Source organism: Dermochelys coriacea, chromosome 1 (assembly GCF_009764565.3).
Source record: "Dermochelys coriacea isolate rDerCor1 chromosome 1, rDerCor1.pri.v4, whole genome shotgun sequence".
NCBI classification, from domain to species: domain Eukaryota; kingdom Metazoa; phylum Chordata; order Testudines; family Dermochelyidae; genus Dermochelys; species Dermochelys coriacea.
Window position 1 is genome coordinate 54,775,328 of NC_050068.2, and position 138,024 is coordinate 54,913,351.

At 41.4% G+C, this 138,024-nt stretch overlaps 1 protein-coding gene and 1 long non-coding RNA gene across 2 annotated transcripts; one reads left to right on the plus strand and one right to left on the minus strand.

The window, feature by feature from the left end:
- Positions 1-24,004: 24,004 nt before the first annotated feature.
- Positions 24,005-120,023, minus strand: FOXO1 (forkhead box O1). The gene is made up of 3 exons (XM_038399032.2): positions 109,875-120,023; positions 28,360-29,716; positions 24,005-27,927 (listed from the first exon to the last, which is right to left on the minus strand). The coding sequence occupies exons 1-2, from the start codon at positions 110,493-110,495 to the stop codon at positions 28,373-28,375; spliced, it is 1,965 nt and encodes a 654-aa protein (XP_038254960.1). The 5' UTR covers positions 110,496-120,023; the 3' UTR covers positions 24,005-27,927; positions 28,360-28,372.
- On the plus strand, positions 87,093-104,107 carry LOC119854498. Its single transcript, XR_005292502.2, has 3 exons — positions 87,093-87,313; positions 98,247-98,315; positions 103,287-104,107. It is a non-coding gene; the product is annotated as an uncharacterized LOC119854498 (long non-coding RNA).
- Positions 120,024-138,024: the final 18,001 nt, after the last annotated feature.

Consider the following 138,024-nt stretch of genomic DNA (forward strand, 5'->3'; position numbering starts at 1 on the left):
CACTCACTGTCACTATTGTAAATTAGGGAGAACAATCTGATTGTTTCGTCTGGGTTGAAATGCAACAGAGTTGCACCTCAGCATTCTAAAACTAGTCTAAAGACGATTAAAGTTCCATGGCTGACTAAAGATAAATGTAAGTTTAACCTGTCTCCAAAACACTTTAGGAATAGGATACTGAGGCAGTAAGAGTCCCAAGGAATGAAGATGTAGTTTTAAAAGTATGAAAAAGCAGAAGTACCCTAAAGAGATGACATGATTATTTTCAAACTACCACATGAAATACAGATGTGCAATATACCACATAACTCAAAGAACTTGGACCACCATTAGACCATATAAGAGCAGCCGCCAGCCAAGAATCCAATCCACTAACAAGTGGTTGAGCTGCCACATAAAAGCCGCCACAGGGCATAGGACACTGTTACTAAGATAAGTTGCTAGGAACAGAAGACATCTGGCTGCTTTCTGTACCTCCTGGTGACAGAAAATTGTAGCTTGTGATCAGCTGAGCTAAGTCATTACATGATGTTTTCAACCAGTTTTTTCTTTTCTCTGCTCACAGGCATAAGGCAGGCTGAACCCAAAATTCCTGAGTGGCAAACATGCACTACCTTTGTCAATTTAACTTCTGAAAAAAAAATCTCATCAGTTGGCTGATTGGCTCCTTCAGTTCTCCTGTCTGAGAAACGTGTACCAAACAGACCTACTCTCCATTGTCTTCACAGAGTTGAGAGAGAAAACGTTGGCATTTTAAATAAGAGGGCCTTTGTAATAATAATTTGCACATACATTGTGCCTTTCATCCAAAAATCTCAAAGCTCCTTACAAACGTCTAACAAACAAATTAATTAAGCTTCCAAACCCTTCTGTGAAGTAGGTATTATAGCCACAGTCTCTGTAGGAAAACGCCGCGGATTCTTTAAAAACATATTTCTGTTGGAAATGAATTGGCTAGAAACTAAATAAATGCTGAATTTGATACCTTAAAACTGGAGCGTTAATGGATTTAGCAGCTTGAATTTTTCCAACAAATGCAGTATTATAGCTTAAATTCTCCAAGGCTGTAGCTCCCAGACCCAAGATATCAGGCTTAACCTAAGTACAAAGGTCCCCTCAGCATCTGACATACTTCTCACAGGTGCCAAGTTTTATTGCTCTAACCAGCCAGTTCAAATTGAGGACAGTTTAATAAAACAGAGAAAAATATCCCAACAGTGATCTATTCCAAGTATCACGTGTTGCAGGCATGATCACGCCTGACCACAAAACTATGTTTGAGCTGGTCATTAGACGAGAAACTATAACTTGCTGCACCTGGCCCCATACCACTTGACTGTTGTGCTGAAGGCTGGTATTCTCTGAAAATGAGACCTACTTCACAGCAAGCATAGTCAGAGTGACAACACTGTTAGAGGTTCATTAGATATGAGGGGTGTCAAAGGAAATTAAGATGGTCTAAAAAAAAAAATCAAAAACTCACTCTCCCGGAAGCCGAGTTTTTATCCGGAAAAGAGAGAAGTGCCAGAGACTCCAAAAAGTCAAGTAGGGACTCTGTTATTGCTACCGAATTACGTAAGTGTAACGCTGACAGACCTTGCTTGTCGCAGGCGGGACCAAATCTGGGATCTCTGGAGCTAAATGCATGTGCCTCTACTGCATGGCTGTTGGCTGACACTGTAGAGCAGACTCATTAATCTCTCTCTCTGAGTGGTCTCAGTGGCACTAGATAGGACAGAGCACCACACCCAGGAGGTGTGTGGGTTACATAAGCATGATATGAATTTTCTGAGGTGCCAGTTAAATGTGAAAGCTGAAATCTACCAAATAAGATTTGCTAATTGGATAAGCGTTATCGCCAGTATCTGACTGGAATTTCATTAGGAAATCTCTTTGTGTTGAATCCAGGGAGCATTACCTTACTAATTTTGCCACTAGGTTCTTTCCAGGTCCACTTTATCTTGGAGAGTATTTTTCAACTCAGGCCACTTAGTTATTCTTAACCAATCTACAAATGTATTTATTCACCAAGGATCACATAGGTATACAGTTCATACCATATAGTTTATTGATCAAGTGTAGACACACCAAACACTCTAGGCATGTACTGAATACAAAACGCACATGCAGTTTTGTAAGATATTAAATAGATCAGTGTTGGGGCCCAGCAGTTCTACCCAGGAACAATATAAATAACCAAGAACTCTCACTTATAATCATCAGTTCTTTAGTACTTCTAATACAGTTATCACACTTCACATAATTCTCCAAAATTTCTAATGTGCTCTCTCTCTCTTCACCACACACAGATAGGGGTTATATTTGTTCAGATCCATTTTTCAAAATACTTCTCTATGTATCACTGGGTCAAACTGCCAACATAACAATTTCTCCTCATTAATCTAATAGCCAGAACACTGCCCAAATTCTGCTGCATTTTCCAAACATCCGCTTGTTGAAGTCTATGACTAAAGCAATTTTTTTTAAAATCTGCATCTTGTCTTACTGTCATTGGGCATGGATAACAATTGATCACCATCCTCTTTATAACAGCCCTTCCCATGTTTGAAAATTATCAGTTCCTCCTCAGTCTTTTTTCCTCAAAACTAAACATGTCCAGTTGTTTTAACCTTTCCTTATAGGTCAGGTTTTCCTTATATCATTTTTTTTTGCTCTCCTCTGGACTCTTTTCAATTTGTCCATATCCTTAAAAGGAGGCACTCAAAACTGGACACAATATTCCATTTGACACCTCACCAAGGCAGAGTAGAGCTGGACAATTTCCTTCTGTGTCTTGCAGGCGACATTCTTATTAATACAGCCCAAACTCATTGCCCTTTTTTGTAACTGCATCACAGTGTTGACTCAGATTCAATTTGTGGCCCACTATAACCTCCAGATCTTTTTCTGCAGTACTATTGCCTAGCCAGTTATTTCCCATTTTGTATTTGTGCATTTGGTTTTTCTTTCCTATGTGTAGTACTTTGCACTTGTCTTCATTGAATGTCATCTTATTGATTTCAGACCAATTTTCCAATTTATCAAGATCATTTGAATTCTGATCCTGTCCTCCAAATGGCTTGCAACCTCACCCAGCTTGGTGTCATCTGTGAATTTTATAAGCATACTCTCCACTCCACTATCGAAGGCTTTCGTGAAAATATTGAACAGTACTGGACCCAGGACTGACCATTGTGGGATCCCACTACACAAGTCCTCTCCGTTTGACAGTGAAACAGTGCTAACTACTCTTTGAATATGGTTTTACAACCAGTTTTGCACACACCTTCTAGTAATTTCATCTTTACCACATTTCCCTAATTAGCTTATGAGCATATTATATGGGACACTGTTTAAAGACTTACTAAAAATCAAGATATATCATGTCTACTGCTTCCCCCCCCCCTCCAGTAACCCAAAGAGGGAAATTAGGTTGGGTTGGTATGATTTGTTCTTGACAAATCCATGTTGGCTATTCCTTATCATCCTATTATCCTTTAGGTGCTTACAAATTGGTTGTTTAATAATGTGTCCCAGCATCTTTCCAGGAATTGAAGTTAGGTTGACTGGTCTGTTATTATCCAGGTCTTCTTTGTTCTCCCTTTTTAAAGATAAATCCTATATTTCCCCTTCTGCAGTTGTTTGGGTCATAGAATCATAGAATATCAGGGTTGGAAGGGACCCCAGAAGGTCATCTAGTCCAACCCCCTGCTCAAAGCAGGACCAAGTCCCAGTTAAATCATCCCAGCCAGGGCTTTGTCAAGCCTGACCTTAAAAACCTCTAAGGAAGGAGATTCTACCACCTCCCTAGGTAACGCATTCCAGTGTTTCACCACCCTCTTAGTGAAAAAGTTTTTCCTAATATCCAATCTAAACCTCCCCCATTGCAACTTGAGACCATTACTCCTCGTTCTGTCATCTGCTACCATTGAGAACAGTCTAGAGCCATCCTCTTTGAAACCCCCTTTCAGGTAGTTGAAAGCAGCTATCAAATCCCCCCTCATTCTTCTCTTCTACAGACTAAACAATCCCAGCTCCCTCAGCCTCTCCTCATAAGTCATGTGCTCTAGACCCCTAATCATTTTTGTTGCCCTTCGTTGTACTCTTTCCAATTTATCCACATCCTTCCTGTAGTGTGGGGCCCAAAACTGGACACAGTACTCCAGATGAGGCCTCACCAGTGTCGAATAGAGGGGAACGATCACGTCCCTCGATCTGCTCGCTATGCCCCTACTTATACAACCCAAAATGCCATTGGCCTTCTTGGCAACAAGGGCACACTGCTGACTCATATCCAGCTTCTCGTCCACTGTCACCCCTAGGTCCTTTTCCGCAGAACTGCTGCCGAGCCATTCGGTCCCTAGTCTGTAGCGGTGCATTGGATTCTTCCATCCTAAGTGCAGGACCCTGCATTTATCCTTATTGAACCTCATTAGATTTCTTTTGGCCCAATCCTCCAATTTGTCTAGGTCCTTCTGTATCCTATCCCTCCCCTCCAGCGTATCTACCACTCCTCCCAGTTTAGTATCATCCGCAAATTTGCTGAGAGTGCAATCCACACCATCCTCCAGATCATTTATGAAGATATTGAACAAAACGGGCCCCAGGACCGACCCCTGGGGCACTCCACTTGACACCGGCTGCCAACTAGACATGGAGCCATTGATCACTACCCGTTGAGCCCGACAATCTAGCCAGCTTTCTACCCACCTTATAGTGCATTCATCCAGCCCATACTTCCTTAACTTGCTGACAAGAATGCTGTGGGAGACCGTGTCAAAAGCTTTGCTAAAGTCAAGAAACAATACATCCACTGCTTTCCCTTCATCCACAGAACCAGTAATCTCATCATAAAAGGCGATTAGATTAGTCAGGCATGACCTTCCCTTGGTGAATCCATGCTGACTGTTCCCGATCACTTTCCTCTCCTCTAAGTGCTTCAGGATTGATTCTTTGAGGACCTGCTCCATGATTTTTCCAGGGACTGAGGTGAGGCTGACCGGCCTGTAGTTCCCAGGATCCTCCTTCTTCCCTTTTTTAAAGATGGGCACTACATTAGCCTTTTTCCAGTCATCCGGGACTTCCCCCGTTCGCCACGAGTTTTCAAAGATAATGGCCAAGGGCTCTGCAATCACAGCCGCCAATTCCTTCAGCACTCTCGGATGCAATTCGTCCGGCCCCATGGACTTGTGCACGTCCAGCTTTTCTAAATAGTCCCTAACCACCTCTATCTCTACAGAGGGCTGGCCATCTCTTCCCCATTTTGTGTTGCCCAGCACAGCAGTCTGGGAGCTGACCTTGTTAGTGAAAACAGAGGCAAAAAAAGCATTGAGTACATTAGCTTTTTCCACATCCTCTGTCACTAGCTTGCCTCCCTCATTCAGTAAGGGGCCCACACTTTCCTTGGCTTTCTTCTTGTTGCCAACATACCTGAAGAAACCCTTCTTGTTACTCTTGACATCTCTTGCTAGCTGCAGCTCCAGGTGCGATTTGGCCCTCCTGATATCTTTCCTACATGCCCGAGCAATATTTTTATACTCTTCCCTGGTCATATGTCCAACCTTCCACTTCTTGTAAGCTTCTTTTTTATGTTTAAGATCCGCTAGGATTTCACCATTAAGCCAAGCTGGTCGCCTGCCATATTTACTATTCTTTCGACTCATCGGGATGGTTTGTCCCTGTAACCTCAACAGGGATTCCTTGAAATACAGCCAGCTCTCCTGGACTCCCTTCCCTTTCATGTTAGTCCCCCAGGGGATCCTGGCCATCTGTTCCCTGAGGGAGTCAAAGTCTGCTTTCCTGAAGTCCAGGGTCCGTATCCTGCTGCTTACCTTCGCACTTTCTGCGTGAGCTCTCAAAGATAATCGCTAAGGGTTCTAAGATTGCTTCAGCTACTTCTTTGAGTAACCAAGGTGAAATTTGTCAGGCCCTACTGACTTGAATACATCTAACATACGACAATATCCTTTAATCTGTTCTTGCCTGTGTTCCTTCCTCTTTGCTGTTAATACCAATCGTATTAAGCATCCATCCACCGTTAACTTTTTAAGTGAAGACTGAGGTAAAGTAGTAATTAAGCATTTCTGCTTTCTTGGTGTTGTCTATTATTAGCTCTCCTTCCCCCCTAAATAGTGAATTTATACTTTCCTTTGTCTTTCTGTTGCCCTTCATATATTTAGATAAAATATCTGTTGCTTTAATATATTCCTATTCTTATTGCCTTTTATACTCTTGCTAGGTGCAACTAATTTTGTGCCTTCGCCTTTCTGATTTTGTCCTTTCATGCTTGGGTCATTCTTTTGAACTTATCCTTAACAATTTGTCCACATTTCCACTTTTTGTAAGCTTCCTTTTTGATTTGCAGCTCTTTAAAGAGTTCCTCATGCAGCCACATCAAACAGCCAGAAGCAAAAACCTTACTTCATTTCTCATTTTAGCTCAGTTACTGTAGAGATACTGGCATGAATTCTAACCTGAGCATTAATTAAGCATTTTAACACATGATATATAAACCTTGATCCTAAAGCCATGCTTCTGAGAACCTCAAACACTATTCCTACAGAAATTAGGTTTCTCTTAAGGAAGCTGGCTGCCATTTCACTAGTTTTAACACATAAAAAGGAACCAATCTCCCATTGGTTCAAACAGCACTAACGCCACCAACCACCCTCAGGGAAGATGACCACTGTTTCACTAAGGGCTAGATTCACAAAGAGAACTTAGGTGTTTCAACACCAAATGCCTGGATGCCCTGCCACGCAGTGGAATTCACAGTCCTAAGTTAGGCATCCTGGCTTCCCATGCATTGGATGGGGAGAATTATGCACCTGAGGGTATGTCTACACTATGAAATTAGGTCTAATTTATAGAAGTCGGTTTTGTAGAAAGCGTTTTTATACAGTCGAGTGTGTGTGTCCCCATACAAATGCTCTAAGTGCATGTAGTCAGTGGAGTGTGTCCACAGTACTGAGGCAACCGTCGACTTCCGAAGCTTTGCACTGTGGGTGGCTATCCCACAGTTCCCGCAGTCTCCACCGCCCCTTTGAATACTGGGTAGAAATCCCAGTGCCTGATGGGGCTAAAACATTGTCGGGGGGGTTCTGGGTACATATCATCAGGCCCCCGTTCCCTCCCTCCCTCCATAAAAGCAAAGGCAGACAATCGTTTTGTGCCTTTTTTCGTGAGTTACCTGTGCAGACGCCATACCACGGCAGCATGGAGCCCACTCAGCTAAACATCACCGTATGTCTCCTGGGTGCTGGCAGACATGGTACTGCATTACTATACAGCAGCAGTTTATTGCCTTTTGGCAGCAGACAGTGCAGTATGACTGGTAGCCATCGTCTATATAGTCCTGAGTGCTCTTTTAACCAGGCACCTGGGCAAACATGGGAGTGACTCAGCCAGGTCATTTCCCTTGTTTCATCTCCTGGCGATTGAGTCCTACCGGCAGTGCACTGTCTTTTAATCTGCAGCCAGCAGAAGATGATGGCCAGCAGTCATACTGCACCGTCTTCTGCCGAGCAACCAGAAGGTGACGATGGCTAGCGGTTGTACTGCACAGTCTGCTGCCAGCAAGATGTATAAAGATAGATGAAGTGGCTCAAAACAAGAAATAGACCAGATTTGTTTTGTATTCATATTCTCCTCCTTCCCTCCCTCTGTGAAATCAACGGCCTGCTAAACCCAGTTCCGAGTTCTGTCCTTGAGGTTTTGAGTTCTATCCTTGAGGCGGCCATTCAGTTTCTCGCAAAGCCACCCCCTTTGTTGATTTTAATTCCCTGTAAGCCAACCCTGTAAGCCATGTCGTCAGTCGCCCCTTCCTCCGTCAGGGCAACAGCAGACAATCATTCCGCGCCTTTTTTCTGTGCAGATGCCATACCACGGCAAGCATGGAGCCCGCTCAGATCACTTTGGCAATTAGGAGCACATTAAACACCACACGCATTATCCAGCTGTATATGCGGCACTAGAAGCTGGCAACGCAAAACCGGGCGAGTAGGCGACATCAGCACGGTTATGAGAGTGATGAGGACATGGACACAGACTTCTCTCAAAGCACGGGCCCTGGCGATGTGGGGCATCATGGTGCTAATGGGGTAGGCTCATGCGGTGGAACGCCAATTCTGGGCCCGGGAAACAAGCACAGACTGGTGGGACCGCATAATGTTGCAGGTCTGGGACGATTCCCAGTGGCTGCAAAACTTTCGCATGCGTAAGGGCACTTTCATGGAACTTTGTGACTTGCTTTTCCCTGCCCTGAGGTGCAAGAATACCAAGATGAGAGCAGCCCTCAACAGTTGAGAAGCGAGTGGCAATAGCCCTGTGGAAGCTTGCAATGCCAGACAGCTACCGGTCAGTCGGGAATCAATTTGGAGTGGGCAAATCTACTGTGGGGGCTGCTGTGATGCAAGTAGCCAATGTAATCAAAGATCTGCTGATATCAAGGGTAGTGACACTGGGAAAGGTGCAGGTCATAGTGGATGGCTTTGCCGCAATGGGATTCCTTAACTGTGGTGGGGCCATAGATGGAACCCATATCCCTATCTTGGCACCAGAGCACCAAACCGACGAGTTTGGTGAATTCATCATGAATTCATCACACATAAACTGCAAGGGGTACTTTTCAATAGTGTTGCAAGCACTGGTGGATCACAAGGGACATTTCACCAACATCAACGTGGGATGGCCGGGAAAGGTACATGACGCTCTCATCTTCAGGAATTCTGGTCTGTTTCAAAAGCTGCAGGAAGGGACTTTCTTCCCAGACCAGAAAATAACCATTGGGGATGTTGAAATGCCTACAGTTATCCTTGGGGACCCAGTCAACCTCTTAATGCCATGGCTCCTGAAGCCATACATAGGCAGCCTGGAGAATAGTCAGGAGCTGTTCAACTACAGGCTGAGCAAGTGCAGAATGGTGGTAGAATGTGCATTTGGACATTTAAAAGCGCACTGGCGCAGTTTACTGATTTGGTTAGACCTCAGCGAAACCAATATTCCCACTGTTATTACTGCTTGCTGTGCACTCCACAATATCTGTGAGAGTAAGGGGGAGATGTTTATGGAGGGGTGAGAGGCTGAGGCAAATTGCCTGGCTGCTGGTTATGCACAGCCAGACACCAGGGCAGTTAGAAGAGCACAGGAGGGTGCGGTGCGCATCAGAGAAGCTTTGAAAACCAGTTTCATGACTGGCCAGGCTACGATGTGAAAGTTCTGTTTGTTTCTCCTTGATGAAACCCCCTGCCCCTTGGTTCACTCTACTTCCCTGTAAGCTAACCACCCTCCCCACCTCCCTTTGATCACCGCTTGCAGAGGCAATAAAGTCATTGTTGCTTCACATTCATGCATTCTTTATGAATTCATCACACAAATAGGGGGATAATTACTAGGGTAGCCCAGGAGGGGTGTTGGAGGAGGGAAGGACAAGGCCACACAGCACTTTAAAAGTTTAAAACTTTAAAACTTATTGAATGCCAGCCTTCTGTTACTTGGCCAATCCTCTGGGGTGGAGTGGCTGGCTGGCTGGAGGCTCCCGCACCGCATTCTTGGGCATCTGGGTGAGAAGACTATAGAACTTGGGGAGGAGGGCGGTTGGTTACACAGGGGCTGTAGCAGTGGTCTGTGCTCCTGCTGCCTTTCCTGCAGCTCAACCATACGCTGGAGCATATTAGTTTGATCCTCCAGCAGCCTCAGCATTTAATCCTGCCTCCTCTCATCACGCTGCTGCCACCTTTCAGCTTCAGCCCTCTCTTCAGCCCGCCACTTACTCTCTTCAGCCTACCACCTCTCCTCCCGGTCATATTGTGCTTTCCTGCACTCTGACATTGTCTGCCTCCATGCGTTCATCTGTGCTCTGTCAGTGTGGGAGGACAGCATGAGCTCAGAGAACATTTCATCGCAAGTGCGTTTTTTTCACCTTCTAATCTTCGCTAGCCTCTGGGAAGGAGAAGATCCGGTGATTCTTGAAACACATGCAGCCAGTGGAGAAAAAAAAAGGGACAGTGGTATTTAAAAAGACACTTTTTATAGAACAATGGGTACACTCTTTCACGGTAAACCTTGCTGTTAACATTACATACATAGCACATGTGCTTTCGTTACAAAGTCGCATTTTACCTCCCTCACCACGTGGTTAACAGCGGGGAACATTTCTGTTCAGCCATAGGCAAACAGCCCAGCAGGAACGGGCACCTCTGAATGTCCCCTTAAGAAAAGCACCCTATTTCAACCAAGTGACCACGAATGATATCACTCTCCTGAGGATAACACAGAGAGATAAAGAACGGATGTTGTTTGAACGCCAGCAAACATACACTGCAATGCTTTGTTCTACAGTGATTCCCGAGTATGTGCTACTGGCCTGAAGTGGTAAAGTGTCCTACCATGGTGGACGGAATAAGGCTGCCCTCCCCAGAAACCTTTTGCAAAGGCTTTGGGAGTATATCCAGGAGAGCCACGAATGCCAGGGCAAATTAATCATTAAACATGCTGGCTTTTAAACCTTGTATAGTATTTTAAAAGGTGCACTCATCAGGGGTCCCTTCTCTGCCTGGCGGGTCTGGGAGGCAGCCTTGGGTGGGTTCGGGGGGTACTAGCTCCAGGTCCAGGGTGAGAAACAGTTCCTGACTTGTCGGGAAAACCAGTTTCTCCGCTTGTTTGCTGTGAACTATCTACAACCTCATCATCCTCGTCCCCAAAACCTGCTTCCATGTTGCCTCCATCTCCATTGAAGGAGTCAAACAACAAGGCTGGGGTAGTGGTGGCTGAACCCCCTAAAATAGCATGCAGCTCATCATAGAAGCGGCATGTTTGGAGCTCTGACACAGAGCGGCCGTTCACCTCTCTGGTTTTCTGATAGGCTTGCCTCAGCTCCTTAGGTTTCATGCGGCACTGCTTCGGGTCCCTGTTATGGCCTCTGTCCTTCATGCCCTGGGAGATTTTCACAAATATTTTGGCATTTCAAAAACTGGAACGTAGTTCTGATAGCATGGATTCCTCTCCCCATACAGCGATCAGATCCCGTACCTCCCGTTCGGTCCATGCTGGAGCTCTTTTGCGATTCTGGGACTCCATCATGGTCACCTCTGCTGATGAGCTCTGCATGGTAACCTGCAGCTTGCCACACTGGCCAAACAGGAAATTGAAATTCAAAAGTTCGCGGGCCTTTTTCTGTCTACCTGGTCAGTGCATCTGAGTTGAGAGTGCTGTCCAGAGCGGTCACAATGGAGCACTCCGGGATAGCTCCTGGAGGCCAATACCGTCTAATTGCATCCAAAGTACCCCAAATTCGACCCAGCAAAACCGATTTCAGCGCTAATCCCCTGGTTGGGGGTGGAGTAAGGAAATCGATTTTAAGAGCCCTTGAAGTCGAAAAAAAGGGCTTCATCTTGTGAACAGGTGCAGGGTTACGTCGATTTAATGCTGCTAAATTCGACCTCAATGCCTAGTGTAGACCAGGGCTAAGAAAAGGATTCTTAGAAGTGAGCATGCTGAATGTGGAGCCACTTAAGTGAATGCCAAGATAGAAATGCAGAGGAAAGAGGTGAGGGCCCAGATCCACAAAGGTAGTTAGTAGGGCTATTGATTAATTGCAGTTAACTCAAAAAAATTAATCACGATTAATCGCAGTTTTAATTGCACTGTTAAATAATAGAATACCAATTGAAATTTATTAAATATTTTGGATGTTTTTCTACATTTTCATATATATTGTATTCTGGGTTGTAATTGATATCAAGGTGTATATTTTTTATATTTGCACTGTAAAAATGATAAACAAAAAAAATAGTATTTTTCTATTAACCTCATACAAGTATTGTAGTGCAATCTTCGTCGTCAAAGTGCAACTTACAAATGTAGATTTTTTTTGTTACATGACTGCACTCAAAAACAAACCAATGTAAAATTTGAGAGCCTACAAGTCCACTCAGTCCTACTTCTCGTTCAGCCAATTGCGAAGACAAACAAGTTTGTTTACATTTAAGGGATATAATGCTGCCCTCTTCTTATTCACAGCGTCACCAGAATGTAAGAACAGGCATTTGCATGGCACTTTAGTAGCCGGCATTGCAAAGTATTTAGTGCCAGATATGCTAAACATTCATATACCCCTTCATGCTTCAGCCACTCACTCCAGAGGACATGCTTCGATGCTGATGATACTCATTAAAAAAATAAGCGTGGATTAAATTTCTGACTGAACTTCCTGAGGCAGAATTGTATGTCCCTTGGTCTGTTTTACCTGCTCATTCTGCCATATATTTCCTGTTGTAGCAGTCTCAGATGATGACATGTTGTTCATTTTAAGAATACTTTCACTGCAGATTTGACAAAATGCAAAGACAGTACCAATGTGAGATTTCTAAAGATAGCTACAGCATTCAACCCAAGGTTTAAGAACCTGAAATGCCTTCCAAAATCTGAGAGGGACAAGGTGTAGAGCTTGCTTTCCGAAGTCTTAAAAGAGCAACACTCTGATGGATAAACTACAGAACCCGAACCACCAAAAAAGAAAATCAACCTTCTGCTGGTGGCATCTGACTCAGATAATGAAAATGAACATGCATCGGTCTGCACTGCTTTGGATTGTTATCATAGAATCATAGACTTTAAGGTCAGAAGGGACCATTATGATCATCTAGTCTGACCTCCTACACAATGCAGGCCATAGAATCTCACCCACCCACTTCTGTAACAAACCTCAGAACGATGTCTGAGCTCTTGAAGTCCTCAAATCATGGTTTAAAGACTTCAAGGTGCAGAGAATCCTCCAGCAAGTGACCTGTGCCCCACGCTGTAGAGGAAGGCAAAAAAACCCCAGGGCCTCTGCCAATCTGCCCTGGAGGAAAATTCCTTCCTGACCCCAGATATGGTGATCAGCTGAACTCTGAGCACATGGGCCAGAGCAGAACCTGTCATCAGCATGGACGCATGTCTTCTGGAATGGTGGTTGAAGCATGAAGGGACATGTGAATCTTTAGTGCATCTGGCACATAAATATCTTGTGATGCTGGCTACAACAGTGCCACAAGAACACCTGTTCTCACTTTCAGGTGACAAACAAGAAGCGGGCAGATTTATCTCCTGGAAATGTAAACAAACTTGTTTGTCTGAGTGATCGGCTGAAGTAGTAGGACTGAGTGGACTTTCAGGCTCTAAAATTTTACATTGTTTTATTTTTGAATGCAGGCATAATTCTGCATTTGTAAGTTCTATTTTCATGATAAAGAGATTGCATTACAGTACTTGTATTAGGTGAATTTAAAAATACTATTTATTTTATTTTTTTTTACAGTGCAAATACCTGTAATCAAAACATAAACAAAGTGAGCACTGTGCACTCTGCATTCTGTGTTGTAATTGAAAGCAATATATTTGAAAAATGTAGAAAACATCCAAAAATATTTAAATACATGGTATTTTATTATTGTTTAACAGTGAGATTAATTGTGATTAATTTTTTAAATCATTTGACAGCCCTAGTAGTTAGGTGTCTAATTCCCATTGATCTCCACTCATGATTCTCAGCCATGAACCTTCTCCTAGAGTTAGGCATCTAAGCCAGGTTGTCCCTCTCTCGTCAAAAACCACAGAAAGAGAGATGCTGCCTTATTATACCCAAAAGCCAAGTGGGTAAAGCAATCACCTGGGATGTGGAAAACCTGTTTTTATATATTATATATATCCTTAGACCAAAGAAAGAGAGTGATGCTATAGCCCATTGGCTAGGATACTCCCCAGGGATATGGGAGAGCGTAGTTCAAATCCCTGTTCCAAATCAGGAAAACGAGGATTTGAACCCGAGTCTTCTACCTCTTGGGTGAGCAGCCTAACCACTAGACTGTGACTCATACATTCCCAATCTGGATCTACTCACCCCAGTCACTTATTGACCATACCTATGGGAGCAGGTACCACAGGTGAGATGGGGGGGGGGGGGGAATGGGAAGACACAGAGTTTGAGAATCCCGCTGGGGCTTAAGTATGAAGGAGGGCTCAGAGCAGTGAGGGTGAGGTAGCATCAAGATTTGATCAGTTTTGCCCATATCTTCCAGCAGAAATGTAGGCACCTAGGGGGATTTAGGAGCCTACAGGGTTAGGCAGCAGCTGAACAGTGGTTTTCAGAATGTCAGTGGCATCTAAATGTTGGACTTAGGCACCTAAGAGGCAGTTAGATGTCTAAATCCTTTTGTGAATCTAGACATTCCCAACATACTTCTCAACCTTCAAGCCTGCTTATGAGTAACAACCAGTCACAATGTGTGATGTGACTGAAATGTAAACCGTCTATTTTGTTGTGGGTCACTCATAACTGACTGATTATAATGTTTTAAAATGGTAACACTTTTGTTTTAAAGGGTATTTTCCCTCTGGGAAAGTCAAATAAATAATTATTTCATAAAGAAAACTGGACAAAATCAGAAATTCCATCACATGTAACCACACACATGCAACATCAGGAGGTCTGACCACAGACTGCTACCAATTGAACAGAAGGAGTAACTATTAGCCTCTTTTTTGTGCAGCCTTTAGAGGTCGATGAGGCACACACTTTGCTAGTGGGTTATATCATTATTTGTTAGACCGGAGTAACTGTTGCCCCTTACTGTGGGTGGGAGTTATGTTCTTGTGGTTACAGTTAGCAGTGCCACGCCTGTCAATATGGTACATTCATTCTGAAAGGCCATGTGATGGGCCATGAGATCCAGTGGTTCTATTCCCATTTCTGCCAGCGATGACTTTGTACAGCCTCTCAGTTAACTTACCTGTAAAAGGTCGAAGAGGGTTGATACTCAACTGCTGCTAAAGTGAGTGTATAGGAGGTTTTGCTCAACAAGAACTAGGAAACACACAGAAATAGAAATAGCAGCAAATGAAAGATGGTGCATATCCGCTCCTGGTTTCCAGCTCAATATTTGCCTAGACTAAAAGTATATTCAGATGCCTGATGTATCTGAAAGGTAGTACACATGCAAGCTCTGTAAAACCGGGAGGAAACAGATATACCATACCCCCCAAACATCAAAAGCGATACACAAACATTGTAGACTGTAAACCCTTTTAGGAAAATATTTTCTATTATGTTTGGAAGTGCCTAGCACAATGAAGACACTCTTACAAACTAATAATAATAAATAAAATATTTGAGGTTCTAAAACTTACGCACCATGTTTCCAGCTGCCAAGACTCTAACTTTCCACCTACAGTAGTAAAGAAAGATAGATCTAAGGAAAGTACCTTTCACAAGCATATTGCTGTCAGCGTTATAGAGCATGGACTGATGAAATTTAAAAATATATGAAAATCCTTTCTGCATTTTTTAAGCAAGAACCAGCATTGATCAGATATCACATCTCAGAGCAGTAGAAATGCCTCACAGAGGAAGCAGCACTGGACAGAGCTCTGAGCAAAGAAAGCCAAGTTTGTAATATATGGGGGAGCTCATTAGCACTGTATTTTCACCCCTTTAGTGAGGTTTTGTGGTTTCCTGTGCACAGGCCTGGTGAGCAACCATGCAGGTTTAGCCCCAGCAGCACCGATAACCATTAAGAGTCCAAGAGTCAGGTCTGATCTTTCTTCAGTAGTTCCTCACACTTTAAATTTCATGACAGGCTAAGGACTGGATAGTGCTATGGGAGCTGCCACCACAGACATACAATTAACTCCAGAACTTCTCTCACCAGCTAACTGTTCAGTAGCTTGGATCACATTCTCTCAAAGGCCCCAATATGTCTGAGACAGTGACTTTAACATCCTGCAAGGTGTCAGAGCCATATGCTCTTCACCAGGTTTTTCGATATGTAAAATGTGGAACTCCATCTCCTCACTATACCCATTGTATCCTTGGGTACAGCTAGTTGGAAAAACAAATACTTCCTTTCTCCTACCCTGTGTCTTGGCTGTTTAGATGTAAGGTTTTGGGGGGCAGGAACTGGCTTTTACTAGGTGTTTTTTCAAAGTGCCTTCTACCACAATGGGATTCTGATATCAAGTGGTACCTCTAGCAGCAAATGAAATACAAAAAGAAAGGAGTTCATCACCACAGCCTGTAAACTGGAGAGAAGACTTGAGGCTCTATCATCTTGTCTCAAATGATTTGTGGCAAACAGCTCTGGCTATACCCATTCCCCACCCTATAACAAATGAACTAAAGTAGTGCTGCCAATTTGACTGGCTGTATCCACACTAGAATCACTAAAAGAAAGACAGGCAGATATGTGAGGATTCTAAAGATTATAGAGCTGTAGCTCTTACTGTGTCCACCCTGGAAACAATTAATCCACATTGGATGCATTTTTACCATCACTGAATAATGGAGGGAGGAGGCTGCATTAAACAAACACCTTCTTAATACATTAGTGTGGAAGTTCCTTCAATGCAAGACTGCAAGATTAATAGGGGTGATTTTTTTTGAGAGAGAAGGATAGGGAAAGGAGTATTTGAGAGAGGTCTAATGCCTTCAGTTACTAAACCAGCTGTCTGACTGTGTAACCCTGGGTGGGGTGTTCTGTCCCCTCTAGTGGTACAGAGACTGCTTAGCGATCAATGAGTCTGCTACAGCTTAGCTAAGAGGCATGTGGCATTTAGCTCATGCAGTAGAAACTCATGCATTTAGCTCCAGATGTTCCCAGGTTTAATCCCGCATGCCGATGACCAGGATCTGTCAGCGTTACACCTGGCTTTAGCATGAGTTGTTGGGTTGTAAGCATGTTTTTGCATAGGTTCTCGAATGAGGACTACTTGATAGCAACCCATATGGAAAGGATCACAGATCAATAGCCCTTCCCACCTCAAAGAGATTCACTTGGAATCCGCATTGGAACGGAATGACTGAGGGATTTCAGGCTTACACCTCTAATGAACTAGAAGCTCATTCAACAGGGAAAATAACCTTTAATTTTGACAGTCCCAAAAGAACCTGGCATGCTTTCAACCAACTGCTGTTGCAGCTCTGTCTAGATTCTTCTTTTCCCAGATCGGACTTTCATTATTAGGAAGCAGAATCCTGTGTGTAAATGTAATTAAGGAGGCATGTAGCTGCTCCGAATATTTATCTTTTGTCCAAAGCCCCTCACATGCGTCACCTTGCTCTACAAAAATGGCAATTTTCCTGCCATCTTATCTGCTCAGCATCTGGGCTTCCTTCTTCATGTCTGTTTTCCCGTGTTCCACAAGAAGTTAGGTGGGTTATCAGTTCCTACCCTTAAAAGGGCACAGAAGGCAACCTGACAGGCCATTTTGTGATTCAACTTACCAAGTACAGTAACTTCTCCAACCAGGCCAACTCTGAAAAGACATCTTAAGCACTCTGTCTTGAACAGGGCAGCAGGAGGTGGTAACTTATTTAGGCTCTTAAGCTGAGAATTCAACTCCTGCAGGGTCTAGTAGCTCCTCCTGATAACCATCTTCTGCTGGCAGGTCACCGAAACAACAAACAGCCCCTGCACAGCTTAGGACATTATGCCATAGCAGAAGGCAACTGCCACATGCAACTTTAAAATCTAACAGAAGGGAAGTTCTGCTCCAGCTTAGTTCCGTCTCCCCCAAAAGAGCTAAAGCCCTTTTTGACCCTCAAGCTGTTGCTTGCCTTGATTTCCCAGCCAGCCACAGACCTCCCACAGCATGTTTAGTCCTAAAATGGTGATAACCTTGTTACTGTGCAAAGACATCCAGTTTTGTAATATATTTTCATTTTACTATACCCTCCTAAGCTTTCAATACAACTGAAGCTTGTGGAATGATTTCATAAGCAATGTATACATTGCCATGAAACGCCTTAGTGGCATCAGAGTTCAGTGAAACTCATCCAGATGCTTTGGGAAGAGTGCACGCCCTGTCACATAACTTGTTTACTCTTCAGCACAATAGACATGACTGTTTGGAGGGGACACCTTGTTCTCGGGCTCAAGAGGGTATTATAGATCAGTGTTTGTCAACCTTTTTGATGTCAGAGACAGGCTTGCTGCTTTCCTAAACTGTGTCCGGGAGATCTCAGGGATCGGTACCAGTCCACAGACCGGTTGTTGAGAAACACTGCGTAGATGACCATAGAGAAAGGAACTTCAAAAGTTCACAGCCAATTTATGAATGAGCTCTTTGTAAGAACTGAGGTCAGGAGTTGGGGCTGGAACCACACTAGATATTTCTTCACAAAGGAAGGAAAACTAATTTCTTCCTCACGCAGATGGAATTCCTCAGGCAGAGAGAGGTTGGAGAGTGTCCAGGCCACTCCGGAAACAGAGCTAGAATCTCCTTGACCACTCAGTAGGAAAAGACACAGCAATAAGCCTAAAAGGGAGGTGAGGTATGATCGAAGAGACAGAGAGATACTGAACCCCCCACTTAGGGAAATAAAGACCCACAGAGAGAGACAGAGTGAGTGAGTGAGCGAGTGAGCGAGCGAGCGTGTGTGTAAAAGACCCAGAGAAGCCATCAAAGCCAACTGGCAGAGGGCACACCATCTCATAATTCCCATCAGCCCTGACACATTCACAGCCCCAACTCACTGTTGTCATCATCTGTACCTAAAAGATGTCCTGTCAGGTGTCATATGCAAATTGGTAACACACTAGTCATTAACATTATTGTGTGGTGTACATATGGGAGGTGTACAAAGAATTATCGATGTGTGCCTAAGCCCAGTCTGTCCTACACAAAGCAACACTGGTTTGCAGGCTTGACCGTTTCCAGTGTAAATTAGACAAAGTGAGACCAAAGCCAAGCAAAAGCACATTTACATGGAAGGTAAACAAAGCCAGCAGGCAAGCGAGTGGGGGATGGCAGCGAGTTAACAATTTTGACCAGTGCTGGAGACTGCACCCCCCAGGAAGCCTTTCTGCCTCTTCAAAGAGAGTCAGTGAACTTTAGGAAGATACAAGCAGAAGCAAAAAGCCATTTTATTATCCGTCCCTCAGGGGACAATAGGGCATAGCACCCTTCAAGCCCTATGAAAGTTGGGTCCCCAGGTCTGGAGGATTAAGGATGCTGATAACTTGGTGTCAGTAAGGAAACTGCTTCGGCCAAGATTGTAACTTGCTAGAATTAAGTTTGAGGCACTAGAAAATGTGTTTTGTTCATAACCATTCTTGTCTCTAACTCACTGCAAATCACTTACACCTATGTTCTTTATTAGCAAATTTATTCTTGCTTTATTACAAACGGCTGTGTCACTCTGGGGCTTCAGCAAAACAAAGAGGCTGGTGTGCGTTTGGCTCTTTGGAGGCAGTGAACATGACAACTGCTGTGAGGGTGCAGTGAGAGGGACTGGATGCTGTAGGGGAGGTGGTTTGGCAGAGACTTGGGTTGGGAAGGGCTGTACTGCCACCTTGCAAGAAGTAACTAGGGCTCCAAGCCAAAGCTGCACAGCAAGACATATCCAGGCTTTGGGGGCAGGTGGTGGCACAACCCCTTACTGGTCTGGGTGAACCCCCAAAGCATCACAATGTGTCAAGGCCAACTGTGGTAGATTGCATCAGAGGAAGATGATTAACTCAATAGACGTACATATGAAGTGCAAGAAGTTTAACATCATTAGTAATTGTCAGCAGCTATCAGAGGTGGCCATAGCATATCCTTTCCTAGGCAGTGAATTCTTGTTTCTCTGGGGGACGCTCCACCGATACTGAGACACAATGAGGAAGCTGACTCCTTGTGGAAAGAGTAGCCCTGGTCAGTAACACTGATCAGAGGCGGCAGTGTGGTTCAGTAGCATTAAGGACTTTATATCAGCAACAATAACCCCAAAAATATTTATTGATTGGGCTTCATAGTAACCCCAAAACACTGGTACCTTCAGTCAAGGAGCAGCTCAGAGCATCTGCTGTATCATAGATCTCAGGATTTCTTTTTAACCCTTTGCATCACCAAGACAGGGAAACTCACTACCAATAAAGTGTTTCTTTTGGTACAGGCAAACCGAGCCTTGCTCCACCCCAACCACAGACAGTACAAGTACACACACTACAGTGAGGGCAACATTCTTTCAGTGCATTTCCCACACAACCAAGAGAGGATTGCGTCACCTCAGGTGCTAACATCCTAAAGAAACTTCCAAAGCCCCAGAAAAACTATAGAAAGTCTTCCATCCCTCTCCCCACGCCAAAGTCACTGACAAGCACTCAAACCAAAAACTAGTAACAAGAAATTTAACTTTAAAACATCAAAGGACCCCAGGGTCCAAAATAGGTGAAACACCTGTAATGAAGGGGGAAGGAGGTTCCTCTGGGCCTACTTTTTTTAGGTGTCACTTTGGCACATGGTTCTGAGAGCATGACCCCCAGATAAGGTAACACTGTTTTTAATGCTCAGGGTGTGACACATGACTCGAAAAGGAGGAATACATAAAGGCAATTTTCACTGCAAATTAATTTTCCTTCAGGAGTTATTTCAAAATTATTTGATGTGGATTATTTCACCCCCAGCTGTAAATGAATTTGCCATTATTTGTACTTGCAATTAGAATATTTTAATCTAAGGATCTAGCTGGGATTTCTGCAAAATGTAGTGTACTAAAATAAAACTGCCTTAGAGTATGTCTACACTACAAAATTAGGTCAATTTTATAGAAGTCGATTTTTAGAAACCGATTTTATACATTCGATTGCGTATGTCCACACTAAGCGCATTAAGTTGGCAGAGTGCGTGCTCACTACTGTGGCTAGCATCGACTTACGGGGCAGTGCACAGTAGGTAGCTATCCCACAACCTCTGCTGCCCATTGCAATTCTGCGTTAAGGTCTCAATGCCTGATGGGGCAAAAACATTGTCGGGGGTGGTTTTGGGTACATGTTGTCAGGTCCCCCTCCCTCCGTGAAAGCAACAGCAATCGTTTTGTGCCTTTTCTCCTGGGTTACCCGAGCAGCCGCCCTACCACGGCAAGCGTGGAGCCCGCTCAGCTCACCATCACCATTCGCCTCCTGGGTGCTGCTGGCAGTTGCGGTACTACATTACTACACAGCAGCAGCTCCTTGCCTTCGGGGCAGATGGTGCAGTAGGACTGATAGCCATCATACATCTCCTGGGTGCTTCTGGCAGACTTTGGTGAGGTCAATCGGGGTGCCTGGACAGACACGGCTATTCTCCTCTTAGAGCACCGAATGGGAGCCAGAGACTCCAGGTCATTCTCTTCTTTAAGTTTTGTCTCATGGAGATTCAGTCCTGCTTGTAATATCATGCAAGCTGGAGGCTTCTGCCTCAGGCTGCTCTCCCAGCCAGCAGCACCACGTGGTTGCACCTACCCCAGCCTGCCCCTTCCTCCCATGGCTCATGAAGCCTGGACAGTAGTAAGGAGCAGTTCAACTATAGGCTGAGCAAGTGCAGAATGGTGATAGAATGTGCCTTTGGATGTTGACAAGCTCGCTGGTGCTGTTTGCTGACTAGGTCAGACCTCAGCACAACCAACATTCCCATTGCTATTGCTGCTTGCTGTGTGCTCCACAATATCTGTGAGAAAGGGGGAAGACGTTTATGGTGGGGTGGGCGGTTGAGGCAAATCGCCTGGTGTCCGATTTTGAGCAGCCAGACACCAGGGCAATTAGAAGAGCACAGCTAGGCGCGCTGCGCATCAGAGAGGCTTTAAAAACCAATTTCATGACTGGCCAGGCTTCGGTGTGACAGTTGTGTGGGTTTCTCCTTGATGCAAACCTACCCCCTTTGTTGAATTTAATCCCCTGTAAGCCAATGCCCCCCCCAAAATAAAGTAACTATTATTTTGAAACCATGCATTCATTCTTTATTTAAAAAAAAAAAAAGAACGAACAAGGTAGCCCAGGTGGGGTGGGGGAGGAGGGAAGGACAAGGCTACATTGCTTACTGTAGTCATACTAAAAATCAAACTGTTTAAATGACAGCCTTCTGTTGCTTGGGCCATCCTCTGGAGTGGAGTGGCTAGGTGCCCAGAGCCTTCCCCCCCACCTCCGCATTCTTGGATGTCTGGGTGAGGAGGCTATGGAACATGGGGAGGAGGGTAGGCAGTTATACAGTGGATGCAGTGGGGGTCTGTGCTCTTGTTGGCTTTCCTGCAGCTGCAATATACGCTTCATCATGTCTGTTTGTTCCCCCAATAGATGCTTCATGATGTCAGTTTGCTTCCGCATTAGCCTCAGCATTGTGTCCTGCCTCCGCTCTTCACACTCACTTAATTCTTTCCTGGCCTCTACCACTGAACACCTTCATGCATTAAGCTGTGCCCTATCAGTGTGGGAGGACTGCATGAGCTTGGAAAACAGGTCATGGCGAGTGCATTTTTTTTTTTGCCTTCTAATCTGCAATAACCTCAGGGATGGAGATGATATGAGGAGCACTGAAACATTCTACGCTCTATGATTCTGGGGGGGACTGCATCGTCACCTGTGCTGCTGAGTATGCCACGCTGACCAAACAGGAAATGAAATTCAGAAGTTCCTAGGGCTTTTTTCCTGTGTACCTGGCTAGTACATCGGAATTCAAAGTGCTGTCCACAGCAGTTACAATGGAGCACTCGGGGATACCTCCTGGAGGCCAATACCGCCGATTTGTGTCAGCACTACCCCAAATTCAACCCAGAAAGGTCAATTTTAGTTCTACTCTCCTCGTCAGGAGGAGTACAGAAGTTGACTTTAAGAGCCCTTTAGGTCAACGGAATGGGGTTGGTTTTGTGGATGCAGTCATTTTTAAATCGACCTAACGTGGCTAAATTCGACCTAACCCCGTAGTGTAGATTTCACCTTAGACAGTTAGAGTACAGGGATGCTGCACAGCTTCTCACCTATTCAGTAGTTTTTCTTCCCTGGTCAGTCTAGTCCCTGTATTCTGATTGGCCTTGGTGTCAGATCTGCATAAGCACTGTGGAGTTATTTCTCAGTGATATAGTTTGTAACTACCTGTCCTCTGCAACTGGCTGACAGCCATTATTAGTCAAGAATTCGCATAAACTTCACAATTCTTTCCAGCACTATTATGAATATGCAAAATCACTTAACTCATTGGTTACTATAATCCTACTGCTCCAGAACTCAGCATTTCCAAACTGTTAAAATAAGATACTTAAACATCTTTATTATGTAGCTAAAACTGGGCGGGGTCCCCACCATTTACTTGAAAAGTGCAGGAGGGACACAGGGAAGGCCCAGAAATATAGGACTACAAAATGTAGGAAAGCGAAAACTAGTCTCTCTTTCTCTTCTTCAGGTATATAGTCCTGCTCGCTTTAAGGTCAATGGGTATTTTTTCCAGCGACTTGAATGGAAGCTGGATTTAGCCTTCTGTAATCCCTTTCTCTCTACCTCCTTTTGCAGGGCTCTGAGAAACTTGTTACTGGGTTTGTAGGGGGAAAGAGGCAGTTATTAGTTATCTAATAAAATTGGGAGTTAGTTCTGTTTGGAAACATAACCTAAACAAGAAGTAGGGTCAAATCTGACATTCTATTCATGGGAGTTGCCCCCTATTGATTATAACAAGACTATTTGCATAATAAATCAACCAATCTGGCCTATGAATTGCAGCTATTATGGGAGAAAAAGCATTACTGACCTGTGGGGGTGGGAAGGAATGAAAAGATGGAAATGAAGAGGAAGAGGAGGGAGAGAAAAGAGTAGGGAAAAACAGGGTCAATAGATTTTTAAATTCTTCAGCATGGAAATTTGAATAATTAAACATTTAAGCATAGCAGAGACTTGAAGCTGTTTACCTGGAACTATCATGTCCCAGGCTAATAAACTTGAGATCTTTGGCTTCAGAAAATTGCTTCAAACTCCTCCTCTTCGATTTCAGAGTTTATTCAGCCACCTGGGTTAAGCACCCTCAGATTATAATAATGTGCTCCATTTTTTCAAAAAAAGGTTCTGCAGACACCCCACTCACACCCCCTCCAAAACTTGTTCCCCTTCCCATATCTAATGACTTTAGGATCTAAATCTGTTACATGTGCTAATTTAAGAGTAATTCCTTCCTGGGGTTTTATTTAAGTTTTTGTTTCACATTTTCTAAATGTAATATATAAATTTCTAATACATTAATCACCATCTCATGTCATAGCAATTTTATTAAAAGCTTATACTTACAAATATGCATTCTGAAGGGATTTCAGGAATTTTTGCAATTTTCTCTGAACCAGGCTTGTTGAACCAATGGCAACAATGCTTGAGCTGTGTAAAGCGGCTTCCAGCAACAACGTATATCTACACAATATATCTTGTCAACCCAGGCATGGATTCTTCTTGTGTTTAGTCCCAAAGAGTTATAAACAAGTTAGTTTTATCACAATATGTTGTGATAAAATACTTAACACAGCCCTATTAAGTTACTGTACCTGATACTATTCCAATTCCAGAAGAAATTCCAAGAGATAATACACCTTACATGAAGTACTGGAAAAATCTGTTAGCTATTTTGCAGTTAGTGTTTGCTTATTAATATGGTATCATCTTGGTGAAATCCAAGACTTGGTACCATGAGGTATTTTTCCACATAAAATTGCTAATGCCAACAAGATTGTCCAAATGGGATCATCATTATTAAAAATATTAGGCAGTAAGGAATGTAATTACTACAGTGTTTGAATATGATAACTGCTAATCACAAGTAGAATCCTGGTACAAATCTCATTTCCAGTATATAAGAAAGGACACAAAACCTTTTAAACATAATTTATATACATTTATGGCTTTATACAACAGTAAAGGATTGTTCTTGTGTCTGTAGGTACATCAGGCACTTCTCTGAAAATATCCAAATATGAACTTTAATTCTGCGATGTTACTGAATAAGAGCAGTGGAACACAGAAGTGTTGTTACACCACCCATGAGTAAAATTAGCCATATTTACAAGCCATTCTCTGGTGATATTGCTGGTTTGTGGAACAACCCTCAAAAAGGAGGCAAGTTTTAATGCCAAGGTTTTTTGTTTGTTTGCATAAACCGACTGCATTTTTACGTAATGATTACAAAAAACATGACAACATCTTATCGAAAATCAGTTATAAATTAAGAATCCTAGCAATTTCATAATGAAAATATGAACTTCAAATCAGTAAAAAAATAAAAAAAGTACTAACATACATCCAGTGGTTTAACAAGTGCAAATTTTGTACTATTTTATAATTGGTCCAATTTTAAGTTCTCTTCTCTTCTTAGGGATGCTCTGTTGACTTAAGCCAATAATAAGCAGTACAACTTTTTCTTATACATGTAGGCAATTTGTCAGTTTATCAAAGCAGAACTTTCCAATTAATGCATCTATTATCTAAACATACATCATATAGCTATATTATGGAAACAATACATCTTTATATTTAAAATATCTGAACAGCTCTATAATACAATATACTTTTAATAACAGTACAAACCAGAGAAAAGTCAAAACCAAAGCTGCATAGGTAAGATCATCTGCACAATTCACAAAGCAATCATTTACAATAATTGTGACAAACTAATTTACTCCAAAAGTTCGGTACTTTTACTGAAAAGAATTTATTACTAGAGGTCACATAATGTTTGCTTTCATGACAACACACTACCCTTCATTAGATTTCACAGTATCCCACAGTTACAAGCAAAAATATTAAAAACTTTGACACACAAACGAAATAAAAAGAAAATGCAGAACCAAAATTCCCACCATCTATAAGTATCTATTCTGATAATGATCAAATGACTTCCTGCAGCCTATTTTAATTAAGGAACTGTTGCATTCAAGCTCATCATAGCTATAAAAGAAAATATTTGTAAGTTATACAGTAGCAATAAAATTATAAGAGGTAAATTGTTAAATGTAGAATGTTCAGCTCCTGCCCCAGAGGGTCAAGTTTCAAAGTGTCTCTCTTTTGGCACATAAAGGTCAAATAAGTATATGACTCAGTACTTCACTTACTCTAGTCAATTGCCATTGCAGAGCAAAAATTTTGCACATGCACCAAAAAGGAGGCTCTTTGGAAACTGGTCCCAGAGTCTTTTGCTCGTGCCATGGCCAAGAGCTGTGATCATATTTCAGATATTAATTTAATAGGGAAGTTATTAGACAAATGCAGGCTGTTTTAGTGATTTGCCAGCACTGAGCACACACTGTAATTAATATCATGGACTTTTTTATGTTGTGTTTTTTGTTAATCTTCACTCTCCTGGCACATCCCACAAATGATCCGGAGAATGACGATGGAGAAGATGGGAGCTAAATTGGGATTATAATCACTTTCCAGTTATGGATCACTTGAAAATAGTACAGCAGAAAAAATTTCCATCCCTGGGCCTATTGTAAAAATTGCAAATATTGTAAGTGCAGAATAAAAATCCTCAATTTTTTGGTTGATTTTTGTTTTTTTTTAAATAAACAATGTGCAGTAATCAATGGCAGGCAGGGAGGTTTACCTCCCCATTCATCCCTCAAAACACAATTCAACTATGTAAATACGGCAAATATTTACCAAGTAAAGGCCCAATCCTGTAAACCCTTCAATGGGCCCAATCACCTAAAAGTAAAGGTTTGCAGGACCAAAGCCTTAGTAACTAAAGCTATCCCTTCTCCCTAAAACTCGTGTTTATTTCACTAATCTTCCCCACCCCCAGAAATGGAGAACAAATATGTCCTTGCCCTGAAATGGTGTATATAATGGCATATAACTATCCCCCATGTAGTTTTATAGTAGCACTTTCAAGCCCCCTAAAATAGGGTCTGATAATAAAAATGCTGACAGACCCTAAAACTAATGCTAAATACAAATGGAAATTCTGTCATTAACTTTATTAAAATATGAACGTTCTTAAAACAAAGATCCTGCTTTTGAGTCCACAAACATTATGAGACCTCCATGAAATAAATACAACATGAAGCATTGTACAAGCATCTAACAATGAATACTTAACACTTCGTGGTAGTCAAGAGTTAAAACGGTAATAGGAGCTGATGAAGTTTCTAAAAATGCATATATAAAACCGATTAAATATTTCCTAAACATGGAACGGAAAGTGTCTGTCTATACACATCACTCTTCTGCCAAAAAATATGGGACAGAAATGTTTTGTATGCAAGGTACTCATTAAGCTTTTTTTTTCCTTTCTTTAATAGCACTCTAAGGTGCTAAGCAAATATATAAAAATGTTCACTTCATCCAGTTAAAATACTGTATAAATGAGGATTATGAATGCTGCCAGATTTTAGATTCTGTAAATTTTTTAAGTAGGCTATATAACAAAGTAAACTTTAATTATAAGAACAAAATAGCTTTATAACTATTCCAAATATTCTCTCAAGTCCAACAATACCATTCATTAATCTGGAAATCAGACCCACAAATATTTTTGCGTAAATTTACATAATAAAAAGATTGGTAACATACCAATTGGTATATAATCTATTGTTTGTTTTGAACATTGACTATTCAATGAGCTTATCTGGATCTTATTTACCAGGCCTCTGTTTTCTCAGATGAAATGTGTATCAATTTTAACAAATACAAGGCAGTTCATACAGCTGCAAAACAAAGTCCACAGTTATCTCAATTCATCAGTTCAACAGAACACGGGTAACTTCAATAAAAGTTAAACTTATTCAGGGCATGATACCACCACAGTATCACAAGAAGTTTATAGGGTTTTTTTTGGACCAAACAGATATTTTTTTAAAAAATAATTCTCCATCTACAGGTCATACTGTACAAAAACTGAAAGCACAACATGATGCAAAAGTATTTTCTGTGATTATATGGTGTAGTGAATTTGGCACTTCAGAGTAATGAAATTTCCAATGGCACAGTTCTTATCTACAGCAGCACATAACCTGCAAACACTGGGCAAACATCCTGTACAGGAAAAGTCTGTTTGCTGCCAATTTTGACAAAAGGAAAAAATGAGAACAGTTTTATCAAGAAAACTAAAAGAAGGGCGAAGGACATCTTTGGACTACTTTTCTCAGTTCCTGTTGTCAGACAAGTCTGAAGAGCTTTAAACTGTAGCCTAGGGAAAAAAAAAACAGAAAAAACACAATGAAACAAAATACAAAATTAATGTTCACAAAAAAGCAAAAGAGATAGAATATGTACTCCAAATAGCTCTAAGTCAGACAAGAATGAAAACTTCCACTTAAATTTTATTTATATATATAACAATAATTTTAATACTACTGGCTACATGTCCAAAACTACTACTCTACCTGTCCAAATAAATGCTAGAAGTCTGTATAAGGTGTCCTCATTGCATATGCATAAGTGTAATGTAATTTACAATCCATTAAAAAAAGCTAGCAAGTTAGACAACAAAGTGATGCTAGATGCAGACATATGATACAGAAAACTATTAAAGCTTTAAGCAATTCCAAATCTGTTAAAGCCTGTACTTTTCCTTTAAACTCATTTTCAGATTTTTTTTTTAAATAGTATGAGAATTTACCTTGCACTAACTCCTAGCCTGACACCCAGCTATGTGTGGTGGTCTTCACACTGTGTGGAAAACTTTGGTTAGGCAACACACTGTCAAAGTTAAAATCTAATGTTTCTCCATCCATAAGGTCATTACGAATAATTGACTCCATGTCACAGTCCAACCGTTCAATTAACATGTCATCTAAGTCACTGGGAAGCTTCTCCTGATGGAGAGAAACAATTCCCACTCTTCCATAGCCATTGCAACTGTTAACAGCAGCATAAGGGTTCATTGTATTCATATGCATTGGGTGACTCATAGGCACTTGCAATGAAGTTTTCACTGTGGACAAACGATTTAAACCTGAAGTATGTGACATGGCGTTCACTGTGTGTGACAAGGCACGACCATTAACTGCAACTGTTGGCTGATTACGTCCTTGGTGTGGGTGGGCGCTGGGAGTCATCATCTTGTTGTGGGATGGTTGATTACCATATGTTGACATCATTGAATCTGTGACCATCAGCACATTTTGGCCCAATACTCTACCACTAGGTTGAGAAACACCAGTATCTACTGATGCCAAGATATCATTGTGAGGAGGAGAATCAGAAGTTAGTAACTCCTTCAGGAGTCCTGCAGGACAGTTATATTGGCTGATCGTTCCATAGCTTGATTTACTGTCTTGAAGAGTTTGCATAGGCATCTGGGGCAAAGAGTTCATGCCAGCTTGAGCATATGTAAATTTTCGGTAGTCTGGATTTGGTGAACCTATACTTGTGGTTGGTGATGCAAATGAATAACCTGGTGTTTGCTGCATCATTGTCGCTGATGAAGACTGGGTCGATACGGTCAGTGATGTACTAGGTGACAAGAGGTTGAGATTATCCAAAAGATTCTCCATATTTTCAGAATTGCTCATCTCTGAAAGGCTGGGTAGAGTAGAAGCCATTTTGGTTGCTGATGAAGGATATACCATAGAGTGCACATCCCCATCTCCAAGGTCATCTTGTTCTGGTAAGATTGGAGAAAGTCTTCCACTAATTGTACTAGCATTAGAGCTAGTTCTAGGTCTAAAGGTACTCCAGTTATCAAAGTCATCATTACTGTGAGAGTTGGGGCTTGCAGGCCACTTTGAAAACTGTGATCCTGGGCTGTCTCCATTTCCTTCTTGGCCTGACTGAAGGGCTGCCTTTTTCTTGGCAGCTCTTCCTCTGCTTTTCGCAAACTTGCTGTTGTTGTCCATGGATGCTGCTCTTCTCCTAGGTGACTTTCCACTCTTTCCTCCTTCAGGGTTGAGCATCCACCAAGAACTTTTTCCTGTTCCCTCATTCTGCACCCTGATAAACTTGCTGTGCAGTGACAGGTTATGACGAATTGAATTCTGAAAAATAAAATATGGGATAAGAAAAGGGCCAGTTCTCTTTATCTCAACATGTAACATTTAAATAAGCAAGCCGTTCTGATGCTACTTGTGTGAAAGATGCTATAAAAATAACTATGACTGAATTACTGTACAAAACACAAAAAGCTTAACTGCTGTACCCAGTATCTTTTTTTAGAAAAGGAATATTTTGCTTAATACCATTAATGTAACCTATATTTCAAAAAACATTTTGTGCATCAAATCTCCTTATAAACATAACCAGGGGCACTACTAGCAGGTTCTGCTAGAAATCCTTATTTACATGATTTTAACTCCTTCACTGGAGAAAAGAAAAATCTTCATTTTTCATTTAATTTGAAAACTTAAGTGTAACGGTAAAGCTTGGAAGGGTGCTAATTTAGAAAGATATGTATTAGTTCAAAGCTGGCTTAAACAAGTTAGCTATGCTTTGTCATATAATTTATCATATGGTTTAACTGCATTAGACATGATAAAAAGAAGAAATTGGCATGTACCAGAGGCATCAATTTGAAACATGATAAGAGGACACTAAAACCAGAAAAATTCACTGAAGAACTGGTTCTCAACTTGAGTGTACGAGTCCCTGCTAATGTGTAGCCTGCATTTAGGCAATTTTATTAAACAAATTGATTCTTTTAACCCAGTACATGAGCAACAGTTTCATTTCTCTCTCTCTCTCTCTCTCTCTCTCATCACACATACTACCCTGCAGTAATATCACAGCTCCAGGAGGGTTACTTCTAAACAAAGAAGTTTTGAATAATTATACTTTTGTGACAAAATATTTATTAACACAACAAACAGTTTATTCACTGGTTCAAAAATTTACCCTTTATAAAAACTCCTAAATGCAGGCCTCATACGAGACTGGATTCATTACAATCAAGTTGTAAACTTATTTTTCTGTAATATTGCTTTATTTTAAATAAAACTCAAAAACTATTCTAAAACATGGGATTGCTGTAAGACAGCAACTACAGGGAAATCCAGAGTTTATTAATATCAATGTTGTTGATTGCACTTTAAAGCTAAAGCATGACCCAGCCTCAACACTACAATCATGTAAGCCCCGACCTGCAAACACACACAAGTAGTCCCCGTTGAACTCTCAGAGCCTATTCACATGCATAAGTAATTTCAGGATCAGGTCCCAAGTTAAACAGATAAAAATTGCAATTGCTAAACAATGAGGAAAGGGAAGACAAACAGCAGAGAGGAAACATGACTCATGGAGAGTTAAACTTCATCTTTAAAACCATCTTCTTCTCCTTGAACATTTTAGTATGTGAAATTAACCATTCTAATACCTCAAGGCACAGGAGTTAAAGGATGACTGTACCTCTGCAAAGAGAAGACACTGCTCATATCTTCACCAGAGCCACTGGAGCTTCTAGCCACCTTCTGAGACATGAATGGCTTCAGAAAAGCCACTGACCCCAGGAGATCCACAGCCAGCCAGAGAACACTCTGAAATCTTATGCCATTGATAAGCAATTTTGCATAGCCTAGCCCAAGGCCCCCATTCCTGCTGAAGGCAAGAAAGGGGCAGCGTGTCTGCCTAAATGTTCGTGGTATTATTCCTCAAGTACATGAGCCAAGATCGAAGGGGAACGAACCATCAGGCAGGAACCCAATAACTGAGGATCCCACATGAGGCATAGGGGACAGCATCCCCAAAACACCATCCTCATGCTAAGGCCATTTGGCAGCTGTACACTGATCGATGGAGGACGGACAAGTCTCCAGATGCACTTTCTCCAGTCCTGACCAACCTGGGGAGCTTTTTCCCCCTCCATATGCTGCTGCAGGGCCACAGCCTGTTGTTACAATTGTGGTCTACCCCAGTTGTGAGCTCAATAGTCAGAAACTGGGTGAACGCTCAAAATGTTATACTACCTACAACACTGAGTATTGACAGAAAGGGTATGAAGAGATGCAGAAAGACTGGATTAGTTCAAATTAGAGGGACTATCAGACCCAAGAATTGTCATGACTTTTAAACAGGAGAATGGAACTGGAAAGTGATGGATCAAAATTGGTGTGCTGGAAATTAGGCCTAACTGGTGGGCAAAATAAGATCTGAGAAAATAGCTTATTCTACCCATCACCCCCTTTTGAGGTACTTAAAGAGAGACTTTAGGGATTAAAATGGCAAAATGGACTCCTTGTGGATTCCTCAGGAAAGGCTGGCAGGCCTCTGCTTCACTCCAGAGACTGTGCCCGTCTCTAATGAGCCGCAAGGGTCATTTTGACACTCAGACCTCAGGATACCAACTGGAACACCTGACCACCACTGCTGGACCAGCGAGAACCATGGATTGATATATATAAGATTCTGCTCTGTCCTTCCTTCCCTTGTGTGTTCCTTTCTGTCCTCCTATCTTCTCTCTCCCTCAGCTTTTCAACTGCACCTGCATAATGGAATAAGATGGCCCATCCAGCCCTTCCCAGCCTGAGGAGGACTGGTGAAAGAGGAACCTGACCAGGGCAGCCAGATGTCAACCCACAGCAAGGAAGCAAGCAAGCAAGCCAGCCAGCCAGCCAGTTAGCCAGGGTCTAGAGCAAGAGCAGTCATGAGTGGCCTGACAGCTCAAAACATCTACCTGTGACTGACCGGCCACCTCAAGTCATGAGAACATCAACAAAAAGCCACAGTCCTCCATTATTACTATCTCTTCTTTCCCCCTTGTTTCTGGTTTGCCAAACGCAGGAAAAGAAACCACCAGTCACAGGGTCATCTCAACATTTTACAGCAGAACTAACCCTTTCTTCCCCACAAAGGATTATTTCACAAAATAAGAGACTAACCAATATCTTCTCTCTGAAAAAGGAACTTTTAATCACAAAGAATCACACTGAGTTATGCCAAACAACTTCATTTCCAAAATGCTTTATGTTTCATTTTTGATTCTCTCTCCGTCTCTCTCATGTATTCTAATCAATACAGTTCTAAATCCTGGTGTGACATTTCTAACACGTTTGCCATGGAACTAACCAGCTGAGGTCTATGCACTCAAAACCCTGAGACATTTAAAAGTGCTTAGTATTATACACTGACAGGGCCACGTTAACACCTTCGCCTCTTTGGGCCCACTTGTTCCTCTGAAATTAACACAACCACCCTTTCCTCAAAGCTACCATCACTCAGCTAATGAGTACATCTCACTGCCTGTAGCAACACCCAGATGGAAGAGGTTAGGTTGCTGACTTGGTTGAGACCAGAGAAGGCAACTAGATCATTGTCTTTCAACCATCTGAAGTCTCTCGCTGCTATGGGACCTGTCAGAGGACTCTCTTTGTGAGGAGGGGCTCTGCCACATGTGGAGATGAGCAAATATCGATGTTCCAGCTCTGCGACACCAATCTCTTTTTAGTCCAGCTCCTGGGGCCACAGAAAACAGTTTAAGGAGGGTGGCCTATTCTCTTGTTCTGTTTGAAGGAGAAAGACAGAAGTGAGCAAGAGTAGCAATACCTTCCTGACAATGGCTCTAGCAACTTGGGGCATCTCAAGAGGCACACTGTCCCTCTTTTTCCATGCAATGGGGGCAGAGGCAGATCTATACCCAGGTGGAGGAATAAAATGCTGCCAGCAAGTCAGCAGGCCCCTCTCCCACACTAGCTACTGAGATGCTTTCAGGGTCAGGTACACTGAAGATCTACAAGACTTCAAAACAAAGCTAAGAGTATCTGCCAAAGGCTCTGCTGCAAATGTGAGCTGCCTCACTGCTGCAGGGAATCTAGAAGAATTTTAGAAACAAAAAAAAGTTTAAAATTGTTTTTTTAAAAGGTAAAAAGTAATACAATTAAGAAATACATATCAATATTAATGCCAGAATTTCCACCCTCCATTGTGAAGGGGATGTTTTTGTTTGTTTGAAACAGGCTCTCTAATATGAAATAGTTAGAATGGGGATATGCCCTTCTTTGGCATACTACATCTTTCATCTCTGATTCGAGGATACGTACTCTAGTTAGAACAGTGGGGATCACCATTTTTTATTCTCGTATAAGGGCCTGACCCTGTTACGTGATAATACAGCCTGTCAATACTGTGCACCTCTTAACCATCATCATCTTTGCTGGGAATTTAGGGCTCTCAGTACCTTTCTGGACCCAGATCGAATGCCCTTCTCTTCCCCACACTTGGCATCTTAGCTACTGGCTATTAGCCAATGAGAGTCAAAACACAACTCCTGTGGAGGACCAAATGTCACTCTTTGGTCAACCATAAAGTTCACTGTTGTCCCTTCTACAGGCTGAACTCATTCCATCTGAAGCACTCGAGTGGCAGCAACTCAATGTTAAAAGAAAATTATTCTGCAAGGCTGTTGATTAAAAGCCTCCTGCACTAGTTCATTTTTATTGTATTTTGTAAACATGCTCCACCTTGGCACAGATTTAGTGTTTACTATAAAAAAATGCATCAAACACAAAACATTAGGCAATACAAATGCAGCAACATTTAACTCCTCCTTCCCTTAAAAAAAGTGTTAAATATTTAAGAAATTACTGAAATTCCTTAGTCATCAAAAATGTTATAAACGAGTATTATTGTACTGAGGACATTTGAGGTCACTCTTTGAGTAACAGAGCTGTCTCCTAACTTTGCCAACAATAAAAAAAATTTTCCTAACAGGAAAAAGTTTGCAGCACAGAGCTTGTTACATAAATTCCTGTTTTTCACACAGCCAGCAGGACATTAAAGAAGCTATGATTTACTAACTTGGAAAAAGTGTTGAAGAGGTAAATCTTGTGAAAATATGCACGGCTGTTAAATGATGTTGTGTCTACAGACCTTTGCCAGACACAAACATGACTGATAAAAGTATAGTTTCAGCAATGGAACTTGGCAGCAAGACGAGCAAGTGTGGTTGCAAGATTCAGAGGCATTCGTTTCTGAACCACCAGCCAAGTGCCTATGTATAGCTTTTTTGCTGCGGATCACTTAAAAACTGTTCTTTAAAATTTAATTTGAAGTCAACCCTTTAAACTTGATTTGAAAGACATGAAATACAAATTGTATTTAAACTGATTTTATGTGCGCAAGCCAAGAATGCCAGTTAAATTTCGAAGCATAGGAGCTGGAATTTTATCAAAAACTAATTACGAATATGGTAGGACTGCTGCCACCTGTGGGGTGGTCCTTGGGATTGATTTTATATCTGTGATCCTAAAAGAAAGTTAATGAAGTCTCCAATTCTATTTGACCTTTGGAAAAAAAAAAACTGGCTCTGCTGTATTTCAGTATAGGCTATGGTTTATGACTGCTTGCTATTATTTACTTATCTGAGAGTCAAAATGTACAACTGTAATTAACAAATACAGTACTGACTTTGTAATTAGCAAATAATATATAATCAAATTTAGGAGGACCCATGGAAGCTATTTGTTTCTGTCAATGCACAAATTTTTCAGCTATAAATTTACTTCGACTAGTCATAAAATGAGGTAAAAATCTCTGCCACCCCTTTTCCCTGTGACACAGTGTCTTCAGCTGCTAATATACTGAATTTAAGGCAAGGATATAGATGTATTAAAAAACAAGCAATCCAAAATTAATTGGCAGATACCTGAAAACTATACCTTTCTTCATTTTCCAGACTTCTCTAAAGGGAGAATACCTTTTTTTTGGGGGGGAAGGGGGTAAGATTTCACATTGTTTACAAAGTAAATTGTTCTCCGAAGTCATATTTTTGGTTAACTGTATGGAGCAAGGGACATTTGAGAAAACATCTCCAGTGCAGTATATCCAGATTAATAAATATGGACAAGAGAAATATGTACAATTAGGTTGGTTTTATTTTCTTCATACCGAAAGATGATGCAGACATAGGACTGAAAAGTAGGAAAGATAGGTAACTTACCCTACAATAACTATGGTTCTTCAAGATGTTGTCAATGTGCACCCCACTATAGCCATGCATGCACCTCATGTGCATCAGATTGAAGTGTTTTGAATAGCACTGCCAGTTAGAGCTGTGCATGCACCCTCTGCCTCCTCATGATATCTTACAAGTCCATAACTGGTAGGGCAGAAACCTCACAAATTGTTCCAGGAGATGAAGTTTTTGGTTGCGCTGGAACAATTTTTATAGTGATTGTGCTGAGAGCCATTGAACCAAATTGTAAACCCTGCATATGATGGAAACCACTTCAAGTCAGGGGGTGCTGCCACCATCACCTCAGTTCTCTCAACTGTCAGTGGCCTGGCCTGGCCAGGAATGTCGCTGGGGAGAGTGTTCTCTTCCTGTTCCTAGAGTGTACTGGAGATCGGCTGCTAGAAGAATGTGAAGGGCAAACCCCAATACATCCTGTAGGGCCCCAGCAACATGCCATAAGGATGGGGCAGACTTGTTAGATATTAGCTAGTCAACGCCATTCCTGATGGGGCAGCAGCAGGCCCCTGAGGGAGAGTCCGCTGGACTTTCAGTGGTGTCACTATAGATCTCAGATAAGAGGGTTCTTTGCTCAAAAGGATGCGAGTACATATGCCCTGGTGATGGAGGGAAAGAGTAGATCTCCTCTTGAGGAGGCACTAAGGTGCTCTCAGTACCAGGATCTTCATTGGTACCAGTAAGTGCCTCTGTATCAAAATACAATCCTGGTTCTTGTAGGGGCACATCAAATAGCCGTGGTTCAGGTGCAAGCGTTGATGTTGCATCCTTTGATCACTGTTACTGTGGTTGGTATTGGAGGCATTTTTCCTGTCCTGCAGACCACTATGCATCACCAGCTCTCCATGCCACCTGGGGCTTAGTGGTTCTCTCTCGTGAGGCCTTAAGAAGATTGACCACATGTGAAGGCACTGAGCGACACCTGAACTCTTTGCCTCTGTGTTCACCTCTTGGTGCTGGACTTCAGTAGCGGAGTGGTCAGCATCTGCTTTGGTGCTGGTGTTGTCTTATCTGCTGTTGGATTCTGCTTTGGTGCTGGTATCAGTGCTAATGCTTGTCTTCGGTGTCAGTTTGCCAAGTTGGAAACTGCACAAAGCTGGTTTGTCCAGTATCAGGCCTCTGGTGACTCTCTTCTCCACGTGAAGAAACCTCACAAATTGTTCCAGGAGATGAAGTTTTTGGTAGCGCTGGAACAATTTTTATAGTGATTGTGCTGAGAGCCATTGAACCAAATAGTAAACCCTGCATATGATGGAAACCACTTCAAGTCAGGGGGTGCTGCCACCATCACCCCTAGTTCCAGCAACCTTGTATCAACCTCACATCTTGCGACTTACACGTTCTCACTGTGAACAACAGGCATACTGAGCATCTACTCATTATATGGGACTCTCCTAGACAAAAAAGGCATCTGCTGAGCTCATTTTTCAGTGGGATTAATCTGTCACAGGAAGGCAGGGCTTGGAGCCCACATGCTTACGATTTGCCATGTTGAGGTGTCTTACACAGAAAGTCTTATGGAAGAGTGAGGGAGCCTGACAACCTAATTTTTAGTCCAGACAGATCAAATTCATTCGCAGCAGTTCTTCACAGATGAAATGAAAGAGTTTTGAAGGAGTTTGTGAAGATGTAGTTGAGGCTACAGACTAGCAGGTTGGACACTTGCTGGCCTCTGTGTCGCTGCCATGGTTAGTAAGAAGGAACTGAGGGTCACAGCTGCCCTGCCCGTTAGGCCCTCCCACAGAAGCAAAAGGAGGCAGAGAGCGCATGAACACCCCCAATAGACATTGCTCTTCCAAAGACTGATCTCGCATGCACATACAGCGGGATCCACATCGACATTCTACGAAGAGCTTCAGATTTCTAATTCCACATCTGCCACTAACTCACTGGGGGGCATTAGGCAGGTAACATAGAAACCTCTATCTCCAGTTTTCCAATTTGTAAAACTGGGTCGATAACATCCTATTTGCCTCACAGGGGGTGAGGAAAGGATCAATGCAAACGCTCTAGAACTGTAAAACGTTATATAAGCGTCAAGTATTACACACATGCAAATACAGAGAAAGGAACAGTAATGCACCCATTCCAAACTCATGCTGATATAACCCCCACTATCATGTCACACTTGCGTATTTCTATTTCTAATGGGGACAAAGCCACTCGCGATGTATGTAGATCATCTAAATGAGTGCAAATTAAACCTTTATAACTACTGTTTGTATAAAAACGATTCCCAGCTTCATGCTTGAGTGTAATATGAATATATTGTACACTATGTACATGAATACTTGCTAATATATCGTTTTACTTTTAATGGGAATAAATTTGTGAGGGAGGAAATGTAACATAGGACAATCAGAATTATTTGTGGTGAAAAGCACAGTAATGATCGCCAGAGACATTTGTGAGATATAGAAAGGCGGTCCCTCCACTAAAAAATTCAGCCTACATTAAGATTTAAAATTAAATTTTGTGCACAGCTTTATAACAACTACCATCAATACAACTACATGGGGAAAATACCAACAAATACTACAGTGTGGTGACTGTTGAAGATTCAGTTAAAGGAAATTAATCTTTGATTGGATGCAGTATCTGAACTGGATACTTTATATAAACAATAGACTTTGCTTAGAATTGAGATTCATAAAATACTGAACTAGGATATAAATAAAAACAGACTACAAAAGATTGAGATTTGCAGATTAGCTGTGAAGGATGACATATATTAATAAAGTAGCAGAATAATGATCCAGTGCCAGAATCCCTAGAAATCATTTAAAAATATTATTCCACAACTATAAAGGGTGTGGCTTTTTTGTTTTGTTTTTCCAGACAGCAGGAATGATTACAATCACTCAGACAAAAATGTTAATCACTAATTTCCTGTTTAACAGACAGCCTATTTCACCTTTGCCACACTCTCCAGTTACACCCAAGTCATCACAAATAGAGAGTGTGGCACTGTTTACAGAAAACTTTTTTTTTTTAAGATAGCTTAACTGAAGTGTTTTAGCTCCAATTAATATGCAGAAGTTCTCATGTGAACTAAATATATCAATTCTATTTGACAACAGAGGACTCTTAAAATACTATAAACACCCTCCCACTCAGAAGATGCAAGAGAGTGGGAGTCTAGTCTTAATGTATGCCCATAAAATGAGAAATATATTGACATCTGAAAATAAAATGTAATTATCTTATCTTTATTATGTTAGGCTAAGTTAACACTGGGAGGGCTTTCAGGGAAGGAAAATCATAGGGATTAAAAAATAGGCCATCACATTAGGGCTTTGGGAATAAACTGCTAGAAAAATACAAGTCTTTGTTTGGGCACCCATATTAAATAAATGTGTTAGTCTCTAAGGTGCCACAAGTATTCCTTTTCTTTTTGCAAATACAGGCTAACATGGGCTGCTACTGTGATACCCGGGATAAAGACTGATGTAGTAGCTTGTCATCTCCCTCTCTGTAGAGATAGAGCCTGTCCCCAGTTGGGGAGTCTTCTTTAGGCTACTTTGGTTGGAAGTCAAACATTTTGCTTTTAGGTCAATGAAGACTGACCTGAAAATTCTCCTTTATTGGAGAATCTGGCACTCCTGGGCCTTGTACCATCTGTCTCTGTGGAACTGGTTATCCCTTCTGCTGTACCTTGTGGAGAAAGAACTATGAAAAGACTCTTCGATCTTATAAAGCAGCTGGTGCTCCCTCTTGTGCTGCCTAGAGGGTTGGAGTGTCTTTTTATTCTTGGAGGACTCTGTCATTACCTTGTCCATTGACTCACCAAGCAACTTTGTCAGTGTATCTTCCTGCATGTCATAGTTCCGCTTATGGAGCCATATACACCTACAAGATACCATGTGGTACCCTACCACTCTAGACAAAAAGCAAGGAGTCTCTATGGATGCATCTGATGTACGAGACACCAAATAATTGTCTGAGTGGGTCTCAGTCAGTGGGTCTTAGCTTATAGAAACAATCATCCAGTAGCACCCATCTCTGCCAAGCACGTGGATGCCGATTATGTTCTTGGGGATGCTAATGTGGACTGTTTCCTCTCAGGGATGAGTCCCCCCTATCCTGCCTGTGGAGTCCTTCGGAAGGAAATCTCCTTCATTAGGAATTGCTGTTTCCTTTACTAAGGAAGATAAGGTTCCTTACATAGGGTGACCAAATGTGAATTACATTGGTGAACACTGCAGATCCTTTGTAGCCTGTCTACTGCAGCATTCAGGTTACTGGTTCCCCCTGTGATCAGATAACATCCTCCAGAGCCAAGTGGATAGGACAATAAAAGTCCTAGTCTGATAAAGCATTTCCTCATTTTGTGCCTGCCTTCTCTCCAGAGCCAGGTCTCCAAGTGACCTGGGGTAGAAGAAAACCAGAGGCACAAGAGAAGATGTGCAGGATAAACTGAGTCAGACAATTAGCCCTCTTCCCACACTGTCTTTCAGTTAAGGGGTTTTTTTGGGGGCAGCAGGGGAGTGTTATATGTGAGGACTTCAGTGCTTGGAATGGGTGGAATTTGCACATTAGGAAGATGGATTCATCGGGTTTTTTTTTCTATTTAGCCCAGATTGGGGTGGCCTACAAATCTTCTTTGGAGGCTTATGCATTTTTCCCCATAGAACATAGCACTTTACTTTCATAGAATCTCTGGGCTGGAAGGGACCTCAGAAGGTCATCTAGTCCAACCCGCTGCTCAAAGCAGGATCAATCCCCAATTTTTGCCCCAGATCCCAATATGGCCCCCTCAAGGATTGAGCCCTGGGTTTAGCAGGCCAATGCTCAAACCACTGAGCTATCCCTCCCCCACAACTTTGGGCCCACTGTGGAGCTGTTAAAGAGGAGAAGGGAACAGATCTAAGATGCACCCAATGATCTGTTAGGGGATCCCTCCATGTCTCAGACTTGGCCATTTTTTCCTTTCTGGGGCTTCTTTCATCACAGTCTCTCTGGACAGTACCTGGTCCTGGGAGAGAATGGGCCATCTCCCCTGTGGTCAGCCATATGGAAGGGGCAGTCCCTGAAAGGATTAGACTCCATATTTAGAAAACTGCCTGATTGGTGGGAAAGCTGAAGTCCGAAAGATGAAACGTCCGGGGGGGGGGGGAGGGAGAACACACACGCAGATGGGCCAAACCAGGGTACGCGTGTTGGGTGCCTCCTGGTCTCATACAGCTTTGTTAGGGTGGGACTGATGCTAGGATCTAGCAGACCTGCAGTCTACTGCAGTGGCTGGCTGACCATGCCATCCCTGTTGGCATCACAAGGTCCTTCAATCCTTTGTCCATCTTCAGAGCACTGTTTTCCCTACACCAAGTCAGCCACATTCCGCTGTTGCCTGTGAACTCCCTTGTTGAAAGGGACTATGTTCACTGTGCCTTAGCCAGAATCGCAGAAGCACAAATATCCACTTTATTACTGGCAGAGTGCAAGAAGAGCAGATTTTTTCCCTTGAGGAAGTTAGCTAAGCATACATACAGGTGAGAAGCCAGATTACACTACCAGTATTCTGGGCAACAATCAGGTATGCTGATGCAACTGTAGTTTGGACTGTCAGAGTCGTATACTTGTCTTAAGTGGACATAGAACTGATAGCTATGCATCTTAATATTGCTGCCATCATCTTTGAAACTGCCTTTGAGTTGTGTTTAGTTTGCAGTTCTCCTGAGAAACATTAATATCCGTCACTGCTTGTTTTTATGACATCTATTTGTATAACACCGTGATGCTCTGCAAGGCTTGTGGAAAAAAGTGTTTATATCACTGACTCTAAACAATGTTACTCTAAAGCATGTTTATAAGGGTTCAATGGACCTTATTCACAGGAAGCAGAATATTATTTGTCAAAGCTAACCTTGGGAAGCAAGCAGAGGGCAGAAAAACTAGAAGATAATGTTTCTTCTCCCTATCCCAATTTTGGAGAAGGTGGAATCTCATGACTCCATTAATGTAGGTTATACAGCACACAGTAAACGGGAAACAAATTTACTGGTTTAATTCAAATTCCACATTAACACTGAAGTGCCTCTGCAAGCAGAGATCACTTAACTTTAGTTTTTGCTTTTACTTTCCCACCTTCCCCCACAACCCTTCACAAAAACAAAAACAAACAAACAAAAACAAAAAAAACCCCACCTTTTAGTTTAAAAATTGTTACTGAGAATTTAAACACAAAAAGTCAGGATGCTCAAGGATCTCACAAAGTTAATTAAAATGCAACTTAACTGATAAAAGTATTAATAATTGTAAACGGTACCATAAAATACTATGTACGCTCAAGATGGACAAAGCTAATGTGGCCTGGGTTCCTTTACTTTTGCACTTCTTGAATGTGTGCACACAAGTACAGGAGAACAGTGTACACATGCACATGCCACACACACAGATATCACTTCACCCACCTCTGGAATGAAATGCAACTACAGCTGCTGTTGAACAGCTGATAGCAACACTAGGCCTACCAAAAAAATCTTGACAATGGTGTGCCGTGACCACTGCTTTTCATGCTGACCAGTGTTGTCTCGTTATTTCCTTGTGCTCCCCTTGTCCAGTTATTATATCCATCTATTGTCTTTTATCTTGTACTTAGATTGTCATCTCCTCAGTGCAGGCACTGTGTTTATGTTGCATTTGTACAGTGACTAGCACAGTAGGGCCCTGGTCTAAGACTGGATATCCTAGGCACTGTTGACCACCACCACCACCACCACCTCCTCACTCTAAGTCAGGAAGAAAACACTGCTTTATGCAACTGAATCTGCAAGAGGAAACAGACTGAACAGAAACAGGTATATAACCAGGACACGGGCCAACACCCTATTCTTGCAAAAACCACCACAGCATGTTTAATATCCGGAGGTAGTCAGGATATCAGTCTTCAGCTTCATCTAAAAGAAAGCATCTCCAACACTGCAGAATCCAACACTCAACTGGAGCAGTGATTCAAAGCAAAGACAACCACCTTACTCAAAACACCAACACTGCAACCTGCAGCTTTGTGCATTTCTCCTGAAGGTCTCCCATAAAGTTACTGACAGGGCCCAATCCCAAGGTGCTATGGATACAAACCATGGACATTCTTTAAGCCCAAAGTACCCAGCTGTTAAATCTATGCCTTTTTCTGTTTACTTATTTAAAACTTATACATGACAGTCTAACTTTTAAAACAAATTGTGAACTTTGCTGTAAGATTCATATTCCAACTGCCATGTTTGAGCCTTGAGCAAAATATTCTTCCCCTTACCACGTAAGCCAGCAAATTATACATTTCTGAAACAGTTTCAATGGAAATACTGACAAAACAGTTAAAAGGCATCTTAACAACCCAAAAGATTAGTTGGTTTTGTTGATTTTTAAGTATAAAGGCACACGTATCAAGGCCTTACAACTATTCATCCCCTTCTGGTAGCTATTTCTTTTAAGGATTCCAATTTTGTTTCTCTTTTGTATATTTAAACTAGATATTTAATACAGAGTTTAAAAGATAGCCAAATGGTGACACAAAATCTCTTCAAAGAGACAATTCACACATTGATTTGTTTGGAATGCGATACACTCATTTTTAAAATTTAGAACTTTAGATTATCAGAATGTTGTCTATAAGAACTGCCATTTGCAACAGCTTCCAAGATACTGGAGGATATTTTAAGGCCTAGTTGAATCTCTTAAAAATAAACCTGAAAGAAAAAAAGGAATGCAAGTTTTCTGTAGCTTTTGTTTTTAATATTACTTATACAATCATATCTAAAGGTAAACTGCTGTTTATAGAGTTACTGTAGCAATTTTCCACTATTGTATCATTAGTTTACCCTGTGCACAATGTTTACAAACAAGTTCATAACCAAGCATTCATTGAACAGCTGGAAGGAAAAGGACCATAGATTAAGGTCCATGATTTGCTTATTTTATTATTTTTAATTTAAAAGATTTGGGAAATATTTCCAAATTTGTCTTGCTTTAAAAATAAAATATAAAAAATAAAAAGTTCCCCCCAGGAATGCAGAGTGTTTTCAAACATTTTGTTTGTTGATCATTCATACATTCATAAATTATTTGCAGTATTTGGCAGGCCATACCTCTTCTGTTTTAAAATGTTTATTTTTGTTCCTTTAGGTTATTGTTTAGGCCTGGTCATAACATCTCTCAGGTTGTTTTGAACAGCAAAAAAGGAAATAAGCGGTATCTGAATGTTTTTACAGTGGGATATAACCTAATGGTTAAGCAGCAATATAATGCCTATTCAACAGGAACAGGGGTGAAGATAGTAATATTAACTAGAAAGTGTCAGTTTGTAACACTAAGAAGCAGAGTTCTAAGAAATATTTTAATACATAGTACACACATAGAATATATGTATGCATGCATCTACACGTACTGCACATGTACCTTTAACAATGTTCAAGCTGGTGAAGCCATTGTCTTAATGCAATGCTGCTTTGCAGACATGTCTCCACTGCACTTCCCACTACCTTCTTTTGCAACAACTAAACACAGTTTAAAGCCATTTATTTTTCATTACTTGGCTCCCAAAGATGGTATTATAACAACAGGCACTATTTATTAACACTGGAGAACAAAATTATGTAGTCTAGATCTATTTTTTAGAAAATCGAAGTACAAAAAAGCAACTGGATATAGCTGAGTAAACTGTGCTTTGGTATCACTGGAAATAAATGTCTTCTTATTGGTCACATTGGAATTGATAGGTATGCCTACAGGTATACTATCCCTAAAGTTACGGTGTTCACACCCAGTGCTGCTAAATTCTTGTTCATACTACAGAAAATCTGTAGGTCAGTTTTAGGCAAAAAATATCAATTGCATATGGGTTTCATGTGGATTTGCAGAGTAACGAGCTTTCCCAATTTAGTTACTATTTTCAAGGATAAACACTCAAATCGGGTTGTTTAAAGGAAGGAGACAGAGTTTTCCCAGCTTTTTCTGTAGTTTGATTATGAAACAAGAGGAACATAAAGATTGGCAAATCATCAATAAAGAGAGGGATAGCCTTCCAGTCATCAGAATACAAAATAATGGGGAAGAACCCTCCAACTTCATTAAATGCTTTGCTTTAGTCAGTTTTGGGGGAAGCAAGATTTCTCCAAAACTCTCAGGAATCAGTTCCAAAATAATAATAATAATAAAATACATATCACTTAAGAGACCACACAGCAAGAAGGCAAGACAATAGTTTCATCTAAGGTACACAAACCCGCTTTTGTTGGTTAAGAGAATACAAGGTGAAGATCCCGATTTAAAAACAAAACAAAACACACAAACAAACAAAAAAACCTTATGTTTGGATCATCTCAATTTGAGCCTCAAAAAACACATTAGCTGGGAAGAAGCAGGTTTTTCTGCTATTTCATTTGACAACCATTTGATTCCCCAAATTGAAGGGCTCTATAGACTGCCAAAATGAATTTTTTCTGGAAATCTACTGATTAAATCACAGCAGAGTATGGATATCCAAAAATACCCTTCTTTTGGAACTGGAACACATTCAACTAGCTTGCTCAATTCATCTGCCTAATACTTTTGGCACAGCAGACAGCATAAAAGCTTGTTATAAAACATGCAAGAAGTTAGCTAGATAAAACAATGGAAAACCTTTGTGAGGGAACAAGCCCTTGCATGCAGATTAATTAGAAGATATAATAAATCTTTTCCATCTCTAAATTTTATGATGTTATATAACCTCTAATAACTAGTGCTCAGAGATTTGACTGGGTCAAATTATTAGCAACAGGGGAATAAGTTTTCCTATGGATATTGTCACCTGCATCTATTCATGAGGGTTTTGGGGGCTATATAGGGTAGTTCTAACATCCATCTTTGCCTCTGCTCTGCCCCAATTTTCTAGGCATATTAAACTGGAGAGAGCAACATTAGAAGAATCTTAGGAACATAGCAATTAACACGCCACATCATACCAATGTCCAACTATTTCAAGTATCCTGTGTCTGAAACAGCCAGTACCAGATGCTTTAAAAAGGTACTAAAAACACCATGGTGGATACTCTATGGCGTAATCTTTTGTCCACAGGAGAAGTATTATTCCTAATTCTCATAAGTTAGTGGTTGTCTTATGCTCTGAAGCATGAAACTTTATATCCCGTTTAAAAAAAAAATACTTAAAATCAAGGAAAAACTATGAGAATAACAATCTTGTGAGACGGGTCCTGTAGAAGAGCTATTTTTAAAGATTCAGTCTTTTTCAAAAGGCTGTGGAAAAGCTGATTTAAATGAGAATGACGTGGAATCTGCTAGCCAAAGCCTTAGCCATTCTGTACTACAAGTTACCACAAAAGAAGTCATGCTGCCTTTTAATAGTGTAAAAAATGCCAAATGATAACGTAACCCACACACCTCCTGGGTGTGATGTTCTGTCCCATCTAGTGGCACCGAGACCACATAAAGAGATTAATGAGTTTGCTCTACAGCCTTAGCTATCAGCCAGCTGGCTTTTACCTCATGCGGTAGAGACTCATGCACTAAGCTCCAGAGGTCCCAGGTTCGATCCTGCCCACCAACGACTTGTATCTTTCAGCATTACAACACTTGAGTGTTGTGCCAAAGGATACAGCAGCATTCAAATCTAACTAAGTTTATTGTTGCACTTGGCTTACATTGCTTCTTGTGTTTGGCTTACATTTTTATACAGTAGATTCACTGTGCACAGATACCTTCAGGGTGGGGAAGACTAAATTTACACCTCTGTCTTGCTTTCTTCTTTGCCAGCCTCCCCATCCTCTGCCTCAAATGAGGCATTTAGAATGGAGGAGCTTAGCTCCCCCTCACACTTCTCTCCAATTATTGCTCCTGTACCATCAAATCCAGAATCCCACGTATCCATATTGCCAACCCCAAGCATTCAAAAATCATATTTTAAAAAAAATAATAGAATGGGGGTGTGGGGGGGTACTTGCATTCTGTTTTTTGAGCTTTTATGAATTGTTTACACAAACTTCCCTGCAACCACCAGGTCTAGAAATTTACTTTATTACAAAGAAAGTGAGATTCTCATGTAGTCAAATGATTTCAGGAGCTGGGGCTTTAGGAAAAATACCTAACAAAACATTGTTAGGCTCAAACTAACATCATGGAAGCTGGCAACATTGCTTAGGGCTTCCCAAGGAAGGCAGATGACAGAGAGAGGAGGGCATGAGGGGCCCCTGTATAGCTGGTTTGAGGGAGGGGACAGGCAGCATTAAACTTAATGCCAGTACATCATATAAGGAGGTCTTGAGATATCAGGGTCAAAGTTTCTTAAAAACCTTGTTCCAGAAGGACATCTGAAGAATTTTAGCATCCCTACATTTATTCTGCTGACTAAGACTAGAGAAGGCTGATCTATCAGTAGCAATCCCTCGGGCTTATTTTGAAAAGAGATAAGGTAATATCTTTTATTGGACCAGCTTCCAATGGTGAGCTTCACTCAGGTCTCTTCTTCAGGTCTGTGAAACTCAAAAGCATGTCTCTTTCACTAGGAGCAGCTGGTCCGATAAGATATATTACTTCACCCACCTTGTCTCTCTCATATCCTAGGACACACATGGCTACAGCAATGCTGCAAACAGTGGAAGATGTCTTATTTCAAAAACATATTTTAAACTAAAAGCTAGAAACATCAGCATCTCTCACCCATTTTAGTCATTTTTGCTAACTTCTCTGAATTGGAGAATCCTTCAAGGAGCATTTAAAAGAAAGCACATGATTTAAAAAAAAAAACAAAAAAAAACTTTTAAGGCTACACATTCAGCCTTTGGGAGAGTTTTGGAGAAGCATTTAATCTCAGTTTCAATATTGTTCCAGTTAAATCAAGTTCTATATGGTTTGGCTGACTAACGTGGACAATGCGAAGCCATGTTTAAAGCACATTTAGATTCCTTTCACCTTATAAACAAACTTCTCAGAGACCCAGTTACAATATGCCTGTCTCCTAGCATGATTAAAGGTATAATTCAACCTTGTAATGCAGGTGAGACCTAATTTTTAAATGGCCCCTCAACCTGTGTTACTGCCTAGGTTTATCCAACTTTGAGACAATATGGGGATATCATTAGGTGCTATGAAAAAAGGGTTTTAAACATGCACGTGAACTATCACATTTTAATTAGGCCCCCTGACAATGGTTTTTAAATCAATACAGACATCCCTTTAGCATCCCTCTAGCTTACAGGCTACAGAATGGTTTTAACCATTTGATTTCATCCACATTTTTTCTTCTTTACACTAGAAGCCAGTACAGTAAGAACCACGTTTACACTATGTTTGAACACTGTTCCCAAACTTTGCTAAAGGGTCAGTGTGGGAAAACAAGCTTAAACCAGATTTATTTCAGTGAGCATTGCTGCGTTAAGATGTCAATGTAGTGGTGAGTCGCCTATCAATAGATACTTGAAAATTGTTACGGAGTATGTCAAAAAATAAAGCAAAAAAGTTAAGAGTCTAGCACTACAGAAGGTGCATCAGAAGCGTGCAAATGTGCATTTGAGAACTGTGCCCGTGCTTTTGAGGACATTAAACTTTCAGTAAAAACTGTCTGTCATGAAAAGGAGTACTTGTGGCACCTTAGAGACTAACAAATTTATTAGAGCATAAGCTTTCGTGAGCTACAGCTCACTTCATCGGATGCATTTGGTGGAAAAAACAGAGGAGAGATTTATATACACACACACAGAGAACATGAAACAATGGGTTTATCATACACACTGTAAGGAGAGTGATCACTTAAGATAAGCCATCACCAACAGCAGGGGGGGGAAGGAGGAAAACCTTTCATGGTGACAAGCAGGTAGGCTAATTCCAGCAGTTAACAGGAATATCAGAGGAACAGTGGGGGGTGGGGTGGGAGGGAGAAATACCATGGGGAAATAGTTTTACTTTGTGTAATGACTCATCCATTCCCAGTCTCTATTCAAGCCTAAGTTAATTGTATCCAGTTTGCAAATTAATTCCAATTCAGCAGTCTCTCGTTGGAGTCTGTTTTTGAAGCTTTTTTGTTGAAGTATAGCCACTCTTAGGTCTGTGATCGAGTGACCAGAGAGATTGAAGTGTTCTCCAACTGGTTTTTGAATGTTATAATTCTTGACGTCTGATTTGTGTCCATTCATTCTTTTACGTAGAGACTGTCCAGTTTGGCCAATGCACATGGCAGAGGGGCATTGCTGGCACATGATGGCATATATCACATTGGTAGATGCACAGGTGAACGAGCCTCTGATGGTGTGGCTGATGTGATTAGGCCCTATGATGGTATCCCCTGAATAGATATGTGGACAGAGTTGGCAACGGGCTTTGTTGCAAGGATAGGTTCCTGGGTTAGTGGTTCTGTTGTGTGGTGTGTGGTTGCTGGTGAGTATTTGTTGACAATCTGTTGACAGAGCCAGAAGAGTACCCAGAAGTCACCTACTACAGGACAGGCCCAACAAAGAAAACAACAGAACGCCACTAGCCATCACCTTCAGCCCCCAACTAAAACCCCTCCAACGCATCATCAAGGATCTACAACCTATCCTGAAGGACGAGCCATCGCTCTCTCAGATCTTGGGAGACAGGCCAGTCCTTGCTTACAGACAGCCCCCCAATCTGAAGCAAATACTCACCAGCAACCACACACCACACAACAGAACCACTAACCCAGGAACCTATCCTTGCAACAAAGCCCGTTGCCAACTCTGTCCACATATCTATTCAGGGGATACCATCATAGGGCCTAATCACATCAGCCACACCATCAGAGGCTCGTTCACCTGTGCATCTACCAATGTGATATATGCCATCATGTGCCAGCAATGCCCCTCTGCCATGTACATTGGCCAAACTGGACAGTCTCTACGTAAAAGAATGAATGGACACAAATCAGACGTCAAGAATTATAACATTCAAAAACCAGTTGGAGAACACTTCAATCTCTCTGGTCACTCGATCACAGACCTAAGAGTGGCTATACTTCAACAAAAAAGCTTCAAAAACAGACTCCAACGAGAGACTGCTGAATTGGAATTAATTTGCAAACTGGATACAATTAACTTAGGCTTGAATAGAGACTGGGAATGGATGAGTCATTACACAAAGTAAAACTATTTCCCCATGGTATTTCTCCCTCCCACCCCACCCCCCACTGTTCCTCTGATATTCCTGTTAACTGCTGGAATTAGCCTACCTGCTTGTCACCATGAAAGGTTTTCCTCCTTCCCCCCCCTGCTGTTGGTGATGGCTTATCTTAAGTGATCACTCTCCTTACAGTGTGTATGATAAACCCATTGTTTCATGTTCTCTGTGTGTGTGTATATAAATCTCTCCTCTGTTTTTTCCACCAAATGCATCCGATGAAGTGAGCTGTAGCTCACGAAAGCTTATGCTCTAATAAATTTGTTAGTCTCTAAGGTGCCACAAGTACTCCTTTTCTTTTTGCGAATACAGACTAACACGGCTGCTACTCTGAAACCTGTCTGTCATGAGTTTCACAAAAAAATGTGAAATGGACCATTTGCCATGAAAAACAAAATAGCTTTACTAAAAATTTGAACACAAGCTTTCCAGCTTCTGAATTTTTGTCTGTTTACTGCACATGCCCAGAGGAAAGTGTGGGAGATGCAGTGACTGAGCTTGCTGAGGAATGGACGAGAGTTCTGGAGATAGGTGGGAAATGGAGCACTGGCTGCAACGCGCAGACTTGGCTTAAGAGAAAAGGAACCCAACTCTCCTCAAATAAAAACATGATTTTCCTAGTTCGGAAGAGAGCGAAAACCTGTTCCCTTTCTCCCAAATTCTTGTAGTTTCTTGTTCCTCTCTTCCTAGTGCTGTTCTCTATGATCTAGTCTGCAGGACAGGGTCCTTGTTACAGCTGCCTCAAGAGGATGAAACCATTCAAAAACTGAAAAGTAAACATTTAAATTTAGAAAGGGACAGCTTAGAGAACATAGTAACAACTAGCAAACAATACTGCTTTTGCAGGGTCAAGGCACATAAAGGGCACAGACCCATTCTCCTAAACGCCTCTCCCTCTTCTCACTTCTGATAGGCTTCTTTCCCACTCAGGGCAAGCAAATCTATACAGAAACAGCTCTAGTCAGAGACGCTTGATAGACTTTAAAGTCTGAGATACTGTAAAGCAGTGTTTCAGAGTAGCAGCCATGTTAGTCTGTATTTGCAAAAAGAAAAGGAGTACTTGTGGCACCTTAGAGACTAACAAATTTATTTGAGCATAAGCATTATTATGCTCAAATAAATTTTAGTTAGTCTCTAAGGTGCCACAAGTACTCCTTTTCTTTTTGTAAAGCAGTGGTCACCTCCCAGTTGATTGCAATTTCTGGCGGCGTAGTGTGGCTACCACTAAGAGAGGCTCCCTGCCTGCCCTGGCCCCACGCTGCTCCCAGAAGCAGCCAGCACAGTCCCAGGGTATGGGGGGCAGGCGTCTCCCTCCACACACTGCTCCTACCTGCAAGCACCACCACCGCAGCTCTCATTGGCCGGGAACAGGAAGCTGTGGCCAATGGGAGCTGCGGGGGCGGTGCTTACAGAGAGGGGCAGCACGCAGAGCCACGTGCCACCCGCTCCCCCCCAGGGGCCACAGGAGTGCATTGGCCCCTTCCGGGAGAGGCGTGGAGCCGGGGTAGGCAGGGAGCCTGCCTTAGCAGCAGCCATGCTGCACCACCAATCGTGACCCATCAGAGGTAAGTGCTGCCTCATGGGAGGCCACACCCCAACACCCAGCCCTGAGCCCCCTCCTGGAGCCAGCACCCCAAAGCCCCTCCTACATCACAACCCCCTACCCCAGCCCTGACCCCCTCCTGCACCCCAACACTCTGCCCCAGCCTGTAGCCCCCTTCCTGCAAGCAAACTCCCTCCCAGAGCTTGCACCCCAACCCTCTGCCCCAGGCTCAGCCCAGAGCCCCCTCCCACACTGCAAACCCCTCAGCCCCAGGCCAGAGCCCACACCCCAACCCCCTGCCCCAGCCAGTGAAAGTGAGTGAGGGTCAGGGAGAGCGAGCAATGGAGGGAGGGGGGAATGGAGTGAGTGGAGCGGGACTTTGGGGAAGGGACGGGGTAGATTCTGGGTTGCCTTTAAATTGAAAAAGTGATCTTGGGCAAAGAAAAGGTTGGAGACCGCTGCTGTAAAGTGTCACAGCAGACAAAGGAAGATTCTAAATTAGGAAATATTCCTGACAAATTTTAATGTCTCACACTACCAAACATTCCAATTATTTATAAGGAAAAGATGCATGTGATAGCCATTCCGATGCCTTGCTCCGTCTTAGAGAGGAAAAGCTCATTTCTGCTACAACCTGCTCCATGGAAAAGACAGGCAACTGTGAAGGAGGTGCTTGATATAAAAGCAATGTAACAAAGCAACAACAAGGCGGCCTTTTAATTTGTATTAACATCCGAGAACTTGCCACTCAGTGCTACAGTGTGTATAACTGACCTCAGTATTCCTCCTTTGAAGCAATTTTAAAATTCACTTTTGCTACAGCCGTAGTTTTAAATAATTTTTGACTATTGATATATGTTGAATTTTCGACCATGTATAAGTAGTTATCTTTTGAGTCTAGGAATTTTTCAACATAAAGCCCAGCAACTTAACAAATGTGGGTAAATCTATTTTTCAGCTCCGTATCGAAGTATTTCTAGCATCTTATAAATCACTGTTTGGTTCACATATGCATTAACATTGATATTTATGAAATTTAATGTTGCCCCATTAAATACGTCAATATGCCTTATGAAAAAAAAAAGCACTTTTATCCAAGGGAAAAAAAAGTATAGCTTTAATTACATGTCCAGTTGTCAATACCTTTGACCTTGCTATTGAACAAATACAGGTATTTTCATATACAAGGCCTTCACTGTCAAAGACTACATTGTCCAAAGGTAAATTTGACCTTTTAACATGCTGGCAAACTTAGTGTAAGTAATTGCACCCAGAACAGTCTAAAGATATAAATATTATAGGATTATATACTAACTAAAATTCAAGATGTATTCTAATAGCACTATACACTAAAGAACCTTTCATACGCTAACAGTCTAAAATTATTCAAATAATGCAGGTAGTAATGCAACTAGAGTATGCTACATGATACTCGATACAGTGTTACAGAAGTGATATTATGGCTTCAGTCACACAATGCTTTACTATTTGTTTGTGTTTTTAATAAAAAACAGTATTACCAATAAAATATAAATGTGATAAATTTAAAAAGAAGTAAAAATGAGGAATGGAAAAACATGCTGAACAAATCCTTTCAACCACAGATAGCATTAACTCAAAACTATTCAAAACATACAACAACTTACTGTATACTGTAGTTTGAAAGACGTTATTGAATAAAAGTACTTTCCAACTATTAAAAATGCATCATCACAAGATTTAACTGCACAAAGCAGTGCTTAACAATTTAGGACAGGAAGCGAAGATTAGCATATCCAATTAAATCTACAGAGAGTGTTCCAGGTAGGGTGAATTATAATAACCCACCTTCAAATTTGGCCAAGACCAGAGTTAACACTTCTATTCTTTCAAGTAGTCTCACAGAATTGGAACAGATGTGTTCTAAACCAGTGTTTCTCAACGACCATGGACCGGCGCTGGTCCCTGGTATCAAAAAGGTTGAGAAACACTGTTCTAGACTGTTTTAAATCGTATCAGAAGCACATTGCACACTTATGCCTTACTGTGGCATTAGTTCCACAATGATGGAAGGGAAAGAGTGCTGTCTTCTCAATCAAATACCACTTCCTAGGACACGTAGAGCTTTTCCTTCACTTACCATTCAGTTACTGACCGGGCAATAATGCTGCTTAACTTGTGAGACAGTAAGAAGCCAGACCATTGTTCCTAAAACAAACAAACACACACACACACACACACACACACAAAACTTGTTCTACAAAAGAGCAGTAAACCAGGAATTTACACCCACTTTAGTGATTTGACATTGAAGGGCAATTTCTTCTTGACAAAAGACATTTGGGTTTCTTTCTATTAGGAGCTTCACTGATTTGGAAATTAAGATTGGAATATTTTTATTATGTTTACTGCAGTAGAGTCTAAGGGCCACCAAAGAATTGGGCTAGGCACTGTATGAACACTGAATAGCAGAGAGTCTCTGGCCAGAAGATCTTACAATCTAAACTGAAAAAGACAGCCACGGGGTCAGGGAAGGGATACAACACAAACAGAGTACACAATGTTCTATGATTTTTTTTTCGGAGGGGTGGATTTTGCTAGGAGGGGATAAGTTAAATGGAAAGAAAAGAAGAGAAAGAGGGTGAAGTGACAAGGCAGGGGAGAAGAGGGTAAAGAGAGCAGGTATGGAATTACAGGTGAAAAGACTGAAGGGAGAAAGTTGGAGCAAATAGTCAATCAGTACAGGGCAGAGAAATTCAAGTTTTTGCTCATATCATCTCTCTGTAGGAAAAGATACTTTCCCTACACCTGCAGTTGCAACTAATCAATTAAGTTTTCTAGCTCATTCCCCTTTTATAATGTCCCAAACCAATGTCTGATGAAATGTTATCCCAATTTACATATTTGCCAAGTTTACTTAAATGGTACTGTAATGACTGTCGATTCTACATCAACACTGAAAAGCAAACACTTTCCAGGGTAAGTAGCAGCATAAATGAAAGCTCATACAGACTACTTGGCTAGTGACAGCAGAGGACAAAATTTTTATACAATTTTATACTAGATTCTGGGCAAAATATTGGTCACTTTGAAGTCCATGGGAGTTTTATCATTTACTTATCTACAAGGTCTCAATGCACTTATGAGACAATGGCGTAGGGAGGAGGGATTTAGGTTTATTATGAACTGGGGAACCTTTTGGGAAAGGAGCAGTCAAAGGAAGGATTGCCTCCACCTAAACCAAAACGGAACCAGGTTGCTAGCACGTAAAATTAAAACGTTTGTAAGAGGAGGTTTTTAAACTAGAGGCTGGGGGAAAGCTGACAGGTGCAGAGGAGCACATGGTTCAGACAGACATCTCCTATAGGGGGGATTTATTAAAGGGGTTCCTCTTTCATAGTATATAAAGTAGAAGATAGACAATAAGTACAGGTAGGAACTGAAGAGGCTAACTAAAAATAAGGAGGCTAATTAAATTGAAATTAAAAAACAGTCACAGGAATGAAATACCTGCTGCATGGAAACTTTTAAAGATACCATACTACCACCATTGCTCAAACTATATGTATACCTGAATTAAAAAGGAACAGTCAGAGGACCCTGCAAAAAATGCTACCATATCTAAACAAAGAGTAAAAGAGGTGATTAGACACAAAGACATCCTTTAAAAATTGGAAGTCAAATCTTAATGAGGAAAATTGAAAAGGAGCATAAAGACTCTGGCAAGTCAAGTGCACAAGTATAATTAGGAAGGCCAAAAAAATTTGAAGAGCAACTAGTAAAAGACACAAACTAACAGAAAAAAAGTTAAGTACATCAGAAGCAGGAAGCCCAAACAAACAAACAGTCTGTGGGTCCACTAGACCAGTGGTTCTCAAAACCGGTTCGCTCCTTGTTCAGGGAAAGCCCCTGGCGGGCCGGACCGGTTTGTTTACCTGCTGCGTACGCATGTTCGGCCGATAGCGGCTCCCATTGGCCGCAGTTCGCCGCTCCAGGGCAATGGGGGCTGCGGGAAGCGGCACGGGCCAAGGGACATGCTGGCCACCCTTTCCGCAGCCCCCACTGGGATGGATCACTTGGTAAATGCTCAGTTCTGTTCATCCCATCTGAAGCATTTGGTGCCGGTTACTGTTGGCAGATAGCATATTGAGCTAGATGGACCACTGGTCTGATACAGTATCGCCATTCTTATGTTCTCTATGTTTAGAACATAGGATTAACACTACTAAACATATGAAATGTACATGGTAAGGGCTAAGGCATTGAGTCACTATTTTTCTTTGCCAGTACCTCAATAAAACAAGCTAATAAGCTAGCATCTCTCTTTTAAGAATTCATTTTTATGTTAACTGTACTATGAGCATTCCGGGTGATAGAAAGAGGTACAAAAATATGCTTACGTACACTCAGGTTAGAGAGCAAGAAAATACCTGATGACCATGAAGTCAATTATGATTAAGGCTGCGAGTCTGTCACGGAGGTCACGTATTCTGTGACTTACCACGACCTCCATGACTTCTGCAGCAACTGGTGCAGCTGACCTGGGGGCCGCCAGAGGAGCTTGGGCAGCCCCTGGGCCAGCCACACTGGCTGCTTCAGGGGAAGTCTCGAGCCACTGTTCCCCTCAACCCCCTCAGCAGCAACAGGCATTTGGGTGCATGTGGGAGAGGGGCTTAGGGCTGGAGTGCGGGAGGCGGTGAGGGCTGTGGGCGGTGCTTACCTTGAGAGGCTCCCCGAAAGAGGTGACATGTGCCTCCCTCTCAGCTCCTACCTCCACACCTCACCTCTGCCCACAGGCACCGCCCCCACAACTCCCACTGGATGCAGTTCCCGGCCAATGGGAGCTGTGGAGCCAGCGCTTGGGGTGGGAGCAGTGTACAGAGCTAGGAGCTGAGAGAGTGGGACATGCCGCTGCTTCTGGGGAGCCGAGAGGAGCCAGGTAGGGAGTCTGCCAGCCCCACCCCCACCCCCGAGCACTCACGGGCTGCGCCTTCCAAGATTTAGCCATACAGGTCATGGACAGGTCACAGATCGTGAATTTTTGTTTACTGCCTGTGATCTGTCCATGACTTTTACTAAAAATACCAGTGAATACAACCTAGCCTTAATTATGATGCATCATGCATAGAGGAGAGCGAACACTTAGCTGGCAAGTTTAGCAAATTCTACATAGCAACTAAAGAATCAGAGAAACGGAGTTTGCATCTCACTGCTAGAAGTATCTCTCCCACATCACTGCATTAAGAAATGTTGGAGGGTAGCATGGAGAAGCTTGATCTCATCTACCACTCATTGCTAAGCACAGCTATCTGAACTGTACCTGCTCTGTGACGTAGGGAGAAAGAGGAATAGTCTGGCATCTTTGTCAAACATTAAAAATGCACCTTTTTCAATTATCTTGGGGGGGGGGGGTTGTTTCAGGATTTGCAAGCAACTTCCTCCAGCTTTAAGAAAACAATGAAATGTAGGGAGGGCTGCCCTTATAGAAAATGCACAAAAATAGGCTTATATTAGGAAAGCAGCTGTTTCAAGCTCAGTCACCCTTTCATCAGCAACAGGACTTTAATTAGTACCCATCTGCTTCCTGTTTTAAACTACAAATCTAACTTTCACCTGTTCAGCAAAACATGAACAGCCCCCCCCTACACTTTATAAAAATAAGACTAAATTGATTAATTGTAAGAAATTATGTTCTAGACACTGGACTTCCATGTTCTTAAATATTAAATACTGTACAGTTTTTTAAACTGAAAGGGACAAAACCAAAATTATGGAGCCTGAATTTTTACTAACAGGCATTAATATATGTTTATAGTTATTATACCACATGATTAATAAGTATTAATGAAGCAGCACCTGAGGACCTCAAACGAGGATTAGAGCACTATTTTAGCAGGCACTACACTAAAACAGACCGACCCTGCCCAAGAATGCTCACAATCTAGGCATATAAAGTGTATTTGTTACTAACAGAACCGTATACCAAATGCAAGCAAAGGATATGTGAATAAAACAAAAGTCTAATAGCTAAGGGGATCAAACTCACCCCACTGTTTGAAGAGAAGAAATAACACAAAAATATTAGTTGAGGAGGAAGTAGCTTCATTTTTTAATCTCCTAGCATTTTTCCTCCCCTGCTTTTCCCCTTCAACATGTCAATTTTAAAAAAATAAAGATAGATCAGTGAAAGTTAAGATTAGCAAAACTATGCACTGTAAATCCTTCAGAACTCTCCTGGCATTGGAGTTAAACAGGGCTTGACAATTTGCCAGACATGATATCCAGAGACCAAAACCAAGAGACTGACTGCATCCGATGAAGTGAACTGTAGCTCACGAAAGCTTATGCTCAAATAAATTTGTTAGTCTCCAAGGTGCCACAAGTACTCCTTTTCTTTTTGCGAATACAGACTAACATGGCTGCTACTCTGAAAAGAGACTGACTGGAGAGCACCAGTTAGGACCGGGGCAATACCTGGTGAGAAGCTCAGCTGCCGGAAAAGAGGAGGCGAGGGGGTTCCGATAGAGGTTCTCTCAATGGAACTTACACAAGGGCTCCATATTTCATATTAATTTCTGGATAATAAATGTGAATAGAACATTTGAAGTCCTTGCTGCCACACCTGAACACCCCCGGCTTCTGGAAGGGGCTCTTTATACATCCCTTTGTTCTTAAATGTTGATGATATTTTACTCAGGTTCCATGGTTTTTTCCAGTTCTCTCTTCTCCATTAATAACTTCAGTGGCTTTCTACTGCTGCTGTTCATAGCTTTTTCCAACATGTTAAACCAACCAAAGGCTTCTTAATTTCAAGCTGCTGCTGGAGAAAGCTGTAAGCAGTGACAGATATTGGAGCTCTCTGCAGATTCAGGGAGATGTTACTGCATAAGCTAACAGTTGGAACATTACCTTGCAGGGTTATGAATGTTTCACTTATCTGAAAGCTTAAATTCTGCACATATTGACGGCTTCACCCTCTCTCTGCCCTCTAACTTGGGAGTGGATTTTTCAGACCCTGTCAGTTAAATAGAAGAACCAAAAGAACAGGTAAACTCCTTTACTAACCAAGGAGTTTGTTTATTTTCACCAATAGCAAACAGTTTTCCTGTCATCACTTCTGTTAGAGTGCTATCCTATTTCACGCTGTTCAGTTGGAGATGCACAAAAACTTAGTTTATTTTTATGCTTACACTTTGGATTTTTATATATCTAATAATTGTAAAAACATCTCAAATGATGGAGATGCACTTTCAATCCATCAAAATATGCATAAATATGAATTTCATTTTAAAAGTGAAGTATTTCTACCTTCACCATAAACTAGGGTGGGATGCCTGGGTTATACCAAGAGGCTTTGGCAGAACCAAAAACTTTCAAGAAAGAAATGACTCCTCAAAAAACAGTCCAGTGGAACTTCAGCAGTAACCAATGAACAACATAATACTGGTGGGATTACTACTAGCAAGAACTGCCTACACCATCCACTTCATGAAATGTGACAACCACAGAGTTGCTATCATAAAACTGGAGGTGAATGACAAACTGTATGTAGCAAAGCTTGAGTGTTCACAAGTTTAGATCTCTGATTAGAGCAGTAGTTCTCAAACTTCTGTACTGGTGACCCCTTTCACATAGCAAGCCTCTGAGTGCGACCACCCTTATAAATTAAAAACACTTTTTTATATATTTAACAGCATTATAAATGCTGGATGCAAAGCGGGGTTTGAGGTGGAGGCTGACAGCTCGCGACCCCCCCATGTAATAACCTCATGACCCCGAGGGGTTCCGACCCCCAGTTCGAGAACCCCTGGATTAGAGCAATTCATCCAATGTTCTCAAAGCAATTTACAGTTAAGCTGTACAACCACCAACTGGACATACGTATTGTCTCTATTTTATATAGGGAAACTGACGCAAAGACTTGTTCAATATCACACAAGTCAGTTCCAGAACTAGGTTTACAACCCAGGAGTTAAGACTCAATATGCTTCTTTAAATGCAAAGGTTTATACACAAGGCAACTACATCAAGCTATATATTACAACAACATTGCCTGATAGATGCTAGACTTTTGGCACTTTTGTCCATTCTCTGAGAGGATGAAGGAGAATGAAGTCTGCCGATGGAAAAAGGCTCTCTGATCACAATGCTAACAAGAACAGAAAGCAACAAGAAAGGGTGGAGTAACTGAACACCAAATGTTTGAGTCCTGGATTACTCCCTAGAAAAACAGATAGAACAACCTATATCTAAGTATTCAAATTGGTGCAGCACAGTGGGTACTACAGAAATAAACTGTTTAGATTGTTTACTGAGAAGGTTAAAGACAGAGTATTTAGTTTTTTTACTAGAAATACTACTTACTGATTTTAACTAAAAATATTTCTATGACATCTCAAGCAGCATTTCATAATGCAGTCTCAAGAGCATATGACAAAATATTTGTACCAGAAATTCTGGCAACATATCATACAGATGGATTTCTGAAAAATGAGCATCCAAGAATAACCCACTCTTAGTTCCAAATATAAATATTTAATCCAAACTGCATGTTCATTTAAACTTGGTGCTACAATCTCCCCTCGAATTCCCCCTGCACACACACAGTGCTCTTGCTAACCACAAGCCTCCGAGCTCTTAATTAAAGCTAAATTCAAGAAACACAGGAAAACAATCTAATCCAGCCACCCACCAGAAACAACATCACAAAACAAAAGAACAAAAAGAAAAGTCGACACTAAATATCAGGTAGCTATTTTATCCACATTGTAATCTGTCAGACATCATGAGAGCCCCCCAAACTGGTCATTCCTGATCTTGACATTTCATTCAGTGGGACCAGGGATCACCTTCACTCTGAGAATTTATTTAGTGGCATAGTCCATGTGATTTCACATGCAAACTGAACAAAAGTGACAAAAATTGGCCACGACAGGCACCACACAGGATGTCTCCTGAGCACATGGGTGGACAGGCTGAGCAACAGAAAGTGACAGTTTGTGCTTGTACCCATTGCACCTCTCACTTCAGGATGTCCACGCATGTGGAGTTCTGTGCTAGCACACAACTACTCTGCAGACAAGCAGTCAAAAGGTATGCACGAGCCAAGTCTAAATTTTCATAACCATAAAAAAGTCTTAACTTTCCCAATTTCCTCAATCCTGCATGTTCATACATATAATCTTTAAATTCCATTAATGAACAGTTTTGCATCAACCATGCATTATATGAGCTGAAGCATGAAAACTGTCACAGTTCTAGGGCTGGTCACCAGAGCATGACTGAAGACGACTAAACACAGATGTTTAAGCAAGTTCTTGTATGCCGTTTTTAGGGGACCAAGGCTAGCAGAATTATACAGACAAGCTTTTTAAGTCTTATTTAGAAAATATAGTGGAAAGTCTTTGTATAATTCATCTAGAATTTTGCTACTTGGCTCATAGATTGGATCTGTTTTGTTTTGGTAGTTTGTTTTTTTAAAACGACTAAATTTTACATATGCAATAAGCCAACCATACCTAATCCCAATTTTTGTTTGCAAAGCTACTGAACTGACGGGGATTCCAAGATATACTGAAACAATTAGCAAGAGAGCAGAAGATTGTATTTTAAAACAAAAACATACTAAATACGTGCCAGATACCCAATATATATGAATTCTAACCGTAAATATATCTTATGCCAGTAATAGCTGTGCTTGACAGCAGCCAACTTTCGTATACATTATTATTTGCAAAAAAATAGAAACACAACACTAGAAAATATACTGTAGGAAACAGACATGGATTGATCAAGGAATGGTCTACATAACTTATAGGAGTTTCTCCATTCTAGGATTCTATGAAAAAGACCAAAATTTTCAAGCTTGGCACTTAAACCAAAATTTTCATATTCACGTCTAAATAACTGTCATGTTACATTTTGCATACAGACTTTTTAAAATGAAATATGGATAAGATGGAAGGAGAAGTGAAACTGCAGAATGAGATTTCTTGATAGGAAGAGCATTACAGTCTGAGGCACAGATGTTAATTATGTGCCATTTTTTCCTTGTAGGTTTTGTCTCGATATTGACCTGGTCAAACTTTATTTAGCCTATAAAATGATCACAGGCACTATGCTTTCAGGCTAAAGATTTGGTTGCATTCAACAGAGCCCAAGGGAAAGAAATAACAGGAACAAAAACCAAACCTGTAATACATCTATGGGTGTAACACTTTATATATTTTACCCTTACCTGGAGACTTAAAATTTGTCAAAATTAAGTCTTAGGTTTATATAAAAATTACTGATATCCATTCCTACCACAGATGCAACAGCAGCAGTGTTCAAAAAACAACTAGTAAGTTCATGGAAGATAGAGCCATCAAAGGCTATTAGCCAAGATGGTCAAGGATACAACCCTATGCTTTGAGTGTCCCCAGCCTTTGACTGCCAGAAGCTGGGAGTGGACGAAAGGGGATGGTTCACTTGATTGCCTGTTCAGTTCATTCCCTCTGAAGCACCTGGAATTGGCCACTGTCGGAAGACAAGATAGTGGATTAGATGGGCCATTGGGCTGGCACAGTATGGCCATTCTTATGTTCTAAATTTATGTTGAGAACATATCATATGTTTAGTAGTGCTGTGTTAATCATATGTATGTGATAAGAGCTACGGCATTGAGTCACTATTTTTCTTTGCCAGTACTTCAATAAAACAAAGCTAATAAGCTAGCATTTCTCATTTAAGAACAATTCATTTTTACGTTAACTGTGCCATGAGCATTCTGGGTGGTTGAAAGGAGTACAAAAGCATGCTTACATACACTCAGGTTAGAGAGCAGGAAAATACCTGGTGACCATGAAGTCAATTATGATTAAGGCTGCGAGTTTGTCATGGAGATCACGAAAGTCACTGATTCCATGACTTTCTGGGACCTCCTTGACTTCTGCAGTGATCAGTGCAGCTAGCCCAGGAGCACCGGCTGCTGCTGGGGCAATCTCGGGCCATTCTTAACTGTTTAAACTTTGTTCTGTAAAATAAACAGAGTACGAGGTCATTTCTATTTATTTAATCTCAATTTTGCCCTTGTAAAGTACACTTAGAAAAATATCAACTAAATTTTTCTTTAAAAAGAAAAGGAGTACTTGTGGCACCTTAGAGACTAACAAATTTATTAGAGCATAAGCTTTCGTGAGCTACAGCTCACTTGTAATTCTCAACCTATTAAGAATACTTAAGAACATTAAAAACAGGCATTTCTGAGCCTTCAGTGTTTCAGTAGCCATGATGATGAAAAGTCATTAGTAATCTAGGAGGCCAGTGACACAGTTAAATCAGAACTATACTATAACATAACATGGCAGAAAATGGTTAGTCAGAAATAACTCGCGTTCAAAAGCAATATTTAAAATATTAAAGGAAAACTGTCTATCTGATCACTAAAGTAACATGGAATTTGGGTTATCACTAATAAAAGTCCTACGTGCGGTGATAATGGTGAGTTTTTGCTTTCAAATGCAAAACATGCTTTCAAAAACAAATTATATACATTTGCCAACACCATTAATCTTTTGGACACTTCAATCCTCACAAGAACATTAGGAAATTTGTGCATTTCTGCTTTAAGCTTGTGACAGGAAGCTAACAAGGTGATGGGTGCAGTGTAAGAACATCATCTGTTAGTATTTTCAGTTTGGCTTGTAATTATGTATAGTAATCACTATCATACACACATTTGTAGATACGGAAAGAGTGATGTTGCACATAATGAAATTAATACACAGGAAAAAAAGCTACTATAACCTTTACTACTGCTAGATCTACTATTAGATTGGCAGCAAATAGGAGCTTTGTTTTCATTTTATAAATATAATCAGATTAACAGAAGGACTGAATACACAACAGAATTTTCCAATACATATCACAAATAATCATACTATTTTCTCTCCTGTTGGCCTCAATATTGTTCGATTCCCCCTATTGAATGCTGCACACAATTAATAAAAATAATAATTTAATCAGCCATATTGATATCAGGCCACCCTAGCCACTATTCCCTTCTCAAATCAGACCCCTGTTGTAGCAATTTGCAGGGATTTTGACCACATCCTCTGGGTGAGAAAGATTGCTAAACAGGGTTACTAGACCAAGTTCCTCCAGGCCCCTTAACAGCAGCATTTGCACTCTGAAATTCAGGACCTTCTGCACAAGGGAGCCATTTGCTCAGTCTCCCACTCCCCCAGGTGAGAGGGCTCAAGGATGTACTATTATTATCTGTACTACTCTAGTGCCTACTAGCCCTAGACATAGACCAGAGCCCTAGTACTTAGTGCTGTACAAACACAGAACCAACAGACCATCCTTGCCTCATCCAGAGATCCTCAGACTGCAAACTACGGCAAGAGAGGGATACAAACTGTGACAAGATGGCTGATGTTAGTATGGTGGGTCCTACGCTTTTCTTGGCGGGGGGCTAAGATGCCATCCCTTGCCCCTGTTCTTGGGGCCCCACTAGTGGCCTGGGAAGATGGTAGGGGAGGGGTCTGGGTTTGCTCCTCACTCTGAGCCCCAGCCCCTCTCAACCCCTGCGGGTTCTTACACTCTTACCCCTTGGGTGGGGTACCTTCGGTCCTTAGACGCTGGGGAAGGAAGTCTCCCTCCCCTGCTGGGGCAGGGTCTCCCTGGTTTTTCAAAACACACCTCCAAGCTCCAGTCCTCTCTCCTTCCTCCTCTTTGACTGCCTGAAGCAGAGGGTTTTACTACGTTCCTGACAGGGCTTTAATTGACAACAGGTGCTCCAATTAACCTGTAGCCACCCTCCCTAGTCTACAGAAAACCATGCCTTAATTAACCTAGGACTTATATATTTCCCTTCTACCACTCTCCCATTGCTCCCTGGCCCTCCTGTATCACAAAACAAATGAGGAATACAAGGAAGCCATGAGACAAGACTGGTCAGCATGATAGACAGTGGTCTCAGCACACTAACAGCTTACCTGTTATCCATTTTTTTTGTAGGCATCATGGAAGAGGAGAGTTTTAAGGAAGGTTCTGCAGAAGTTTACGGAGAGCTCCACGCAAGCATGAGGAGCACCATGGGAGAAAGCACAAAAGTGCTTGATTGAAAAATTAGTAAGTGGGTGATGGCGGCTGGCGTCATGGGCTGATCTGAGGTGGGAGTCAGTATCTCAATAGTGAATGAGAGCTGTTAGGTAGAATGGGGGCAGGAATTAAAGGGCTTTGGAAGTGAAGAAAAGTAGCTTATGTTTGAAGTGACAGAGAGCCAGTGGAGAAAGGGTCAAAGCGAAAGGCTAGCGAAATTATTTTGGCAACAACAACATTCTGCATCAATAGGAGAGGGGCAAGGTTGAACTTATCAAGGCTAGAGAGAAGGATGAAAATGCATGGGGGTCTTGTGTCCTCTGATTTTTGCTAATGCAAATTTCAAATGGAAATACCTCTAAGTCTAGTCTCATTTCCTTTTCTCAGAGTGATTTTCATTTCTTAACTGAACTATGGGACATCTAACTTCGTGTCCCCATCCACCTGGGCCACTGGCACTTTCCCTTCTTCCCCTTAGATGATCGGCATTACCAGTTTGTCTTCTCTCCTTCTGTCGTCTGCCCCTTGGTCTCCATGAAGATCCTGATAATTCTGATAGCCAGAGTTCATCAGTAAGGAATACACTTATATCCCTATCTTAAATGACAACCTGATCTGAGCATCCTCTGTACCCCTGCTAGAGTGGTCCTGGGACAGGATACTATAGAAACTGGATTTCCTAATCACTTGGAACAAGGCTTCCAATTACTACAACAGAAATAGGACCAGGCTCCAAGATATGGCCTCTGAACAATTCCTCAAATATTGATTCACGATGGCCTTGTAAGACTCAGGCAAAGTAATTTAGGTTCTTATGTATGCGAGGTCTGAAACTGAGAAAACAACAGATAGTTGTTGCTAGTACTGTTCTAGTACAGTTTCCACTATTTCAACTATTGTGTGGATAAGACTTAAGTTACCTTAGAAGACCCAACAGCTATGAACATGCATCTGAGATCCTCTCTCTCAGTGCCCACAAAAACTTCCACCATCTGAAAGAGTCTTTTGAAAGAGATTAGAGGTATGTTAATAATCAGAACATCTAGTACTTCAGTCTCCAACCTGAAAGGAATGTGCTAAGAAGAGACTGCCTGCTGAGTAATACTATTCCTATTAACCTGTGGCTGCAGGATAACTTTATGGTCCCAGGTTCTTACTCTTTGACAAAAAAAAAAAAAAAAAAAAAAAAAAAAAAAAAACACAACACCACAAACCACCACACACAAGACTGCAACAAAAAAAACATTCATATGACAGAAAAATACTGAAGTAGTAGACAAATCTATTGATTTTTCAGATACGAGAGAAGGTGCTATAAAACTGTACAGGGAAGGATGCAAATACCAACATTGTTCACAAGACAGTTATTCTTGCAAACTAAAAAGCTATATGAAAACTGAAAATATTTCCAAAGTATTCTGCCAGGAAAGTAAAAGCATAAAACAGAAATGACCACCACTGGCTAAAGACAGACATGACAATCTGATGCAAATTCTTAAAATAGCATAATACATTCTAAAGATGTCCCTGCCTAACAAACAGTAATTCAGTATTTGATACTAAAAGGTCATAAAAGAGGTCTATTTTTCTCTCATTTTTTTCCTTGATGTGTTCACATTTATTTGCTGATGCTGCTAGACAGAGGAAGTAGTACTTCCATCCCCTTCTTGAGATCATTAAAAAATAGTTTGGGACAAATTCTACCCTTAGAAAAAAAAATGGAGCAATTCCCACTAGCTAGAATGGGCTTTGAGGACAGAATATAGCCCATAATGAAGAAAAGGCAAGTAGCAATTAGAAAAGCATCTTCCATGAACTCATTTTCTAGCAATGAGACCTTCGAGGAAGAAAATCCATTCAACACTGAAAACAGCAACAATTCTCACTATATTTTCACTTGAGCACACAACAGTCAACTGTGCCACTAAAGTTTAGAAAAAAGTTGTATCATTTTGATTAGTTTCATTCTTCATCTTTGAGGAACGCAAGTGTAGAAACTACTATTCTACATTTGAGAGAGAAAATTGTACCAGTTTTTAGTACTGACACTCTGTAGCCTGTCCCCATACTTACTATGCTTTCACTTCAAATTATTATGTAAAGACACTAGAATACAATCTGTGATTACAAAAAAATAAGAAAATAAATGTATTCAATAGACATTGTAGTTAATTATATGACTTTGATAATATTCCACTCAAACTGTGGATTATTCAAGTGTTATTAGTGGAAATAGATAAGAGCAGCTCTGTATAAACACAAAAGATTCTCTCTCTCTCACCAACAGAAGCTGGTCCAAAAATAAATATTACCTCACCTACCTTGTCTCCGATTTTATTTTATTTTTTTTATATGGAAGAGTGCAAGGAGTTAAGTAGTATCCTTTTGTACACCTCTTGTGTATAACTTTAGAGGTTGCTAGAAACTCAATCCACTGCCTTTCATTACAAGTTTTCATTGCTTGGTAATGGATGGTATTAGTGCTCATATATACCAAGAATTAATATGGAACAAACAAACAAACTGGGCTGGAAAAGGTGGAATAAAGAGTAAAAAAGTTTGACTGGAAGAACACCTGGATTTTCCTAGATATTTACCAAGAGAAGTGGCTAATACTTTTTATTGTTCAGTAATCGAGATTAAAAAAAAAAAAGGTCAAGAAGTATGGTTGAAGGCTTTTCTTCTAATTCCTCTGAAAGAAAATGTGCATTAAACCTCAATTAATTCCTTCACTGCCAAAAGTGGTTTTTAAAATAATGTTTAACAATTGCTTTCCTGTAGACAACACAAATGCATAGATAAGTCTTTGCATAATGACAGGTTTCAGAGTCGCAGCCGTGTTAATCTGTAGTCGCAAAAAGAAAAGGAGTACTTGTGGCACCTTAGAGACTAACAAATTTATTTGAGCATAAGCTTTCGTGAGCGACAGCTCACTTCATCGGATGCATTCAGTGGAAAATACAGTGAGGAGATTCTCTGTGTGTGTGTATACAAATCTCCCCACTGTATTTTCCACTGAATGCATCCGATGAAGTGAGCTGTAGCTCACGAAAGCTTATGCTCAAATAAATTTGTTAGTCTAAGGTGCCACAAGTACTCCTTTTCTTATAGTTAATTCTAAATCTCCTGCAAATCTATGTTTTATATCTTAGATATAAAATAATGAAATTCCTGCTGTCTCAAGCTTATCAAGTCCACAAATTTCCTAATTGCTATTAAATAAAGTCACTTCATGCACATTTTGTTCATAAGAAAAGCCAGGCAGTACTTACGTACTAGTAGATGGTAAACATGACCACCTGGTTCTTTCATAGAAGTCTTCACATTTTGTGTAACAGCCAATTTGAACATTTGTTAATCTAAAATACTTGGCATATGGCTGAACTAACAATTAAACAACGTCCTGATAAGACTGTTGTGATTTTTTTTTACTCTAAAATATTTATATTGCAGTGGCACCCATAGGCACTGATCAAAAGGGGGCCTTGTTGTACCAGGTATTTAAGAAGCCCTGAAGTACACAGGGTCACTGGTGAAAAACAAAAAACAAAAAAAACCCACAACTCTAATGAGACAAGCAATGAATGAAGAATGGGCGGATTCTATGAAATATACAGATTTCATATGTGTATACGTTAACAAATGAAGTTTTCCCCCAACTGCTCCTTAGCCCAGCCATAAACAGAGAGAGATTTCTTGCAAGAGATCACATCAGAAGTGAGTCTTGAGAAAGGATTTACATACCACCTTTCTGTGCTGCCTAAGAGAAGACAATTATGTTTATGGAAAGAGTTCACCAGTTTATCTTCTGTATGTCATAATTTCACGCATAAAGACATGCAGATATAGAAAGTTATACTCTGATGGCAAGAATTTTGCCAGTGGAAATTGGCCTCTTGGGAATAAGCAGCTAAAGGAGATTATTAACTACAGTACCCATATCTGTTCTGTTTCCTGCAAAAATTCTTCAAAAGCACAGCAAGCCATTTTCACATGCATGCCATGCAGCTGAAATATTATGAATGGTAGTTTAAAATTCAGACTGTTTCGCATGGAAGCTTACAGCTGAACATTATTTAGGGTGAAGCACCCAATGAGATTGTTTTTTTGCCTTATACAAACCATTTTGTTCCCAGAATACCCAGGGTACCCTTAAATGCGGAGTGAAAAGTGAATACAAGCACTAGAATTTAATGTAGCAGAAATGGCTATAGGACTGAGCACAAGATTAGGAGTGAAGTGCTCCATGACCTATTTCAACTTTTTTAAACCACATGGGTGCCTATTTTACATCATAGGACCGTTGACAATTAAAGTACAATTAATAAAACAGCAAGCAGCAACCCCACAAATTATAATACAAGAACATAAAACGTACACTGCAGATGATTAGATGAGAATGGGATGATCTTTTTTATCATCCATCAAGCAGTATTTCCCACCCTGAAAACTCTCCTACAATGGCTTGCCTTGACAAGGTTGGCCTACAGAGAGACTGACCTGGGCTATTTCAGACCGGGAACCGGAAACTAGCAGAGAAAACTAATCCAACAGTTTCTAATCATAGAGCATGAAAGACCCTCTGCAGATCTCAGGTGTAGTATTATGGAAAAGGAGGGGTAGTCTCTCAGATAGTGGCCCTCCTGGCTGGGATCTACCTGATTTTACTATCTACTCTAGGGAAAATCAGAGAATCCCTTTGTCTCAGTGTATCCATCTGTAAAAATAAGACTAATTGCTTAGCTACCTCAAAGTGGTGTTTAATTTTAGCAGATGCTGCATCACATCCTTCTTTATTCAGAGCCTTCTATTCCATTCACCTCATCATATGGGATGGGATATATCCTCTTGCTTCACTCTAAATACAGAACAAATATCTATTGAACATTCCCACCTTTTCTGCATCACTATTTGATGTTACCATCTGCATCAAACAATGGATCTCTGCCTGACTTAGGGTTCTTTTTGTTCTTAATATTTTTAAAATGCCTTTTCGTTATCTTTAGCCTTATTTGCTATTGATATTTCATTGATTCCTTTAGCTTCCCCATCACACACTTACAATTTTTAAAAATTGTAACATATTCATTGCCATTAACTTCTTTTTTCCATTCTTTATACAGTGATTTTTTTTTAATGTTTTATTTCTGCTTTCACATCATCTTTTAGCCAGGATGGTTTTTTGACCAGCGTAACTTTCATGTTTGTGGAATCGTGGCTTTTGAAGAATGTCCTTGAACAAGTCCCAGATTTTTTTAATACGTTCCACTTTAAGTTTGTTCCCAGTTAGTTATGCCAAAAATTGGTTTAAGCTTGGGGGAAACTGGTCCTTTTAAAGTTTTAAGTACACGTTACTAGCAGGTGCCATATTCTGTTTGGACAAAGAAAGTGTAACAAGACAAGAACCACAGGTACCTAAGCAACTGCTAATTTTTAGTTCAGTGATTAACTCTTTGTCCGTCAGAATTAGATCCAATATTGAGTTACCCTGTGTTGTCTATAGGACTGTGTGTTAAGAAAAAATCAATTATTTTTAGAAATTCTAAGAAAGTTTTGCTATTGGCCACATGAGATATTCAGCAAGTGTCCCCTAGGTTGAAATTCCCCAGGTCTGAACATTTTCAAATCAACAGGCCCAGATCAATTACACCTAAAAAAAAATCTTAAAGGAAGCAGCTGAGGAGTTCTCTGAACCACTAATGTTAATTTTTACCAAATCTTGGAAATCTGAGGAAACTCTAAAGGATATTATGACTGCCAACCTAATTTCAGTATTTTGAAAGGGGTAAAGGGATGACTCAGAATTATGTACTGGTTAGCCTGATGTCAATCTTGGGCAAAATAAGCCAACAATTAATTTTTTGTTGATAGAGTGAATTAAGACGCTAAAAATATAATTAATACCAATCAGCATGGTTTCATGGAATGTAGGTACTAACAAGCAAACCTGTTATCTTTTTTCAAAAAAGAAGATTATGGCAGTTGATAAAGAACTGTACTGATATGCTAGACTTGGATTTCTCCAAGGTGTTTAATTTAATATCATATGACATCTTGACTAAAAAACTTCCATTATATGGAATTAATTGGGCACATACTAGATGGGTTAAAAACTGCCTCACTGACGTATCTCTAAATGTAGTTAAGCTATCAATGAGTGAAGCTGTTAGAGGAGTCCCTCAGGGATCGATTCTTGGTACAATACTGTTCAATATTTTTTATCAATGATCTAGATGATAAGTTTGCAGATGACAAAGATTGGCGGGGTAGTCAATAATGAGGACTGAGTTACTATTAGAGTGATCTGAATTGTCTGCGTAAATGGTCATAGTCCAACAAAATGCACTTTGATACAGTCAAATGCAAGGTAATACATCTGGAAACAAAGAATGTAGACAATACCAACAAGATGCAAGACTGTCTTGGAAAGCAGTGACTAAGAAAAGGACCTAAAGATCATTGTAGATAATTGCCTCCACATGAATTCTCAATGGAATGCTGGGGCATTAACAGGGCTAATGCTATCCCTGGACATACACAAAAGTAAATAAGTAAACATAAGGAAGGGGCATTGCCTCTGTACACAGCATTGATAAGACTACTAGAATACTGTGTCCAGTTCTGGTCTGCACACTTCAAGGAAGATGGGGGAAGAGAGAGTTCAAAGAGAGAGAGTGTGTTCAAAGTAGGGCCACAAAAATTATCCAGGGCTAGAAAACAAGTCTGATGATGTGAGGCTTAAGGAGTTCAATCTATTCATCTTATCAAAGTGAAGATTGAGATGTGACTCTATCACTGATTGTATAGTTACTTATACATAGAAAAAATATCTGATAGTGGGGAGGGGGGAAGCTTTTCAACCTTGCTGACAAAAGGCATAACAAGATCCAATGGCTGGAAGCTGAAGTTAGATTAATTCAACCTTGAATTCAGTAACCTTACTGCAGTTGCCTAGCGGTAAAGGTAATTAAATATTGAAACAGCTAACCAGGGGAGGTAGTCTTTAAATATGTATTTTTAAGAGAAGAATATTAAATTTTTTTTTAAAAGACATGTTTTAATCCAACTTCTGCACACACAAAAATGGCCTGTGTATACAGGAGGTAAGACAAGATGATCAGAGTGGACCCTTCTGAGCGCCTCTGAATCTTTGAATGAATCTATGAAAAAGGAGTGTTAGTAGGAGTTGCATAACACTGTGAAGATGTTAAATGCCTTAAAAGCACTACACATGGTTAACATTTCTTGCTTTGTAGTAACATCAAGATTATATAGCAAACTAACTTCTCGGCATAATAATGAGTGGCCACTTTTATATTTCTCCAAGGACTTCATTTTAGCATGGTTTCAGATCACACTTTGCAAGGCCTTAAGAAACTCATACAGCAGCTAGTAATCTCTAATTGGGGTTGGGATTTTTGTTTGTTTGTTTTTTAAAGAGGGTAAAGGAGGAGGTGAGGATGGTGAAATCCAGTCATGTGACTTTCACCAATCTAAATTACTCACACTAATTAATTCAAATTAAAACAAAATTAAAAACAGAGTACTTAAATATATGTTTTAAGCTGCTTTTTGCATGTCATGCCTGCCATAACCTAACATGAAGCTTTAAGTATACAGTAATCCTATGCATTTTACAATTTGTACTCAAAAGCCAGTTTGCCAATTACACGTGAACTTTGTCCTGTTGGGGGGGGTTGTGTGTGTGTGTGTTTTATATATTTACACAAGCCAGCCAGTCTTCTTACGCTTTTTTGATTTTAGGATTTGAGATAATGCATTCAAAAAGATCATAGTTACATCATTTTAACTTGCTCAGAAATGCAAGTCATCTAACATGCCACAAAACCTCATCACTAAATGTACCGTGCTTCAGTACACCCTGCAGAATGTGCACAAGAGCATCTCTTATTTCATCATTCTCTAGGGGATATGGGATTTCTCCCTCCCCTTCCACCCATGAAACTCGTGGATTTTTGGCATATCCACTGGAGGGCCAGGGCTGTCTCTCAATACTGCAACTTGTCCCAACATCTATCCCAGTATCTCTATGGCAACAACTCCATAGCCAAGCTGTCACAGGCCTTTTCACTATGACTGATGTCATCAAATCTTCCCTTGAGATCATAGGTGCTGGAATTAGAGGTGCTGGGGATGCTACTGCACCCCCTGGCTTGAAGTGGTTTCCATTATATACAAGGTTTACAGTTTGGTTCAAAAAAGAAAAGGAGTACTTGTGGCACCTTAGAGACTAACAAATTTATTAGAGCATAAGCTTTCGTGAGCTACAGCTCACTGAAATGCATCCGATGAAGTGAGCTGTAGCTCACGAAAGCTTATGCTCTAATAAATTTGTTAGTCTCTAAGGTGCCACAAGTACTCCTTTTCTTTTTGCGAATACAGACTAACACGGCTGCTACTCTGAAACCTGTCAGTTTGGTTCAATGGATCTCAGCACCCCCCTATTATACAAATTGTTCCAGCACCCCTTCTTGAGGTTGTTTTAGAGCACCCGGGTGGTAGTGAGGAAAAGGAGCAAACTAATACTGACCCTAGCACCACAATCTTGTATTTCCTGCCGGTTTATCTGGGAGAGCTTGTATCAGAGTAGCTCTGCCTCGTTAGATTCCTGGGAGGGATTGGCATGTAGAAAGAGAAGGATGATGCAGCAGAGGCTGCACCCCTTCATCAGTGTCACCAAATCTGAAACCTGCTGCTCATGGAGGCAGAAGAAATTTGGTCCATGGGTCTACGAGACACTAGTTATGACTTACAGCTACTCAAAGTTATACAGCTGAAATTGTTCAGTAATGAGTGCAGTAAACACGATCTTTTGAAAAAGGGTTGGTTTAGATGAATCAGACTAGTCAGTGGTATACTTTTAGAAAATCCTGGTTTGGAGTTCTTGCAGACTATACAGAAGCAACTTTTCCTTTCTCTCTCCTCATTTTTTTGGAGGAGTGAAAGGTAACATGGTATAGTACTGGTTGGGTGGGGAAAGGAATGCTGTATATTTGTGAATATCTAGTTCATCTGTCTACTCTGTTTTCTGTGTTTGTAACTTCACATTCTATGTGTATTTATAACTTCTGAATATGCTAATGGAAAAAAAATCAGTAAAAAAACGTCACTAAAACTGATCCCTCTGATGGTAATGGAGTTTAAAATTTGTTTAAGTACCTGCACAAACTAGAATAATCAAATACAAGTTGCACTCTCATAAGTTTCTCTACAGTATTTCAGTCACTGCCCTCTTTCCCCCCCACCTCCTTCTCTGCGTATAATATCATGGTTCTAGATGAGTATGTTCTCATACATTTTGATAGTTACTTTTTGATGTTTTATGGCTGACTCAGTGGGTTACTCCAACCAGTGACAGGGAGGGTGATTTTCAATTCAGCCTAGCAAAACAAATCCCTCTTTCAGAAGCTCTGGTTTGGTACCACCTTCCTGTTGACATATGTGATACAGGCCAAAGTCTCAAAGCCATAAAACCTAGCAAGATCAATTACCTGAAGTAACAGAACCCACATTTCTATACAATTTATGCAGAAGATTGCTCCTTTTTCACATTAGCAGTCTGATATCAACCACTGTTAAACCAATGTTGGCAGGCTGTAGGAATGCTGTAACAGCAGTGCTCTCAACTCACCTAGGTAGGGGTAGAGAAAGGGAAGAAATAAGTTACACTGATTAACAGTGGACTCTATAGCTAATTAAAGAATAGTGTTACACAAGCACACACAAAAAATAAACCTGCTTAGTCCTCTAATGAAGTAGACAGTCGTTGCACAGTGGCCATGAAGAAGGTGGATGGCAAGGAAATAGCTATTATATGCACAGAAAGTTTTACTGAATTTAAATCTAATATTTTAAATCTAATATTTTCCATTTAAGAGCAGAATGACAACTGGCAAGATCACCAAGAGATCTAGTTTATACTATTCAATATTCAGAGAAAGAACTGTATTTGGGTTTTTCCCTTGAACAAATCTCAGAACAAGTTTAATTCTCATGAAAGTGGGAACCTGGCCCTGTGCAATCTTCCTCACACAGACACTCTTGGATCTTGTGAATACAAACTCTATCATGAAATTAAAGTGTCTATAGCAGGGGTGGCCAACGTGTGGCTCTGGAGCCACATGCAGCTCTTCAGAAGTTATATGCGGCTCCTTATATAGGCACCAACTCCGGGGCTAGTGCTAAAGGTGCCAACTTTCCAATGTCCCGGAGGGTGCTGACTGCTCAACCCCTGGCTCTGACACAGGCCCTGCCTCCACTCCATCCCTTCCCGCCCCCTCCCTTGAGCCTGCCATGTCCTAGCTATTCCCCCTCTCCCTCCCAGAGCCTCCTGCATGACACAAAACAGCCGATGGGAAAGGAAGGGGAGGCGCTGATTGGCGGGGCTGCTGGTGGGTGGGAGGCCAGGGGAGCTAATAGGGGGCTGCTGACATATTACTGTGGCTCTTTGGCAATGTACATTGGTAAATTCTGGCTCCTTCTCAGGGTCAGGCTGGCCACCCCGGTCTATAATCTTCAGAAGTGTCAATCAATTCTTCCATCTTCAGTCTGTTTCCTGTAAATAACTTTAATCTTTTGTTTTAAAAGTACACAGCTACATATGAATCAAACTCCATTTGTCATCCATTAACAAAATCACGTAAAGGAAAAAAAAAATCTACTCTACACAATAGCCCTTCAGTTGTGGAGCCTCGGGACAAATTAGATTGGGTGGCAAGTTAAAGGAGATCACCTGGACCAAGCAATTTCTGGACTAGTTAGCCATATCCTCTCAGAAAAATGCGAGAATTGGAATTGCACTGTTGTTGCAGGAAGGAATAAGGAAATACTGGCAGATCTACTCTACCTGCGAAATCTGATATAGTATCTTTATGCACTACATTTGGATGTACTCAGTACTATCACAGCTTTTATTTAATGACATATGAAGGGTCCCCAACAGAGAAAGCAACTACATTTCTTTCTGAGAGTGCCCAGAGCTACACTCAGTTGCCTTGAAGAATCTCTCATGAGGGATACTACCAAGTTCTGTCTAGCTACTTCTCCTGTTCAATGTGTTTGAGTCCATTAGGAGGCATAGACTCAAGTATGCTGGGGGCACTGAGTAATATATCTCCATCTCTACGAGATACCAAAATAGTAGATCAGCAGTGGTGTTTTAGCCAACAGCAACCTGGGAAGAGTGTTCTGTGACATCCTCCAATATGGAACTCAGTCCCTTTCTCACTCCCCACACCGTTTCCAACGGAACCTACATTTGCTGAACCTTGCAGATGGCCTGAAAGTCATCAGTAGCCTCAGATGGTTGTTAAGAAGGTGGAAGAATATATGGAGTAATTAGGTGAGAGATTGCACACTGATGCACCTTTTACATTTACCAGGCCATGGGGGGTAGGGGGAGGAAGTGGTTTGGCCTCTCAAGTACTCATGTTCTAGGCATTTTTATCCTCAGTATGTATATGTTAAACGTACTTGTATAAATACCTAAACCAACAGGACAGACACTTAAATCTGAAGAAATAAATATAGCACCTATTATCCAGAAAGTTCCCAAAGTTCTTTACAGACTATATTTAAAAAGGGATCCAATTACTTGCCCACCACTGAAATGCAGCTCCCTCCAAGATCTAAGGTAGTAGTCATTCTGCACTAATACTACATAACCATTTATAAGAATGGAAATGAAGCTTAATTTCTCCTGTTGAAGCTACAGGGGGAATTCAAGGCAAGAAGAATGTAATTATGTAATTGGAATTAGGCCAGGACACCAGGGTTAATGCTGCTGTTCTTACAAAATGTGCCAAGGGATCTTGCAGTGATTACCGGGTGCCATCTACCGAGTCATCCGTACCTCCTCCTGTAGAATCTGGGTTTTCCTTGGAGATCTCCCATTTACATACTGATCAGGCCCAACCCAGATTAGTTTAAGAACACAGCAAAAGACGATAGAGTTGGAAGTATACCTAGTGCTGTCACTTTCAAGAACAGTAAAATATGTTTGGATTAAAAGGATGAAATCTTTCCATATGATAAAAAAAGAACTGTAATGAAGGCAACTTTCTATCTACAGTAAAACCTGCAAGCAGTAATTGTACAACAAGGTGGTGGTGTTTAGGACATTCTGGCAGAAAATCTAAAGCATCCACGTTGTAAAACGCCATAATAAGTAGGTAATCCTAGCCTGGCGTCCAAGTTGCTGCCCTAACCTGTTCCTTATGATTATGATTTTAAAATGTCTCAGTGTCAGCAGGTTCACTGTGAGTCAGAGCTGAAATAATAACTGGCTTATTTTCCATCCTGATGGAGGAAATACATCACGGCTCATTGTGGCTCACTTACAGAGCCTTTTTTTTGTTTTGTTTTGTTTTTTTTACAGGAAAATGTAAAAATAACTAAGTCATTCTGTCTTACTGCTCTTATTTTTGATTAACAAAGCCCTTACTACAATCAAATTAGAATAGAAAAAGCACATTTTCAATATGGTGCACAAAAACAATACCCAAGAAAAAGTGTAGAAGAGCAAATGGCATAAACAGTCAAGAATATTAAGTCTGTGATAAACACCCTCTTCTGCCAAAATGACTGAACTACTCAACCAATGTAAACAACTGATTACTTCATTTGAAGTGAAAGCATAAGACCTGATCCTGCAACCTCTTACTCCAAGGAGTTGCTCTCTCTTTTTTCTTTCCTAGGCCTTGAGATAAATACAGGCTAAAAAATTACTCAACTAAATGTTTGCAGAATCAGAGCACATTACTGCAAGTTCCTCAGGGCAAGGAATGCCTGTTGCTAGGTGTTCATGCAGTGTACAGCATGAAGTAACCCTACTCCTGACTGGGACCTTTGGGTGCTACCTGCAATGTCAATGTTCAGTAACAACTCCTTGAGCAGGAATTCCCAGAGAAATTTACAGAGAGTTCCTCACATATTGAAGGGAAACTGGACCAGGCACCAAAAGTTGGTCTCCAATTTACTACAGAAGCATATATAGCTAACATATATATTAGCAGTAGTAATACAATTGTACCTATAGATTCCAATTAAAATAGAAAGGATTGTGCAAGAATCTGCATAGAGACCCAAGAGTTTACAGTCTAAATAGACAAGATAGACAAAGGACAGGAGAAAGTAAGCATCATCATTTTACAGGCAAGGGACTAAGGCACAGAGATTAGTTGATTTGCTTAAGGTCACATAGGAAATCAGCGACCGAGCCGTGAGCTGAATTCAGATTTCTGAGGTTCTATCCTATGCTTTAATGACAAAAGCAAGAAGAGGGTTGTTGGTTTTGTTTAGAACAAATTGATAAATTTAACAGTAATAAGTCACCAGGACCAGATGGGATTCACCCCAGAGTTCTGAAGGAACTCAAATATGAAACTGTAGAACTACTTAATTGTATTTAACCTATCACTGCAATAAGCCTCTGTACCAGATGACAGGACTGTAGGTAATGTAATACCAAATTTTAAAAAGGGCTCCAGAGGCAATCCAGGCAATTACAGGCCCGTTTGCCTAACATCAGTACCAGGCAAACTGCTAGAAATTATAGTAAACAACAAAATTATCAGACACATACATAAACATGATTTGTTGGGGAAGAGCCAACATGGCTTTTGCAAAGGGAAGTCATGCCTCACCAATCTATTATAATTATTTGAGGGGGTAAACAAGCCTGTGAACAAAGGGTAATCCAGTTGATACAGTGTACTTCGATTTTCAGAAAGCTTTTGACACCAAAAGGTCTTCAGCAAAGTAAGTAGGCATGGGATAAGATCAGTAATTCATTGATCAATAACTGGTTAAAAGATAGGAAAGTGAAGAGTAAAAGAAATAAATGGCCAGTTTTTACAATGATTGAGAGAGGTAAACAGTTGGTCACCGAAAGATCTGTACGGAGACTTGTGCTGTTCAACATATTTGTCTGGAAAAGGAAGAGAGCAGTGAAGCGGCAAAGTTTGCAGATGACAAAATTATTCAAGATAGTAATGTCCAAAGCTGATCACGAACAGCTACAGGGGGATCTAACAAAACTGGGTGACTGGGAAACAAAATGGCAGACAAAATTCAACTTTGAAAAGTGCAAAGCAATATACATTGGAAAAAATAATCCCAACTACACATATAACGATGGTTCTAAATTAGCTACCACTCAATTAGTTACCATTCAAGATAGATCTTGGAATCACTGTGGATATTTCTCTATAAACTTCAGTTCAACGCATAGCAGCAGTCAAAAAGGCTAACAGAATGTTAGGAGGAAAGGGATAGAAAATAAGATGGAAAATATAATGTCACTATATAACTATTTTGCACCCAAACATTGAATACTGTGTCCAGTGCTGGTCACCCCATCTCAAAAAGAATATAGGGGAACTGGACAAGGTTCAGAGAAGGGCAACAATGATGACCAAGGGTATGGAACACCTTCCCGTATGAGGAGAAACTAAAAAGATTAGAGCTGTTTAGGTTAGAAAAGAGACAACTAAGGGAGGATACGCAGAGATCTATAAAATAATGAATGGTGTGAAAACAGTGAATAGAAGTGTTATTTACCCTTTTGCACAATACAATCACCAGGGGTTACCTGACGAAATTGACAGACAGCATGTTTAATACAAACATGAAGTACTTTTTCACACAACAGAGTTAACTTGTGAAACTCATTGCCATGGGATGTTGTGATGCCCAAAAGCATACCTGAATTCTAAAAATAAATAGATATGTTCATGGAGGACAGGTCCATCAATAGCTATTAGCCAAAGATGGGCAGGGATGCAACCCTATGTTCAGGGCAACCCTAAACCTCTGATTGCCAGAGGCTGGAAGGGGAAGAATGGGGTATATCGTTCCAACTGCCCTGTTTTGTACACTCCCACTGAAGCTCTGGTACAAGTCACTGTGAGAGACAAGATACTGAGCTAAATGGACCATTGGTCTGATCCAGTATGGTTGTTCTTAGGTTCTTAACCACCTTCCCCTCCATATCACGATTTTAAATTTTTTTTAAAATAGACAATCTATACTTTTTCTATGGTACAACTACCTGCAATATAAAACTGTTTTGGTTTTGGTTTTTTTTACCTACAATACACATAAAGTTGCTTTTATTCCATTGTGAAAATATAGCATTCATGTGAAGATACAAATATGTGCTGCTTTATCTCATACTGTATTTAAAAAATTTTTTGGAGAATAATCCATGTGTGGAGCTAAATAAAAAGGATCACAAAATATTTTATTTCAATAGTTAATAGAGTAGACAGTTGCTTTTCCTCAGCTCTCCCAACCCCAATCATTGAACATAAATTGCACATTGCACAAAAAATATTAGCTTTAGAGAAATTAAATTATGATGAGTTTTTAAAATTTAGTAAATGAAGTCTGATGAGGGGATTTTTTTTGAGGAAATACTTTTTTTTTGCTTAAACTGGATTTTATTTTATTTTTTCTCTTTTTAAAAATAAACCTTCTTAAAATGAAATCTGAATTTAATACAAAATATTGTGTGGCCTAAACTATTATAATCTCTTAAAACATTTAAACAAGAAATAATTATGCTGAATCCATGAGCTATCAAAAACCAAGTTAAAGTTTGCTTTTCTGTATAATGAAAGATGTTTTCCCCCAGATACTAACTTTTCAGGTCAAGCTTTATAAATGTGGCACAATAGGTCACATACTGTATTAGGGGTTTGTTTTATTTAATAAACAAAACATGTATATGCTGTTTTGTATGTTTAATTAAATTAAATGCAGCTTGACAAAAATCATGAGCAAAAAATTAAATATATAAGCAATATATCATTCACCATTTTTAATATAGTAAAAATGTACACTTAAGAATCTGAAAATATTAAGCTACATACTTGCTTCAATGAAAGTATATAGTTGTAGTGTACCCTTCTAGCCAGCAAAAAATATACCAAATCTAGTGTAAAGGCTCTATTTAGTTGTAAATCAATGTGTTTTAATGGTTATAACAGTTAATGAAAATGCAGCTTTCTGTAGAAAATTACCAAAGTGTAAATCGAAAAGGTGACTAAATCAATTATTTAAAATTTGAGACTTTCCACTTGATTTAAATCATTATTTAAATTTTTCCACCCTGGAAGATGAATTACAATTCACTAGTATGGAAGGCAGTAGGGGAATCCTAAAAGAGGCTTGTCTCTATTGAGTGGACAGAATTTTGCAAGTTGGTTAGTAAACTGGAAGTTCTCAAAGGAGAGGCAGAGGCATCTAGTAGCGTACAGTAAGTATCTGTTAAATCCGGTTTCCATTAGTGACAGAATAAATAGCCCACTAATGAAACATACAGAGGATGCTTAACTGGGAGGAGTTCTGAGAAAGTCAGATATACCACCACCACGAGAGACAGAGATTAGAAATGTGGGCAGAAAATGAAGAGACATTCATCTTTGGGGAAAAATAAGTGAAAAAAAAAATCTGTTTGAGGTGGGAAAGGTGGAAAGGGAAACAGAGAGCAGCAATGCCAAGTGAGATGTGATAAGCAAATATATCAGTTTACAATAGATGTGGCCCTATAAAAGAAGGGCCAATGGAATTTTAGGCTACATATTTTGGGGTATCACATCCTAGTGGTATTCATCCCACTGCACGCTGCTCTAGTGACACTGCAGCTGGAATACCAAATTTAGTCCTGGACACTTTCTCACCAAGACAAGTTTGAGGAAGTTCAGAGGAAAACAAGCAAGCAAGGGGCTGAAGAGACTGATATGAATAAAGATTAAATAGAGAAAAAGTAAAACAACTCACTGAAGTGACAGCTCAGGGTTGGGGCCAGTGTCTACAAAGAACAGTCCCGCAGGTTATATTAAAGCATCAATATTTTCAACAACCTCATCTTATTTCTACAGCCCTCAATTCCTCTACATGTTTGTCCATACATCACTGATGTACCCTGTCTCAAAATCTGAATTCAAGTTCCTTGCTTGAAGTAGGGACATCTTTTATTTGTCAGACTTAATGCCCTTCTACGGCGCATACCAAAACATTTTAAGTTGAAATGTATATGAAGCATGCATATACCAAGGAGGGAGTGAAAATATTTAGCATAGTGAAAAGAGGTACTGCATAAATACCAGCAATAATATGAAAGGCCAAAGGAAAGTAAACTCCAGGCTGAATGTAAACTCCATAACTCTGCATACTTAAAATACACTGACCTAAACGTAAGTGTACAATAGCCAACAATCCAGCACCGAATTGCCATCTTTAATATCTATGACTGTATAAAACTTCACATCACATGACATTACATTTATAATCCTCACTGAGAAATCGCTTAGGGCTTGTCTACACTACCGAGTCTTTGCTAGTGTAACTATATCAGCAAAGCACCCTACTGGAGATGCAGCAAGTGTAACCTTACAAACTGCTACCATTACAATTTGTTACCAGTAGTAATTACTAACATCTGAAACCTAACATCTAGGTGGTTTTGCTGCTCTGTCATAATTAGCTGCCTCTGCCTTTCCCAATCTCCTCTGGTCCAGGGGTAGCAAATTGTGATTAATAGGGGTATGCCTGTCACGATTTACTAGCTCTCCTTTCCCCACCTCCTGATGCAGGTGGTAAATTCTGGTGGTTGGGGGGGGGGGGTATTCCATCACCATTTACTACCAGAATGTCCTAAACACCACCTATAGTAAAACCTGGTTCACTGTCAAACTGGGAGGGTATTTCTAGTGGGGTCCTGCACAGCTCAGTACTGGGTCCAGTACTAGTCAATATTTTCATTAATGACTTGGATAACAGAGTAGAGTGTGCTTATAAAAATCTGCAGATGACACCAAGCTGGGAGGGATTACAAGCACTTTGGAGGGCAGGACTAGAATTCAAATGACCTTGACAAATTGGAGGATTGGTCTGAATTCAACAAGATGAAATTCAACAGAGACAAGTGCAAAGGATTTCCTTTCCTCTGCATAACTACAAAATGGGAATAACTGTCTAGGCAGTAGTAATTAAGTGGATCTGGGGGTTATAGTTATATTCCACAGCTTGGAATAAGAATTAACAACTTGATCCAACTGTGAAAAAAAGCTAATACCACTCTGGGGTGCATTAACAGGAGTCCAGAGGAGAGCAACAAAAATGATTAACAGTTTAGAAAATCTGACCTATGAGGAAAGATTAAAAAACTGGCTGTTTAGTCTTGAGAAAAGATGGTTAACAGTCTCCCCTGAGCTATCTTCCAACATGTTAAGGGCTGTTATGAAGAGGACAGTGATCAGTTCTCTATTTTCACAGAAGGTAGGACAAGTAATAATGGGCTTAATCTACAGTAAGGAATATTTAGGTTAGAGATTAGGGGGGAAAAAAAACTTAACTATAAGGGTAGTTAGTCTTTGGAATACGCTTCCAACGGAGCTTGTGGAATCCCCATCATTGGAGGTTTTTAAGAACAGGTTAAATAAATACATGTCAGGGATAGTCTAGGGGGTTAGTTGGTCCCGCCTCAGCCCAGGGGACTGGACTTGATGACTTCTCAAAGTGCCTTCCAGCCATACATTGTGCATGTTCTTGTGATGATCAGCCACTGATGTTACAGGGCTGTTTACAGCAGATATATTTATATCATTTCCCCCTCTTGAGCTTTGAATAGGTGAGGAAACAGAGTGACCTGCCAAGTGCTGGCCTACAGTGGAAATATCCTATGCAGCTTCAGAAACAAAGACCGATCATGTCTAGTAATTAACACACCGTATTTATGGATGTTTCTGGGTCAGGTGATGTATCCGAGACAACACCACAATGTTTCAAGTAAATTGAAAATATTTTTTGTTGCAGCCTATCATACTGTGTCATCACACCTTTATGGATATTGCAATAACAGACTCATTAATATTACCCTCATAATGTAAGAAAGGAATAAACACAACAAATTATGTGTTTATAAGTTAAATTTTCCAGAGAACACATACTTAGTACAAGATAAGGTTTACATCAAGTGTGGTTAGCAAACAGGTAGACGCTGTGATCAAAGAGGAATCTTTACAGTTTAAGCATCAAAAACATGGTTCAATTGATTAATTCTAATGGGACAAGAGTGCCATCACTTTATATGCATTAGCCCTGTAAAAACACAAAGGAGACAAGGCACTTTAGCATCTCCAAAAGGCAAACAATGCAAAGGAGTAACAGGATAATTCATCTTTTAAAAAAAATCCTTGATTTTGGTAGTACAGAACAGTAAGCTTGTCAGAATGAAGAACTGTCATAACAAAATACATAGCATATATAAACGGCTATTACATTAAAATATCCAAATAGAAATATAAACAATTATGTATGCAATAACTGAAGCAATAGAAGAATAAACTCTGCACTTCAGTATTTGTAGAATGGAGAATTACTTGTAGAAATAAGGATTGTTAATAAATTTTCAATTACAAAGGTATGGGGAAATAATGTTACTAGAAGTCCAAAATAGTACTTAATGGTACAGGAATGTACAACCATTTCAGGTATATGGATTCTTTGGGAGAGGTAACAAAAAGTATGAAGTTAGTGTGCCCAAAAGACTCAAAAACAAAATGGCAAATTAAAAGAACTGTATTTAATTTATTTATTTAAATTTCGTTACTTTTAGGTTCATAACTCACAATCTTTACCTTTGAGAAAGATTTTATACAAGATACTATAGTACCCTAAAGGCCAGATTTTTAAAGGAATGTAGGTGACTAGTGGGATTTTTTCAAAAGCATCTTGATGCTTTTAACCTTTAAAAATCTGGCCTGTAGTGACTATTTGGGAGCCAAGTTCTACACACAAGTGGTGACGTGAAAAAGGATGAGGGTGCCGGATAGAGAGGCAAAACAACAGTTGACAGAGGCAATCCCCGTTGGTGGATTATAGGAAACTGAGGTATTTTTGTCATCAACCCAGGAAAGTCAGTCAGTCTTGACATCATATCATCCCAAAGAATAAACTTGTGCATTAAAACAAAAATGAAAAAGCAAAAATTTGAAATTAAATACTAATGTCAGTACATTAGAAAGGCTGAAATGTGATTGCTGATGCTACCAACAACCATGAATGTTTTCAGTGATTATTGCTATAAAAAAATATCGATAGCATAATGACATCAACCTCCACGTTGTTAACAAAGATAAATGAAGTGCTAAGAGTATTAAAAATAACATTTTTAAAAGTACATAATTTAAAGGAGTGACACTCCACTTACAGTGGCTTGCAAGAAAAAGGCAGTAACCTTCAGGAAATCAGAACAGCAGATAAGACAAATCTGTGAAGTGCAATGAGGCTTTATACAGACACAAACTAATAATGGTTTGTTGACTTGTCCAGATATTGGAATGAATTGTGCCTTTAAGATCACAGCCCTGGGAAGCGCATGATGAGATGAACCATCCCTCGGGGGAGAGGGGGGGAGTCTCTCTGCCCCCCAACACCCCATTTTTGCAGGCACTAAAGATGGTGCATCCCATCTGGGGTAACCGTTACCCCCTCTGCTCCTCCCATCCCAGGGATTTCCCTTCTGCTGCCATCTGGCAGAGCTTCAACCCCAGCTCCTACCCCACCCATCCCTGATTTGGCCCCTTCCTCCTCTTTCCCGTCTCCACTGTTTGAGCCTCCTGTGCATTCAGTTTGGCCCCTGCAACTCCAGTGAGCAACAGAGAGCGTATTGTTATCCCCAGGAAGAATAGAGTCAGGGCAGCAGCTTCAACAGATGTTACTGAGCATGCTCAGTATCAGCAAAGTGAAAATTCTGACAGTCAGCAGTTTGTTACATTACACAACACCCACCTACATCAGTTAGGGATGTGACTTTTTTCACACCTCTAGCCAACAAAGCTACATCAGCAAAAGTTGGTAGTATAGAACAAGCCTTCCATTCAGACTACGATCAACTTTGCATGCAGGAGAGAGGCACGTACACAATAATCATTAAATAAGGTAAGAACAATGTACAATACTGTATTCAAAATATAGATGCAAGTGTAAGATAAATTCTCCTGCTTTTCTTCTGAAGTTCTGCAGCTCCTCTTGGCAAACAGCAGCTTGTAAACTGACATTCATAAAGCTGCAGAAAGGCATTATTTTCAATTACTTGAATAAAGTTTCTTCAGTTCTTTAAGCATTGTTTAATAAGAGCTCAAATTTATCATGACCGTCGAAACCACAAGATCTTTTGGGTCACAGTGATCAAGACAGAGTGCCACAATTGGTATAGGGCTGCTTCTTTTTCTTCCTCTCTCTCTCTCACAAAACCAATCCACCCACCCACCTACCTGTGCCTCAGCTTGTTGACAAATCACTATGTTTTGGTTTCTATCCCCTGCTGCCTTTTAGCTGGAAAAAAAAAAAGTTAACAGTTCTTGTGTTCTCTATCTATCCCTGTTAAATCATGGCAACTTATTAACTCTAAAGCATCCATTCAGAAGGAAAGATGATCTTGTAGTAAAGACAGGATTTTTTTTTTTTTGAGTTCTAGTCCTGGCTCTACCACAAACTCCTTATCACCTTGGGAGACTTACTTAACCTCTGTGTCTCAGTTTCCCCATCTGTAAAATGGGGATAGGAGTACTTCTAACTCAGGGGGGGTTAAGGATAAACTATTTTTTGTAAAGCACACAGAGGTTGTTTGAGACATCCAAAGTATCACTTATTCATACACTAAGTCACTATTCATATACTACATACAAGCCAAAATAAGTGACAATATTAAAATGACACTGATATAGAAAAACTATCCAAATGCAAAAAATTCTCATTCTGTTGAAACTTATCAATACACAAATTCTGTAGAACATTAGAATGACTATGAAAAAATGGTACCTCACTCAGATCTGTAGCTTTTGTTTATTCTTCATCATAGAAACGTACTGCTCCAACAAAACAAATAAGTTTTCACTACTTCTTACTCCTGTAAGCTACAGCATTACTACATTGCTATGGGAAAGTGAGCTGCATTCACTTCTGGCTTCGGGTTCATGAAGAGATTTTTTTATTTCTAAAATGAGTAAAATTTTATGTGGACGCATTGACTGTAATCAAGGAATTCCAGTGCCACTTCAAAACCACTTGTCACACTAGAACCACACTTTAAAGGAGTCATAAAATCAAAGAATGATCAACAGAAAGTGAAGGAAAAATAGCCAATGTTCATAATGGAGAGAAATTTTGAGTATGAGAATTTGCAAGCCCAGTACAGATACATGCCAATTCATTTTTAGCCAAACATTTAGCATTTTCTGCTCCATCCTTCAAATCTCTCCTACTACACTATATTTCAGAGTCAAGACGTGTATTTATGTTTTAGTCTGTCCCCCATTTTACAGATTTTTAATGCTGGCTGGCACAAACATAAGCAGACATATTGCAACACTACAGATGGCAAGTCTTATTTAACTTTTAAAACAAAAGCTTGCTGCTCTCCAGTTGGTTTTGGAGTTCTAAATCTATTTTTGCCCCAGACCAGAGGTGAAAGTAGGAAAGTGGCTGCCGGTTCACAGCTGACCCATCGATTTAGGGGTGTGCGGGGGGGGGGGGGTGCAAAAGGGGCAGCTGCCCTGGAGCTCAGCGATTTAAAAGGGCCCGGGAGCGGCTGGAGCCTTTGGCCCTTTAAATTGCCACTGGAGCCCCTGGGCTCCTGGCCATTGCTGTTACCCCGGGGCTCCAGCGGGGATTTAAAGGGCCTGGGGCTCCAGCTGCTGCCGTGGTAGCAGCAGGGGTGGCTGGAGCCCCAAGCCCTTTAAATCGCCACCAGAGCCCCTGGCAGGGCAGGCCAGACAGTGCTGAAGGGCTAGCTGGGGAAGTCTGGCCCCAGCCCCACCCCTTCCTCCCAAGGGCCTGCCCCTTCTGAGGGCCCAGAGCCGCCCCCTTCCCTGCACCACACATACACCTTGCCCAGGACCCTGACTCCCCTGCATACCGGTAAGTCTGTTAAGTTACTTTCACCCCTGGCCCAGACGGAACACAAAATGGTAGTATGTATATTTATTTTAAAATAATTAGTACTGGAACACTTACTGCACAGACATGTGCTTAACAAAAATTATGTAAGATCAGATTACTTTTTAATTTGAAAGTTTAATACTCACACTGTTTGACACTTTGTCCTTTCAATCTCAAATGCATTTAAAACATACTATTGAAGCTTTTATGATTGTAGATAAAGGCTGTCTTCTTTAAAAAATAGTGGGAAATCCTATAGGCTGTACTCTAACAGTTTCTTTTCCAAAACTATCTTCCACTATGTAACAAATTAGATGTTTTTAAAATGTTCCTCCTGACATATACTGTTCTTCTTTACAAGAAAATTTTACTGTCTTGCTTACAATGACACAGCGTAGGGTTTTACTTAGCCAAAAGTGACCAAAAAGCCCCCACATCATATACCTTATGTTCTGCTTGTCTATGTATATGCTACAACATGCCAGTCACTGTTTAGCTCAACAGATTTCAAAATTTCTCAGTTCCTCCACTTCATTTGCCAAGAAAAAAAAAAAAACATTTTTGCTTTCATTTTTAAAAGCCACACCTCCAAGTGGGGTGGGGGAGGGATTTTCGCCAGTGAAATATTTTCAGATTACCAGAAGACTACACTCTTAGTTCCTTTGTTCTAATACTTAAAATATTCAGCCTTTTAGGCTTCCTAACTAGCACCAAATAATTTACAATTAAGTATATTCCTCACATCTGTTCTGAGAGCAGGAAAAGTTGCAACTGACAGCTGTCATGACAATCTCTGGATTCAAACAAATGCCTGGCGGTTAATGTCCACACAAAGCATGCACATGTGACTACATAAGCATTTTGCAATTCTGTGACAGAGCATAAATTTTAGAGGTTTGGGTTTTTTTGCTCCCTTAGTCTGGGAATGGAGATACAAAAGTAATCTGAGAATTGTATCAATTTTGAGGTTATGATCATTTTAAAGTATGAATTGCTTAATCTAAAAGCTATCACACAGTCCTCCAGGAGCTGTACAGACATAACTGTTAGTCCTGAAAGCTCTGGACTACAGATCTGAAAGTAGCACTGTTATTTTATACAGAAGTTTGATTGTTCTTCACTCTGTCCAGAATCGCTGCAAGTTTAATTTATAAAACACCCAGAACTTCATGTCTATTTTCATTCCCATTCCCTCTTAACCAAGAGCCTCTCTCACCACAACAAGAGGCATGTTGAACAGGTTGAATGATTTTCAAATACAAAAGTTAGTGAAGTAAAAGAAACTGCTCTGCTAGTTGAACCAGCAGAAGAAAAACACTATAGCAGGTCTTACACATTCTGTGTGGAAGAGGACAGTGGCTCACACACTAGCTCACTGTATAGTGACAAACAAGGCTGCCCGTTTTCTTCCTTTTGTGGCTTTCCAAAGTCAGAAAGAAGGTTTTCAAAATCTAGCTGTACTCATGCACAAATGAATTCCATCAGCTTTATAGTGATGCTCTTTAACTGGGCTAATACTACAAGGGGGAAATCCAAAGTGGCCAAGAAGTTGTCTACTTCCCTTAGCGCTACTATCCTAGTTGAACAACACTAATGCAAACTTTGTACATGTTGGAAAAGGAGTTCCCAATCATTGAACAGTAGGAAAATGTATTCCTGCTTATGTGAAAACTTCCGTTCTTTGAGTAATAAAGTTCCATAATTTGAGTAATAAAGTTCACAATGGGTACTATAGCCTGTTTGCAGGATGAAAGCAGAATCAGATCTGTAAAGCACCAGCAGCAGTGGAATGCCTCACATCCTGAAGTTCCATCCAGCTGAGAACTTCCACAGCCAGGATAACTCAAATCTACTACAAGGGGGAAACTGCAACCTGCCCGCTGAGCCTCCCCACCCCCATCCCAAAAAATGAGTCATGGGGTGGAGAGCAGAATACACAGACCTTCTTTTTGCCTCTGGCCTTTCTCAGCCTAGCTTGCTCACTCCCAGAAGAATGCAAGGGCACCATCCCCTACAAATGCCTCAGAAGGAGAAGTGGAGCTGAGGAGTTGATGTCCCTGGCTGGGAATCAGTCATATTACTGAACGAAACTCAATCTAAAAATATGAAGTGAAGTTTGGAATTTCCCTCAAAACTACTCTGAGCAAGGAGGTCTGGCTAAGTTGCCTACCACTGCGGGGGTAAGGGAAAAAAAAAAATATGGAGGGACCTTCAGCTGGTGGGACAAGACAAGTCTGCTTCTGCCCCCAGCTACAAACCAGCTGAAATACACATTGTAACAGATCTGTGGACACTAATATGAAGAATGCAGTTATCTGTACATAATTCGGGATAAATTTAACATTAATCAAAAAATGCCTAGCCCCACAAAATTTATTTAAATATATTTTTCTAAAATTCCTTATCTCTATTTCAGTTTAGATTACAAATGAAAATTTAAAGGACTTTCACTCTGTCTTTATTTTTAAAAAACATGCATTTCACTGAGAAGGTTTCAAAAAGTCATTCACAGGTTGTTTCACTTACAGATTGTTACACCACCACCACATTACTGCTAAGACCGTGAAATGTTTTTCAGTTTCAAGATTTTATTCATAACAGATTTTGAAAAAAAAAGGAACAGTTTCACAAAATATGCTTAATTTTACTTCTATGATAAATCCACACCTGTATCCCTACAGTCATATTCTTGAAGGAGCACAAATTAATTTTAATCGTCTAACTAAATTTGAGTTGTCTGACTCCTCTGTTAGAAGGGCTGAAACAGAAGAGCTAGTCATTTGCTTCCATTTACCCAAATCCATCATGCAAGGCATTCAAAACTAAAATATCACAAATACAAAACAAAAAATGTAATGTTTTACAGAATATGAAATTAACCTGTGGAACCCAGAGCTGCAGGATAATTTGAGGCAAATTGTTTGTAATTAAAAAGCAATTTGATACTTTTATGAACAGCAGCATCTGCTGTTACACTAGTTAAAATAAAATTACAGGTGTTAATAATCAATTTGCTTCAGGGCATAAATTCATCATGAGCTATGGGAAGTAGCACTTTCCCCATGTGTCAGTTTTATCTGTAGCACAACTTTTACGAATGGACAAATAATCTTAGCTTTTCATTCTTGGTAATTAAAATAGTCCTGTTTGACTGGGAGAAGAAAAAAAAACAGCTGCCAGAGTTTTATAAGCTTTGACAGAATTAATTTTTTGGGTTTTTCCAGCCCAAGTATGCACTCTGTATATGGTGTACACTCCACTAGTATGTGCTGGTGTTTAGAGTGAGGTATTAAACAATAGTTTTTAAATATGGTTTTGAGGTACATCAAACAGTGTGTAGCTAAAATCTCTATTAAAAGTTTAAAATGTCCATAAAACATTAAGTGACCTTTATTAGTATTTTCATATATGTATAAAGAAAGGCATTCAGTTAAGTCTATTTATAAGGAAATTAGAGCTTTGAGAAAATGAAAGTGAAGGGAAAAAGTTTAAAATATTACATAAAAATTCACGTAGCCAGTAATTTTAAGAAGTATTTAAAGGACAGATATTATATGCAGTTTTCTCTGAGAAAACTGCTAGTGTTGTCACAAAGAACAATTACTAGAACATCCAGAGAGAAGGAAAATTCCTTCCGACTCCTCCAGGTTATGAATCCATACTTTCCAAGACATTCAGCAACTTCAACTTGCAATTTCGGTTCCAAAGATTGTATCAAACTTAGCTCTTCCAGCCATGAATAGCATCTGCAGCACTGCTAGACTGGCTGGCTGTTCATTAAAACATTCTGTGTCTGGATGTCTACCTCCTCCAAACAGCATAAAAGGTATGAAGTAACATATCATGATACGATGTGTAGCTGTGAGAAAGAATGAATTGGCAATTAAAATTGAAAAGTCGTAAGTACTTCGCATAAGAGGCATTCTGAAGAAAATGTGCAATTTACTGGCTTTGGGGAAAGGTATGACAGATAAAATGATAATCAATATTTAAATAACTGCATGTATTGTCATATTAGAATAGATATACGGAACTCACTTCAGAGGTGATTTTCCCAAACAGGTTAAAAGAAGTTCTAAGTTAGAACAAAGCTACACAGACTTCTGTTTATCCTTTTAACATACTAAACTGAATGCAACAAGCAAAAGGTTTAAGGAAATTTAAAATCCCAGTTTAGAAGAATCAACACTGAAAAATACTTGTTTTAAAATATAAGCTATGTTTCATTTTAATGTGATAGCAGAAGAGATAATGTAGGCCCAATTACATGTGAATCTCAACTGAACAATCTTAGTCTTAAATTTATCATCAAAAAAGCAATTAACCATTAAAATTACCCCAAGAACTAACATTCTGTTAAAACTCTAAATATAGAATGTTTCTCCAAGACAGAAATATTTAAAATACTGAGGTTTCTTGAAGGGCTTTATTTGATTGATTGAAGTCTTAGCTTTACTTCACATAATTTTCAGTACAGCTCTGGGTATTCGTAGTATCCAGAAGAAAATTAAGCAAAACTTGGGATGGATGCACAACAGTAACTATAGTCAAAAAATGAAATGTGTTAACCAGAATTTTCATAAACTACAATGTATTCATTACTCATTGCCTATGAGAAACACTACCCAGATGGCATTACCTTCTTCTGTAACAGTCACTGATTAATACTCTGTCACCAGGGCTGGCCCCCAGCTAAGTCTCTTCTAAGGAGAACCAGCCAATCCAGATCCACCTGTGCATAGTTAACTGGCTACATGGCTGAGCAGCTGTTAGTTAAGGAACACCCAGAGCCCTAAGGGGTTCTGAGGACTCAGGCAGGACCCCAGAACACAGAGGAAGCTCCCAGGGAGAGAGCTTCTCAGGCAAACTGGGAAGCTACACCCAGAGGCATCTACCTAGAGAGCAGAGGCTTCCAGAGAGAGAAAGCTCAAGAGGAGCCTACACAACTCCCCAGGAAGGGAGGCCTGGGAAACATCACGAGTCAGCATGAGAGAGACAGCAAAGATCCAGGCAGTTGAGAAGCCTAGGGACTTACAGCAGAAGGAGAAGGCTTGTTTACATATGTTTGGCAGTTGATTAAATAAACTAGACCCCATGAACGGGTATTGTTCACTGTATACAAGCCTCACTGAGCTTTCTGAAAGCCAACTAGGGGAAACTGAGGCACAGTGTGTTTCCACACCAGGGGACTCCAGGGTGAATTCTCATCATAACATACCCATATAGCAAAGTGTTTAAAGCAGTGGTCACCAACTGGCAGATCGTGATCGACTGGTTGATCCTAGAGCCTCTGCTATTCGATCGTGATCTCCTGGTTGGTGACCACTGCTTTAAACACTCTGCTATATTGGTATGTTATGATGGGCACTCACCCCTGCACCGCTAAAAGTCTGGCGGCGCAGTAGGGCTAAGGCAGGCCAGCATGCCCAAGGGAGGAGGGGCAGGGGTCTCTGCGCATTGCTCCTGCCTGCAAGCACTGCCCCCGCAGCTCCCACTGGCCAGGAATGGGGAACTGCAGCCAATGGGAACTGTGGGGGCAGTGCCTGCAGATGGGGCAGTGCACAGAGCCACGTGTGTCCATCCCCCCCAGGGGCCATAAGGGTGTGATGGCCGCTTCCGAGAGCGGCGTGGGGACAGAGCAGGCAGAGAACCTGCCTTAGCCCTGCTGCATCACTGACCGGGAGCCACCCAGTGAGAGCCCGCACCCTTCTTGTGCCCCAACCTCCAGCCCCCGGTACTCCCTCCTGCACCTTAAACCCCCTGTCCCAGCCCTGAACCCCCTCCCAGAGCCAGTACTCCAAACCCCCTCCTGCGCCACAACCAACTACCCCAGCCCTGAGCCCCTTCCCAGAGCCAGCACCCCATACCCACTCCTGCATCCCAACACTCTGCCCCAGCGCAGAGCCCCCTCCTGCACCTCAACCCCCTGCCCTAGGCTCAGCCTGGATCCCCCTCCCACACTCCAAACCCCTTGGCCTCAGCCCAGAGCCCGCACCCCCTCCCAAACCCCAACCTAGTGAAAGTGAGTCAGGATGGGGGAGAGTGAACTAAAGAGGGAGTGTGAATGGAGTGAGCAGGGCAGGGCAGATCCTGGGTTACACTTAAATTCAAAAAGTGATCTTGTGTATAAAAAGGTTGAAGACCACTGGTCTACTAGGCTAAATTCTGCACTCAGTTATACTTTTGTAACCCCACTAGTTTTAATGGGATTGGATAAATGTAGCCAAGGACCAGACTAGATCCACAAAAAGTAAGTAAGTTTACTTTTTTAGGCACTTTAATATGAGGGGCCTTGAAGTTGGGAACATACCATTTTGGAGATCCTGTTAAAAAGATGATCACAGTGCAGTCTGCTGGTCACGTTCAGCCATAATGTGGCCAGGAAACAATATTTTGCACCGTAGAAGATGTTTTCATATATGCTGCCTTCTGAAAAGCAGTTCAGTTGTTCTTTTAATCTCAAATACCCAGAAAATATGAAGACACCAGCTTTCATTTACTCCTATTGCCAGGATTAATATGGACAGGAGCAAAGAACGGGGACAACCAAAATAATGCACAGTGTTGCACCAAAAATTAGTAAATACTGCAAGTTAGGCAAAAAGTCAAAGTGCAACACCAACTAAGACCCAGCCATTTTTGGATGGTTACAGCTAAGCCTCAGTTTCTAATGACTGTGGGGTGCATGGGCAAGAATAGCCTTCAGTCTTTTTACAGCCTCAGTTGCTAACTATAAACCTTCAAAAATAAAAACATGAAAAAAAAAGCATTTGAGATACTGTACAGCTACATTATACATGTCATCTCTAAACTGCAAGAGAAGATTAAGAAGTTGCCTTGCCGCTGTTTTACTAAGGGATACAAGAGCCACCCCCCACACCCTTAGCTATTATTCCTATTATATAATTCACCATGAGGCATGAATGGGATGGAGGGTGTGTCCCAGCTCACTATTAGTGGCACTGATGCTAGTATTTACAAGTCAGAAGTCAGTTAGGGATTTTATTCTCTTAAATCCTCAGGATTGACCATTGACCAATTACCCACAGAAAAAGATCTATCTTGAACATCCTTAACAGATTTCTATTCAGATACCCAAGTAGTATTCTCCATTGCTTGACAAAATATCGATATTCTGACAAGATAATAGGGAGATACAATATTTCCAACCAGCAATATCTCCATTGCAGGTGTCAAACATAAAGGGAAGGCTAACCATCTTTAAATCCCTCCTGGCTAGAGGAAAAACCCTTTCACCTGTAAAGGGTTAAGAAGCTAAAGATAACCTCACTGGAACCTGACCAAAATGACTAATGAGGAGACAAGATACTTTCAAAGCGGGGGAAGGGGGCGGGGGGAGCAAAGGGTCTCTCTGTCTGTGTGTTGCTTTTTCCAGGACCAGAGCAGGAATGCAGGTCAGAACTCCTGTAAAAAGTCAGTAAGCAATCTAGTTAGATGTGTGTTAGATTCTGTTTTGTTTAAATGGCTGATAAAATAAGTTGTGCTGAATGGAATGTATATTCCTGTTTGTGTGTCTTTTTGTAACTTAAGGTTTTGCCTAGAGGGATTCTCTATGTTTTGAATCTGATTACCCTGTAAGGTATTTACTATCCTGATTTTACAGAGGTGATTCTTTTACTTTTTCTTCAATTAAAATTCTTCTTTTAAGTACCTGATTGCTTTTTCATTGTTCTTAAGATCCAAGGGTTTGGGTCTGTGTTCACCTATGCAAGCTGGTGAGGATTTTTATCAAGCCTTCCCCAGGAAAGGGGGTGTGGGGGAAGACATTTCCAAGTGGGCTCTTTCCCGGTTATATTTGTTAGATGCTTGGTGGTGGCAGCAATAAAGTCCAGGGACGAAAGGTAAAATAGTTTGTACCTTGGGGAAGTTTTAACCTAAGCTGGTAAAAATAAGCTTAGGGGGGTTTTCATGCAGGTCCCCTCATCTGTACCCTAGAGTTCAGAGTGGGGAAGGAACCTTGACAGCTGGTATGTCAAAGTGAAGTTTCAAAGTTAGAAGAAGTGAAAAAGTTGACTGTCTGCATAATATAACTTTAATCAACACCTTCCCCATCAAACCTACTTACTTGCCCAAATGAAAGAAGCAATAAAGTTGTGTTTTCCTGACCACAAAGGGGAAGATTCAGTGGCTGTGGGATGTCTTCCAGAGAAATACAATACAATGTAGGAAGTTACAAATTAAATGGAATGTTGAACATTCACATACTGATCTAATGGGCTAGCGCACAGTGCATTCAACTGAAACGATATCTATATGCAATATTTTTTCTTTGTTTTATTCTCATAGTAGTAATTGCCACAGCTCAGGACATTTTCTTTAGACAGATGACTAAACTGCCTAGACACTGTGCCTCAGACTAAAAACTCCTCCCAGAGGGCCAGTCCTCATGAACTGATTTCTGCATTTGTTATTGCTCAAGTAAAAATTGTCTTTTCTTGCATTCTTTATCTTTGGAGACTGTCTGATCAATGGCCAAAGCCAGTAATACTGCCATTCCAGTTGTTGTAAAGAATGTGTAAGAGCTCTTTGCTACATATTTCCCCCCCTCACCCCCAAAAATGCTATTTCTATGCATGTGTATACTACTATTATGCAGTCAGGCTAATAGAATACTTACTGTGCAATCACTGGAGGCAATTCACATCTGTTAGAATATGAATAGCCTTAATTTTGGAAGAGAACTATTCAGTTCTTGTAGCACAGATTCCCTGGTGGTAGAAATTTGAGGACAAGTCTATTATAGCGTTAAGTGTGGATATACGTATTCAAGGAAAAAGGAGTGGTGGGGATGAGGCGGGGAGATGGGTGAATGTTTAAGTTTTTAATTTCAAACTAGGGCTGAAAAGCTCTTCATTTTAGCATGCAAGTGATAAAGGAGGAAACGCAGTTTTTGCAGAGCCAGATGTCTATTTGAAATGTAGTAATTTATTATAATGCTGGCTATGGCTACGCTACAACTTAAGTCAACATAAGTTATGTCCTCAGGGGTGTGAATTAGACACCCCCTGAGTGACATAACTTATGCCAACTTAAGTGTTGGTGTGAACAGTGCTATGCTGGTGGGAGAGCTTCTCTCGACAACATAGCTACCGCCGCTTGCAGGGGCTAGAGTATTTAAGCCGAGGGGACAGCTCTCTCCCATCTGTTTAGAGCAGTTACACTAGAAAGCTTACGGCGGTGCAGCCATAGCCATGTCCTCTGTAATAACATTTATACATCTGACACCTCGATTAGGATGGCTTCACAAAGCCATCCTAATGAATGGAAAGAAAGCAAAGTGGTCTCTAATTAGGCATCTAATTACATTTTGGGTCCCCCATCCCCCTTCAGAAAAAGAGGGAGTTTTCCCCCTCCCTGTGAACTCCTAAGATCTAGGTTCAAATCAAGTTTGAATCAAAAGATCAATGTTCAATTTGATTAGGTTAAAACTAATTTGTGCTCTCACCCTAAACTTTCCTGAACTTTGGTCTAGCCCAGAGGTGGGCAAACTACGGCCCACGGGATCATCCGGGGAGGCTGCCCCCCAGCCCGTCCCCTGCCGTCCCTCCTCCCCCGCAGCCTCAGCTCACCGTGCCGCCAGTGCTCTGGGCAGCAGGGCTGCGTGCTCCTGCCAGGCAGTGCGGTGGGGTGGCTGGCTCCAGCCGAGCAGCGTGACTGCCAGTCCTATTGCTCTGAGTGGCATGGTAAGGAGGCGGGGAATAGGGGGGTTGGATAAGGGGCAGGGAGTCCTGGGGGGCAGTCAGGGGACAGGGAGCAGTTGGATGGGGCAAAGGTTCTAGGGGAGTGGTCAACGGGGGGGTTGGATAGGCGTGGGAGTCCCAGGAGGCCTGTCAGAGCGTTGGATGGGGGGTGAAATCCCAGGGGGGCAGTTAGGGGCAGGGGGGTCCCGGGAGGTGGCGGTCAGGGGACAAGGAACAGGGGAGTTCTGAGAGGGGCAGTCAGATGACAGGACACAGGAGGGGGCAGATAGGGGGCGGGGGCCAGGCTGTTTGGGGAGGCACAACCTTCCCTATCTGGCCCACCATACAGTTTCAGAACCCCGATGTGGCCCTCAGGCCAAAAAGTTTGCCCACTCCTGGTCTAGCCAAAGTCTCCATTTTGGCACAAGGCAATCTTGGTTCAAAAGGCCCAGGTCTAGACTAACAGAGATGAGGCAATTTGAAATAGTTGGAAACTGAGCTGTGCAGAGAACCCAGTACCTGCACCATACCTGTCTCTAACAGATTAATCCTTCATGTTCATTACCATAAAATTCATGCATCAACACAAAGCCAGATTTATTTATTTTTAAAAAAGAATTCTGTTATCAGGACTGCCAACCAACTAGAGATTTCACCTTAAGGAACCTAACCAAGACTTCTCTTTCTGAATTGCTTCTTTATCATGACTCTTCCATTTTAGCTCAACTATTTACTTTCCTTGCTGGTTCAATCAGAAAAAGCCAAAATGCTTTACTGGAAGAACAAACAGGGATCAACCAAAAGCACAATATTTTTAAGACTAGCCACCATAAATATTCTACTTTTATTACTCTTAACTGGTGTATATTTATCACTAGATGATTAACATACTCCCTGTAATACATAACAGGAAGTCTTATTCCTTCCTGTTACCTACAGTATATCAGTGCCAGATACAAGAACTGCCAGAGTACGAAAAATTTGCAAGCTAGTCTAAGAACTAAAAGTGAGTATTTAAGACTCCAGCCAGCTTGAAATCCTGACATAGAAGGGCTATTACCTCATAATTCAAACTCTTAACAAAAAGGAATTGGAGAACTGGTTATTTAATTAACTAATATTTTGATGGCCAATCTCAAGTCTCCTTAGAGTGAAAAGATTTAGATTCACCCTGCCACAAGCATCTCCCAACTGTTTTTCCTTCTTCCAAGGTTTGAATTTGACAATGATTCAAGGAGGAATTATTGATGGTTGCTCTGGACTACATTCAACAAATCAGAGTGAGTAATGTTAGACCTGTAGCAGTCAAGCTCTGTTGATACTTCAGAGAAGAAAAAAAAAAAAGTTCCTTCTTTCAGCTATTGATTTTAAAAAAAGAATTAAAAGTTCCTCTTAATGCAAAAATCAGATATCTTCACTGGAAATTAAAAGCACTAATTCCATCAAGACCTAAAACTACAGTAATTCCATAACACAATGATCCTAAAGCAACCCCTCTAAGAGTAGTGAAAATGGGTCCCAAGCACTAGAGAAATTTTAATATACTCATTAATTGAGTTTGCAAAGAACACACTTTGTTTAAGGGGTTGATTTAATCTGGCATATACAAATTGCACCCACTGTAGACAAACTAGGAATCTTCAGCCCTGATTCATTACTGCATTACTCCAGTTTTACTCTGAAGTAGCACCATTCAAATCAATGGAGTAATGCTGATGCAAATCATAGCTGAATCAGGTCCCTTGATGGTACGTTTTCAAATTGTAAGCGTTCTCTTTCTCCCTTCAGCTGTTTAAAATAGGCCAAAATTTGCCTTCTGGACTAGCAGAGAAGTGATGTCTGATTCCAAACATCAGGGCTTTGGAGTGGAGCCTGGAGGTGGAGCAGCGGAGCTGCAGTTTTTTGCCTGGAGCTGGAGCACAACTCCAAAGCCCTGCTAAACATACTCCAGCAACAACACTTTGCCAACTTGCACATGAAATTTGGGGTGGCTTTAGCTCAATCAGCACTTGCAGTTATCTTATTCACTTTATGAGCATAGAAAGACAGCCTTCTATAGCATAGTGGGTAACAAATCCAATACCTTAATCTCATTACTGATAGGTATGCAATTCATAGTAATTAAAGTCACCTAATTTAATCCACTTCCCTTTAAGTAAACCTTAAACAATTCGGCTGATCTTGCAGGATGTAAGCACATTTGCACAATAAATGCAGTCTAACAAGTCGCCACATTTAGAACAAGTTGCTTCAGTCTTATCTAACTGCCTAGTTTAAATGGCGATAGGCAAGTGAAACTCCACCCACGTGATAATTTCTGGAGTCAAACCTGAGAGAATTAAAGAATTTCCTAACTTTTGTTGTAATACAGAATCACAAATTAGCACCATCAGTGGTAAACCCAAAATCTATTGGACCTATGTAGTTCTATTATCTATTTGAAAAGTCGATGTAATCTGTATTTTAACTACTTTTAAATAACCAGTGCTTGCACCTCAGCACTCCTAAGATACTGACAAAACCCAGCATGTACGACCATGGGAAAAGTTACTTTACAGGATGTTAAATAAGGACTGTCACAAGTGGTCTAGCAGTACGGCAGTCTAAATAATAAAACCCTGCTGAATTAACTATAAAGTGAAAAAAGGAAAAAAAAAAAAAAAAAAAGACAAATTTTATGGAGTTCATAAAATCAATATGAATGCAATGTTAAAACGGAGACTAGGCCAGATCCATCATGTCAGTAGAGTACAAGGTGGGAAGGATGAAAAGGTTGCTTAAAGATTATGTCACTCTTCCCTGATCCAGCTGCCGCTCTCTAAAAGAGCCTGTGTGCTGGGTTAGTGCAACATAAGGACTGAAGAATTTGGTAATTAATTGATCTTTAAATATTCAAGGTAAATAGGCCTAATCCCCTGAGATAGGATATTAGATGGGTGGGATCTGAGTTACCCAGGAAAGAATTTTCTGTAGTATCTGGCTGGTGAATCTTGCCCATGTGCTCAGGGTTTAGCCGATCGCCATATTTGGGGTCGGGAAGGAATTTTCCTCCAGAGCAGATTGGAAGAGGCCCTGGAGGTTTTTCGCCTTCCTCTGTAGCATGGGGCACGGGTCACTTGAGGGAGGATTCTCTGCTCCTTGAAGTCTTTAAACCACGATTTGAGGACTTCAATAGCTCAGACATAGGTGAGGTTTTTTGTAGGAGTGGGTGGGTGAGATTCTGTGGCCTGCATTGTGCAGGAGGTCGGACTAGATGATCAGTATGGTCCCTTCCGATCTATGAATCTACCTATAAGAACTGATCAAATTTAGACCAGCTGCATGGGGCAGAAAACACAGCTGGGAAATAACAGGATACAACTGCTTTTCAGGTATACCACCTTCCCCCATGCATGCTTCTGTATTAGAGAAAATGGGGCAACAGGGAGAGGGAGTGCCATCAGAGCCGAACATTGCCTATGTCAGCAGAGGATCAGCTTTACATTGGAGTGATCCTCCCCACACCAGTTACTTTAGGCTATGTGAAGCAAAGTAGCTGCACTGCGCCAGCTGGCCCCCTTAAATAAAAGTTCTAACTTTGTGCAAAGTTATAGTTTCCATGGAGAATAAAACGGCTGCTTACACATATAAATATTTCATTACTGTATATCTGATTTCCCCAATGCTTTCCATGTCCATTATGACAGAGCTCTGGTTGTTGTGGAAACAGCTTTCAATTCCCCCCCACCTTTTTTTTGGTGGGCAATTAAAATCTCAGTTTTTGCACTGCATTAACAGAGGGTTTTTTTTAACCTTTTAATAGCTTTCGAAAGAGAGAAAGAAAAGGGAAGTGACAGTGGAATTTACACAGTCCTTTTACATTTCAGTGCCAGGATTGGGAAGGTCTAATACGGGAGGACTTCTGAATAATATACAGTCTTCATGTATTTCAATATCCAATCACTTAAGCAAATACTTCTATGTATTAAAGTGCACAGATATAATTTAGTTTCAATACTCTTCAGGAAAGGGGCCAACTTTAGCTCGTAAGACAGATTTTGGGGTGCTCAAAATACAAGTCTGGATAACTATCCTTGTAAGGAAAATGTACTGCACATGCACAATATACTATATTCAGTACATGCATGTGAAATTTGGAACTTAAACTGCTTGAATTATGTGAGCACAAGACAGCCACAATAAGCACTGAAAAACATTGGTTTGCAACAGCACAGAGTAAACAGTTGAATGGATTTTCTAGCTTGCCCAAAAATTAATTTCTAGGCCAAGAACAACTATTTCAGAGACGTTTCAGCCCTAAATATGACCAGCCTTGGGATTAGAATAAGGAAACCTTCTCAATAGGAAGCAGCAGCACAGATAGGATACCCCAACCACCACTTAGCTATTCTCTTTGTAAGCTGCAAGTCCAGAACCAACACAAGTTAAGGAGTACTGAAACATAGCCAGGTCTTCTCATTACCTCTGTTGAATCTCATTTTTTCATCCTACATTATACAGCAATAAGCCTTAATTGTTTTCCTCTGCACATCAAAATTCTAGTACTACTCCACTCCACCCAGCAATGCACATAGTTCCAGTAGATTTTCAGCAAACACTTTTCATACTGAGCCTCATCACCTGATGTATCTATAAATGGTAAAGTACCTCAAAATCTTTAGCAACTATTGCAACAGTGTTTCAAATGGAGCAAATAAACCCACCCCTTAAGCATCTCTCCCAATTTAAGCGACTTCATGACATGTAGTTTCGTCAATATTCATATACAGATCTAAGACAGACACCAAGACTAGTGAAATCAAAACCCTGAAGCAGTCTCCAGTGCAATCATAACATTTGATTTCATTCACTGTATCCTCATTTGTGACCTAATTGAAAGCTAGTGTTAGAGCAGTCATGTTACACTGCACCAGAGCTAACATATTATAGTTGCACATTACAAGTCTAAAAAAAGACAGCTACACAGCAACTTTGCTGGATGAAAACACATGAATAAACACGGAAAATATATTCTTTGGAGTAGGTAAAGTGCAGTAAACAATATTTAAATACAGTCCAAACTAGTGAAATTCTATATGCAGAAGCATAAATGCAGTTCTCCAATACATGCATGATTGTTCCCTTGTGCATTTTAGATTTAATAAGTTCGAGCTAGTGTGGTAAAGGGCAGAATTCTTACAATACCACATCAAATTCAACTGCCTTGCATTTTAATTCACAAATAAAAATTCTACACAACTCATCAATACTCTAGTGTAAACTAGCAAATGCTAAGAAAGTCACAGTTAACTGCTGCATGTATAACTTAACCTGAGGTTTCCTCCTGACTTCAAACAGATGCCTATCATCAGCTCAAAGTCTCTATTATATACAATTTCTTTTTAAAAAATGGAAAAGTGTATTTACCAGAAATATTTGGTATGTCTTTGCACGAGTTAGCTGGCAGGGTCAGTACCTGCTATACTCAGAGTTACAAGATCACTTCCATTAGAACTCCCTGTTTTCACATTTTTTCCAAAACAAAAAGGTGGCTTTAGACTGAAGCTCAGCGTGGTCATAACCAGTGTTCTGTGTATTTTGCAATTCCACTGCTATGGAATTTGTCAGCAATTATGCTCTAAAGCATTCATTTTTAAAAGGGTGTCTAGCATTCAGGGTCCGTAAAATAACGAGGCAGTGTCATCTTGAATTTGCAGCAGCCTGAAACAATAGTTCATAGAGGTGTGAACTGCCCAATTTATCTCAATAGTGTTGACTCAAATCTAGAAAACACTGCCAATTATTTTACTGTGGATTATTTTATCAGAAACATCCAAATAGAAGCTTTATCCCACAGTCTCAGATTGCCTCTTACACCATCCCGTGTGCCAAAAGCCACAGCTACCAAAATCTCCAGCTCCACTGACAATTTGTACAACTTCTGGAGCATATAAAAAAAATACATCAGAAAAGGACATAACCAAACTCAATGTACTATAAAAGCAACCACAACAATGGCTAACATACAGATTGCCTAATTTTATTTCACCATGAGAGGGTGACAGAATCCAGGGCTTTTACCACAAAACCTAGGTCCATCTTACAAAAGAGTACTTGGGCTTGGGGATGGGGAGGAGGCAACAAGTGAACTAGAAAATAAATAAAAATGTCAAAGCGCTTTTTTTTTTTAAAAAAAAAAAATCACTTAAGAGCATGCTCAATATGCATCTCTGATTTTTAATAGATTCTAATGAAAGTATGTTCCTCTTTAGGATATGAAATGCATATTCAAACTTCCCAGCCTTAGGAGGGGACTTGCACAGAGACATGGGCTGCTGCTGCATTAACAGTTTTTATAAGGAAGATTATAAGCATTAATGAAACACACACTGGAAAATCCACACCAAAAACCACCTGCTTTATCAAGAAGAGAAATTGTGATCTTACTGTGGAATGCAACAAAATTGCATACAGTGTATTCTGCACATTTTAGGTTATCATTCAAGATTTAATCGGAAACATTAATTCATGCTACCATGGACATAAATACTATGTTCCAATCTTGGTTTGTTTTTTGATTAATCATATACCTTAATATTACATTCATATTTATGGCATAAGGGTATAATTTAAATATATAGGATTTGTAGTATGATCAAATTAACATTACTGTCTGAATTTTTAATTTTCAGATTTCCTGACTTCCTGCTACTTTAATTGTGCAACCTACAGGGGCCCGATAATTTTTTTTTAAATCATATTGAAGTGAGAGTTTTTTAAATCTACTACTGCTACAACAGGTATAACTAAAAAGTGGAAGAGATCTTTTATGTGCAGTTGACAGCATTTTCTGTCCATTAATTTCACTGTTGCCCCAACATAGTCAGTTTTGTGCCTATTTGTGTGGGCTTTTAAAATACTGTTGTCTGAAACAGAATAGGAAAATGAGTTTCTAAAGCCACAGAAGTTGGCAAGGAGACCACAACCTGTAGTCACTTATTTCAGAGTAGCAGCCATGTTAGTCTGTATTCGCAAAAAGAAAAGGAGTACTTGTGGCACCTTAGAGACTAACAAATTTATTAGAGCATAAGCTTTCGTGAGCTACAGCTCACTTCAGTGAGCTGTAGCTCACGAAAGCTTATGCTCTAATAAATTTGTTAGTCTCTAAGGTGCCACAAGTACTCCTTTTCTTTTTGTAGTCACTTAGTTTGGTTTAAAAAAAAAAAAAAAGAATTAACTAGATTTCAAGTTGCCAGAATCATTTTAATATTACTTTAAACTAACCTGTGCATCTGAGATACATACACATCCCTTTAAAACAAGTATCCTATTTGCCACAAGTACTAATTCCCAAAACTGGCTTTATTTTCCTGATCATAGTATCTCAGCACATAAAGAAGAATGCAGGCACTCTTCTATACAGAGCCTCTCACTTGAGTCACTGGTTTGAATCTTGCCTATTAAAGACAGTGACTGAAAGTTACTACTGAGAGCTATTTAGTGGCTTGTATGAAATGGGGTGGCAATGGACAGACATTTACGGCTATCAAAGATTTATTTTGACATCAGACCAAATATGTTTATTTACAATACGTTTTAAGTTGGCAGAGTCCCTCTAACTGAAAGTTAAAGACATATAGCAATGTATGATGTTATCAGTCCATGAATCAGTTAGGAAAGTATCAACTTCTATTGTAAAGGCACAAAGGTAGATGATACAAGAAGTGTAGGTATGACTGATTGAGCATGTAGAAATTCTGCAGAGTAAATTCAGTGTCTATCAACTAGTATCCTATCACCTTCCATATTAAAAAAAACCCTACATGTTCGATAAAACCTATTTTAAATACTTCAGCATGGAATGTATTTTTGTTATTTCAGTTATTCAGATACCAAAGTAAGGTTTTTTCAAATTTTGTAAAGTGCTCTGTACTCTATTTGCAAAAGGCTTCTGAATTATTTAAGATTGTGTTATGTGGCTTTTGAATCAATACCACACCCTAGAATCATCTTTCTACAGACCCTTATTCAATTATGAGTTAGTCATAACTGCTACAACAATTCTTATGGACAAAGACATTCAATTCAGCATATGCTTTGGGTTCACCCTATCAGGCATACTTCCACTCATACTTCTGCAACTTGCTAACATCCAGTCTCATTCCTATAGCCAGGACAACAGGTAAATCTAGGTGATCAAGCATTCACTAAACCAGAAGTCAAGAAGGTGTAAGCAGTGATGCAATCTTAATAATCTCCACAAGACTTAAAGAATATACCCAATTTACAGCAAAAGCCAACAAAAGTTAGTAGTATTTTCTGTTTCAACAGAGCATTCTGTCTAAAGAATTACTCTGAGGATATCAGAATGTTGGTAAGGTCAACTTTTGGCTTTATTCCATTTTCAAAGGCTGAATAAAAGAACTAGAGCAGCAAGTGCTAAAAGAGGGGATGTGATAGATGTTCTTTATAATTAATCTCACAACTTTTCTGAAGTAAAACAAAAGAAAAGAAAAAGTTACCCATAGTTATTTCCCTCAGAGGTAAGTCTACTGCCACCACAACAGACTCCATTTTTTAACCACATTCTATCCTTATCCGCATAACTTGAGTAAGAGATTGTTTTGACTGGAATAGTGAAAAAGCACAAAGATTTATGATACAACACACTCAGTAACTTTCTTGTTATCACTACAACAGATCTTGGTCTTTCTGCAATTCTTTTTAAGCAAATATGGTTATCAACAGTGCTTGTTAGCGTTCAATATTACAAAAGGGTTTGGTAAAGAATGTTTAGGCTCTCCCTTTGTTGCACGATTCATTCAGAAGAGTTGATGAGCATGTGGGCATTGGTTTTTTGAGGGGGTTGGCAGAGTTTACATTTCAGACTAGAAATTCTCAAGAACTCTAGAGCAGACTATGCACATGTATAACGGAGATCAATTTTTTTTACCTACTTTAGTAAACGTTACTTAAGTACGTACTTAAGGACAATTTCTGTGTAATGTAAAATTATATTGTCTTTGGCTTTCACATTCCTTTTATTCACAGTATGGAGATGAACTTTTAACAATCAAGAAATATACCTGATAGATAAAGTTGTCGTAGATAAACTGCATTTTTCACTAAAAGAATTTAACAATTGAGATTATAATTTGGTAGTTATAGAATCACAGACACTTGAAACTCAGGAGACATATTCAGTCACCTAAATAATCAGTTACCAATGCAGAATATCATAACTAAGGTTGAAGGCACTGGAAATTAGATCTTGTTTAAACATTTCATTCTGAATTTCTCCTCAAAACAAGGTGTGTAATTTGACAGCTCATAACATTAGGGTTTATAATTGTAAAAGCACCTAAACTCTAATTAGAGCAATATGGAAAGTTCCCCTCCCCCCCCCCAGACATTTTACCCAAATAAGACATGCAATCCAAGTGAGAAAGAGGCAGCTATACCACTGTGTATTGCAGGCCATAAATAAATTGACCCAAGACCCATTACAAATTCTTTCAGCAAAGTTTACCCTCTCTAATCACCTTCCAAGTAACACTCCTTTTTCAGGGCCCATAACTGACTGAAATTTAGAATGTTTTAATTACACCTAAAGAAGTCCACTGATTACAATACAGTACTAAAACAACAGATCGTGAGCCAAACAGACCCTTATTCAAGCTGAACCATTGATTCATCATGTTAAATGAGGCAAGTGACTTGAACTCCTTGTGCCTCAGTCAACTCAGCCATAAAACTGGTTAAAAGCAGAATTTCTTAGAACATATTATGGTGGAGCAGTAATGAGACAATAGTTAAGGTTGCATCAGGGTTTTCAGTTCAACCGGACGTAGATAACTAACCCTGAAGTGGAGTGGGAGGGGGCTGTAAAACAAAAAAAACTTCCACCTATTACCTAAGCAAGAAATTAGGAATGACTGGGTGTATAAGTGTTTAACAACTTTCCTACCACCCTGTCAAAAACATGCCCAAGGAAGAGAAAAAAGGAATCACGGTAACTTATGCCCAAGGAGACAGTACAATGAACATTTAAAAAGCCATACTTAAAGAGTTAACTATATTAAACGATAATTTGTATGAAAAATTGAAGTTGATAAATTACGGTACTATGACAGCCCAAAAACCCCCAAACATTCCACATCCAACGAAAGTAACAGTAGCAATTTTTTTAGTCTATAAACAAATCCTGGGAATAGGAAAGTCTTGAATTTGAGAGCTGAAACTCTGTTTGGATTGTTAAAACAATGCACCACCAAAAGATAAGTAATAGAATACAAAGTAATTAGTCAGTGACATTCTTCTTAGACTTCCTAGTTTTTTAAATACTCCTTTACTCAAACTGAAAATGCACTTGACATAATCTCAGTCTGTACCAACAGACTGCACAGCCACCTGAAAGATCTCATTTTTAAATGCTGGTCTCTCTCATTTACAGCTTTGCCAGATCCAATATTGAAGTTTAAACAGAAGTGAAATGGTTATCATTCAAATTTCTTCACATACATCATCCTTTAGGTTTCTTCGCTCCTACCAGTAAATTTAGCTAAGTGTTGTCCTTTTGTTTTTGTAACTTTATACTAGAAGAACACTGTAGGATGCTATCCACCTATAAAAAACAAAACAAAACAAAACAAAAAAAATGTACCTTTCGTAATACCATATCCCGAGGTAGAGGGGAAAAAATTTAAAAGACACTGTTTGGATGGACAACTACCCCAATATTTAAAAAGCCTTAATTATTATCTAATCTAGAAAGCCAAGTAAAATGTATTTGGAAAAACTGATAAATCTACAACATTGCAAAGTTTAACTAATATTGACTGAAACTATATTATGAACCAGTCAGTAGAAAACACTAAAACTTGTAAAATACTGTGGATTAATTACTATGATGTAATTGACTGTGTGGGGATTTTTCTCCCTTTACAGAGGCAAAAAAACAGAAGACCTCTTCTAAAAATAATCTGGTAGGTAGTGACAAAACCCAATATACCTCTGTTATGAAAATAAGTATACAAAGCATACTTTATACAGCATCAAACCAAAGGTTAATTTACCTCAAAGAAGTTAACTGTTTAAATATTGTCCCCAATTAAGACTATGGGAAAAGGCGGTGCATTAATAATCAGTGTATTCAGACAAGTGGCACTTTGTAATCCAATTCAAATAGCCAGTTTTAGAAAAGTAGTAACTGATTAAAAGTCAGCCATTAGCTCCAATGACGGCTAGACAACCTGCTATATTAGAGTTGCTGATGGTGTGTGAAGTGACAGAAAGGTCAAGCCACTTGCTAAAGAGAACATGTCCACTGTTGAACAGCCTTAGAAGTCTCAAAGACCAGAACTCTTGCCTATATGTTGTTATTGTCACCCCCACCCTGACGCTGGAATCAGGGCTTGATGCAGGGCTAGTGTGTGCTTGCTATCCCATTCCAGTCTGTACAAAAGCAGAGTAGCAAATCCTAAGATCAACAGGTCTGCTAGCAGTCTGCTACTTCTAGACAGGCAGACTTCATTCTGAGGGAAACAGAGTCCCGTTAAACGTAGTTTACAGGTTTTTTTAATTAACAAAGCCATTACAATGAACACACAGCTCACTGGGTAAACATGCAGTGTTACTATAACCCTTGCCGTGCCTATGCTCCTTCCCTTATTTTCGTTTATGACTCCTCCCCCATTTACTGGGTCATGTGTGAATTTAGACTGTAAATTCCTTGGGGCAAGGACTGGTCTATTTGCTTCTGTGAAGCATATATCAAATGCCTGAGCACATAATGAACAATGGGATGAAAAGGTGATTTTATATCTTAGACCTGAAATGGCACTAGCACTACTAGCTCTAGCTAAGCTACCGTTAAAAAAAAATGGCAAATTCCCTCAATAAGATTAACTGTAATTAAAGTTTGTGTTGGAAAGGACTCTGTACTGCCCTACTTACTTACAGGGGAAGGTCTCACACAGTGGGTGAAGGGCGCTGCCATGCGTCTCCGGACTAGATCTGAAGCAAGAGGCACCGGCCCTTTAAGTGCATTGCACACATTGACAGGCTTGAACTTTAGCTCCACACCGGGCACAGTACAGGCAAAATGAGCTAGTGTCTGCTGCCCTGTCGCCCCCAGCACGTTGCACCCTAACACTGCACTTCTCTAGCTCTCGGCTAGCCCCTGAATCTCTGTCCCTTTAAGTTCGTCCCAACTCTGCAAAGGGAAATGACACAGCGAGTCTCCACAGCCGGCTGGCTGCTAAGTTACAAACCCGGCACAAGCAACTTCGGCTGCCCTTTCAGGCACCGGGGAAAGTGCCAGGAACCCCCTCGCCCCCGGGGACAGCCGCATACACATGCAACCTGTTACAGTGTAAACCTTGCATCTCTCCCTTAAGCCACGTCCTCCTGTCTCTTACCTCAAGTCTCTTGGGGGACAAAGGAGGACACACTTTTTTAGAAGTTTTCAGCCACATTGCAAACCAAGCCAACCTGCGTAAGCTCCGGCCACCCCAGCGTCAGTGAACAGCCAGCGAGGGCAGGGGGCAGCCTGCAAATCACTACGTCAGCCTCTAACTTCGTGCACTTCACTTACGGGGGCGAGGGAGCAGAACTGGCAGCGCTCTGCAACCGCCCTGCTTCCCCTCCAGCTCCCCGATCACTAGGGGGTTGCAATGCTGAGTCCGCAGTCCCCGGTGCACCCTAAGCCCAGGGCCGCAGCCCACCGGCGAGGGGCCGGGTGTGCGCCCTGGAAGGAGCTTCCTGCCTCCCCTGAAAGAAGCGAGGTGGGAAGAGGCAAGTCTCCCCGCTCCTGCCGGAGTCCCGGGCCGGCCAACTCTCCCCACGCCCCGCCGCCTCACCTTCCAGCCGGCCGAGCTGTTGCTGTCGCCCTTATCCTTGAAGTAGGGGACGCTCTTGACCATCCACTCGTAGATCTGGGACAAGGTGAGCCGCTTCTCCGGGGCGCTCTCGATGGCCTTGGTGATCAGGTCGGCGTAGGACAGGTTGCCCCAGGCGTTGCGGCGGGCCGAGCTGCTCTTGCGGGGCTGGCCGGGGATGGGACCCGCGGACAGGGCAGACACCGGCGGGGGCTGCGGCTGCGGCTGCGGCTGGAGCGGCGGTCCGGGCTGTTGCTGCTGGTGGAGGCAGCCGGCCTCCTGGCACTGGAAGTCCCCGCAGAGGCAGCCGCCCCCGGGAGCGGCCCCTTCCGCGGCGCCCGCGGCGGCCGGGGGCAGCGGCGGCGGCGGCGGCTCGAAGTCCTCGTTCTCCTCCAGCAGGCTCAGGTTGCCGATGAAATCGACGCTGACCGCCGAGGTAGCGGCGGCCCCGTCGGGCTGCCCCCCGCAGGACGGCGCCGGGCTGGAGGTGGCCGAGCTGGACGGGTTGAACTCGGGTCTGGGCAGGGGCCAGGTGCAGGAGCGGGGCCGGGGCAGCGGCTCGAAATCGGGGTCGATGTCCACGAGCTGGGGCGCTTCAGCCATGGTGGTGGCGGGGAGGGGACGGGCTCCGGGGAAGGGCCGGCGCGGGGGAGCCCGCTGGGCAGCCGGGGAGGCTGCCGGCAGAGAGCCCGCGGGAAGGAGCGGAGCGGGGCTGGAGGGAGCGCAGCGCTCCCGGGGAGAGTGGAGGGGGGCAGGAGCCCGGAGACGGGGGAGGGAGAAGGACACTTAGCTCCGCCACTTCATCAAGGCTCCCGGGGAGGGACGGCGCTGCCCGGCCGGGGCACCCGCCAGCGCGGCCGTGGGGGGTCCGCAGGGCTGAGGGCGGCTGCAGCCTGGCCCGCTCCCCGTGGTCGCGCAGCTGCCTGTTGAGCGTGCGGGACGCGGCCGGGGCAGCAGCGACTCAGCAGCGGCCCGGCGCTGACTTACTGGAACTCCCGCCCGCCCCGCAGCCGCGGCGGGGCCCGCCTCCTCCCCCGTCCTGCGCCCTGTGATTGACGGGCCCGCCCGAGCCAATGGGCGCCCCACGCCGCTTCGGAAACGATTTGCCTGTCGTATTATGCAGAGGCCAATTTTCCATGAGGGGTTTTCGTGTGTGTGGCTGCCGGTAAGTCACTGAGGGGAGAGTGTTTGCGTGAGCCTGGCTCGGTGGTGCGGTGCCTCCAGCCGGAGCAGGCAGCAGGTTTTGTTTACTACCAAATGAGCAGAGAAGCAGCTTTGGAGTTTGCTCCAGGGTTTTGCAGCAACGGGACTCGCCTGGCTGTAGCCGTCTGTTTCCAGCGCTGCGTGCATGCACGTTGCACTGATTCCTAGGCGGGCTTCCCTTGGACTGCCGCCCTGTAGTCATTTGGCAATTATCACTGCAAGGCATTCAATTTATTGCGTGCAATCGGTTCTCTGGGTGTTACCCACCATTACTCAGGTACTAAAACTAAATGACAGGAAGGATGGGCTAGGTTAGGGGCTCGCCAGACCTGGCTTTGATTCCCTGCTCTGTCACAAACCTAGAGCTGCTGCAAATCACTTATCTGGCTGTGTCTGGGTTCCCCCCATATGTGCTGCACCCCCTGCCTTGAAGGAGTTTCCATCATATACAGGGTTTACAGTTTGGTTCAGCGGCTGTTACACCCCTACTATACAAATTGTTCCCGCACCCCTGCTTTCCTCTGTAAAATGGATGTAGCAGGGCTTCCCTGCCTCAGAGGTGTGTTGTGAGGATTACAGTAATACATTAAGGACTGTGGTATGCCGTGGTGGGGGAGCTGTGTTAGTCCCAGGATATTGGAGAGACAAGGTGAGTGAAAAACTGAAGAACCATTTACTGCACCTTATGTACTCCAGAATGGGCCATCTCAGACAAGAAATCATCACATGCACCTGCCTACTGGAAGAAAAAAAATCAGGAAACTTACCTAGAAATCATCTAGGAAACACAAAACAACTATCAACAGAAGTTGGTCTAATAAAAAATACCCACCTTGTCTCTTTAAGCATTGTGAGGTATTCAAAGACTATGGTAATGGGAGCTATACAGGTACCTAAGGTAGATACAGAAGGACATGCAAATGCAAGCACGCACATCCTCTATCAGTGGCATTTATTTTCTATCAAAATCATCAGTCTGCTGTGGTAGCTTTCTCTTAACATGTGAGTGACTTTGTTGTCTGGCTTTATTTTGAAAGGGAAAGCTTTCCCTGAGAGCTCCTTCATGGACAATTGGTTTTAGGGTTGGTAAGAGCCAGCTTCCAACCCCCTCAGAAAGAGAATTCCCGCCAGCAGTGTTGGACTATGCAATGTCTGATCTGATGCACACCGATAGCATCTGTTGCTACCACCTTGTATCTTGGCTTTGGATTTCTCCCTGACCGCATGGAGATCCACACTACTTGCTGTTGCTGACTGACAGCTGTAAGCAGCAACAAGGCCATTGAACTACTCCACACACCCACCTGACATACACAGAACAATCAACATCAGCATAACAGACTCTTTGCAGTCTTGTCAGTCTGAGCCAGCCCTTGATTTAGAACATACAAAAGCATGATTTAATGTCCTTTCCTCATGCACACAAAATCTATGGGATAAATTAAAAGACAGTTCTTCCAACACAGGCATTCTGTTCTTCCTGACAACCAGTTGTTGCTCTGTAGTAAAAGCAGCCTGAAAGGAGTGAGGACCAAAGTGATTGCTGGTGTAGCTTCACCATCTTCCCTTTTGGCCAATATACATTGACTTAAGTTGCTTCTGTTTTTGCAGAATATATATTTTATATTGTGTGCCAGTACAAGACTTTGAGATAATTACATTTTTAAATTAACAATTAACACATTTAATATTTCTTTTCTCAGCAAACCCCAAGGCCACATAACTTAATAGGGCTTTACTTTCCCCTCCCAATAAGACATCGGTTCCAAGATACACATACAAAGGGCAGTATATTCCAAGGAACACAGAAGTTTAAGTTCTATTTAAAATTAAAATAAAGATGTTTTCTTAGAGAAAAGATCACAAAGGATGATGCATGACTGCATTTCAACACTGCCTACAAATTGGCAACTCCAAATTTTAGAAGATCCCGTTTGTCCTTACTAGCAGCAGTACATTTAATAATGTACTTTTGACATGGAATAATAAATCACAAAATTCACCAGTAGCAGCTGACAGTTCATCCTTAATTCTCATAATTTTATGTTTATATATTTAAAGAGTATGAGTTTAGTGGTCCTTATGTTATAATTTCTTGGTTTTGCTAGCAAAAAATAGGTTTCAAATCCGACATTCTTGGATCCCAGCTACTAAAAAATTACCTTGCCAGCATTGCTGCCCTTCACTCACCCCTCAGACAGTGAATACTATAGTAAGGGAAGAATATAAGTACCTAAATAGGTAGTTGGGCATTGTGGCTTTTTGTTTCTTTCCAACTTGTTTTTTTTTTAAAATAAATGATTAGATGTAATACAGTACAAAGCTAGACACTTAAAACATTACTAACCCCACCACTCTGTTGAATCTCAAGGAGCCCACTGAGGCAGGGTTGCTTTCACCTTCCCGCCAGTAGATCTGTTGCTGTTGCATTATCTTTAAATCAAGACGGGCAATGTTAATGTTTTTTAAATGTAGCTCACTGCTTCTATAAAAACAGATTTTGATCAAGAAAAACAATAAATGAAGTCAGTAGAGTTAAGCTGGGTGCAATGGTATGTGTCTACCTAGCACTGATCCTGCTGGGGTCAACCTCACACTGTGGGCTGAAGAGGCCATGTCCTCTTGCCCCTGCTAGGCATGCTCAACCTGGAGACAGGCTATAAAAGGGTGTGTCCCAGCTCAGTTTGTGCTGGCTGAGGAGGAGAGTGGATACGTGTTGCTAGCTCCTGCCAGGGCATGGCTGGAGCTACAGACTACGGAGGCCGAGCCAGTGGGATCGATGGCAGAACCCCTGCTGACCCTGAAGGACAAGAGTGAGCCAGAAGGCCGACGCCCCCAGGAAAACTGACAAAGCAGTTGATAGGAACTTGATATGAAGCGACCCAGGGAAAGTAACTGTTAAAATAGGAAACTGAGCCAAATCATGGATCACTGGTTTCACAGGGCTCTGGGTCAGGAGCCATTGCAGAAGGTTGGGCCCAGGTCCCCGCATCATGCCCCACACATACTGCAGGGCGTGGGAACTGTACAAGGATTTTGGCTATTAGGCCACTCTCCTCTGAGAGCAAGGATAGCCCCAAGGACTCTGGCTACTAGGCAGCACTGACCTGCTTTGTAGGCTAGGTTGGCAATGCCTACTCTAGCTATTTGAGCCAGAACCCCTTATTTGTCACACATGACTGAACACTCCATGATGGGGTGTATCTACCCTGCAACAGTGGGGTAAAACCAGTATGAGACTAAATTTAGGGCCAGCATGTATAATTTGTATGATATACCATACATTCACATAAAAATGTTGTCTGTAGTTTAAAAACTCTTTTCAAAACGTATGGTGAGAAATGAGAGATCCAATCCAATTTGTAACAGTATGTGTCATGTTTATTTTCCAGGTTGACAAAGGTGATTAAACTTTATTATAGGCTGGCTGCCTGTCAAATTTCAGGGTTTATTTGTTTTTAAGTTGTCATTTCTGAGTTATATTTACATAAAACCAGTACATTTTAAAATATTTTTTTTAATTCTATAAAAATAAAAATATTTCCAACTCAGCCTAAGACCTTCCATGCCACTTTTCACTTTGGAGAGGAGTTATTTAGCAGTGTTACACAACGTTACAGTGGTTTCCTGTAGTGAGAGAGAGCACCCAGATTTAAAGAAGCAAAGATTACATAATGAAAAGCGAGGAAAACTACAGTGCTGTGTGTAAGAAACAGCAACTGAACTGAACATGTTTATCAGGGAGTCAAAAAAAAGTGTGGTTGAGAACATTTTCCCTCTCCTTCCACAGGTGTTTTGAAAGAGGATTAAGAACTGAGATAGCACTCGTCCTGTTAAAGCAAATGGTTTTATAAACCAGAGTTTCATTTAAGAATTCTAAAATCCTACACTAATTGATATTAAATATATATATATATTCCCTGACCTGTATAGAAAGTGATTACTAGAATTTTACAGTAATAATTTATCAGTAGTCTTCGAAGGATTAGATTTTTATAAATAAATGTTGGTAAGTGTCAGTTGCACCATACACACACAAACCAATGAAAAAATATTTCCATTGATGATAATTGAAATTTACAAATAGGCAAAGCAGGGGGAGAATGCTGCTTAAAAACTTATTAGAGTGTGATTTAAGAATATTTACTTCATGTATTTTGAGATTTGATGTTGACAATTTGTGTTTTAACAGTTATAAATCTTTAACTTTTTGAATCTCAGCATCTGTCATTAAATAATTATTGTCTGACTCCCTCATCATTTTATGCAACTATGAAAATATAAATCAATAAAAATATAAAAAAGCTTTAAAGTAAAATATCCATCAAAATTATAAAAAAAAATGAATTCTGCCAAGCTTACTTATGTGTTGATCTTTCTACCTTGACCATTTTACAGGATTAACATTGCATTTTCCTATCAGGAAAGCAGTTACATTGTTGATATTGTTTACCTCCTCTTCTGTCAGATTCTTTGTCATGTTTGTGCCACTTGTCATTGACACACTCACTTCTTGGTCAGATCTTATCAGTGAACGTAAATATCAAATAGTTTGCGCTACCTGTTAGTGGGATTGTTGAAATATGGCCAAAGCAGATACCAAGCAACAAAACTTCCAAATTTCCAAAATGCTGCATTTTATTGACAATTCAAGGACTAGACACAAGGAACACATAGGATTGCATACTGTAAATTCCGCTCCATCCCCACAGATCTTTATTAAGAGAATAAAGATGGGCCGATCCTGTACACTTTGCTAAAATGACTAATCCTTACTTATGCAAGTAGTCTTACTGGCTTCAACAGCGTGAGCTGTCTAAATAAGAATTACTTATGAGAGGCCTCAGTTCAGAAAAGCATTTAAGCAGGTGCACAAGTGCTTTCCTGAATAGGAGTGCTTTCCAAGTCACAACCTAAAAAAATTGGAGGGTCTGGCCCCTTCACATCCACGAATTTAAGTACCATTGTGACAAAACAATAAATAATGTTAGCTTCTAACCCCAGTTTTCAATGTTACTGAATACTTTCAGGGAAACTCTCCCACCATCTAAACAGCCTCTTTTGGTTCTACTAAAGGTGCAGCATTGTTCTTTGTCCCAATATAGTTTAACACAGAGACTGCACAGCACGAGACATTACAGACCAGGTTCATCCCATCTCTCACAATGCCCTAAATGGTGATTGGTGCACCACAATTCACTTTCTACTCCTACGCATTCCATTCCCAACCATTCTCCTTTATCATCCACAGCATTGCCTCATATTTTTCCCAGAATAAATGGCTGAAGATTGCTTTGTGTTGTCCTTTTGGGGGCTCATACTGGCATAAAGCATAGTCTTCTATTCACATGCTGAACATTGAATTATGCAGTAACATCTGTTTGAGGCAACCAAAATTAAGGGTCGAAGCTGCATTCTTTTTAATACTTTACATGTAATTTAATTTCTGAAGTTTTCATCAGGTAAGTAAGGATTATATGCAATGGATAGCACTGTATTCAGTGCATATCTCCTTTTTTGTATATGTATTTTAAAAAGTGTTATTTTAATAAAAGACAGAAAATAGAGACAATGCCAGGTACCATAAGTGCTGTGGTGCTACAAAAGTGATTCATTTCTGGAGGAGGGCCAGGTATATTTTGCATTGCTCACCCCCTTTCGCCCCCTCAAGTTTCTGTCAGAGGAAAGTAGCTTCAGTTTGTGATCAAGGATCTATGGGAGCCTGGGCAACAGAGATGCGGATTCAATGCTTACCTGGCTGTTTAAATGCCCCAGCCAGTGCCATCAACTTTGGCTTCTCCCCTGGCTGACTGAAGACCTCTTAATAGTGCAAGGTTTGTGGATGTCCTCTGTCACTACAACTCCCATTCAGATGACCTTTTCACAGGGGAGGCCCTGAGTTTTAGTTATACTGGCAGGAGCCAGTGTAATCCGGGGCTGAAAGCAGCCCTTTATGTACAATACATGAGCAGAACATCAAAACAAAGCATTTTATATCACTTAGGAAATGTGTAATACATTATTCCCTTCTCCCATCCCCAAGATTGTGAGGTGGCTAGGAGTAAGCTATGCAATGGTGTCAGTCTGAACCAGAGATGCTGGAACAATTTTCATAGTGGGGGTGCTGAGAGCCATTGAACCAAACTCTAACCCTGTATATAATGGAAACTACCTCAAGCCAGGGGATGGTACAGCACCCCTTGCACCCTTAGTTCCAGCACCTATGGTCTCTGAGCCATCAGTGTTGAAGTGGTCTGAACACTGAAGTTTGACTTAAGTGGGAATCTTGTGGAAGTAAAACAAGCAGAGTTTGGCCCATTAAGACTAATATTTGGTTTAATTTTTAAAAATGTATTTATTATTTACAGCAGCATCTAGAATTCCCAGCTGAGATCAGGTCATTGCATTAGACACTGTACAAATACATAGGAAAAAACAGTCCCTGCACCAAAAACATAGAACTTAAACAGACATGATGGACAAAAAATTCTGCTCTCTGTTACACTGGTGTAAATACAGAATGAATCTGTTAAAAACAGTGACACCACCTTGGATTTATACCAGTATAACTGCAATCCAAATTACCAGGTCCACTGACATTTCCTGAATACTAAATTAGTACTAGCTGCAGAGCATGCTTGAAATGTTTGGAGACAGGTGTTACTATAACCTAGAGCTAGGGAAATAATTCAAAAAGTTTGGCAGATATTTGTTGACGAATTCATCTTAGCAATGTTCATAACTCATTTGTATTCCATTTCTGTGAACAATTCAAACAAGTTTTATGGGCAAAAAAAAATTTATGGGAAGAAAATTTCAAAGTTGCACCTTTGAATGCTCACAGGAACCAAATGTTAAGTTCATACATACAGGTATTCATACCAGTCAAGGATGAGAAACAATAACATGACCGATTGTGACTAACACAACTCAAATTTCCACTATACATAAACAATTTTTGAGTAAAAAAACTAAAAGGATATTCATTGAATGAACTCATATGATGAATACATTTGAGGAAATCACAATCTGCTCATATGCATGTCATGAGCAGAAAAAGAAGCTAAATCAACCAAATAAATTGCCATAAATTATTCTCTCAGCTCTACTATAAACCATTGCAATCTGAACTTCATATCAAATATTTTAAAAATATATGAAAAAATGCTAAAAATACATAGCAATTACATATGTTATTTACTATGGACCAATAAAATAAACAACAAAAGTAATGCCTGCATAGTTATATCCCTTTTTTATGTGTCATGTGCAATCATTGACTCAGTGTAAAAGCAGGAGGCAAGAGTTTATCAGGTTTCAGTTTTGACAGAATCATACGGTCCACCCATATGCAAAGGCCAATCTGCCCGGGAGTAAACATACTATGAATAGTGTGTGCATTTTCCAGGGTATCATGTTTCTGTTTTGTCGTATATATGAGCCATTATAATATTCTCTCACATATTACATTCAACATTTTAAGTGAATTCATCATTTGTTTTTTCCCTGATATATTGCTGGAGGAAAAATTGACTTGCATCACATGATAGCATTTGTATATTAAATAATTGTATGTTTAAGCAATAAACTAAAAACAGGACATTTGACAGTTACACTATAATCCAGTGGTTCTTGTTGCTTTTATCCTGAGGAGGCCCCAAGATTTAATCCAATGCAGTGCTTGGTAATTAGTTTTTACTTTTTCTGTTTACTTCATTGAAAAAATAATGTTTTCTACATGTCTGTTTTAAGAAGAATAATTTTATACCCAAAGTGAGCATAGAGGCCTGTGATGTAATACAGGTTCTCTTTTCAAAAATTGACCTGAGTTAGGTTGCCTTAATTACATCACTCAAAGATGTGGATATTTATAGCCCTGAGTGATGTAGCTGGGTCAACCTAACTTTTAGTGTGGACCAGTCTTTGTTTTAGCAGTACTCACTCTGCTAGTAGTCCCACTGAATTTAGCCCTTAGGCTTAATTGCTTTCTAGAGCAAGGTCTTAGTTTTTATTCATATGAATTACCTCTGGAATTTTTCTTCATATAATTTTGAAATAATGAAATTAATATTAAAAAGAACCCACTGACATGCATAGTAGTATCTGTTTATGATGCCCCTTTTGAAGGAGTCTGTGAGGCAGGGGCAACAGATTCTGCCTAAAAGTGGGGGGGGCCACAAGGCCCTGCACCCTTTGTGGCCCTATCTCTCTCTTCTCTCTGAGGCTGCAAGCCGGATCCTGGCTGGGGAGCCCAGGTCCCTTCACCTCCCCAGGGTGGGGGGGCCCAAGAGCAGCCCCCAACCCATGTCCCTGCCCCTGGGCTCCCCGCCCAGAACCTATGGAGTATCTGCAGCGACCCACAGCTATCCACATGGCTCTTACTTTGACCTGGCTCCAGCTTTCAGCCTGGCCTGAAGTGGGCTATCAGGGGCCAAAGAGCCACCTGGACCCTCCACCTACCCTGGGCGAGGGACCGGGGGGGAGGGGGCATGGGCTGGGACTGCTCTCAGGGCCCCCCTGCTCCGGGCAGTTGCAGGGTCCACGCCTCCCCACAGCTCCCTGGGCCATGCTTACCCGGTCCAGACTCCAGCTTCCAGCCTGGTCGGGAGGCAGGGCCTTGGGGAGGAAGAGAAGGGGCAGGGAGCTGAGCTCGGTCGAAGAGTGGACAGGACAGACCCGTCCACTTCCAGGAAGTGGGAGAGCCATTGTCTCTTGGTCCCCCCTTCCCTTCTCGTCGTTTCGGCGCCCCTGCTGTGAGGTGAGATTCACAAGGGAGACCTAGACATTACAACACTGAGCATTGCAGCGCCTAACTTTTATGTGTCCTGTTGCCAAGTGAAATTCATAACCCCAAGTTAGGCATCAGGCTCCCTATGTAATGCATGGAGAGAGTTAAAAGAAAAGGAGTACTTGTGGCACCTTAGAGACTAACAAATTTATTTGAGCATAAGCTTTCGTGAGCTACAGCTCACTTCATCGGATGTGAGCTGTAGCTCACGAAAGCTTATGCTCAAATAAATTTGTTAGTCTCTAAGGTGCCACAAGTACTCCTTTTCTTTTTGCGAATACAGACTAACACGGCTGCTACTCTGAAACCTGGAGAGAGTTAGGCACTTAAGAAGGGGATTCACAAAAAGCATCATGCTGAGCTGCCTAAGCTAGCCAGTAGCAAATGCTGAGGAGACAGGTGTGGCCTAAGCCTTGTCCTTCAAAGGGAATTAAGCACCTAACTCTGGACCAGAGGGAGGTGCCTCCTTCCACTTGGAATTCACAGCTATGAATCCTAACCTGAAGTTAGGCGCCTAACACAGTTCATCCCTTTCTTAAGGAAAACCAAAGAGGAGGCATGGACCAGCCTCAACAGGAGACCTTAAGAAAAACCTGTCCCAGAATAAGCTATAGCCCAGTGGGAGGGAGGAGACCTGGGTTTAAGTCCTTGCTCCACATCAGGCAGCATGGTGATTTGACATCAGGTCTCCTACATCCTGGGTGAGTGCTCTTATCATTGGGCTGTTGGGCATAAAGGGGGCATATAGACTACTACTTCCTTCCTCAGCTGTGTTTTGTGTGAGGTCTGAACTGATGGGCAGGCTCATAGGCAGCCTACAGGTCGGACAGGCAAGGAGACACCTAGTTTGTTCATTCCTCCAGGGCTTAGGCATGAGTTAGGCACAAACCTATTCAGTTATGTCAGGATGTAGGCAGATGCGTGCATGCCCAGCAGCAGATATTTAGAGAACTTTATCAGTAGAATCTTAGGCACCTGCAGAGTTAGGTGGCAGCTGAGCAGTGGTTTTGTGAATGCCAGTGGCACCTAAATGTTGGCCGTAGGTGCCTACACAAATAGTTAGGCACCTACTTTTCACTTGTGAATCTAGCCCTGCGTGCCTTTCCACTGACTTGTCCTGACATTAGGATTGCATCACGGTTTTCCACTAACTTGCATTAGGAACACATCCCATATAAGGGCCTGTCTACATGGAAATTTAGTGCATGGCAAGCTGAGGGGTAAATTACAGCACACTAGCTGGCTGTTTGGACCCTGCTACTGTGCACTAAAATTTCCAGCATCAGTACATCAGAGCGTGCTACAAAACATTTAGTGCATAGTAGCACTGTTCACGGATCCAGTTAGTGCATGGCAAGCTAGTGTGCAGTAGATTTATATCCAAGCGTGCCACTCACTAAATCTCCATGTAGACAAGCCCTAAGTCCGTGAAAAAAGGGTAAATAGTTTAAATTTATCAGGAGATTATTATTGGACTTTATCTTTTAAAATTATATTAAAGGAAAATTAACAGCATCTCTATAAAGAAAATATTGACATAAGGTTTTGGGTCTCTTGTGGGACGCAGTAAAAGCAAAAGTGTTGTGGTCTTTCCCAGTCTGGGGGAGGGAGGTGGGACTCACCAAACTGGCTTGGGGAGACCTTGGGCAAAGGAAGGGGATCAGTGTTGATGGAGAAAGTTGCAGAACCATTCAGATCCATTCAGCCATGCACACTGCAAAAGTGCTGCTGGATCTGAGATAAAGCAGCTGGTGGCTCCTTGAAAAGCCACCCACTTTCCCTCTCATGGTGGCCACTAACGTAGCTGTCTGCAAAAGCGGTGTACATATTCAAGACTGAAGGCTCAGGCAGCAGCCAGCTTACTCAAGTTTCTCTTCTGTTCTCCAAGGGCCCTCAGTTCAGCTTTGGGTTGCACTAATGGACTCCCTTCATCTGTAGCTTTCTGTGGAGTGGCAGAATGGGAAGGATCAGAGCTAGCAGAGAAGGGGAAACAGCAAGAGGGATAAGAAGGGGAAAAGTGAGCAAAAAGATAAAGAGGTGGCAAACAAAAGAATTCACAGAAAGGAAAAGATGCCAAGAAGGAGGGGAAAAGGAGCAGGCAGAAAAGGGAGAGAGAAAATGGATGGAAAAAAGACGGCTGTAACTATGCCTGAATGTGGGGAGTGCCTATTTGTTAACCCATCCACATTCCAGACCCATGGCAGCTTTTCCACCTTACCTGGGAGCTTGGCATAGGCGGCACGTGACTCCTCCATTTGGGGAAACTGGACATGCCTGGATTGCAGCCCCACCCCGAGGCCTGCCCCCACTCAGCCTCCTTCCCCTGAATCCCCGCCCTTGCTCCACCGCCGGCATGCTTGGCCTCCTCCCTGGGGCCCCCGCCCACCACATGTACCTCTTTGCCCCCTCCTCCAGGCCTTCCCACCAGCCAGCCGGCCGCTCACCACTTGCATGCACCTCTTCACCCTCTTCCACCGGGCCGTTGTGTGGGCAGAGTGGGGAAAGAGAAGAGGTGGAGCCTTGGGGGGAAGAGAAGGAACGGAAGCTAGGCCTCGGGGCAGAGCACAGGTAGGGCCACGGCCGGGGCACCCACCCTTTCGGCAGCAGCAGGCTCCAAAGGTGGTGGGCCAGCTGTTTGGGGAGGCTTAACCTGCCCTGGCCTCTTATACCCACTGCCTGTGGACTTTGGGGAAACTCCTAGGCTGGAGCAATGTGGACAGTGGCAGATTAACGTATGCGCCCAGGGGGCCTGTGCCAAGGGGCCCTAGTCAATTTGGGGGGCCCCGCAGGAATGCCAGAACCTGGGTAGAAGTGGAGGAGCCACCGGTATTGAAACTGTGGCCCCACCTCCTGGTCCTCCTCTTTCCCCAGAGCTCCTCCCCGGCCAGGACAGAAGCCGGAGCTGGACTTGGTAGGAGCCGCCCAGGGAGCTCAGGCCGCTATGGGGAGCCCCAGACCCTCCACCTGCCCTAGGTGGGGGCCAGGGAGCCTGAGAGCAGCCCCCAGCCATGTCCCCAGCCCCCGGGGCACGCCGCTGCCGGTGGGACCCAGGGGCAGGGGCTCCAGTCTGGCCTCATGCCCCCTTTCCGGGACCTGCAGACATGCTCTGCAGGCAGAGGAGGCCCTGCCCTGGCCTGGGAGGCAGTGGGGAACCCTGGGAAGGTCACAGGCAGTGAGGAGCCAGGCAGGGAGGGCTCCTCTGGTGCAGCTCCAACTGCTGCTGGCCCAGCCTCGGCTGCTGCCACACTCCACCTGGGCTCGCTCTGTGCCTGAGCCGGGTTCCCGCTGCCAGGCTGCCCCTGCCAGGTCCCTCCTACTCCCAGTGACAGGCTCCCGCCGCTGGCGCCTGAGCTTTGTGCCCAAGACAGCACCCACGTGCAGCAACACTCCTCCTGTCGCCTCTGGCCAGAGGCTTGCAGTTTGGGGGGGCAATGCCCCCCCAAACTACACCCATGCTGCTGCCACTCTGTGCCTGCCCAAGGTTACTATGCCCATGTTAAAAAGCGGGCAGGCATGGCCATCCCAGTTCTGGCACCTCTGGGCCCCGAGGGTTTGCAGGGCCCAAATGGTCTTTGTGCCCAGAGCCCCAATAAATCTTAATCCGCCTCTGAATGTGGAGGCACTGCAGGATTGTGGAGTTGGGGCAAGATTGGGTAGGGCAGTGGTTGCTCAGTGGTTCAGACCTGCTGTTGCCAGTATTGTCTTCTGTTGGCTCCATGGATTTCTCTGTGGAAATTCAACTAGGAGTTGATGCTGCTTTGAGTTGGGCTGCTGCAAAGGGGACCCAGCTAATTGCAGTGCTTTTGCAGGAGGAGCCATGCTACAGAGGGTGGGTGGAGCCAGCAAAGCTGCACAGATAACTCACCCTGTGTTTCCTTTCCTCTCAAATCCCCAATATCCAAGACTCTTCCCACCTCAGGAGATAATTGCCCTGAAACTGCACCAGTGTAATTTCACAGAGTTTCCTGGCCACTTGCCCCATCCTTCTACTGATTTCTCTGAGGGAGGGGACAATGTAGCCTATAAGAATTTGGTATATCTGACGATGATGCCAAATGAAGGAGCCCAGTGGGTTGTAAACCCAATTACACTGTGGATTAAAGATTTAAGATGAGCAGCACTGAAAGAAGCCGTTTACAACAAAAAGAAAAATATTAGAAAATATCATGTAGTCTCGGTCTAATTCATAAAAAGAGATCTTGGGACCTGATCCAAAGTCCACTAAAGTCAATGGGAATCTTTTCATCAACTTTAAAGGGCTTTGGATCAGGTATGTAACACTAAAGCAATATGCTTCAACTGATAAAGTACACGCAGGGTCTATTTCATGGGCTAAAATCACAGCTGCTATAACTAGATGCAATTCCCCTTACTGCAGTGGAGTAGCCAGCCCTAGGTATTCATTTGATCCCTATTCTAATGGCTCAAATTCATATTCTTCCCATCAGTTGTGACAGCCTCTCTAACACACCTGAGCAGATTAATAAATTATCCGTTCTGGGCATCCTTCAGTAGTTGTTATGCTTCCCTGGAAAGTTTCATTTTGTTTCTGGTTCCTTACTTACCAGTGATGCAAACGTCCCAACATTCCAGCCAAAATGGCCTCTGAGAATGATACAATTAATGGCTTTGTTTTTATACTTACAAATAAAGAATCTGATGCAAAACTACAGATAGAGGAATAATTAAATCACAGTGCTCTAGAAAAAATAACAATGCTTAATGCTTTCCACTTTAACAGCACTTTTCATCCAAGGATCTACAAACACATTGTAAACACCAAAGCAAAACCATCCTTGTGAGGTACAAAAAGAAGGTTATATACATTTTATATAAAATCTCCTTTTCATACCTTACAGGGTGTGGGAAGGGGGATAGTGTATGAAATGCAGTAACTGTTCAACAGTGCATAGCAATAATACTACCCAACAGTTAGTACAGGAAGTAAAGAAGAATACCACAGACATTTGAAAATGTAAGAGGTAAGATAGGTAGCCAGGATGTAGTTTTATCTGAGTTGGAATTTGACCCAGACACTAGGGTTAACATTCTCTTTTGAAAAGTGCCATAGGATCTACATAGTAGTTTTTAAGTCTACTGCTATTGTGTTCTCACTTCATAGTTGAAAGTCCCATTGACATCTATGGCAGTTTCACCCAGGAAGTGAGAGCTAACTATCAGAGCAGAAACCCATTGTGCTGACATCAGAGAAGAAATCTGTACTTCGTTCACAGCTCCAAATTTCTACTTTTTTGGTGGAACTGAAATGAGAATTGTAATATCCTTTTAATGCAATTCCTTTAGGGAATGTTGTCAGCCCTTTAATGATTCAGATTTGTTTTGATTAGAATTAATAATTTACTATATTTTTTCATAGTCTGTCTTAGCTTAAGTATACATCTGCCTTGACTGTTTCTGGATAATTCCGGTATCAATGAGATTTTTTAAAAATCAAATTAAATAAAAAGCAAAATCTGTCTGCTTCAAAATATTGTAAAGATAATTTTTGTAGTATTTTTCTTTAAACCAAATCGATTTTTTAAACAGATCATCTAATTTGAGTGGTAACTGTTATCACCCAATTGCTGAATAACTCTGACCCATTTTTAAGCGCCTGCTGCAACAATAAAATTGCTACATAAGCTTTAAAAGAATAAACCTCGACCACCTTGTCATCACATAACTTTCATAACACCTTTAGGGAGCAGAAACAAACGGTTAAAAGGAAAGTTAGCTGACTCATTTCATGAGTAGCTGGTGTTAGTACTAGCAGCTTGGAAGTTAACAGATAAAAATGTTATCTAGTAAACTGTAAGATACTTTTAACAATTAGTATACATAGTTATATACAAATTAAGTTCAGGTAACTCTGTCCTCAATTTATATGCAATTTGTATTAGATAATACTATTCTGATAGCCTTATTCAGGTAAATTAATACCTAGAAAAAAACAGTAAGAGAGCCTTTTATTTTCATATCTTTTACAGAACAATTTTAGTGAATTCAGAACACAGTTACTCTTGACTTCATCAGTGGAGTTACTCCATATTTACACTGCCATAACACAGAGCAGAATTTCTCCTAGAGAGTTTGGATTCATGTCTTAACTTCTATTCCTGTTAAAAGCAGGGGCCGTGCCATTTTATTTTACACGTACAATTCAGTTTCACAGTTAAAAAGGATTCAGGTCTCTTCATATAGATTTCGGTTTGCTCTAACCAGGCAATTCATGTGTCACCTGAAGTATCAGATACCAGAGTTTATCCCTCGATTTGTTATTCTTGATTCTAGTAAAATCACGTCAGCATTTGTGGGGTTGAAGAATTCTGTCAAATGCCACAAAGGGGAGCCATGTCTTTCCACAGCCAAATTAAAATAAGCAATAAGTCTAGTCACTACAAAGTCTCTCTGAGGAGAGCCACAGAAACAATTTAAATTAGTCACTGCTCTATACTGCCTAATTATGAGTATCAAAGTGAGAAGTGTGTTAAGACTTAGTGTGCTAGGTTTTTCTATTGCCCCCCACAACTTGTGTAACCATGATCCCCAATGCAGAATGGGTATCAGATGCTACAAAAACAGAAAGCTAGCATTTTACCCACATTATTCCTGTGTAAATCACTACCAAGGTGCGGGACAACAGCAAATCAGGCTCTCTATGTTCAAAATGTGAAGCAGAGACAAATGAAAGGTGTGGGGGAAGTGCACCTATACCCCTTTGGTCTTATTTTTGGTGTACCTGGAAATAAAAAAGTGCAGAGAAAAGCCATCGTGTGAATTTATTTTTTGTATATAGGCCTACCCTTTCAGTTTGATTCTGCCTGCAGTTGCCCCAGCGTACACCAGAAATAACTCCATCGAATGAAAGGCATTACACCAGTATAAAACTGGTGTAAGGAAGGAAATAATCAGGCCCTATAATGTCAGTGAAGAATAACCCCAATCACTATTCTGACTTTTGCAAAAGCCAGATCTTTTTGTGTCCTTACTTCCACATCTGGGCACTTGTCCCTCATTCTGCACTGTAAGAAACAATGCAATGCAGTCAAAGATTTGTTTTTCATAAATTAGCATATTGTTGTAGAAGCTAATGCAAAGGCGCTATCTAGGGTTGCCAAGTCTCTAATTGCACAAATTGCTCTGCCCCTGCTCACTCCATCTTCCCTCCCTCTGTTGCTCTGGGCTCCATGCTGAGGCAGGAGGTTGGGGTGTGGGAGGCAAGTACAGGCTCTGGGATAGGGGTGTGGGCTCTGGGATGGGGCTAAAAATGAGTGGTTCAGGGTGTGGGAGGGAGATCCAGGCTGTGGTAGGGAGTTGGGGTACAGGGGGGGTGAGGGCTCCAGCTGGGGGTGCAGACTGGGGTGGGGTTGGGGAAGAGGGGTTCAGAGTGCAGGAGGGGGTTCTGAACTGGGGCGGGGGATTGGGGCATAGAAGGGGGTTCAGGGTGCAGGCTCTAGGAGGGCGTTTGGGTGCAGGAGGGGACTTGAGGGAGTGGATTGGGGCATGGGAGAGGGTTCGGGGTGCAGGCTCTGGGAGGGAGTTTGGATGTGGGAGGGGGCTCGGAGCTGGGACAGGGGGTTGGGGCACGGGAGGAGTTTAAGGGTGCTGGCTCCAGGTGGCGCTTACCTCGGACAGCTCCCCAGAAGCAGCGACATGTCCCTCAGCTCCTAGGTGGAGGTGCGGCTGGGCAGCTCTGCATGCTGCCTCCCCCTGCAGGCGCTGCCCCCGCAGCTCCCGTTGGTCACGGTTCCTGGCCAATGGGAGCTGTGGAGCCGTCGCTCAGGGCAGGGCTGGGGCAGCGCACGGAGCCCCCATGGCCATCCCTCCACCTAGGAGCCAATGGACATGTTGCCGCTTCTGGGGAGCCACGCAGAACCAGGTAGGGAGCCTGCCGGCCCCACGCCAACTGGACTTTTAATGGCCCAATCAGCTGTGCTAACAGGAGCTGCCAAGGTCCCTTTTCGACCGGGTGTTCCGGACACCTGGGAACCCTATCGCTATCTGAATGTGCAAAACTGTCATTGTTGCTCGTAGTAGCCAACCAGTGCCTCATCATGAGCAGACTGTCATGAATCACGTGATGGATGTCTGACAAAACAGAAGTGGGAGTTTGTACGTAGAACCTATATAATGCTTTTCATCTTCCAAAGCCTGTCTGATTAATCGTCACATTACACCTGTGAGGTAGAAGTCACCATTCTTATTCTCATTTTAACAGGTGGGGAAGTTGAGGAAGGGCAGTTGTGACCTTCCCAAAGCCATGGCAGGAGTCAGTGTTGGAACTCAGAAGTTCCCAGCTCCCACTCGTGCTCAGACCAGTAGACCACACCTTTCTCTCACTACAGACAAAGACTGATGCTGAGTGGTAAATGAAAGAGCATTAGCAGTTAGTGATTCATTTGAAAGCATTAATAGAATAGCGGTTAATAGAATTTTCCAATTAATAGAATGTGATCAGTGTGGCCAGCCTAATGGCCTATTGTTAGTGCTCTGCACTGAAAACTGAGAGAGAAGATAGTTATGCCTTGTGTCATTCATTGCCCGCTACCCCCACTCCCAGGCAATTAGGGAGCAGCACTGATTGGCTTTGAAAGGAGTCCATTCTGATCTTCCTCAGCTAGAAGAAAGGTGGCTGTGACACTAGTCTTAGGGGTAGCAGTGATTAAAGCAGGGGGAAATGAGTTCTATCAGGTCTCTGTGAGGAACATAGAGAATCCCCAAGAGCAGGTAGGGATGTACACATCATGTCTTTGTTTATCATGCTCAGTTATTTATAAGCATAACTCGTTGCCCCTGGGTCAGTTGAAAGCAACAGCTATTGAAGCTGAAATTTCTGAGTCTATGAGCCTCTCCCGCTTGAGCCAAGAGATCTCTCTCTGTTACCGAGGCTGTAACTGGCTCATCAGCCTCTCTAGGTGCTCCAGCCCCCACCCCCAGAGGGGAACAGAGCATGACACCACATGGGTGCAGGTTACTTATGTTTAAAAATATAGGCCACTTGACCCCCCCTAAATGTTTGCTAGCTGCAGTGAATGTAGAGTTTTGGAACATGTCAAATGTAATGCTAACTTCTGAGACAGAGCAGAAAGGATCAGTTCCAAGCAGTGAGCTCCATGCTTTTCAGTATTTAGAGCCTAGGGTTGTCAGCTCTCCAGGATTAGCCTGGGGTCCTCCAAAAATTAAAGATTAATCTTTAATTAAAGATTATGGCATGCGAAGAAACCTCCAGGAATACATCCAACTAAAATTGGCAACCCTATCAGAGCCTCCTAGAGAGGCCAGGTACTTTGCCTACCCAAAGTACCTTGCACTAATGGCTATTGCCCTCTTATTTAGTAAAAAGAAAAGGAGTACTTGTGGCACCTTAGAGACTAACAAATTTATTTGAGCATAAGCTTTTGTGAGCTACAGCTCACTTCATCAGTGAAGTGAGCTGTAGCTCACAAAAGCTTATGCTCAAATATATTTGTTAGTCTCTAAGGTGCCACAAGTCCTCCTTTTCTTTTTGTGAATACAGATCAACACGGCTGCTACTCCGAAACCTCTTATTTAGTGTCATTCCTGAAAGTGTTGCTGCCATAAGGGGCTTGTCTGGAATTAACATGACAGTGCTGGAGCCCATTAGCCATTGCAATTGTGAGGCTGTGCCCGCAGGAATGTCACTTTCCCATGGCAGCGCGTCTCTGACAGATATCCTAAAGTCCTCCTTCCTCACCCCAAAGATTCTATGTTTAGAGAGTGTAACTGTAGAATGGATACATGCACATGAAACTGATGCAGACTAGTCAAATTCAAAAACCAAGTCCTTTGTCCCACTGACACAGGTCAGTCAAATTCATCAGTCTAGGGTTGGTTCTCTTGTCAGTATATTCTCCTTTTTTGTACACTCAGTAAATATGACCCATGTGTCATCAAGTATTACTAGTTTTAGACCTTCAGCTGGAAGTATTCTTCTCCATTACCCATGTGTCCCAGAATCTGACACCAGCCCTGGGTAGAAGAGACTTTCTTTTCCCAGAAGACACTTGCCACTAAAAATAAATCGCCATGAAAAATCAATGTGTGAACTCCCCTTGTTGGTGTGGTTTCCATTAGATAGCTAGCTAATATTCACTGTTCCAAGATCTGCCCTCTGGCATCATAGTTCATATTAGCTGCTATTGACATCGATTTGGGAGTATAATTTTTTCCTCCTACCAGTTTTGACATTCTCCATTTGGCATACATTAACCCCTCCCTTATCCCCCAGTGTTTGTAATGGAGTGGAAGCCAATATGGCTGTCTTTGGCTCCATTGAAAACAGGGTTGGGAGGGAATAGCAATGTTTGCTAAATGGAGAAGCCCAAAATTGGTAAGGAAAAAACCCTCCAGTTTCCAAGATGGATTTAGCCTTCTTTACATACTGGGAGTTTTGCCTGTGTAATGAGTGAAGATGGTGTATTGAATATGGCTCTAGCAGGAACAATAGAAGTAATAATAATAAAATAATAATATAAATCACATTTGACAATGTTCTTTTATAACACCAATAGGCCACATTTCTCAGTTGCACCCGGGTAAATCCATTTAATTCAGTTTAGCCGTGAATATTTGCTGTATAACCAAGTAAACATTATCCTTACTTACAAACATAAGTACCATCCTGCAAGCAGCCAATGCCTGGGCTGGTTTTATGGTTTCAGTAGACCCCAACATAATTATTCATGGGGACCCCATCTCCTCAACTTCTCCTTTCTTCTCTCCCCACATCCTCTTTGCTCTTCTGATTTTGGTTGTGAAAAACTGGAAAGTAAATTGTGGTTCTTTCCACCATGACTGGAAAAGGAGAGTAGCAGATTTTCCCTTCCCCTTTCTCTCAGGGTAGAGAAGGCTTGGTTAACAGGTCTCACTGTTTTCCCAGAGTAGGACAGTAGAGACAACACTGGTCTTCACTCTGCTAGCTCTGCCAACTGCACCTAAAATGAGGCACAGTGAGCTGGGTGTCAAGGCTCTCAAACCTGATTCAGTCAAGTACCTAAGTAAAGTAAACCCATCAATAACCCCATTGACTACTTAACTGCTTAAAGTTAGTTGCATGCTTATGTGCCTTGCTGAATCAGGGCCTCAACCAAAAACAGATTCCAAAGTCCTATGGTACATTTGGGCTTGTCCCATAATCACTTCCATATGCTTCCTGGGTTTTGTGGATCACAAAAGCTGGCTTTGCAGCTATTTCATGGAAAACGCAGAATTGTTTCTCAATGGGCAGCTCTCAGTTGATATAATTCATTTTCATTCCTATCTTTATTTGCATAAACACTAATCTTCTGTTTCTTTAGAGTTTATCTGCTTCTGGTGTTTATTCCTCACTTGGTGTCATAAATCTTTGTCATCTAATCATTTCCACAGTAACCAACTGGGATGTCACACTGGGGTGGGATTCTCAGAGGAGGACTGAGGAGTAGGAACAAATACACTTAATAAAGAAAAGAAAAAGAAGAAAGAAAGAAAGAAAGAAAGAAAGAAGAGAACTGGAATGGAGAACACCAGATTGAAATAGGGCCCGATCCTGCTCCTATTAAAGTGGTGGGACTTCTGTAATTAACTTTAATGGGAGCAGGAGAAGGCACACGGATTGCTGAAAGAATATTTGGTGTTTTTTTTCTTAAGGAAATAATTTTAAAATACCGAAGAAGTGGTGGTAATGCAGGTCAAAGCTCTGTGCCCACTCCCTTTGAACTGAATAATTGAATAAACATATCTGTTTTGGGGACATATTCTGGGGGAAAGGAAGGAGAAAATGAATTGTTACCAAAATAAACTAATTGAGACATGAGAATGAGCACATTTTAAACCCCAAAATAATGTTACAGTCTAAATTTAAACTTGAAAAAAAAATCTTTATTTTGTTAAAATTCAGGGTCAGGCATTTAGAAGCCGCAGCAGCTCGAGGAGACTGATGTAACAGTGAAGGCAGACTGAAGCTCTCTGTTTATTCACAGTGCTGGGAAGCAGGACAGAAAAGCTCAAGGCAAGCTTCCTTACGACATTCCAAAAGCAAACTGCATGCCTGACCTGAAGTGATCAGCCCTTGGGGAACAGGCGGGTAACTAAGACTTAGTGCTCAGTCATTCATGGGCTTCTTTCTGTAAAGCTGCCAGGGGAGCCAAAATTGTATATATGTCAATATGTGCGTGTGGTTTAATGATGCAGGCTGCTGTTAACTGTGGGCTAAGCTTCAACCATCAAACCCCATTTCGTTTGCTCCCCTGTGCCAAATTTAAACATGCCATTCCAGCAGTGAAAGGTCTGCTCACTACACCACAGCACTAGCTAGTCATCCTGCTGGAAAATATTTTGAAGTCTAGCAAGGAATTCAAATTTGTCTTGAACTACTTCTCTGTTCATTTAACAGACAAAAGTTTTTGCAGCTGTCAGTCCCACAGAATCTATGCTACAGATAAACACATTTGCTTTTGCAACAAAGCTAAACTCATTGGGTTTGGCATTTGAATTTCATTTGTCCTGAAGATTTCATTTGTGTTTTCCCTCCTGCCTTCTTACCTTTAATCTTTTGCGTAGGAAATGAAAAATCAGTCTAGACATGTACTTAAAAATGCCCAAAACCTTAGAACTTCTCATTTCATGCTGCCAAAATGTTAATCTAGGTATTTGAGCTTCAGTTTAATAAGTGCTATTATCAGTCACACTGCAGAAAAACTGGCTTAACTGACAGTTATGCTGAAACTGAACCTGCATATTATAATTGCAGAGAAAACTAGTTGCAGTTTGGAAACCAGTATTTCCCTCTTCATCATATTTTCTTGTCAGATCTACAGCTGCATGTTTGTCATAGACAAGCGGGCCAAAGCAGATACTATGGAGTGAGCTCCTTAAAAGATGCCATTATTATTATTTTGCTTTTTTTATTGCCAAGGATGAGCTTCACGTTGTACAAGACATGAAAGAAGACACGGTCCCCTGCATCAAGAATCTTTACAGCCTAAAGGCCCAATCCTGCAATCCTTTACCCATGTGATTAGTCCTTACTCAAAACGGGGTTTCATCCTGGGGCTAATTGACATCAGTGGAAGGTCCCACTGATTTCAGTAAGCGTAAGAACATAAGCCCTTCAGTAGGATCATTCACTTGAGTGAGAGTTTGCAGTACGAGTTCCAAGATGCAGAGGCCACACAAATCAGAGACCCTAGGAAACCAAGAGAGTGGTTTTGGCATGGATTTCTTTTGGGAAAAAAAATGGGGTGGGTGAAAGCATTTGGATTGCTTCTCTTTTACATCTAATAAGATATGGCCCTAAAAAATCTCAGTACACACAAGACACACGTTGTTCAGACAGGGTTTCTCCTAAGTAGGGACAAGTCACCAAAGGGTCTCCCAGTATAACCCTCAAAGTAGAAGAACATATAGGGAAACTGCTTTAAAACACCCACCAAAGTTGCTTATTAAAAAGCAGGGCAGGGTTTCAGGGATGGAAGACATGGAAGTATAAAATTAAACTTGAGTAGGATCACTGCCTTTTATGGAGCTGAAGGAAACCCTTCTCATCTCTGTTACATCCTGGTAAAGTTAACAACTTTTATTGGATTCAGGATGGCCCAATTGCATCATACCATAGAACTCGCACCTCCAATATTCCATCAACCAGCAAAATACATGCAATTAGTTTGTTTTGAATTTTGTTGATCATTCTTTATCTCCTAAAACTATTTGGGTAGTAAATCATGTGTACTGTAAGGACAGAAGAATTGATTAAACTGGAGCCCCTGTGCTGCTTAATCCAAACAACCCATTCATGAATCTGGCAGCTCTTTCTGCTTTTGGAACAACAGGAAGTTCTAACCTAGTTTACACCGGTAGGAGCAGATAGTACCACAATCAAGATATGGATATTTACTGATCCCACACCATTGCAAATCTGATTTAACAATGCCAGACTTAGGTCTCTAGGTCTTGTGACTATCCCAAAGCAACCCTTCCCCCCCACCACCACCACCTTTTTTTTTTGTTTGTTTTTAAACTCATGATACCATTTAACAGTGTGGTATCTTCTAATACCCTATCTAGAGAGTGGTCAGATATGTAAATATCTCTTTTCACTCTTAATAAATGCCTAAAATGTTCATCTTCCTACTTGGAAGATAATAGGGAAATATCCACTTTAACAGGTGGTTACTTAGGGCTAGTGGTTACTCATGGTTGATGAGCTATTACATGCATTGTCCCATTGACTTCACTGAGTAACTGAACATATTCCTTATGTGGTGAGCATTGCAATCTAGCCCTTAAACATAGGATTGTTTTCTTGTTTTTAACAAGAAAAACGCCCACACCCTGTTTACTCAGTGGCTAAAGGAAAGCATTAACATAATAACATTTTACAGTACAGTACCCACATAGGATGTCCCTCTGTCCAAGGGATCCCAAAGTACTTCACAAATGTTGTACTGAGTGAGAGACAAGCACATGGATTCAAGAGCAGAATTTGGCCCTTTATATAAAGAGTCTCTTTGCAAAATGATGATGATGATGAAGCACAACTACCAGTGGAGTGGAACAAGATAGCTCTATAACAATGCAAAACAATACTGCATGACAGTTTCAGCCAAGCAGCAAAGAATACCCTCTCCTAATATTTCAAGCTGTGGTCTGCCAAGCACTTGTCCCAGAGAGCTCTTCCTGGTTGCCAACAGAATGCATTGATATAAAGAGAAGGACTGGGAGGAGATATTGTCCACATAAGGGGTTCCCTCTCTTACAAAGTGACCTGTAGGTTTAAAAAAAGGAGGGAGAGTTGAGGGGAAGAAGGTTAGAAAACTACATGGAGAATGTAAGTAAGCCGAATGGAATTATCCACGTTGGAACCACCAAGAAAAATGGGGCATCTTACTATGACTGTCCTAAAATAAGTGCAAGAGCAGCGGTGGCATCGGAAATGTATTAGAACATTAATCTTTCTCCCCACCCCCCTCGTCTAAAACACCACTATATCTGATACTGCTGACAAAAAAAAATACATTATTTCCTCCCATCCCCCTTTGGTGACACACTGGACTAGAATGCTAACAACATTAACTGAATCATCTTTCTTCTGCTCGTTTCCACTGCTTTTGAACACCAAGGTCAGTTACGGACTGCAGCACTGAACATCTCAGTCCACCCACACACTGTAAGGCGCTCACATCTGTGGTTGACAGCTCAGTGTAGCAGGTGCTGGGGAAAACAGCAGGAGAAGAAAAGGGGGTGGGGAAGTGTATGTACTTTTTTTCACTTTTATCTAAAATATGGCCGTAAAAGATAGGAGATATGAAATGCTGGAAAGGTAGAGAAATATTTTGCCTATACCCTAAGACACAGCCAGATTACACCGTTCAGATGCAGCTCTTCCTCTGCAGAGATGGATCTAAGAGGCATTGTGCCTCAACAAGCCTGCCAGAGCTCCTGTGCGTGCAGGCAGAAGCGTGCCTATTGCATCGCAGAGGGTATAGCATGTGTTCCCACCCACCAGTGGGCAATGATGTGTGAACTTGCCTCTTCCTTGCCCATTTAGTGGGGTGCAAGGAAAGAGTAGGATTCTTGCATCTTCCATCCCACTCCACCCAGTGACTGGAGACAGCATGGCCCAGAGTTGGAGATGAGGTGCAGGATTTCTATTGCTAGGGAAACTTACTAGGCCAAAGGCTTGGCTACAGCTAAAATGCAAAGAGCACAAATCAGTACAAAAAGTTCCTCTTTGCACTCCCCTGCTCCTGCTCTCTACAGGCCTGACTTCCTGAGTCAAAAGTCACAGGAAATGGAAAATGCCAATAGCATTCTGCATAGTAACGGGATGGTCAGAACAGGCTCCTTTTCCTCCAGCTAGTTTTTGTTTTCCTGTTGCTGTGCTAGTAACAGGGAGGGAGAATAGTCTAGGAGCCCCTAGGCTGGCTCTACAACTTTAAGAATCACCCTTGCACTGGATGATTTTCCCTAGACCTGCTGTAAGGCCAGATTTTCTACTATACAATGTAAAGCAGCTGCACCCTATAAGAAGATGAGACCCAATGTCTTTAAATAAGACTGTAGATTTTAACAAACAGCTGTACATACCCAGGCATCAGTGTTGCAAACCCTAACTCATGCAGCAATCTGCAAGATCCACAGGAAGGGGGCCCCTGATTTGGAGGAGGAAGCTCAAACCATGGGAGGGAACTGAGATATCAGCATAGGTGTTTAGCTTTTGTTTTTTTCCTGAACACCCATTCTACTGCAGAATAATCTGACAGTAGCTCTGCATCCAAACTGTAAAGATATTGATAATTCTACTGTATCATGAAAGAGTTATCAATGTAAATTTCCAACATTCCAACTAAAGGACCTTCTGTAGCCGTGATGGGTATGGGAGCTTTGCCTTTTGCTCACATGGCTCTGAATCAAACAATGGGGAAAACTGTTAAGTCTGTTCAGTTTATTTTTCTTCCTTTATTGCCCCCATTTTATTTGGCAGAATAGAAATTCCCAACATCTTGACCGTCAGTCCAGCTTGTTCCTAGGGTTCCAAACCTCCAAGCTGTGAAAATGTGAACAGAACTCCCATGATGTGGTTGGGGTCTCTAGGCACTATCACAATACAAGATGGGAGCCTCCGTTTTAGGCAGTGTGCAAACACATAGCAACGGATACATTCTTCAGGGCAGGACTTACAATCTAAATAGAGAAGAGACCCAGGGTGGGAGAAAGGAAGGCTCATCACCCCTGTTTTACAGATGGGGAAGTGTGCCTCAAAGGAATTAAGGGATTTGCTAAAGGAGACACAGGAAGTCAGAGGTAGAGCTAAGAACTGTATTAAGATCTTGTAAGTAAAAAAGTATTTTGGACACATCTCTACTATGGATAAAGTTCAGCTTTTTAGCTCTTTCAAGTGCAATATTTTAACATTTTGTTTCAGAGAAGATGGGGATAAAATTCACCCCCAATTTCAGCATTAATTGAACTGTATGTGATGCATTTGTTCTGTGTTAAAATGTGCCACCAGTTACAAAAAGGATACTGCTCACATTTTAGTGCGTGATTGCACACCTCTTCCATTATTCCCTTTCTTGATATGCCACTCCTCCACAGGGAATAAATCCCAGAGCATAATCAAACCTTTTGTTTCTAATAGTTTTTGTTTTAATCTATAGGGGGAACAATACATCTACCTTACATCTGATAAAATAAATCTACACTGACATCTTGTGGTGAGAGGATTATGGGATTTAAGAGCCCTATAGCCCCTTACAACAGCACATCACATGTCTTCTCTCATTATGTACCTGCTCACAAAAATCTAACACTTATCATAGAATATGGGGGGAGGGAAATATTCCAAGGGCCAGATTTTCAGGGATGCTAAGGACCCACAATTTCAGTTGAAGCCAATGGGAGCTGCAGCACCTATGAAAAGTCAGGCCTTTAAATCTCATATTGAACACCATTTTGTGCCTGAAATATGTCGGGAAGAAGTTTTAAAATTATAATCAAACTATATAAATCTGGACTTTCTGCTTTGGAATCATCATTGGAAGTATGTCTCGATCCCACATTTGCAAATTTCATGATACTTTAAAGCTTCTAATCATCAAAGAACAAGCTTCAAAAGAAGAGCTATTTTCATATGGGGACTTGATTATCTCTGCAATCAGTGAAGCAAGAGAGACTTCAATAGCACTTCAGATCACCACTAGTCATCTTCATCTGAAATTGCATGATTTAAAACAAAAGAAGTTGGCAGTTTGAGAAAGCATTCAACATTTTGTCCTCTCCCTTTTCCCAATTATTTCAGCTCCTCCTATTGGTCAGAAGGAGTACAACAGGCCACCATCTTTTTCAGTGCTTATCTGGAAGCCTGTTGGGAATTCAGCATGAAGATATTGCCTACATCAGGACAACCCCTCTTATAGTTGCATGGGTGCAAGCCCCTGCAGTAGACACAATCCACTCCAATGCAGCAGGGTATTCTGTTCTATACCATGCTCATCATTGTAGTATCGGCGTATCTAAGCTACACTTTGTATAAACCATGCCTACATTAGGGGTTTGCACTGGTGCCTGAAAACCCGGTGTAGAAATTGCTCCTCAAGTTCTCTGCTGGTGTCGGCCTGGAGATCAAGTGTCTGGTTTCTC

Excerpts from the sequence above, each read along its gene's own strand:
- FOXO1 (XM_038399032.2), bottom strand. The coding sequence starts at position 110,495 with ATGGCTGAAGCGCCCCAGCTCGTGGACATCGACCCCGATTTCGAGCCG. Across the intron at positions 29,717-109,874 it reads ACAGCTCGGCCGGCTGGAAG|AATTCAATTCGTCATAACCT; the intron begins GTGAGGCGGCGG and ends TTTATTTTTCAG.